This window comes from Lissotriton vulgaris, chromosome 8 (assembly GCF_964263255.1).
Source record: "Lissotriton vulgaris chromosome 8, aLisVul1.2, whole genome shotgun sequence".
Lineage (NCBI taxonomy): Eukaryota > Metazoa > Chordata > Amphibia > Caudata > Salamandridae > Lissotriton > Lissotriton vulgaris.
The window spans coordinates 1,144,263,565-1,144,402,456 of NC_141696.1; the positions used below are offsets into that span (position 1 = coordinate 1,144,263,565).

Here is a 138,892-nt window from a genome sequence, read left to right on the forward strand (position 1 = left end):
AGTACGTTTTGTCACCAGTTTTCTGCTAGGCCTCGTTTTTTCCGATTTGATTGGGGGTCTTATACATTTTTGCGACTGGCTTTAGTAAGGGTCTTGGTGGGAGCACTGCTGGGAAGATCTAATTTTGTTCTAAAACACAGTTTACAGTACACCTAGCTTGAGGGGAAAGATCCGCTACATTAATTTGCCCATACTTATTTATCCTTCAAAAGGTGACTCAGACAGAGTACGCACTGTCAAAAATATAGTACTGTCTACTAGGAAAAGCAAAGTGTGACTTTTTGCACTCCACAGCCTACATACCTTATATTTATTTATCAGTGGTGTTGTAATATTATATCACTTCCTGTTTTTCGTTGAATAATTACAGGCCGGGTTTCAGTCTGTGCAATGGGGAAAAAAGGATGGAGTCAGGCTTCACATTAGCGAGCCGCAATTCAGCATCCGCCAGGCAGGCAGTGGACAGGGTGTCTTCTGGTCACCAACATTGATGGACGAAGCGTCAGATGGAATGGAGGAGTGCCGCTAATAAGAGGATTTTTTTTCTGCATGCAACTTACTTACCAAATTAAACAGGACAACTACAACAACATACAGATACAGTATCCATTGTGTTTTTCTATGACTGTGACTGCATTTCTTGGATCTCTCTCTGCTTCTAAATTGATCCCTTAACACATCACTTAGTCCACTCCACTATCACATCTGCACCACACATAGTCATTTGTAAGTGCTCCTACGTAATTCGCAAGTCGCAGCACACCCCAGCCCGTAGAGGACTGGGATGGCCCCAATGATGAAGCATGTCACCAAGGGGCAACCCTGGTGAGTGAGGGGACACCAAAAAAAGAGCAATTTCTCCTTTTCTATCTACTACACCTTCCAGACCAACCCCATTGAGTGTTGTGAATGGATTTATAGTGACCAGCAAGGCTCTCAGGTATCTGGCAACAGAGACCTTATGTTGAATATAGTTATCAATAATTCCACACACGCCCTGTACTGTCGCATTCTTTCTTCCACAGTTGTCGAAAGTACTACTGACTTTTCACTGACATGCATGCAGTAGTGCATGCACTTTCAAAGATTGATGGATAGGTTTGTACCCAAAGATTTGTTTATGTTCAATTGTTTGTCCATGCTGTGCTTTTTTTACAGGGTGTCTTCTGGTGGTGACCAACATCGATGGACGAAGCGTCAGCTGCAATGGAGGAGTGCCGCTAATAAGAGGATTTTTTTTCTGCATGCAACTTACTTACCAAATTTGACAGGACAACTACAACAACATACAGACACAGTATCCATTGTGTTTTTCTAGGACTGTGACTGCATTTCTTGGATCTCTCTCTGCTTCTAAATTGATCCTTTAACACATCAATTAGTCCACTCCACTATCACATCTGCACCACACATAGTCATTTGTAAGTGCTCCTACGTAATTCGCAAGTCGCAGCACGCCCCAGCCCGTAGAGGACTGGGATGGCCCCAATGATGAAGCATGTCACCAAGGGGCAACCCTGGTGAGTGAGGGGACACCTAGAAAAAGAGCAATGTCTTCTTTTCTATCTACTATACCTTCCAGACCAACCCCATTGAGTGTTGTGAATGGATTTATAGTGACCAGCAAGGCTCTCAGGTATCTGGCAACAGAGACCTTATGTTGAATATAGTTATCAATATTTCCACACACGCCCTGTACTGTAGCATTCTTTCTTCCACAGTTGTCGAAAGTACTACTGACTTTTCACTGACATGCATGCAGTAGTGCATGCACTTTCAAAGATTGATGGATAGGTTTGTACCCAAAGATTTGTTTATGTTCACAATTGTTTGTCCATGCTGTGCTTTTTTTTCTTGTCTCACAAAACCTTTCCCAAAAACCCCCGTACCCATCCATTTTTCAAACCCTAACCCTCTTCCCCCGGGCTGTGTGGTTTTGATTGATGTGTGACTAAATTACAGCAATAAATCCACACACTTGCTGGGGAGGATAAGGTGATACCAACAGGCTGGTGAAGAAATCCGAGGATATATTCTTACTCTGCTTGACAAAGACCCATTGCTAATGTCAAAGAACTTCAACCGAATTAGTAGTTATACTTTACCATTTGTTAGGCTACAATGTGGCACTGTTCTAGTGTACTGTCACCTGCTATATTCTCTATTGTACCGTTGTATTGCTCAGGAGGACAAACCAGATTTCATTTTCTTTTTTTTCATAGGCATGCAACTGCCACTGTGTCACACCACTAGTACCACCGCTATGAGGAAATTTTATCCGCCCAGGATTGCCAACCTTATTCGCTGTTTCCCGTGGAGCCAGCCCTGGGCCTAGCCCTACTTGCAAACAGAAATTACAGGTAAGATAGGCGTTTGGTTGGAGGTAGTATAATGGAGTATTAGGAGAGACGAGAGATTGACGGTAGTACTACTAAAGTCACAGAACTATTCAGGAAAACAAACTTACTGTTAAACCCCCACCCACCAGACTCAAAAGCTGTAAAAAACAGGTATGGTCAGATAAAGTTTCAAAAATTATATTTTTATAGCCCTAACAAAATAATCTCCCGCAAGACCCTCCCTAACCCCAACGATTGTCCTTCAAAAGCCCCCAAAAAACCCAACTCCCAATTCCCACCCCCCAAAAGTCTCTAAAAAAAGGGGCAAGGGACCCTATGGCAGGGTGCTGTTGCCTTTAGCAGCCAGGGCATCATGCTCCTTGAGGAGGGTGGCAAATTCGAAGCGGAGGCCCTCCACCAAGTTCTTATAGTTCAGGACCTCCTGCTCCAGGTAGGACAGTCTGAGGGATAAGCGGCGCCGGTGTGCCTTGCAAATCCTGTGGGGGGCAGCTGCTGTCTTTGCTGCTCTGCGTTGGCGTTGGGCATTGGTAGCCCGGCTCCGTAACGCTGGAGCACTGCGCTGGCTGGCAGCCCGCACGGAGGAGGATGCAGCTGTCCCCGTGGACGTTGTTGTTGTACCAGACTGCGTCTCCTCCTCCTCCAGGGCCACCAGCCGCCGATATTCAGCGACAGTGGCATCCAGCCTCCGTTGCCGGGCCATTCGAGCCAGCTCCTTCCTCCTTGATGGTGTCTTGGATTTGGAAGAAGCAACTACATGAAGAAAGAAAGACATAGTCTGTAACCAATGCTCCTTAAGATTAACACAAAATGATTGAGCAGAAAGTTGTCACAGTACAAGTAGCAAATTGAAAGCACAGTACATAACTATTGAGGACAGTATCTATGTAAACTCCGACTTCTTTATCCTTGCTCTAACATTAGTGGGAGTTTAAGGGACAAATTCTACAAGCACTATGGACTTCCATTACAATCAACTATGACAGTACACCAGTCTTATTCTTCTTCTTCTCTCTTGTTTAGGAAAATTGGTACGTTATCTTATGCAAGCCGGCATAATGCCAGCGCAGTGAACTTGCACCCGAGAAAAACAGACGCACACCATGGTGAGTGAGACAGACTTGCGTTACTGTACCGGTCCAGTACATGCAGATGGTGAGGCTCTTACTTTTCTATTACGGGTGGCACTGAGAATACTCTGTTAAAAGGGCAACTGCTTAATTAATTTAGCTTTCACCCTACAGTGCAAATGAGTATTAGAAAAGGAAAATAAAGAAGCTAAATAATCTGATTATCTATCACTTCACATGGGATGTATTTGATGACATATGGGATGACTTTAGGTGCTTTGCTTATTATGGAGTGAACAGTGATACCCCCACACATGAATGACGTACTACTACTAAACTAAAGTTATTAAGAGAGGTAGGGAGTGTCCACAGTAATAACCGGATATATGCTGTGCTTGCAGTTGCAATACAAACTACTGCTACTATTCATGGTAGTATTTGGACAAAATTACAACTTCTTTTCCTTCCCTTTCCTACACTGGAACGGATGTGCGGGTGCGGTGTTACATGCTCTTCAAAGTAACACTTAGTTCATCCAGTGACAATCTACTCTCTCTAGATACACATATGCTATCTAAGAGTCAGATAGTACCATGAATGATCCAGGCCTCCATCCATTCAAAGTATATGCACACATACAGTTTCTGTTTCACCCACCCAGGCTGTTCTCCTTACCCCCATCCTTGCTTCATAATTCACCCAGCCATGCACCATACCATATTCTTTCCTTCCCAGCCACCTCGGGGACCAAGCAAACACATATCATTCTTCTTTGCCAGTCATCATTACATTTCTCGTCCTTCCACACTTACTTACACCCTTCTTTCGCTTTTCGTTCAGCCCTTCCATCAAGTTCACCTCAGATCTGATTGGGATTCTTCTCGCCAAAAACTTCACAGCTAAGTCGAAGTACATTTAGAGGAGCCTACTACCTGGTTTATTTATAATGCACCCGTGCAGAAAGCACACTCTGCAGTCTTCAATCTCAAATGAGTAAGGAATGTATAGCTTACCTCTGCCCGCCACCACCGTGTCATCCCCCACAGATTTGCTCGGCACTTGCACCGCCTCCTCCCCAGAGTTGTCCTCCTCGTCCAATGCCACCACCACCTCGACGCTGGCCCCGCCTCCAGATGTTCCACCTACAAAGTACATTTAATAATGTTAGAATACACCACTCACTACTATATAATATTTGGTCTAGGAGGAAGAAAGAAATGTGAAAAAAACTGTATACAATTTAATAATTTGTGACTGTCTACTGTAAAGTAAAAATGTCCCTTTTTCCATGGAAGGCTGTTGTCTTGCTGCACTTTTTGGCACAACTGATGAATGCTTGCTTTTTATTTTTAACACGCACCACTTTTTCTCCTAACAGACAGAAGCTTGACTTCTAAGAACACGAGCAGGATCAAGTTCAAACCAGGTGAGGGCTCGACCACAAGAAATGTGTCCAATTAATCGTCAGCACTAAGCACTTTTCCATTTCCAGTTAAACGTTTACTTTTATGACAAACTTGATTTCAATAAATGTGTTTACTTTTAATAAAGCTTTTAAACTCAAATAGACTCTGTGGTTTTTGGTCCTCCAGACTAGAGTGGATGAGCTAAAGGTTTTGGAATTTTTGCAAGCATAAGTCCGTGCCTCTGCCATCGGTGACTTTGGGAGCTAAATGACTCAGCCACACCATCTAGTCAGTAAGGAGATTGGGGGTTCAACTACAAAGTCTGTTATCACTGAGGTATGTGGAAAGTCTAACAGCACCTATTATAATTGATAAGCTAAGCAATGCATTATTTAGTGTCCATAGTTCTGTTTGTGCAGATTTGTCCCTGCAACAGTAGTAGAATGGATTGTCCTCCTATCCAAACCAAAAGTAAAGTAGTATCTTATTCTTTCTTGGTGGTCATTCACCTTTTTATTGTTGGCAATTGTCAAAGCATAAACATTTAGAATACTTGAAAAGACATTATGGACAATCCCAGAGGACTGCACTCAGTGCATAGAGCTATTGCTGACTAGAATGGGAGTCCAATGGAAATGCCAAATGTGCAATATTAGTTAGCTACACAGACAGACTAATAAGAATAATCTAGTAATACTACACGGAATCATAGTCGAGGCAGGATAAGAATTTAGATCCTGTCTACAAGAAGATCAAAGACGATTTAGAAAAAATCGAATGAGGAACGCTAGGAAAAAATAAGTACTCTATATTAAAATTAAAACTTACTGGGGCCAGCAAAGGAGCCCTCGCCTGCCCGGTCCTGGCCTGCATCGTCAACAGCACCCTCCTCCTCCTCCTGTGTCCTCCTCTTGCCCCTGGGGGAAGTTGATGTACAACATGAAAGAAAGAAAAACAGAAAACATGGATGATATTTGTCAACCAAATCAAACATTTCAAAAGAACTAACAAAATATTTTTGCGAAATAGCAAATAGACAACTACTCCACGGGATATATTATTGACCAATCTCATGTGGTCGACTACGTTATTACTTTAGTATTGCTTGATTTGCGGACCGTCGAATTGGAAATTACCTTATGTAACTCACTAAACAAAGTACTAAAAAGGTTTGCCTAGGATTGGCAGGCAGCAGTCCGCAGCACGCGAAGTGACAGCCAAAGTCCATCGTGATTGAAGATCAGCGACAACACTAAAGTTTCCTACTACATTAACCAGTCATTAAAATACTCAAACTATCAATCCACCACCACTATTTCTTCTTATCGCCATGTGTACAAAGGAAGGACTGGACTTGAGTCTGTAGGGGCTGATTTAGAAGCCCCTTGCGGCTCTTTTGCTCCATTGTTGCGTTACTTTTGTGACGCAGCGACAGCACAAAAGAGGCGCAATGGTGCGGCGTATATTAACAACGTGACGCATATGGGAGATGCATCACGTTGTAAAGCCCTGCGCCAATAGGGGGCGTTCCGGCGCAAGGGAGGGCGTTCCTGCGCAGGAACGCATCCTAAAAGTGGCTGAGGGAAATCTACAAGATTTCAATCAGTCACTTTGAGGACAATGATGCGTGACTCAAACCCTGCACCTGCTTGAAGCAGACGTACGGCTTGACGCAGCATTTGGGAGATAGGGCACCCCAGAGCATTGATGGAGCTGCACCATCGTTGCGACGCAACTCCAGCAATGCGCCGCCTTTACGGCACAGATGCGTAACGCTTTGGTGACGTTTTGGGCCCATGGTGCGCCGCATTGTAAATACGGCGCACCATGGGTGATGGTGGCGTGACGCACAATTACTGGCGCATCCCTGCTACTTTGCAGGGATGCGCCGGTAATTAAAAATCTGAACCTTAGTGTGTAGCATTACGCAGTTCTTTAAACTACACTCATACATAATTCCACAGGCCAATGAAATGAACACAAAATCTAAAACAAATAAGCATAGTAGCAACACTACTGAGAAGAAGGAGAGCAGTGTACCTGAAATGCACAGAAGATTTTGAAATATAATTTACCTACAATGTAATGAGCAGCATTATTGCTCTTGGTAAAAAACAAAAATTTGCAATATAATAACACAGCAGGAGAAAACATAGTAGTAAAGAAATAGCTACTACTACTCACCAAGCCCGGGGATCTCAAGGCCAAGGAGGTTGAGCAGATCTCGCTCACGGGTCAGGACATCCGTCCAGCGGTGGGTGGCCTGGTTGTAGGTGCGCCAGACCCGAGAGTGGTGGTAAATGGCCTGGCACACCTTCTCCCACCGCTTCCGGCGCTCCCGGGCCCCGTACCCGGCACTGATCTTGCCGCCTCCCATGATGGTCCTGGGGAGGCGCCGCTGAACATAAAAAATGAGTTGGTCCACCTCCTCCGGGGTAAAGATCTCCCTGGGTACGACCTCCTCCCCCCTCAAATGCCCACACGGGAGCCGGACACGGGGTGCGGGACCCTTCCCCTTCTCGGGATGCTTCCCGGCTCCCTTCACCATTGTCTGGGCGGAAAGGAATAAAGAAAATAGAATAGGGAAGAGAAGAAAAGAAAAGAGTTTAAAAAAGTAGTTTAAAATTAACCAAAAGTAGCAGTAAACACAAAAATATAGGGCTAGAAAAATAGAGGGATAGATAATAAGTAAAATAGATTTAAAAAAAACTACAAACAAGCAAAGGATGGCAGAGATTTAGAGAGGATACAAAGACCATGCCCAGAACCATAGCATTGAATGAGAAACAAGATGGCCGCGCCCGTTCACGACCGCACGGGTAAGTTCGCGCGAGATTTTCCTTGCGAACACGCGCGAAACTGTACTGGCAAGCCGCAGACTTTGCGAGATTACACTTCGCGCCCAGAAACGGAAATACGTCAGGCAAACAAGATGGCCGCGCCCTTGAACGACCGCGAGGGTAACTTCGCGCCTTGCGCTACGAGCGGCTGGCAAAAACGCACAAAACCTTGCCAACTAACACGCCGCAAAAAAACAAATTGCATATTCGCACGAATTTGCGGCTTCCGAATCCGATCTCGCGAGTGTTCGCTCCCCGCAAATCCCGCGAAATTGCAGTAAAACGTGTTTTGCAAAACTGAAAGCACTCGGCAGGTGCAAGAGTTCAAACTCATCATTAGTAACAATTCCCTGTAGTGCTTCCTGACTGGGGCCCCTCCAGAATTCAGTTGCTAGTTGCAACAATTGTATGACCCTGCTCTGACCCTCACAGCAGGCTCATAGAATAGCTACAAGTAGGCCACAAAGGTCCTGGGAAAAAAAATGCACTGCAACAGAAAGCAAATTACAGATAAGGAAGCAGGTGCCAGACTGGAATTTTAAAACAGTGACACATTAATAAACTAACCCCAAATTAATTCATGTCAGTTGAAGCAGGGCTGGTGTGCTTGCTTTTCCCCCCCATAATCTACAGTGATGATGAACCAGAGGGTGGCATTGATGTAACAGAGGGTTGCAGTGGTGAAACAGAGGGTGCTGGGAACCTGTGATGATGAACCAGACGTAGAAACAACATAATTGCGACCGTTGCGTGCCGAAATGTAAGTTCGCAATTGCGAACTGGTACGAAACCCTCGCGAACTGGCAGAAATCCTTGCGAACACAAAAAAAAAAATCTGCAAATACGCTAGAATTCGCGGATTTTGCGGATTGCGAGTTCGCAAATCTGCAAAATTCGCGAACGCGAGATTCGCAAAATTCGCCCATGCTTAACCATCACACTCTGGAAGAGGAGTATCCCTAAGATCTATCCTCCCTTTCGTTTCTTCCTCAGTCCTAAGGAAACAATCATGTTGTTCAATAACGTCTATCTCAGTTGAAATCGGCAACAACGTAGCCGGGTTCAACGTGTTGCATCTCTTTATATGCACATGACTCGCTAACAAAGTCAACTCGTAAACCGACAACCGAGCACTACTTAAGTGCTGTGTCTTGGTATGATCCAACAAAGTATCCACTGCATGTGGAACCATCACAATCAGTGTATTGTCCATAACTAAACCAGCAGACTGTCGAATCGAAACAGCCGCTGCCGCTGTAGCTCTCAGACAACTCGGCAATGCTCTAGCTACCGGATCCAAAGTCGACGAGAAATAAGCACATGGACGCTGCTTATCACCAAATTGTTGAGTCAAAACTGACAATGCACATCCCTCTCTCTCGTGGACATACAATGTAAACGACTTACTGTAGTCGGGAGTACCCAACACAGGAGCCGAACACAACGCAGCACGCAGTTCTGAAAAACTCTTCTGACATTCGTCAGTCCAAGGAATAGGGTTTGGAGTATCCTTAACCGTAAGGGCTATCAGAGGTTTTGCTAGCAACGAAAAATTAGCGATCCACTGTCTACAATATGACGTAATACCTAGAAAAGCACGTACTTCTCTCTGTGTCGTAGGCACACTCATTTTCACAATGGCTTTAATTCTTTCTGGGGTCAGTTTCCTTCCCTCCTTCGATAAGAGGTGACCTAATTAGGTAACTTCTTGTCGAAAATATTGCAACTTCGAAAGAGAAACCTTATGATGGAAATCAGACAAATGACGCAACAACGACAAAGTAGCCTCTTTACAAATCTCTTCATTGTCAGCAGCAACTAACAGATCGTCAACATACTGAATAAGAGCAGCACTATCAGGTAAAACAATCGTATCAAGCTGTGTTTTCAATGCCTGACTATAGATCGATGGACTCTCACAATAGCCTTGAGGAGCACGTTTAAACCGGAAACTTCGTCCTCCTAAAGAGAAGCCAAATATATCTCTACTCTCCACGGCAATCGGAATGCTGAAGAAAGCATTCTTCAAGTCAATCACCGAAAACCAAGTAGCAGAAGCTGGGATCAAAGTCAGTAAAGCAGTGATATCAGGCACAACAGGAAATTGCGGAACTACAATTTTATTCACCTTGCGAAGATCAATCACAAACCTATATACAGGAGTCTGTGAAGAATCAGTTTGTTTCAGAACAGGCAAAACCGGACTATTGCACACATTACCTCTCGTTTCCTCAATCACACCTTTCTCAATCAGATCATAGATGATCGCCAAAAGTGCTCTTTCACCATCACTGGAAATTCGATATTGCGGAATACGTGGCAATCTAGCATTCGCTTTCAACGTCAAAACATATGGCGGAATCTCTAGGAGACCTACATCGTTCGGACCAGTAGCCCAAAGAGAATCAGGGAGAGAAGACAATTCAGGTGGAAGTCTATTTTTGGACAAATACATCGGAGAGATCACTCTCTTACCCAACGTAAGGTGTACTCCTGATGGAGAACAATATAGCGTTGCATACAATCTCTTCAACAAGTCCAATCCCAACAAGTTCTCACCACAACCTGTCGTCAGAATGAGGGGTGCTTCGAAGTCACAAGGTCCTACAGAAATAGACAACGGACTAGAAATCGGATTCTTAACCGGGGCGCCAGAAAAACCTACCGAAACATTCTTTAAGCCAGACAAAGGTGCGCCAGGGAGTTTAGAGTGCATAATAGAACTCTTCGCAGCACCAGTATCCAACAGAAAAGGCTCTGACACACCTGATGTCATCACTTCAACATATGGTCCACTCTGATCTACTGGAACTGAAACAACTCCCTCTCTTTGTCTACAGCTCTCCTAGCAATCATTACCATCCCCATTCCCACCTTCAACATAGTAATCATCCGCATAGTACTGTGCCGTCCTACCAGACGCACCATTCTGCTGATCAAAGCTATTCATAGAATTCTGTGGAGGCAAAGGACGTGCATTCTGACCACGACCTCTACCTCTAGGAGCTTGTTGAACACCTCGACCTCTCACACCGGAAGCACCATTCGTGCGTTGTAACAGAACCGGACAACTGCTCTAGAAATGACTAGGCATGGGCGAATTTTGCGAATTCGCAATTCGCGAATTTTGCGAATTTGCGAATTCGCGATCCGCAAAATCCACGAATTTGCGGATTCGCGGATTTTGCGGATTTAGTGGGTAATGGCCGGGCGGGAAAATGGTGCACATCGCTAGTGTGAGGGGCAGGGCCAAACGGGCGAGGCTTATATGCGAGTTCACATGCCTCTTGTGTACATAAAAGGACAGGCACCGATCAGAGAAGCTCGTGGTCACAGGAACTGCACAGGGATTGAGCTCGTGAAAGTCAATATGCAAAGGCCTCCATCAAGCATCATAGCTATTTTTCGACGATAGATATGGGGAGAGCGCACACCTACCCAGCCTCGACAAAACACGCATTTTTGGGGGTGCTGATTAACTTTGCCATCACACCAAAGAGCGCCGGGGTCCCTCGAGTGACCTGTCCATCAAGTCGGTAAAGGGCGCGAAAACGGTGCACACACCACTAGTGTGTGGGGAGGGGTCAAACGGACGGGGCTTATATGCGAGTTCACATGCCTCTTGTGTGTATAAAAGGACAGGCACGGATCAGAGAAGCTCGTGGTCACAGGAACTGCACAGGGATTGAGCTCGTTAAGGTCAATATGCAAAGGCCTCCATCAAGCATCATAGCTATTTTTCGACGATAGATACGGGGAGAGCGCACACCTACCCAGCCTCGACAAAATACGCATTTTTGGGGGTGCTGATTAACTTTGCCATCACACCAAAGAGCGCCGGGGTCCCTCGAGTGACCTGTCCATCAAGTGGGTAAAGGGCGCAAAGACGGTGCACACACCACTAGTGTGTGGGGAGGGGCCAAACGGACGGGGCTTATATGCAAGTTCACATGCCTCTTGTGTGTATAAAAGGACAGGCACGGATCAGAGAAGCTTGTGGTCACAGGAACTGCACAGGGATTGAGCTCGTGAAAGTCAATATGCAAAGGCCTCCTTCAAGCATCATAGTTATTTTTCGACGATAGATATGGGGAGAGCGCACACCTACCCAGCCTCGACAAAACACACATTTTTGGGGGTGCGGATTAACTTTGCCATCACGCCAAAGAGCGCCGGGGTCCCTCGAGTGACCTGTCCATCAAGTGGGTAAAGGGCGCGAAGACGGTGCACACACCACTAGTGTGTGGGGAGGGGCCAAACGGACGGGGCTTATATGCGAGTTCACATGCCTCTTGTGTGTATAAAAGGACAGGCACGGATCAGAGAAGCTTGTGGTCACAGGAACTGCACAGGGATTGAGCTCGTGAAAGTCAATTATGCAAAGGCCTCCATCAAGCATCAAAGCTAATTTTCGACGATAGATATGGGGAGAACGCACACCTACCCAGCCTGGACAAAACAGTAAACAGTCACACATCATCCTGCAACTATTTTAGGATGGCGCCGGCAAGCTGCCAGCGCCATCCTAAAATAGTTACTAAATTAGCTTCATCAGGGCACTAATAGATAAAATAAAGCAGGTGCTCGAGCACCTGCTTTATTTTATCTATTAGTGCTTCCTGTTGAAGCTAACTTAGTAACTATTTTAGGATGGCGCTGGCAGCTTGCCGGCGCCATCCTAAAATAGTTAAAAGTTCAACAGGCTTGAACTTTTGCCCCCCAAATCCGCCGCTCGCGGATCTCGCGGACTTTCAGTAAATTCGCAGGAGTTCGCGGATCGTGGATTTACCGAAAATCCGCGAAATCCGCGAGCGGAACGGATTTTCCGCTCATCCTTAGAAATGACCCTCTTCTTTGCAATACGCACACTGATTAGGGCCTACAGGAAAACGCGGTTGAGAAGACTCGAACCTTTGTGAGTTTCTCTGATATTGCTGAAGTTGTTGATAATCACGCTGATTATTACGAGGCGGATAAGCTTGCTGTAGAAGAACCTTAGTCTTCAATTCCTTAGTCTTCTTATCCGCTTTCTCTATCTCATCCTTATTTCTATTCTCATAGTACTGGGCAGTAGCTAAAATCTGCGCTGACGTAGAAACAGCCCAAGCACTCTCAGAATTCTTCAACCTATTGCATAGTTCGGGAAGCAAATTATGAACAAATTTGTCAACGAACAACCATTGACCACCTTCGGTACTCATGTCCTGACCACTATGGTCTACAAATGTCTCTTCGAACCGGGTGAAAAAGTCGGACACAGTTTCGTCTTTCTTCTGCTTACATGCAGACAATTTGTCCCAATTAACACGCAAAGCTGGCATCAAAGTCTTCATATAATCAATTATTCTACCAGGGAGTTCAGCAATTATATCTTCAAGCTTAGCACCACCTACCTGTCTATTATTTGCGGCGCTAAGATTATTCCATGTATCACCTAATTCCTGCGCATGATCCGTATGACGAATCTTACCCCAAATAGGCTGTGAAACAACATTCCCAAACAACATGTCAATATCGGCCAGATTCATAATACATGAACCCGCAGTCTGATATAACTCTTTATAAAACCCTGCTGGATTTTTGTGCGGATCAGGCAAAGTCTGCTTAAGAGCTAAGACTTCAGCACGCTTCCATGGAACATGTACCCAAACACGCTGAAAATGTGGCGGAACGATTGGAACAGCATTGGCATCACCAGGTCTCCAAACTGTAGGAACCTCTCACATCGGATATTGTCGCGCCTTTCTCCTAACTGAAGAATCAGTCTCAAACAATTGCTGAGAAGGGCATTCATTCCTAAACGACAACAACGTCGCAACTGCTTTCTCAACATCAGGACCCACTAAAGTCCCTTTTGCAAACTCAGAACGTATACGGTAATACTCAGACGGAATTTGTCCTAAACCACCATCTTCCCATTGTTCACAAAGGAAAGAGCACATCATATCAAAGACATATCTTTGTTTCCGTGCTTCCCATTGACGGAAAACATCCATAACACACTCAAGATCATAATGCGAAGGATACGCAACCCATTTACGCGCTAAGAGATCTAACACTGTCCGCTCATCAGGACCAGGCAGTTGGCTACGCAATTGCTTACGCTCTACAACAGGAGACATACCCAGTGAACCAAAAAGAGGAGAAAAGAGACCAGCAACAGCATCAGTCATTCTCTGTCGAGCGGAAGGAGATGTTGACAAGAGAACAGGAGACGGAGCGTAATGAGAAGAAACCGAAGTCGGAACAGTAACAGAAGAAACAGGCAACACAGATGTAAGAGTAGGAGACATAGGAGGTAGCAAAGTCGGCGGCCCTTGAGAAGGCAATGCCAAAGGAATAGGAGCCAGTGGAAGAGGAGCTGGCTGTGGAGGAATCACAGGTGGCAAAGCAACCGGAGGTTGCGCAACTACAGGTGGCGGCGGAGGTGCCGTAGCATTCTGCGCATAAGGGGGTGGCGAACTCAATAGGTGCGACATTAAAGGATCTTTCATAAGATCTTTCTTCTCTTCTTGCTGTTGAGGCGGCAAAGCTGGATAGCATTTGTCTACCGCTAGTTTACATTGCCTAAGCATCCGTTCGCTTTCTTGTTCTTCTTCATTATCCCTAAACTGTATAGCAGCTTGCACCAGTGACATACCTCATTCTCGTTTATTGCGCTTCGCTAACTTAATTTCTTCTGTTTGACTTCCTTTCGCCATAAGCGGAAAGAGTCAAACATCGCCGGCCGGGCTTTCTTCTTGAACAGTTTAACTTCGAGATTGTCTAAAACCTCAGTTTCAAAGCTACCATAACGGGGCCACTGTAGGACATCGTCTTTCCAGGTATATTTAACCCATATTTCATTATACGCGATGGGGCCCACTCCATGTTTTACGTAGAGCTCATAGGTCGGAGTTCCAATCAGAGGAACCGGACACGAATCCTCCAATCGGGAATCCCTATTACAACCAAAACCAAATATCTTTCCAAGTCTGCTAAGACCAGGCATCTTCTCTCACTAGTCTAGCTTCAAACTTCAAGGGAGATCTCAAAACGATAGTCTCGTGAATACACGAGTCCCTCGGCTTTGGGGCCTGCAGGTACCAAATCAAAGCAATCCCGAAGGGATACCAAACAAAACGAAGAACTGGGAGACGCTCCACTCATACTTAACTGAAATGTCGATGGCGTCACCAGAAGACCCGTCTATTGTCTCGCTCTACAAATCGTCTAATGGCTCCAAGACAGGGCGACAGTCAGGGCAGCAGTCCTTCGTAGCCGTCGGAAAGCGGGGAACTTCGCAGCAGACTTTCGGACCACGATGACATACAGGGGTCGATGAAGTGGCAGGCCTTCCTCCAGAATTTTCACACGAAGCTCCTCACGATCTTTAGGCTTGGACCGGTACCACTGAAGTCGCCCCACGTTGGGCTCCAACTGAAGAACCAGGTTTTAGAACCCAGCGGCGCCAGGGGAAAACACCCGATGTCTTCGGATTCACCTGTCTTGGTAAACAGAGACACAGGACACTTCTTGATGACGTCAATGACCAAATGTATTGGCTGCAACCAGGAACAGTTTACAGTTAACCAATCCCACAAAACATTGCATGATGACAAACCCACATTTCAGTTGTCCAGCCCACCAGAAATGACCAGGCAAAATCCAACATTCTTGTTTAAACAGGCCGGACAAACCCATCATAAAGACCTCCACCCAAATCAATATTTAAGCCATAAAGGAAGGAACAGAAGCAGATGAGAAGCAAGATAGAAGGGTGTGTGCATGTACCATAAAGTCAGCAATGTCTTATTCTTTGATCTCTATCTGCCCAGCTGCTGAACAAGGAACTGGTTCAGCGGGGTCAGCCTCGGGCAAGGGAGTCAGTTCGGCCAGGTCACACAGAAGTCAGCTAAAATGTACGTGTCCCAAGGACTCGTTCGGCCATAGTCATAGTCCTATGTGAGGGCAACCACACAAAATGGCTGCCGTACACAAAATGGAACCCGAGGGTTCAAACGAAATTCCTGAATACGCAGTGTTCTCATTGATTGATTGTGGCAAAAACACTCGTACACACCGCACTTGTCATTTGCGGTTCGCTGATACCAAAATCGTCCATATCCGACGACCTTTATTGAGCAGGTTCGGAATCTCAGAACCACAGTCTGACGCGTGATGCGCTGGGAAGGGAGTTGCGGCGTAGTGTACTGAGTGATGGTGTTAGGCTGCGAGGCACGGGCCATCCTGTCCTTGCGCATTGTCCAAGGCCCTGTGAACTCCTTCAAGGTGTCCCAGCCAGCCACGTGCCAGCGAGCAAGCTCCGGTCCACAGTGTTCCCCCAGCAGTCTCCTAGGGCGTGCCCCGCTAGAATCCCACTGAAATCCGGGTCCCTCTCACCTACACACCAATCGCCAGCCGGTCGTCACAGCAGAAGGGCCCCGTCTCACAGGCCAGCACCCCAGGGCAACTGTGCTCAGTTGGGACCAGTCTGCGGGATCACACAGGTCTTCCACCAGCCAGCCGTGGTGGCGTTGCGGGCACGCGCAGCCCAGCAGGCAATGTCCTCTCGGGGGACCGCTTTATCGTCACCCCCAGGCGGCAGAAAGCCCCTCAGGCAGCTAGGGGATAGCCACTAGGGCCATCAATAGTCATGCGGGGACCCGGCTCGAAGCGACCACCACCACTCACCGCTCCAATCAGGCGTGCGGGGGGGCGAATCAGCCCCAGAGAGCCAGCCGGCAGGCCACACAACTTCAAGGCCCCCCTCCTGGCCAGGAAAATCACTTCGGCCCCCAGGGGAAGATGGGCCCCAAGCCACATCGGAGCCGCAGAATGGACCTCACCACGGAGGGCCCTGGACCAGAAGTAGGGCCCCCAGCCGCACCGCCCTTCTTCTCTTGCGGGTGCGGCTCACTGCTGGGCCCCGGTGGAACAGGGGCGCAGTCCTCCGTCGCACCACGCTGCTCCACTCACCCGGCCGCTAGAGAAGGCCACTTTATCGCACCGCTTTGCATGCGCGGCGGCCAGGGACCGCGGGAGGTCCCCAATGACTGTTGGGAGCCCCAGTGCACACAGGCCAGTTCACGCGCTCCAGGCCCGGGAGCGCTAGGCCCTGCCTCCGCCGTAGCTCCTCCGCGCGGCCGGTTATCGCTGGTCCCGGGGCCCCGGGCTGCACCCCCACCACCGCGGGGCCTCCGAGGCCAGGGGTGCGGAAGGGCGATGTACGCCGCGGCTCAGAAAACCGCCGCGGCCGCAGGCTGCCTTCGACAGCAGTTCGCGGGTAGGCCGCAGCACCGGCCTCAGGTAGCGGGCTCGTCGGGCGGCCGCCGGGAGGTCTCAGTACGCGGATCTCCGACCCCAAGCACCTCAAACTTCGACACCGGTGGAAACCTCTGGTATTCCGGTCAGTAGTTCCACGGTTATATTTGTCCGTGGGCACCAGGATCTGGGCTAAAACAGGATGTGTAGGTCAGGCTAGCCGGGAGTTGCGGGAGCCTACGTCCTGACGGCCATGTTGCTAGGCCACACCCCGATACTGTGGCATTGTTAAATCATTTGGCTGAGGAGGGACATAAAGTGTCTCCATCTAAATTACAGTTCTGTCAAAACGAAGTACAATACTTAGGTCACAAGAGCTAAAGGAATCAGACAGGTCACAATTGAGAGAATCAAAATGATACAAGGAATGCAGCCACCTAAAACTCAAAGACAAGTAAGAATGTTCCTGGGAATGGTAGGTTATTGCAGGCAGTGGATAAGTGGATTTTCATTGATTGCAAAACCATTACAAAGATTAACAAAGGGAGACATCAGTTACCCTATTGTTCTGACCAAAACAGAAATGGAAGCATTTGAACAGCTGAAAACTAAACTGTGTGAAGCACCAGCTTTGGGATTACGAGAAAGAATTTGAACTGTATTGCAGTGAGCGAGAAGGATGTGCTTTGTCAGTATTGATTCAGAGACATGGAAAACTGAGAAAAACAATTGCGTATTTCTCAGCTGTTTCGGACCCTGTTGCAAAAGCTTTGCCAGGTTGTCTGAAAGCAGTAGCAGCCACTAGTGTGAGTCTGGAACAAAGTGAAGGAATGGTGATGGAATTTCCGGTGAGGGTATATGTACCTCATTCTGTGGAGATTCTTCTCACTAGAGCTAAGACACAGTATATGACCAACAGCAGAATGACTCATTATGAGAAAATAATTTTGGGAGCTGAAAATGTGACGGTTACCAGATGTGTGAATGTTAATCCATCAACATTGTTACCTGATACCATAGAGGCAGAAGTGAAAGGTGAGCTTGATCACAAGTGTTTGGATGTTCTGGAGTATTGTACCAAGCCTTGTCCAGACACCAGAGATGAACCTTTATTTGAATCAGATTCTGTAATGTTTGTGGATGGATCAAGTTTGAGAACGGAGAGTGGTGTTTTGAGTGATGCATATGCTGTCTGTACGGTAGCGGAAGTGTTGGAAGCATCTTGTCTGAAAGGAATCCATTCTGCTCAAATAGCGGAATTGGTTGCTTTGATACGTGCATGTGAATTGGGAAACGAGGTGAAAGTAACCATAGTGACTGATAGTCAATATGGTTATGGAGTTGTTCATGATTATGGACAGCTTTGGTCCCAAAGAGGCTATTTGACATCTGCAGGAACACCCATTCGGAATGCAGAATTTGTGAAAACTCTAATAGATGTGATTCAATTGCCTGAAAAACTGGCTGTAGTGAAATGTTCTGCTCATAAAAAAGGTGAAGATTATATCACTTGTGGAAACAGTTATGCAGATGCAATTGCAAGACACTGTGCAAAGAACCAAATTTCTATCAATCGAGAAAAAATCGAAGAACATGTTCCAAGTCCTTTAATGCTAACTTGGCAGGAAGTAAAACAGATGCAGGAAGAGGCAGAAGCAGAGGAAAATGACATTTGGCTAAAATCAGGATGTAGACAAAGGGAGGAAGATGAAATCTGGGTTTAAAAAGATGAAAGACCAGTAATGCCCGATAGCATGATCTCAGATATGGCCCGAATGTATCATGGTCAGGCCCACATTGGTAGAGATGCTAGGATTCGTCTCTTTAGACAGACTTGGTATAATCCTAAGTTTAGAATGATTGCTGAAAGCCTGTGTCAAAGATGCTTGGTCTGCCAGCAATTTAATCCAAATAGAAGAACTGTTGTAAGTTTGGGAACCATAGGACGGGAGGGTGGTCCATTTACAAGAGTTCCGATGGATTTTGTTGAGCTGCTTCCATGCAACAGACTCAGATATGTTCTTGTGATAATCTGTTTGTTCTCTCGATGGGTGGAAGCTTTCCCCACGCGAAGAATCGATGGATTGACTGTTGCTAAACTGTTCTTGCGTGAGATAATACCACGTTTCGGGTTCCTGGTGACGATTGAGTCAGACCGAGGCCCGCATTTTCAAAATGAACTTATGCAGATGATCTGTGAAGCTCTGGACATTCGCCAGAAGCTGCATTGTGCATATAGACCTGAGGCTTCAGGAGTAGTTTAACAGGTGAATGGAACAATTAAGAACAGAATTGCAAAGATGTGTTTAGCAACAGGACTCAAGTGGCCTGATGCCTTGCCACTTGTTTTAATGACACTGAGAAGCATACCTGACAGGAAAACTGGATTAAGTCCACATGAGATTTTGATGGGCAGGGTGATGAGACAGGCCTATGTACCAGTTGATAAGTTATTGACAATAAATGATGACATCATACTGGATTACTGCAAAAGTCTGTCTGATGTGGTAACTTCTGTGCTCCACCAGGTGGGAACTGAATCAAATTCCAAAGAGAAAAATCCAGCTCATGATCTAGTCCCTGGGGACTGGGTACGAGTGAAAGTTCATCGCAGAAGGAATTGTTTGGTACCAAGTTGGCAAAGACCACGTCAATTTATCTTGGTCAGTACTACTGCAGTTAAGTGTGCTGGACTGAAAAGGTGGGTTCAGGCTAGTCACACCTATTGTGTGCCTGAACAGGAATACCCATATGACGGTGAAAGTACAACTGACTCTGATTCTGAAGCTGAACCAGAAAAGACTCCAGATACTAAAGATCGACAGGAACGTCGACATCTGGAAGTATCAGAAGCCAGTTCTGCTTCTGAAGGTGAAGGTGAAAGGGAGATTTTGGAAATACCAGATTCAGAAGATCAAGCTAAAGATCGAGAATCGGTAAAGACAGACACCAGTAAAGACGCGAAAGGAAGTGAAGAGAAAGCTGTTGGAAAAGAGAAAACTGAAAAGCATCTGAAAACTCTGAAAGCAGGAACGGAAATCCTGAGACTGGGGTAGAGGAAGTAACTCACAATAAGGATGAGATTCCAGGTACCAGTTATGAAGGTGTTCCTAACAGAGTAACAGAAGAGAAAGCTGAATCTGATGAAGACAAAGACATTGTGAAGATCATAATAAATGATACAGTTGAACATACAGAAAGTGAAACTGATGACAGTGCAGGCGAAACTCCATTAAGAAAAGGTCAGAGAAGAAGAGCTTGGAGAGTGGAGCATAACATAGTAGAGCCAAAGACTAAGAAAGTCTGCAAAGGAGACAACTGGCCTAAGGAAACCGGTGGATTGAGATTTAAAATAGTGAACAAGACGAAAGAACCAGAAGAGCAAGTGAATGAGATTACTAGCCAGAAAGAAACACTGGGAAAGAAAATAGAGACTATTCAAAGGGCAAAAAGAGTAAGGCGTCCAAATCAGAGGTATAAATCACCTGAGTGGACATATATTGTCCTACCACCAATTGATGAGGTAAATAGCAGTCAAGAAAACTTGTACAACCCAAAGCCAATTGGGAAAAGTGAGTAAAGAAGTCAACTAAGAGAAAAAGGGTAGGTGCTCAATGTATATGATATTAAAGTAAAAAGCCTGGAGTCCTGTGAGACGGATATTGTAAATATAGACGAGGTCAGAGTTGACATAAGGTCAAAGAAAAATTTGTTAGAAAACTTAACAATAGTATAATCTAGAATAGGATTGACACATGGTCGAAGAAAACTTGTTAGAGTATTGAGTGGTGTGCAACTTGTAAGTGACATAAGGTCGAAGAAACTGTGTTAGGGAAAATGGCAATGAACAATCACAAAACGAAATGTGCTATTTTTAGAAAATGGTGCAGATGTTGTTCGATATGCATGGGATTGTTGATAATATTGTGGGTAATTTTCGCTATTGTAATTTCTTTCCAAAGCAATTTAACAAAATTAAAACCAAATGTGAGTTCAACTAAGCAAAGTGAAAAAGAAAAGGTTTATGAGGATCATGTGTACAAACCAGAGTTGCATCAAGATAGGTCTATCAGTGATTTTACTAAAAACACCTATTCAAAGTTGTTACTTGAGTACATTAAAACTATGAATGTTGATGACTGTTATGTGTGTGTAAAATTGTCAGCATCAGTGTCTGAAGGGGTGACATGTCACCACCTTCCTCTTACATATGGAGTAACTTGTAGTGTAATTGCAAGTTTGTTTTATCAGACAGGGAAATTAGAATATCATTATTCCAATGTAGATAAAATATTTGCAAAATTAAAAATTGATGGTACGTTGAATAAAAGAAAACCTGCAAAGGAAATGGGAGAGTATTTCTCAGAATTAGATGAGTTGACACATGAGTATGCTTTTAATAATAACTTGACATGCAAAATGAGAATTGAAGAGAAGGCATTTCTAAACATGGTTGAGGAAAGAAGAATTGCTTACAAACGAAACGAGAAAATGAGGCATGCAAAATCTAAATATTTTACGTTTGATGATGAGAATATTGAGGATAAGAATGTGAATGTAGCCATTAATATAGATGCTCCAATGTTACAGAAATGTTGTATTAGAAGAGACAATTCAATGTATGACAATTATTTTGTGGGTGCAAGTCAATGTCAAGACACCTATAGAATTATAGGGGGTTGGGGATTTAAAGGAGGAGATGATCCTGTTTTTCCTGGAATTTATTTTATTTGTGGGAATAGAGCTTACTATAGGTTACCAGACCATTGGTATGGGACATGTTATGTGGGTTTGGTATTTCCTAAAATGTTCCATGTAGATAGAAGTACTAATGGAAAGCATGAGATAGGTAAAGTTCTAAGTCAAAAAAGAAGAGAAAGTGTGTTAGAAATAATAGGTGATGTATTTGGAGCACTGATACCAGCAGTGGGAATTTCGTTTAATGCAAATAGAGTTAGAAAATTGTCCACAATAGTTGATCGATTATCAACAGACACAGCAGGAGGATTCCTGATGGTCAATACTGAAATGGTTGCTATGAGAGCTATGGTTATGCAAAATCGACTTGCCCTTGATATAATTTTAGCAAAAGAGGGAGGAGTCTGTGGGATTTCGAAAGTGCAACATTGTTGTACTTATATCCCAGATAAAAGTCAGAATATTGAAAAGTATATTATAAATATTACAGATTTGCATAAAGAGATTGAACCACTGGAGGTTGAAGGTGTCCTTGAAAGGCTAGGTAAAACTTTCACAGCAATTAAGCATTGGTTCCAAGAAATAGGTAGTTCAATTATAGGTAAAATACTAATACCAATAACAATTTTAGTGATAGTAATCTTTGTGATAAGATTATGCTGTATATACAAACGTAGAAGAGATTTTAGAAAGTAAATAAGAAAAAGGAATGAAGAGCAACATGCAAGGATGAGAGAAAAGAATGAAATAGAGAAGGAAGAGATAAGAGAAAAGATTTTTAAAGACTCAAAGGAGAAAGAAACTAAAGTGTAGATGACACTAAACGAAAGAATTTGAAACATGTTCTGCTAAATTTTCCAAAATTTTGATAAATGTTTGGTGATAGGATCACCAGATGAGGGAAATGATGGAGCGAGGTGGTAAAAACTAAATTTTGTGTACCCCTCTCAAAGTCAATGTTCCATAACGTTAACATTTACTAATGGTATGTTGTTGTGAATTAATCAACCATAGTATAAGATGCATACACTTTTTACACACAGGAGTACTTATTTTGCTTGCATGTTGCAATAAAATTAGCTAATGTGTATTGTTATTGTGTTGTGAATTAATGCACAGCTTAAATATAAACAAATGCAGCTTAAATGTGCTTATTGTACACGTTTTTGTGCCAGAAAGTCTTCGGATATGTAAGTATAAAGCGCATTTATGTGGCTTATTTGCTAGGTAACAACTAATGGGGAAACATTACTATGGTGGGAGGTAAACAGAAGGGCTTAAGTTCCATATTTAACATGAATTTGTGTTTGTTTCTATGATAGTTCCAAAAAGTGGCCTCTGAGGCCTGTATGAAAGATGGCTGCCCGGTTAAACTGTTAGCAAAAGCTGGACAGCGCAGGCGCGCCTAAAGCCTGCAAGTCAGAGTGAACTGCCTGTGCTCGGGGAGGTTCAAGGCTACCTTGCCCCCGGAACCTAGGATGGGTGCCAAACATGGACGATTGAATGTTCTGATCCTGGGAAAAGGTCCTGATGTTGCGACTGAAGGAAATGACTAGGCTATGGACTGTCCTAAAACAAAGACCCTTTATTTTTCTGCTGAATCGTTGTGGAAATGATGTTGTAATGGTGAGGAGATGCTCACCCACCCCGAATTTGTCCACTCAGAATCCGAATAAGTAATAGTAGATACTTTTTAGATAGATTACGTTAGGAAATTAGTGTATAAAACCCCCTGGTTTTGTCTAGAGGGGGTCACTTTTCGATTTCTACTCGAAGTGCTGCCCGACTGAGGACTGACTCTTGGATGTAAGAACTCTTTGAATTTATTTTGTTTGCTTTACAGAACATAAGGATAAGATGAGGGTGTTAGTTAGGGATGTTAGGAGAGAGTGAATTTGGAACTATCTGTCTTTTGCTAAACTTTTAACTGAGTTCTAAAATAAGCGATTTCTTTCTGAGCTCTAAATAAAATGATCATTTGAAATAAAGTTTGAGATTTACTGAATAAAAAATTAATCAATGCATAAATGTCAGACATAATAAAGTTTTGCTTTTAATAGAATTGGGAAAATGGAGTTTTAAAAGCCGGTCTTGTGATTTTCCTACGCCTAATTTTCTTTCTAGCAGATCCATTGCCACTATGGTGGTGCGTCTGAATAAATAAATGTTTGAATAAAACCATGGTAAAGTGTAATAATCTGTAGGTTTAAATAATATCTGATTAGATAGGTTTAGACACTCCACCAAATGTTACAGCTTTTCTCCAGTGTGATTCACCAAAGCCCTAAAGCCAAGAGTAAGTGAACTGAATAGATTTGCAGTGTTATGGGCCCCACTGACGAATGGTTGTGTGTTTAAAGGTTTTCAGGGAAATGGTGAGTATTAATTAGAAATGATTTTTGGAGACGCGCTGTAGCAATGCACTTCCTGTGATGTCACATGCGATGTCAAGCGCTATGATGTGACTTCCTGTGGTGTCACACTCAGTGATGTCCCATCCATTCTGCCTAACTTGGCGAGTCCCCTTTTTTTAGGCCTTGTGCCCTCAGATATGCAACATCACTAATTGAGGGTCACAGAGTGAGACAGTTTTGTAGAGTCGCCGCTCTAGTTGTTTCACGTCACGTGATGACGTGACGTGAATGGCGGCCTTCTTAGGGATCGCGCGCTCTCGAGCGCGATCAGTCGGGCGCCGGAGCTGTGTGCAGTTAACACGCTCGGCGCTCTGTGTGCATATATAATTCAATAAATCGATCTACCTTAGCCACCAGAGAGCCTCTGTCATATTTATATAAGAGCTTCTTTACAATGGCGACGAGGAGTACTCGAAATTGACGAGGACCCACGAAGTGGAGCAGGAAGAAAGAAAGGGAAAAGTAAAGCTAACCTTGACCATCTACCCCCCGGGCACTTCCATAGATCTGAGTGGCCTACCGGTGAGCAGCACCACTGAGGAAGAGGAGACACGCAGAGGAGCACACAGAGCGCGGCAGAAGCAGTTGAACCCTGTACAAACAGACGTCAGACCACGATCTGAGGTACTAAGACCACCATCACCTCCTGCCACGGGCTAAAGGGGCAGCAAGGCAGCACAGGAGCCAAATCTCACAGGAGCACCCAGCCGAACAGTAGCGCCAGGTGCCTTAGAGAGTGGTGAAGTGGGAGACAACCAAACCCAACCACGTGAAGGTGAGGAGAACAGCGCTCCAGGCAGCCCCAATACCCAGAACGTCGAACCAAACAGGCGAATAACCATGTGCGCCCAATCGTCCTCGGCGACGGCACCGGTCCCATTCCTACCAAAACCAGGTGAGCCCCTAATGAAGTGGGAGGACTGGAAGGAATACATCACAAACTACATAGAAGTCCTGGAGGACGAGAATGAAGAGACCTTCACCAGCATCAGGAAAAGGAGAATCTTGCTACACAACTTGGGCCCGGAGGGTATCAGAGTATTCAAAAACCTGGTACCCAAGCAGAGACAAGCAGGGGAAGACGATGTGTATGCGCACGCCTTGGAAGAACTTGATGAACATTACCGACCGGCGGTGTGTGTGTCGATAGATCGTTATAATTTACAACAGCGGGAGCAGGAACAGGGCGAATCTATCGACGAGTATGTGGCGCCATTAAAAAAAGTTGGCGTCCGGGTGCCAGTTTGGTGGGCTCCATGATGACTTCATCAGAGACCAAATAGTAATGCATACGACGATGAAATCAGTACAGGACAAGCTATGGTCAGGTGGCGCTACCACGTTGAACGAGGCGATCGCAATGGTGAAAAAGGCAGAGTTAGCACGGCCATGTGCGGACGCGGCAAAAAGAGAAATGGCGGCAAAGCCCATGGTCAACAGAATAGAGGATAAGGAGCCAAAGGGCGGGAACAGGAACACGGGTCCGGTCTACAAGGGACCCAACAAGTGGCAAGGAAAACCAGGACCACCAGGGAGGCAGACGAAAGGAAGTAAGACGTCGTGCTACCGGTGTAGCAGTTGGGTCCATGAGGCGAATGACAAAAGTTGTCCAGCATTCCGGGCCAAATGCATATTCTGCGGAGTGATGGGACATTATGAAAAGGTCTGCCGGAGGAAAATGGCCCGCAACACAGTGAAATTTGTCGACATGGACCAGGAAGAGGGGGAAGGAAGATGCCACGTGGAAGAGGACGAAGTGCTGTGCATCGAGGAACAAGGAGATCGAACAAACCAGTGCCGGACATGTTAATAGGTGGCGTAATGATAAGTATCGTGGCGGACTCAGGCTCACCATACACGTTGGTACAAAGAACAGTATGGACAGAGAAGTTCATGCCCCATCTAGGTCTGCACCTGGAACCACCGGACATCAGACCGGTCACGTACCTGGGAAATCGCATCCCGATTGCAGGTTATCGACTACTAACATTTGAATTCAGAGGACGCAGTGCAGAGTGCAAACTATATGTGACGGAGAAAGGCCCATCGGTATTGGGCTGGATGGACCAAGGAGACTTGGGCATCAAGCTGGACCCTGGTGGAGCAGTGCAGGTACTATTGACGGAACCTGAACCGTGGCCAGATATGGCGAAATGGAAAAGAGACTTTCCCAAAGTATTCGGCGGAAGAGTCGGGAGACTGGAGACGTTTTCGCATAAGAACATCCTCAAGATGGATGCTACACCAGTGGCACATAAAGTAAGGAATGTACCGATAGCCGTGAGGGAGGCGGTGCAGAAAGAGCTGCGCGACTTGGAAGGAAACAGCATTATTGAACCCATCACATGTGCGGAGTGGCTGGCCCCCCTGGTGGTGGTGATGAAACCTAATGGCAAGGGCCGGCTGTGCGTGGACCTGCGCGAACTTAACAAAAACATTGTAGTGGAGAAGTTACCACTGCCTCGCATAGAGGAAATGCTGGCAAAGACCAAAGGAAAGAAATGGTACTCCACCATAGACCTGACGTCGGTGTACCCCCAGATAGCGTTACACCCGGAGAGCAAGAGGCTGACATCATTCATCACCCCCTTCGGATGCTACCAATTCTGTAGGATGCCCTTCGGTTTGGCATCGGCAGCGGCGGTCTTCCAAAAGCTGATGCACTGTCTCTTTAAGGACATGGAAGGAGTTCAGTACCTTCAAGATGACATTTTGGTCATGGGGGGTGACCAACGGGACCATGATGCAAAGTTGGCCAAAGTACTGAGGGTGCTGGAAGACAAGGGGCTGACTGCCGAGTGGGAGAAATGCCACCTAGGCATGGCCTCCGTCACCTACCTGGGGCAAGAAATCAGTGAACAAGGGATCACGCCGAAGAAGGAGAACGTAAGAGCGATATGCGACGCTCCACCAACCGCTAGCAAGGCGGAAGTCAGGTCCTTCCTAGGCATGGCAGAGTACTATAGCAAATTCATACAGCATTTTGCTTCCAAAACCCACCACATGCGGTTGTTGACAAGAGAGAAAATGACGTTTGAATGGACAGAAGAAACTCAGAGAGAGTTTGAAGACGTCAAGAGAGAGGTAACACAAGCCATACCCCTCCAAGGGTATGACCCACAGGGGCGGACAGTAGTAACAACTGATGCCAGCGACAAAGGACTCGGCGCAGTCCTTATGCAAGACAGGGGTGGAGGAACAAAGGAGACCCTTAGTTTTGCGTCCAGGACCCTGACAGACACTGAAAAAAAGTTTAGTGTTATCGAAAAGGAGATGTTGGCAGTGGTTTGGGCCATGGGAAGATTTCGCCAGTTCTTATGGGGTACAAGACTCCAGCTAAGAACAGACCACAAGCCATTGGTACGAGTCCTCACATCCAGTGGGCATGCGAATGCCACCCCGAGAATTGCGAAAATGACTCTCAAACTACTGGAGTATCGGTATGATGTAATGTACATCCCAGGTAGCAGAAATAAAGTCGCTGACTATCTAAGCAGGGCAGCAGCTATGGAGTCAGCAGGAGAAGAGAAGGAAGAAGGGGATGAAATGGTGGCATTGATGGAAGACCCGGAGAAGGTGATAAGCAACCTAGAATGGAAGGATGCATACCAGGCAGACAAGAACCTCCAGGAGGAGAAGGGGTACATCACAGAAGGATGGCCGGAAAAGAAACACCTGAGTGGAGACATGAGGAAGTATTTCGAAGTAAGAGAAGAGCTCTCACTTGGAGACAAGGGAGTCTTTATGTACCGAGGGGACAAAGTAGTACCCCCAGAAGGACTCATCCCTAGACTACTAGCTATACTACACGAAGGTCACTTAGGAATTGGAAAGACCAAATTGAGAGCTAAACAGGGTTACTGGTGGCCAGGCATGGACACGCAAACAGAGAGACACGTAAGGGAGTGTAACCAATGTCAGCAGGCAGATAAGACCATGACACCATTGAGGCCGTCCATAGGAAAGTTCGACACGCCGAGGAACCCATGGGAAGAACTTTCCATCGATATATTGGGACCCATCCTGGACGAGCATGGAACCCCTAAGTATCTATGCTTCCTGGTGGACAAATACTCCAAGTGGCCAGAAATACATGTCAACAAAGAAATGGACACGGACACTATACTAAAGTTTCTCAATGCCACCTTCCTCAGGGAAGGCATCCCCAAATCCGTAGTAAGCGGCAATGGACCACAATTTACTTCTGACAAATGGGTAAAATACATGGAGAGGAATGAAGTCTGTTCCAAACACACTTCCATATACCATCCTGCAGGGAATGGACAAGTTGAACGATTCAATAGGGTCTTAATGGGCTCCATCCAAGCAGCCATCATGATGGGGAAGGACTGGGAAAAGGAACTGTTGCACATGATCTGGGCGTATCGCATCACCTCCACTGGGAGGGGGTACAGTCCTTTCCAGATTCTAAGAGGCAGAGACCCATTCACCAAGGACAATTTGGCGTGGAAAGAGAAGACGGTGACCAGCAAGTGGTCCCCAGCGGTCGTACAAGCTAATCTTGAAAGGGCCCAGAGAATATATTCGGAACACTACAATAAGAGAAGGAACGTAAAGGATGAGAGAGCGCAAAACTGAGTTAGAAATTGTAGGGGTGCACCATATTCATGTATAATCAGCACCCACACATATAAAGGACTATAATCATGTTTAAATGTGATATAGAGCTATGAAATAATGTGCCAGAATTTACATAGGGTAACGTAAAGTGTTTTTGAAAGTACTAATGCCACGTTGATCTAGAAATATTGTTTGCAGTGAAATACTAATTCAATTAAGGGATGCTCAATAAGTCATGTATGTATTAAACTGTTTATTAGAGATTCATTATTGTATTCATATAACGAGATAGAAGTGTTTAAGTTAGGAAATGTGTTTAGAAAATGTATTTTTGCTGTAGTGATGAAGGCCTAATGAACGAAAATGTTTTGCTCATGTTAGGATGTGATACCCAGAAACGTGCAGAGGCCCAGGTGGAGAAAAAGACTGTGTAGGCAGAATTGAGAATGTTTCACTTGACATTAAATCATGGAAATGTCTTTTCTAGAAGGTTGCTTTAGGAAATTAATTGCAAGTAGCATGGAACTGTGAGCCGATTTATGTGCGTTCTTTTGCAGGTGCAAGGTTAACTAGAGATAGTAGAAGAAGGGCCCATTGTGCATGAGCATTAGGATGGTAGTCTCAGACATGGAGGAGTGGCTGCGGAATTTAGGGAAGCAACTTCAAGAGAAGAAGGCTCTGGGACCCAAGGACGTTTTCAACGAACAAGGATGAAGATGTCGTAATGGAAATTACTGAAAGTTAATACCTTTGAGAGGGGCGTACACTAGGGCGTGTCGCCCATATTGTGGGGTTTGTATTAGGGACAGCACCCCGTAGGAGAGAAGAGCAGATGCGCATGAGGGCGAAGGAAGATGTTGGTCAGGCAGAGAGTTTTGCTATGCGAGATGGGTTCTTAGGCTAAGTCCGAACAAGTGAGTGTACTTCTTCGGAAGTCACCACGGCTGACACCTTTGATAGGAGGGAACTTTGTTAAGTGGGGTGTCACTTAGTATAGTGTAGGGACAGATTAACCTGGATTTATTCCTTCCTTTTCTGATGCCTACCAAAACCCAGGTTATAGCAATTCTTGTTAGTCTGATGATTTTGGAACTGATACTTGTATTGTTTCTTAGTCGATTAAGACTTTTCCGTAGAATTATGTTTGTATTAGTGCCTGTTTACCTTCTGAATCTTTTACTGAGGTGTTTATATACACAACTGTTTTTGGCTTTATAATAAACCTTTAAACTCGATCTTATGTCAGTGGTTCTTTGGGGAAAGCAATGGAGATCGTGCAAGTTGATGTTACCTTGTTAAGATAGATTGCCTTCTACACTCTATGACAGGTAAAAAGGTCTAGTCGACCTGTGACGGGATTCTGGATAATGCTATTCTGATTCTAGAATAAAAATCCCGCCTTTCCAGTTGGTAGCAAAGTAGGATGGTTTATCTTCTGGAGTGAGGGTAATCTAGGATAGGTTAAGATTTCCCCAAGGCCCATAGAGATCTGGAGATGTGCGCCCGCAGAACCGCGGACGGAGGATGGCGTTCCACGGAAAATGATGGAGAGTGACGGTGCGGCAAAAAGCAGCAGGTCGTAAGAGAGTGAGTATGAAAAGGGTCATGCGTGTTAGATTGCGGTGTGCCTTGCGTTGTTGAATTGTATTGTCTAGCGGAGTTGAGTGCCTGTAGTGTGAAAGGAGATCAGGTTGTGAGCGCGCGCAACCGGTGAAAATCTTCAGCTCAAGGAGAGTTAAGTGGTTCGGGTGTATCGAACACCTACAGTAATTGTCGACCATTGAAAGGGGGTCATGAGGTACCATTGATCGCCCGGAGGACCGAGATAGGGGGAACGAATGTGTGAATGCGTGGGCAACGGACGCTGGTCGGAAGTTGCCGTGTGTATGTAACCTATCAGAGAGGCGATTGTCTGGTCGCTAAGTGGACAGACATTTGCCAGTTTGGTGACAATTACAGTCAGACTGTGGACGCACAGTCAAGGAAGTGGTTGCTTGGTCGAAGTGATCATTTGAAGTGTATGATTGGGACGCATGCATGACCGAGAGACGAACAGAGAAAGGAGGGGAACTGCTGCGAAGCGGAGGAGAGTGACGTCAGAAAGAGCCGCGCTGGGATAGGACGGTTAGTGTGGAGCCGCGCTGAGATTGGGCGGTTAGCGAAAAGCGAGTGACGTCGGAAGAGAGCCGCGCTGGGATAGGGCGGTTAGAGTAAAGCCGCGCTGGGATTGGTGGATTGTCATCGGGAAGTAAACGAGCATAGTAAACAAGGAAACGTTGTGGGTTTCATCATGAAATGTTTAAAAGGATTGCGAAGCTGCTTTAAGGGAGAAAAGAAGCTAGAACCTCGGGGTGGGGAAGAGGCTCCACCCGAGGATACACCAGCCCATTACATGGCTACGAATGTTGGTTTACATACTATATTGTGGCTTGAGAACTGGTGTAAGATGACTGACGGAAGTGAGGAATTGACTTTTCCTAGGTACGGGACATTCAGATTAGAGGTGTTGTACTAGTTAAAAGCGACTATGTCTTCTTTGCGACCTTTACCTAGACCAACCCAGTTTGAAGCATTAAATGCATGGATCAGGGCAGCCTATGAAAAAAAACTGAGATAGAAGACAGGAAAGAGTGAAGAGATCAGTTAGGGCGGTACAGGACGCGAGGTGGGATGCACTGGCCAAGAGGTGGAGAGTGCAGACCATTGAGGGAGACAGACTGTACCCACTGTTGGTCAATGCAGGGGATGCGCAGAAAAAGAGTACAGAGGATGATGACAGCGAAACAGACGACAGCCTGATAGAGAGACTGTTGTCAGAGAGACCACCTCCATATAATCCTGAGATGGAAGGAAGGCCAGCACCACCAATGGGAAGAGAGACATCTATAGTAGACGGTGGAGTTTTAAGAGAGAGCGACTTGGGCCCAGTAGGGGACAGGTCCGGCTCAGCGGAAGGAGAGGGGGTATCTCACCAGTCCCCAGAAGCGAGAGTAGTGGGAAGGTTTACGGTGCAGAAAGTACACGGCGAAGAGGGAGCCAGTACCCAGAGGCTACCAGATGCTCTCACGGTACCTGTCACCATAGGTCCCATAGTATCAGTGTACAACCCAGAACAGACACAAACCGAGAATCTGCCACAAATAGACAGAGAAAGAAATACCAACGAAGGTAGAAGTAATGTGGCGGATGAGTGGAACCAATGGTCCAGACCTATAGAAAGGAGCACCCCTTTGGCAGCATCGGCAGACTCATCCAGAGAACAGGGGGGTTTAAGAGGACCGATGGACTTGAGAGGGCCACGGCCAAGGTCGATTAGAGAATTGAGGCCAGATTTGAGAACTTGGGAGACGGTCGGGGATACTCAGAGCGACAGGTCAAGGGAAGGTTATGGCAATGGAGGCCAGGACAGTAGGGGGATGTCTCACTGTACTAATGGAAGCAGACATTAATGGGGCCGTGGGGGGGAGGAAAATAGGGGAGCGCCCCCCTGCATCTACAGATAGAAGACAAGACTGGGACCGTGAAAGATGGGAGCAAGGAAGTGTTCCCCATAACACACCCGAGGAAGACAGACGAGTGAGCCAGGAATGTAAGGGGAGAGACTCTAGGGAAACCTCTAGTCAAGGCACATTGAGGGCAGCAATAAAAGCAAGGAGAATAGATGTGCTGAGACTTAAATCAGAGGTGAGGAGATTGGATTGATCAAAGGGGTAGAGCCAGTTAAGATTCAAGTGAGACCTAATGCAGAGTTTCCAAGAACACCCCAGTACAAGTTGACTCCAGAAACAATTGCGGGAATAAAACCTGTGATTGAATCCATGATTAGACAAGGAATTCTGAAGGAAGTAATGGGCAGTCCATGTAACTCTCCGATCATGGGCTTGCAGAAGCCTAGCGGGAAATTCAGGATTGTACAGGATTTACGAAAAGTGAACGACATAGTTGTTCCATGCTGTCCAGTGGTACCGAATCCATCAGTGATATTGTTTCAGATTCCAGCACAGGCTGAGTGGTTCACGGTGATTGACTTGTGTCAGGCTTTCTTCTCAATACCATTACATGAGGAGAGCCAATTTCTTTTTGCATTTAAGGTGAAAGATCGCGTATTAACATGGTGTCGTATCCCTCAAGGGTATACAGAGAGCCCATTGATCTTTAACCAACTGTTGAAAAGGAATCTTGAGAGTTTAGTACTGCCCCAGAACTCGGTTCTTGTACAGTACATAGACGACCTCCTTGTTGCGTCAGAGACAGAAGATGCCTGTAGAATAGACACCATCGCTTTGTTGAACCATCTGGCAGAAAATGGTCACAAGGTATCTCCCAGTAAGCTACAATACTGTCTGTCTGAAGTCCAGTATCTGGGACACAGAATAGAAAAAGGCAAACGAAAGGTATCTCCAGATAGGATAGAGGCCATAATGAAAATGATGGTGCCCTCGACGCAGAGAGAAGTTAGAATGTTCTTGGGAATGGTTGGCTACTGTCGCCAGTGGATTGCTAACTTTTCCCTGAAGGCGAAGCCCTTGCAGAAACTGACGCTCAAGGACGTGAGTGATCCGGTACCATGGGACACAGACTGCATGATGGCTTTCCTTGAGTTGAGAGAGGACTTATGTCGTGCTCCGGCTCTGGGAATGCCTGATTACACCAAATTGTTTTCATTGTTCTGCTGTGAGCGAGAGGGTTGCTCGTTGGCAGTTTTGACTCAAGATCATGGAGGTGTCCGTAGACCAGTTGCTTATTTCTCGGCTACCTTAGACCCAGTAGCCGCAGCGTTGCCCAGATGTCTCAAATCCGTTGCTGCAACAGGTGTCAGCATTGAAAGATGTGAAAGCATTGTGATGGGACATCCATTGGTGGTACATGTTCCACATTCAGTAGAACTGTTAATGACCAGGACCAAAAGGCAGCATTTAACCAACAATAGGCTCACACGCTACGAGCAGGTCATACTTGCCGCGGAGAATGTGACCCTTAAGAGGTGCTCGGTTTTGAATCCTGCTACGTTAATGCCATTGCCAAATGTCTTAGATGATGATTGTGAAGACCACGACTGCCTTGAGGTGACTGAACTGTGCACCAAACCTAGACCAGACATTGTCGATGAGCCATTGGAAGACCCTGAGGAAATTTTCTTTGTAGATGGCTCATGCATAAGAGACAGTGCTGGACAGTTAAGAGCGGCTTTTGCCGTTTGTACGATTCGTGGGATAGTCAAAGGTGCCTGTAAGAAGGAGTACACTCCGCTCAGGTGGCTGAGATAGTTGCGTTGACGCATGCGTGTTTGGCAGCCAACAAAATTCGAGTCACCATATACACCGACAGCCGATATGGGTTTGGTGTGGTTCATGACTTCGGTCAGTTGTGGCCTCAAAGGGGTTACATGACATTGTCAGGTTCCCCTATCAGGAATGGAGAATTTGTCAGGTTACTGCTGGAGGCTCTGCAGGGCCCAGCCGAAATAGCTGTGGTGAAATGTATAGCCCACAGCAAAGACGCTGATTTTGTGTCCTTGGGTAATCGTTATGCTGATGAAGTTGCACGTTATTGTGCAGAACAAGCTTACTCATTCACTGATCAAGTTATCGAGGGGATGCATAGAGGGACCGAGCTAAACATGATACTTGAAGTGGCAGATACTTGGGATGAATTGAGGAAGATGCAGGAACAAGCGTCAGATTTTGAGAAAAGAGTGTGGGTGACCTCTGGTTGTATCAAAGGGGATCTGGACTTGTGGATTTCAGCTGATGGAAGAGCTGTGTTGCCGAATGAGCTGGTAAGCCCGATGGCTTGACAGATACATGGTCCTGTGCATTTGGGAAGGGATGCAATGATGCGAGTGTTCAGGCAGACTTGGTACAATCCCAAGTTTAGAACGGCTGCGGAAGTAGTATGTCAGAGGTGTGTTACGTGTCAACAAATGAATGTTGGGAAAAGGACACCAGTCACGTTGAGTGACGTTGGACGGTCTGGGGGGCCTTTCAACAGAATGCAACTGGATTTCATTGAGATGCCGAGGTGTAATCGCCTCAGATATGTCTTGGTGATTGTGTGCGTGTTTTCCAGGTGGGTCGAGGCATACCCAACTCGTAGGTGCGATACACTCACAGTAGCAAAATTATTGTTGAGGGAGTTAGTGCCAAGATTCGGGGTCCCGACCTCTTTGGAATCGGACAGAGGGACGCATTTTAACAGTGAAGTTGTGAAGATGCTCTGCTCTGCACTGAACATTGACCAGAGACTGCATTGTAGCTATCGACCAGAGGCTTCTGGCATAGTAGAGCAAATAAATGGAACACTCAATGCTCGAATGGCAAAAGTGTGCTCATCCACGTCCCTGAAATGGCCAGATGCTTTACCGTTGGTACTAATGAGCTTACGTAGTACACCAGACAGGAGGACAGGACTCTCACCCCATGAGGTGTTGATGGGAAGGGCTATGAGATTGCCGTCCGTCCCTTCAGCAGCCTTGCTAAATATCACAGATGATCTGATTCTTGACTACTGCAAGGGACTATCTGATATCATCCATTCTGTGTCTCTTCAGGTGCAGACTGCTGAAATCCCGACTTCAAGAGACCTTTGTCACGACCTGTGTCCAGGTGACTGGGTCCTGGTGCGGAAGCACGTGAGAAAGAGCTGTCTGGATGTGCTCTGGCGAGGCCCGTTTCAAGTTATCCTGGTGACGAACACTGCCATGAAGTGTGGTGGATTGCCGAACTGGATACATGCTTCTCACACCAAAAGAGTCCCAGCACCCCTGGAAGAAACAGCTCCTCTCGTTGAAGGAAATCCAGCTGTGGAGGAAGATCCTCTAGAGGGGACAAGTCAAGCTGTGGGGGTGTCTGAAGAGGCTGGTAACTCATCTGACCGAGCTGAAGGAGATCACGACGACAGTGACACGGAATCTGCCTCTGAATGGGGAAGCTGCTGTGAAGGTGATCTCAACCCAGAAAAAGCTGAAGGCAGTGATGAGCAGGTTGTGCCAACGAGAAGCAGAGGAGTGAACAGCACAGAGGCAAGTTGGCCTGAGAGGCGAAGAAGGCTGAACGTGAGGCTGACCTCTGAAAGAGATCTTGCACCTGTATCTGAAGAATCAGACCCGGAAGAGGAAAACAAAGAGTCAGAGGAAAAAGGTCAGAGGAGATCAAGGAGGGTGAGAGTACCTTGTCGAAGATACGCCACTCCGGAGTGGACCTACCCTTTGACAAATGCCAGGTGTACTGAGGTCCGAGAGGGTGAGGTCAGTGCTTGTGACCAGTACGGTCCCCAATGTTAAGCTGGAAGTGATACTGTTGGTACCTGGACTGGAAATTTAAGGTATACTGACAATCACGATTCCTAATCCCCCTTACCTAAGCAAGATAAATGACTTGATCCTGAATAGACTGTTTTTTCCTACATTTGATCCTGAGATACCTGCTTATGAATCAATAGTCCTTTGAATGGAACTCTTGGATTAAGTGCTATGTGCAGTTGGAGAAAATGTCATCATTGATCAGTAAAGACTTTGTAAATAGCTGTTGAATTTACTTAGGGCTGAGTGGAAGAAGAAGAAATTTAGGGACATCCCTTAGAGGACGGAGAAGGGTCAGGGTCACCTGAATGCGAATGGAAATGAAGAATTGAAAAGGGATCTCTGCTTCTAGGTGTGGTTCGATTCACAAAGCCAAGAAAAAAACTTTGTGTTGCTGCTAGAAACGAATTGCACTGTCTGAGACCATGGAGGCTGGGAACCCGACTCGTAGGGCAAAGTGTATTATAGGCACACTTATAGGGGTAGTGATATTCTTTATATTTTTAGTAGTTTTAGTTTCATATTTATCAGCGCAAGAGCAGGAAGCAGAGGTCAAGGGAACGCCAACACCTACCACTCCTAGCCAGAAAGAGGTTAACATAGGAGCGGAGAAAGCTTTGCTAGCAGAAGAAAGCCGTAGATTACATGCAGATTTGTCTAAAGGAAACTTTGGAAAGAATGCGTATGCGAAATTGTTGTATGAATACATTGATGCGATGGATGCAAAAGATTGTTATGTGTGTATGCAGTTGCCAGCTTCAGTAGACGAGGGTATTAGATACCATCACCTGCCATTGACATATGGAATTTCATATAGTTTGCTGCTTAGCATATTTTATGGGCGGAATCATTTTGAATATTTCTTTTCGAATTATGATGCTGTGCTGCCGGAAGTCCCAAATTATAAGCACCTGAACAAGTGGGATTATTATAAGTCAGAGGATAGACTTAGATACTTTTTCATTCCAACACGAGAAATAGACACCTCATATGCTCATCGACACAACTTCGCCTGCTCAATGGCAGAGGTAGAGAAGAAGTTCATAGAACAGGTATAGGATAGATATCAAAACCAAAAGCAGTTGCAGGCGTCAGGCCAAGGTAAAGTAGATTGGACAGATGAGGAGAAGTTGCATAAGATAAGGGGAAGTTACGGTCCGATAGCATTGGACGAGGTACAGAAGGGGAAGTTATGCCTGCACAGACCAAAGACGTATTATGAAAATGTATATGTGGGCCAGACAACTTGTGAACACACTTTTACATTAGAATATTACACCAAGGATTTCCTGAAGAGTGTAGTACAAGTGATCCCTACGGTGTACTTTGTCTATTGGAAAAATGCGTACGTGAGGTTGCCGGATAAGTGGTATGGGACATGTTACCTGGCGATTATTTTTCCTAAGATATACCAGACCGAGGACTTTGCTTTGGTGGAAGGTGGACACTTGACGAGGGTAAAGCGAGGAGAGAGTGCGGGTGCAATAGTGGGGGGTGTGTTTGGAGCTGCAATACCAATGTTGGGAGTGATCTTAAATGACGTGAAGATACGGCGGTTGGCAACTGTGGTAGATGAATTGTCAATGAGTACAGCTAAGTCATTGGTGTTGATTGAGGGTGAGATGTTGTCGATAAGGACAATGGTTTTGCAGAACCGGCTTGCTCTAGATGTCCTTCTGGCGAATGAGGGCGGAGTCTGTAAACTTTTGAAGGTCCAGGAATGTTGCACGTATATTCCAGATAACTCCAAAGATCTGAAGAAATATATACGTAACATTACTGCAATTCATTACGAAATTGAGGATTTGACGCAAGAGAATGCATGGGAAAAAGTTGGCAAGGGATTTGGAAGTTTTGGAAACTGGTTTGCAAGCCTGGGAAGGAGTTTCCTTGGATACATACTGAAACCCCTTATCATCATAGTGGCATGTGTGATCGGATTATGGGGTTTGCTGAGACTGTACAAATGGTATAGGTCAAATAGGCTGACAAGGTCGATGAGAGTACAGGAGCAGAGAATGGAGAACTTGCAAGACAATCAATATCGAAGTCTAGGGGCATTAGAGATGCTCAAGCAAGGGAAACTTGCGACAAGTTCTGTGTAGCCCGGTCCCTACCCTAAGGAATGTTGGGTTGGTGGTGATGACACAGGTCATCAAAGGGGGGACTGAGAGAGCGCAAAACTGAGTTAGAAATTGTAGGGGTGCACCATATTCATGTATAATCAGCACCCACACATATAAAGAACTATAATCATGTTTAAATGTGATATAGAGCTATGAAATAATGTGCCAGAATTTACATAGGGTAACGTAAAGTGTTTTTGAAAGTACTAATGCCACGTTGATCTAGAAATATTGTTTGCAGTGAAATACTAATTCAATTAAGGGATGCTCAATAAGTCATGTATGTATTAAAATGTTTATTAGAGATTCATTATTGTATTCATATAACGAGATAGAAGTGTTTAAGTTAGGAAATGTGTTTAGAAAATAAATTTTTGCTGTAGTGATGAAGGCCTAATGAACGAAAATGTTTTGCTCATGTTAGGATGTGATACCCAGAAATGTGCAGAGGCCCAGGTGGGGAAAAAGACTGTGTAGGCAGAATTGAGAACGTTTCACTTGACATTAAATCATGCAAATGTCTTTTCTAGAAGGTTGCTTTAGGAAATTAATTGCAAGTAGCATGGAACTGTGAGCCGATTTATGTGCGTTCTTTTGCAGGTGCAAGGTTAACTAGAGATAGTAGAAGAAGGGCCCATTGTGCATGAGCATTAGGATGGTAGTCCCAGACATGGAGGAGTGGCTGCGGAATTTAGGGAAGCAGCTTTAAGAGAAGAAGGCTCTGGGACCCACGGACCTTTTTCAACTAACAAGGATGAAGATGTCGTAATGGAAATTACTGAAAGTTAATACCTTTGAGAGGGGCGTACCCTAGGGCGTGTCGCCCATATTGTGGGGTTTGTATTAGGGACAGCACCCCGTAGGAGAGAAGAGCAGATGCGCATGAGGGCGAAGGAAGATGTTGGTCAGGCAGAGAGTTTTGCTATGCGAGATGGGTTCTTAGGCTAAGTCCGAACAAGTGAGTGTACTTCTTCGGAAGTCACCACGGCTGACACCTTTGATAGGAGGGAACTTTGTTAAGTAGGGATGTCACTTAGTATAGTCTAGGGACAGATTAACCTGGATTTATTCCTTCCTTTTCCGATGCCTACCAAAACCCAGGTTATAGCAATTCTTGTTAGTCTGATGATTTTGGAACTGATACTTGTATTGTTTCTTAGTCGATTAAGACTTTTCCGTAGAATTATGTTTGTATTAGTGCCTGTTTACCTTCTGAATCTTTTACTGAGGTGTTTATATACACAACTGTTTTTGGCTTTATAATAAACCTTTAAACTCGATCTTATGTCAGTGGTTCTTTGGGGAAAGCAATGGAGATCGTGCAAGTTGATGTTACCTTGTTAAGATAGATTGCCTTCTACACTCTATGACAGGTAAAAAGGTCTAGTCGACCTGTGACGGGATTCTGGAAAATGCTATTCTGATTCTAGAATAAAAATCCCGCCTTTCCAAGGACACGCAGTTGGAAGAAGGAGAATGGGTAAGAATCAAACTGGCCACACTTCAACGGAAAGGGGATAGTAAATACAGCAGACCCCCTCCAAGTCAAAGAGGTTCTTGGCCTAGCAGCCAGGCTGAGTGACGGGAACGTATGGTCCCAGGATCGCATGGCTCGATGTAACAAAATTGTACAATGGGCTCCAGAGGCGCGGGAACCCGACGAGATGGACCAGTGCACTTCGGGAAACGATAACGACAGTCAGGAAGGAGAAATGGAAAGCACGGAACCAGGGGTGGAATAAGAAGACGGAGAATCCCCATGCGCAGGCTCGATGAGTCGAGAGGGAAGAAAGCCGGTGGACAGAGAAAGATCGTTGGTCCACAAAGGCAAGGAGGGGGAGTCCCTGACCCAAGGGGGACCGGAAGAAACATTCACTCCGGTAAGGTGCACCAGAGGCGGGCGAGTGATAGTGAGGCCCTCCAGGTTTCGGGACTATTAGATTGGCGCTGGGCTCCGAAGCCACCACAGACTAAGTTACTTGGTTGGACAAAAAAGGGAAGATATGTAGAGTCGCCGCTCTAGTTGTTTCACGTCACGTGATGATGTGACGTGAACTGCGGCCATCTTAGGGATCGCGCGTTCTCGAGCGCGATCAGTCGGGCGCCGGAGCTGTGTGCAGTTAACACACACGGCGCTCTGTGTGCATATATAATTCAATAAATCGATCTACCTTAACCACCAGAGAGCCTCTGTCATATTTATATAAGAGCTTCTTTACAAGTTTAGTGTTTGAAAATGTTTGAAGCAAGGTTGAACTGTACAATTTGTTGGCTTTTTCTTTAAGATGCCCTCAATTGTAAAATAATTCTATAGCTAAGTTTAAAATGTGTAGTATGTCATATCCGTTTTGTTTGCTGCTAAGGTTGTGTAGTTTGTCCTGCGGGCCTGTTGCCTTTGGAAATACACACTTTTTACCACATTCCAAGATGGCCGTCGCACTGCACTGTGCAATGAGGGAAACTACGCGGTATTTGTCCTTCTTCTATGACAGTGCTGAGACACAGTGGGGACTCGCGCCAAGACTGAGTTGGATCTGCATTGACTTGCGCTGTTCTGTCTTCATCAGCTAAGCTTCTTTATTACGGTAAGGTCTGCTGCGCTGTACAACTGGCTGGATTCCGTGCGAAACGGTCTACTTAGATCAGTGAGCAACTGTGTTTTATTTTTCAGGAAATAAACGGATTAATGTCTCGCCTGGCCTCTTTTATCAGTAGGCCGATAAAAATCGATTGTCTAGCGTTTCTTTTGTCTGTTCCTGCCTACACCATTAGCTTACGGAAGAAGCAGCACGATCTTTCATAACACATAACAGCATCGCGAAACTAAACACACGATTCGGCAAATAAACCTGGAGTGGATGCAAGAAAATAACAAGCACTGAGATAGCCATTTGGTCTAGCTTTCTGCTGTTATTTTTCATATTTTTTTTTTTAAACACTTTTTAATTGCAAGAGTATGTTATAAAAAGAAAACAGACCTAATGTGGCCACCATATGCTAGCAATAAAAACGTAACATTTAAAAAGATTAATCGATGGGGCTGCAAAACTGTTTGCTGGTGGTCTTTTTATGTAACAAGCCTTCAGTTGTGCGGTGCAGTTTGCCATAATTTTTAGGTCTTGCCTGAAACTATACATACACTGCTGCTTGCTAGACATTTTGTTTACTTTCAGGGGGCTTAGCTCGCCAATTGGTTAGTTTTATCGCCTCCCTCATTTGCTCGCTCTATTTCAGTCAATGTGTACCGACTTGACTACTTCTTGTGTTTGGCCCTCCCCTGGAAAATGGATCTCCCAAGTACTGCTTCCGTGCTCCGTTGTCCTTCCACTGCTCCTGGAGCTACTTTTTAGGTCGAGCCTGGGCAGCGCATGCTCTGCATTCTGTATTGCGGAAGGGGCTTAAAGCTTCGCCTACTCTCCACCCATATTTTTAATTGGCTTGTGTCATTGTGTTCTGTTTTGTTGTCTGTTTTTAGCTGTGTTGTGTTATTTCAATACGAGTTGAGGGTGGAAAGCGTCGGGACACTCCTTGTGAGTAGCTGTACGCTATACAAAAAACTCAATAACATAACATAACATTGTCCACTATAAACTGTGGCTGTTCATTCGATAAAAGGCTTAGTAGTCCCTACTTGGTACTGCCTTGTCTCATTTTGTAACCTCCCATGGTGACACCCCCTGTTACGTGTGTTGTTTCTTGGCAAGCTTTAATTACAGTCTCTGAGCACTATTTTCTCAAATAGCTTTGTCATGACTGCTGTTACAGGCAGGACGCACTCTCTCCAAACGCTTTGAAAAAAAATGTATAGCATTGAGCGTCCCTCATTTTGATGCTTGTCCCATCCCCCAACCTATCGTCCCTCATTTTGATGCTTGTCCCATCCCCCAACCTATCGTCCCTCATTTTGATGCTTGTCCCATCCCCCAACCTATCGTCCCTCATTTTGATGCTTGTCCCATCCCCCATTTTGATGCTTGTCCCATCCCCCAACCTATCGTCCCTCATTTTGATGCTTGTCCCATCCCCCAACCTATCGTCCCTCATTTTGATGCTTGTCCCATCCCCCAACCTATCGTCCCTCATTTTGATGCTTGTCCCATCCCCCAACCTATCGTCCCTCATTTTGATTCTTGTCCCAACCTATCGTCCCTCATTTTGATGCTTGTCCCATCCCCCAACCTCTCCTACCTCATTTTGATGCTTGTCCCATCCCCCAACCTCTCCTACCTCATTTTGATGCTTGTCCCATCTTCCAACCTCTCCTACCTCATTTTGATGCTTGTCCCATCCTCCAACCTCTCCTACCTCATTTTGATGCTTGTCCCGTCCTCCAACCTCTCCTACCTCATTTTGATGCTTGTCCCGTCCTCCAACCTCTCCTACCTCATTTTGATGCTTGTCCCGTCCTCCAACCTCTCCTACCTCATTTTGATGCTTGTCCCGTCCTCCAACCTCTCCTACCTCATTTTGATGCTTGTCCCGTCCCCCAACCTATCCTCCCTCATTTTGATGCTTGTCCCGTCCCCCAACCTATCCTCCCTCATTTTGATGCTTGTCCCGTCCCCCAACCTATCCTCCCTCATTTTGATGCTTGTCCCGTCCCCCAACCTATCCTCCCTCATTTTGATGCTTGTCCCGTCCCCCAACCTATCCTCCCTCATTTTGATGCTTGTCCCGTCCCCCAACCTATCCTCCCTCATTTTGATGCTTGTCCCGTCCCCCAACCTATCCTCCCTCATTTTGATGCTTGTCCCGTCCCCCAACCTATCCTCCCTCATTTTGATGCTTGTCCCGTCCCCCAACCTATCCTCCCTCATTTTGATGCTTGTCCCGTCCCCCAACCTATCCTCCCTCATTTTGATGCTTGTCCCATCTCTACCTCTTCTCCTGCAGTGTGGTGCTTGTCCCAACCCCCCACCTGCTCTCCCGTGTTGTGACGCTTGTCCCATCCTCCCACGTCCACTCACGTATTGATGTGCTTGTCCTGTCCCCCTCCCTCCTTGTGTTGCTGGGCCTGCCACCCCCTGCCTTGTTGTTTGCTCTGACCCTCCCGTGTTGTTACATGTCCTGCTCCTCTACACTGTGTTGCTTGTCTCCCCCCTCATACCAGGAAAAAACCTCTGTGACAGGGTTATCGCTGGCTGCATGGTATCTCTTCTTTTCTTAATTTAAGCCATGCTGTTAAGTAGCCACGCTGCTTTTCAATGTAGCTCAAAGACCTTCTCAAAGCGAATAGCTCTCTTATAGGGGAAGATCTATTGACTTTGCCAGTGCTTGTTTATGAAGCCCACAAGAAGAAAACCTCGCCCAACCAGGCACTTAAATTGCAAGCAGCGACAATGTCACAATTTTACTTAAACCTTTTATAAAAGCAGCTTTAAAAAGGACAGAAACTAATTCATATAATTATAGGGCACCTGAAGTGCAAGCAAAATAAATATCTGTTTACAAAGATAATATGCTAAAATAACATTTGAAGTGAAAAGTGCACTTATAAAGAGCTTTGTCACTGAAAAGAAATGAACTGTTTTTAAGAAGCTATGAGCAAACTTTTTGTGGTTCCTCAAAGTGAAGAAAGCTGATGAGTAAAGTGAGCTGACACATTGCTCTATTTTGTAATGGGCAGAAGGTTAACAGACAAATTGATGAAGCACGCTAACCCAGCTCCTCTATATATGTATATTTGATTTTAAAAAAAAAAGTCTGATGAGACAGCTACAAAGCCAAGACCTAAGCTCTCACTGACGAGCACCACAAGCCTACAGGTGTACCTGTGTGAAGTAAGCTAGAGGAGTGTGGAACCACGTTCTGCCTATTCATCAGGCCCTGGGCATGCTAGGTGTTAATTTCTCCCCATAAATCTTTTCTGAAGAAAAATACTGTATTATGGTTGCTTTGGTGTTTCCGTTTTATTGATGGTTCTAAACGCAAGATTATCAGAGTATGGACATTTATAGTGCAGTTTATCACTTTGCCAGTTTTTTTTTTAGATAAGAATGATAAGCCGCAGAGAAACTTAAATATCACATTCCTAACCACAAGTACTTGCTTTACATGTAAATCTGAGTACACAAATTATTTATTGGATGTAGATTGTTTATATTGCTCCTGCTGTTGAAGAGTGATATAATAGTACCCACTTAGAATGTAAACTAGAAGTGTCCATGTGTAATGGCTACATGCAGGTCAGATAGTTAGGGGATGATAGATTACTGAGAATCTGCCTATATCTTGTAATGAATACTAGGATTGGGGAGTCTCAAAGAGTGTGCATTCTTTTTGCGTCACTGTCTTGAGAAAAATAGGGAAAACAAGACTGTTCTGCAACTGTGTGAATTATTAAGAATATGTGTGTCATGCCTAAAGCAGAAGTTCACATTAATATATTACTTTGTACTGTGGACTCTTAATGAGGCACTGGAGTACTTTTGCAGAAAAGAAGTACATTACTCTGCGGAAGTGCTATGGATGGAAGTGTGTGTAAACCTGTTGTGTTCTATCAAATTAGTGTTTTGATGGTGTGTGTCTAAGGACGCGAATGTTGGCCTTAACATGTTTTGCCACTGCACTTATGTGGCACTTTGAAGTGAGGTATGCTTGAGCACCAGATTTTTGCTTATGTATGGACTGAAAGTGTGTGAATGAGCTACGGCTATATGGTAAGTCTTTTGGTGATGGACGTTTATAGATAATGACTATTCAAAACTGTGTTGTAGCAAGCTCGTAGTTGCCCTGGGTTTAGGGAAACCATGTTAGCAGAGTCTGGCATGCATTCTGACACCTTCTAATTTTTTTTGTCAAAGTTGTACAGGCTAAATCATATTGACAAAAGACATACCCGGAAGTGAAAGTCCACTTGAATTATGGATCAACTCGTAATCATGGACATTATTCATTGAGAATAGTGGAAGTGTCTAGAGCTCACGAAAGGCGTAACCCATAAAATGGAAATTCTAGAGCCAAGCAGACAGGCTGCTTTGATGGGTTACTGTGGAGAAACAATAATGTGGTTAGCTGTTGCACATACTTGCGGGGTATCCCCAGTGTGGAAAGGCTCAGTCAGTCAGTATCTGTGGTACCTGTTTTGAACAGCCTAGCAGAGAGTGGCAGCGAGCATCCTATAGCCTGCACAGTACTGGCAAAGGTGTAACCACTATACCGCTAGCTAAACAACTTGATATTAAGAGCCCAGAGAGGAGCGGTAGAAGAGTAAGGCACGCTATGGCCATTATATGGAGTCTATGCCCACCTAGAAGCAGCAAGGAGCAATATTAATAGTTGTTACACAGCAAGGCCCAGTATAAACGCTTGTGGGTTTACTGTGGAACAGCAAAGAGGCAACCATCATGTAATCAGCCACAGTATATACCTCAGGACTTCACCCATGAGTAGTAGGGAACAATCCATGCTATGGTCTATCTATGAGCATTATAAAGTAGTCATTATGCAGTTAGACGTATGAAATGGTCTTTGGATTCAACAGAGGAGGAAAACATGGGAATGATCTTTATACATACAGCCATGCTACAGGTTTTGAGAGGGTCCTTCAAGTAATGGAAACAGATCCCTGTTTTTTGATCTGGTGTTTGCACCCTGGAGTAATAGGAAATACCAATTTAAAATTGTCATTATACAGTATGTTCTCTGATGGAGTTCACCGTGTGACAGAGAGCATCACATAGTATAGCCTATCTTGGAGTGAAAAATTAGTTGTCATTTTGCTATTAAACAGCCAACCTCAGTAAGTGGGCTCAGAGTCCATAGTGGAGTGAATCTCAGAACTGGGCGTTATAGAAGTAGTAATGCTTCATCTTTGGAAAGTCCATCCAGGAGTTGCAGATAATGAATACATTGGAGTTTGACTTGTATATGTTTGAGGGGTCTGTTCTATGAATGCCAGAGGAGCAACCCAAGGAATCAATAAACAACATATATCCATGGTATGGATCACACAGAAACCTTGATATCATAATCAGTAGATATGATTGGACCCGTGATCCTCTGGAAGGAATACTTTAAGGTTATAGAGGGAGGAGTCAGCGTCGTTCAAGGAAAGGTGAAGGAGGGATGAATAGGGTAGAAGATATGTCCTAAGGCCCTCCTATAACCTAAAAAGCTCAGAAATGGGAAACACTGCAGCAAGGCTCCCTTAACCTTTCTGCTCTTCTGCTGACTTCAGAGGGCAGGCCTTCTCAGCAAGTGAGAATGGGTGCAAAATGCCTTAGGGCAGGGTGTGCCTCTGCCACGGTTACACTAATTTAAAGACAACCTGCAGAAAGCTGAAACATTTCAATCAGATCAAATTTACAATGGGGCAACAATTGTGGGATAAAATGTGCCGGGATTTCTCATCATTCAGTTCGCCATAGTCTAGTGTTGTACCACCAAATATCAGTCATAAATTTGTCAACCTTGACTTGTTGGGTGCTGGAGCCCAGTTTGGTGAGTCCTACCAAAGAGGTAATGATGGGCACCAGAAATAAGGTTTTTGACACATATTCATTTTAGCGAAACACTTGCCATGAGCTTTGGAACTAGAAGAGTCATTTGCAGCTTCAAAGCTTTCTTCTTTTGATTTGGGAGAAAAATATTTTGTACAATCAGCATAGATTTTGAAATCTTATAGGTAATGACTGTGCGGATAAGACTTTTGCTGATCATTGACACACTCCACTTGTTAAGTTTTTCAAAGTGGAACCACAAGCTGTTATCAGTACCAAGCTAGCCTGACTGAGCAAAACAATATCAGAGAATTAAGATTCGTGAAGAACAGGATATCCTACTACTCCTCTCTCCATTCCCAACATAGAGACTGAATTTGGTTTGCTAATGATGGTGGTGTTTTGGCATTTTCTAGAGTTTAACTTCAAATCTTCAAAAGCAAATGCTGACCTTATTAATAATCTGAATATTTTTTGTCACAACGTTCAGCAGTTTCATATGCCAATAGGTGTGTGCTCTACAGATCTCATTGTGCATACATTAGTGTGCGCAACTGAGACATCATCTTTGGGTTAATTCAAATATTAGCCGTAAGTGAACCTTCATCTCTGAGTGTCCCAAATAAAATGTATAGGTCAACCGTAGCCCTACTCTCTGTGTAAGTGCACATGATAATGCTTACCTTAGCCCATTTCAAATTGCAGTTGTGTGAAGCCTCAAAGCAAGAACATTAACCACGGGTTTCTGAGTGATTGGATAGAAACAACAGCAGAATATGGTAATGGGTAGTCTGGAATCCCCTCACATTTACTGGATTATCATCTACAAGTTACCTTTTGTTTTTAATGTTCACAACATGTAGGCTTCTCCAAAGGAAATGCTTTCCACTTTTTAACCTGTCGCTATGCTTTTGTGTCTCTTTAGGTCTGGCATCAGCCAAGAAATGTTTTGATTTTGCTAAGATTATATATATAATATCCTTATTTTCAGCCAGTCCTCCTTATTCCATTGGTCTGTTATTGTGTCACTAATACATTATGTCCGCGAACTTCAACATACAGCTTGAGGCAGTCGGTCAACCTACTTCAGCTCTTGGCTTCAGTCCTTTCACAAGGAGCACATGCACACACAAATTAATTCTCTTTAAGTGCCTGGTGCTACTATGGATGTGCATTTTTTTAAACAACAATATTTTTGTGTCTAGCTATATTTTTGTTTAGATTTATTGACTGTACCAGCTTTCCCAGCAAGCATTGGCAAAGATAAAAGGCTGGCGACCAACATTAGACCTATTAGTTCTTTTAAGACTTGTTTTATGTCTGCGGGGTAGGGAGCTCATAGAGAAGAGTAGTTTCATTATCGGGTCTTGTGTACTGATCGGATTGTTTAGAAACACTGTTGGATGCTTTACAACCATGTCATGTTTCTGCTTGCAACAGACGGAATATAATTTCCTGAACTTCGATTACTGTTTAGGCGTAGCCTTCCCTTCATGGACCCTGCCACAGCTTTATTTGGCTCAGAAAGGATTAGACATGAAGGAGTGCAGTTGTACAACAAACAGAACTGTGGTATGAAGTGCATATACACTCTTATATAGTAAGGACCCCTGAGTCCTGCCAAAATGTGTGCAGTTGGTGTCATTCTTGATACTATGAAGAACAAAGCTCATCAACTAGTGGCTCATTACATTTGCTCTATTCCAGCTTGATAGCTTACCAGCACTTTGAACCAGTAGGCAGTTTCCCCAAGCTAGTGCGCTTAGGTTGAAATTGAATTCTGTATATCTGACTGGAGTAGGGCACAACAATGCACAAGAACAGTTTTGCAACCATGGTTCATGTTTGCTGGGTGCATAAATCTTGTACTTGCAAATCCTATCTAGAGTAGTGTATCATCTGTCTATTGAATAGTCATTGGTCAGAATGAGGTTGAAGAACTTTATCATTGCACGCAAACGCAAGGGAGGGACACTACAGGGTACGTTAGAACCCACTTCCTGCTTGTATCTGTGAATGTGAATACTATCACCAATGTCCATGAATAGGAGCAATCTGAAAATGTCAAATAATCGTGCTTCATGAACATTGGCTTCAAGGTAGCGGTCGGGGGACATTTTGGACTGTTGTCTACTCCCTTCAGCTGGCTACCTCCTAACACAAAGTTCAATTACCTTCCTGTAGCACAAACACTTTAAAATGAATGCAAGTATCTTTGTATACTATAGTTTCATTTTTAGGTGGAAGATTTATATTTTATTTGAAGGAAAAATAGCCCATCAGGTAAAGTTAATTGCCTTTTTTGTGTTTGCAGGTTTCTTGGCGTGGTTGCTTTTGTTTTCTGAAGATGACCGACGCAGTATTGATTGACCTGTGCAGCACAGAACTGAATGGTAAACATAACTGCATTGTGGCACTTTTGCGCAGAGCCATGGCTATTGTTGGGGAACAGTGCCCCGCTGAGGATCCAACTGTTTACATCCTGTACTGCCAGACATTTGGCTGTGACACGAATGATGCTAGAGACGTTTTCTTGCACACTATTCGCAGCCTCCAGGGACGGAGAAGAAGAATTGAGCTGGTCACCAAGTCCAGTGTCGCAGCCACACTGTACACCGCTAAGCAGAAACTTGATGAGAGGAACTCAAGCGTTATAAAACTCATATTACCATTGCATAGAAAAGCTGTGATTCAGATGTACATCGATTGTCTGTTTACTAAAGTCTACCAAGTTGGATATGAGATCTTAAGTCTTGACAGTGGGGATGGAGATGGTCAGCAACTGGCTGGGCTGACTGATGATTCAAATAGTCTCACTTCTCAGCAACTGGATCTCATCAACAGTGACATTCGTATGCACATGGGGAGTTTGCAAGCAAATGGCGAGTTTACAATTCTGAAATCCTCCTTAATCCCAGGTAAGTCTGGTTATGATCTGCATTCATTTGCTTTGTAGCAGCACTCTATCATAAGGAACTCTGCTCTGTCGAACAAGCCTAATTCTGACTGGAGGATAGGGGAATCTGGAAGCCCCTTGGCAATAGTGTGCAATTACTCCAGATGGCTAGTTCATGCTTGCCTTGTATCTCAAACACAGTCTCTGTCTTTGCAGAGGTGGGGGCAAATCAGGTGATGGGGGAAGTTAGCCTTTATAGTCACACAGGTGTCTTTAGCAGAGCATTAAATACACATTGTGAAACTGTTTGCACAAAACAGTTACTTGCCATATGTGTGAAAGGCAGTAACATGAGATAAGAAGGGCCATGCTTTACTATATTTATGTGTGAATGCAGTATTTCTATAGTGCCACATTTTCCATTCTATCCTGTAGTTATTTCACAGTCTATTTGGGCTGCATCTTTTGCACTTATGGATGGGAGTTGTATGTCATTCAAAATTGAAGCTGGTTCAACAGGGATCGTCGGTGCATCCTGAATCTTGATGAGAATTGCATAAATGGAGGCAAATTTGAGTGCTGCGTTATGCATGTCTAAAAGGAGAGCCCCGCCTGCGGAGCAAATTTCTCTTGCTTGTCTGGATACACCCTCTTTAGGACACAACCAGTAGAGAGGCCTGATTTCCATGTTTTAGGAGTCCTATATATGCTCGGCATGGCAATCCTCCCATTTTTGACTTAATCTGTTAAATATTGTTTAAGGAGATTTGTGCTTCTCCCACAGCCTGCTACATTCCATGATCCTTGGTCTGCCTCAAGGCAAGTGCTAATTCCGTTAGGTGTACCTATAGGTTCACAGTTGTTTCCTTTTTCTTTTGTTTAAGGCAGGAGATAAAACACTTACATTTCTACAGATGACTGTTTAAAAAGCCACCCAAATGGTGGCACAGGACTCAACCGAATCGGCATTCTCCTAAAAGTATAGGTCTATTACGATACGGAAATAGGCCACTAGTGTCCTATCTGCTAGCTAAAAGGTGTTAAGACTCCATACAATGTTTTAATAATATAACTGGCTACAATCAACAACATTCCAGGGGAGTGAGCACATGGGAGGATGTCAACTTCAGTTAAGAGGTGGGTTTCAGAGGCAGGCATAGAAAAGTAATCTAATTTAATGAAGGATTTTTGTGCAACTGAGAAGAAGGTGTCGGTTTTGCAGTCAGGGTAAAGCATTTCACTTCCTTTTGCGAGGAAGGAGTCTATAACAGGTGGTGGGATATTTATATATATATATATATATATATATATATATATATATATATATAGACATGGAAGGATAGGTTACGGAATCCAGGCTGTACTCCTACGTCCTGCATGTGTGCATTCTATGAATATGATAAGTCGTTAATTCGAGGGTCAGCCAGAGCCCCCTGTGTACTAGGAAAATTAGTTGCCCTATATTGTGAGAAATTAAGCTATCAAATGCCCCATATATTAACCCCAAAAGCTCAACTCAGCCCATACATTTAATTTGAATCATCTGTCATTGTAACTTAATAATTGCCATTGCCCTAGTTAATGTTTGCAGCATAAACAAAAAAGGAATTCTTATATAGAAACAAAGCAAACAAGTCCATTCTACTTCATATGTAATAAAACATTCAGTTCCGGGTTAAATACTTGCAGGTTAGTTGTGTTGTCCTATGCAGGTGAATTGTTTGGGGCTGTAATAGTATTGTTTATCTTAATGGAAGTTAGTGAACACAGTGAGAAAGTTAGTTGGCAGGTATGAGTGTCAGTAGACCATACCTAGATTGGGTTGTACCTAGATTGGAAGTCGTCCTCTCTCGTAAGCCCCAGCTGCAGGTATTTCCATTCTACCAGTGATGAGTGTTTGGCGTTCAATTGCATACAGTTTGTTGTATCTTCCTTTTTGGGGTCAGTCTGAGAGGATGGTAAGGTGATGGGTGAGAATGACCTCCTTTGTTCAGCGTGACAGCTTAACAGAGGTTCCAGCAGAAGAGTCCGAACCTGATGCAGTGGATCCTGTAGTGATACCTCCCTGGGCCCTTGATCTTGTCTTGAAGTGCCTCCACACTGCCTTGAACTGTGTCTCCCCCACCCAGCCTCTGTGCACCTCGCTGTTGGTTTGCAGGGACTTGTGGATGCCAGAGATCTCCCCGGTCAACTTTGAGTTGACTTCCTGCTCAACCCATTCCCAGGCAGTCTCATGAGTGTCAAAAAAGGAGCACATGCAATGGACTATTACTTTTAGTTTTACTGAGTATAAGAGAACACAACGAAAATCCATCCTCTGCAACTTCCTCTTTTCTGCTTCAGGGGATTTCCTTGTAAATTGCATGTTCCAGGTGTAACCATGGAAAATCATGACACAGTGGTACTTGTAGCATACTTATTCCCTCCCTTGCACAACTCTAACGATCTTGTTGCGGTATTTGACTTTAAGTCGCTTGGCTATGATTGATCTTGGGGTTACATCAGGGGTGGCTTTTGAGTGAGGACCTGATATTCTCAGTTGGCCACAATGCATGCAGAGGACATCTGGAGATGGTTGATGTTTCTTATCTGTCTTTCTAGCAATGCCCCACACCAGGTTCCATCAGCCCCCCGGGAAAGCCCAGGAAGAGCAGGATATTGCACTTCATAAATCCTCTGCATCCTCATCCTGGTCAGATAGCATTTGTTTTATGTTATTGTTAGGGTAACAAATGTCAGGAGTGATTGGAGCCTGTCCTCCAGTAATATCGACTGCAGAATATTGTGGAACCAGAAAATCGTGTTTAACATATCGAGGACAAAAGATTTGAGATAGTTTATATGGTTAAGTATATATTTACAGTAATTTACTCCACACATAGGTACCATGGCGATTATATATCTTGAAAGTATGTAGACGTGGAGTTAGAAATAGCAGATCTATCCTTACGTATATGCACTTACTGTCTAGATAGTTTTGTACTTCATATTTTTAACATTATGGTTACACAATATTTAGCAATCAGTATTATGACATGCACCTGCCCCTCTGTATTCATGATCCTGTCTTAATTTCCAAGGGCTTGGCAAAGGAGTGAATGGTCCATCTCCACTTCGCCAATCTTTCATCTCCAGTGCAGATTTGGAGTTGGGTGGCCTGTTTATAAGATGTGTCTTTTGACTGTGGAAGCTAAGGGTTGGACCTACTCCTTTTCTGATTTATCAGTAGAGCCACCTTCAACAGATTGACGCAACGTGCCCTGGGTGATGTGATAGAGTTTAGCTTTGTAGTCTCTTATGGGAAGGGGAGAAGTGGACGTTTCTCTTTCAGGTGGTTGGAAAAGTTGTCATTCGTTTCAGAATGCCAGGGTATGTAGTCTTAACCCTCCATTACAAAAGAGTTGGGTGTTTGACTAGGATGCTCTTTGCTTGAAAGCTTCTTATGTTTGTCCCATTCCATTAAGAGTTCATGTACCAAGTGACTAGTCTGATACTGAATCCGAACTGAGTGTTAATAGACCATGGTTCTCTAAAACGATCAGTAGGCATTTAGGGGCCTTCTGAATACCTTTGTCAAATTCAAATTCAAAATAACTTTATTCGGTTTTCAGTATGAAAGCCACAAAAGTACAAATTTACACAGTAAAAAATCGTTAAAAACATTAAAAGTTCATGATATGTTAAAATTAAACAATGCGTTTACTCGAGTCCATATTATGACAAATTCTGAGTTTTCTCATAAGTTCATACGATGCTTAAGGCACATTCTAAGGTAGTGTGCCACAGATTTTGACACTAGGGTATTCTCCAAGAACTGCAATGCCAGGTATGCTGGGCGACATCTTCTGACCTTCATTACTTTTAAGATTGGTAAGATCCACCTCTTGCGGAATGGCGTATAAAAAGTACAAATGAAAAGAACATGAATTGTGGACTGAGGAGAATTGGAGTCACAAGGGCACGCTGTTGTATTATGTGTCCAGTTGTTCTGAGTAGGAAATGAAACCATGATATGGAAAAGATTGAACCTGAAACGGGTGAGAAGTAATTTTTCAAATTGGGTCAGGTCTTGCTGCAGATATGGTTGTATGGATGGAACAGTTTGTATCATGAGGCAGTGTTGTACTGATGGTTTGCCTATTTCTGTCATCAGCCGTAATTGGGCTAAGTGAGACAGGCATATCTTTTTTAGTTCTTTTTTCGCTATGTCTGTTACTGACTGCGGATCGTTGAAGAACCTCAAGAGGCCAATATCTGCAAGAAAAGATTTTACGTATTGTAGCCACTTTATCTTTTCCATATGCTCTAGGTTCATGCAATCCTCTATAATTGCTCTTGTGAGTTTGCATTCATCCGTAGCCCATATTCTACGCCATAACATTATGGGTTGGATCTTAATGAGATCGGAGATGTGATCCACTCCAAATTCTAGGTGGCATCCAAAGGTGGTCGTGCTCTTTGGTACTGCTAATAAAAATTTGAGGAAGGAATTTTCAATTTTTTGGATTTGGCCTACATTTGCTAGAATGCCTTTGTCAAAAAGGCATTCATTGGTCTTCCCAGGAGGCAAGCAGTTACTGTGATTTTTTTTGATTTTTTTTTTTCACCCGAGAGATCTTATTGGGTTCTCCATGAGACTGCTATGAGTAGGCCCAGGTGGATCATCAATTGGGGCACCTCAGTAAGATTTAACATGGGGAACTAGGACCAAGTTTGTCTCCAGTTTCACCTATTGGCAGCCTGGGCCACGTCACAGCTCTATCCGAATCACAGGGGCTTCATCCATGGCCTCATCGTCCAGAGACCCCACAATCTGCTACAGAGTAAAGGGAAGGCTAGCAGAAAGAGAGGGCAAGGTCAAGAGATCCTAAAAGTCTGCAGTGTTCTACACTAAGCCTCCCCTTGGTCTTGTCATCTCACTCAGGATCCAGGTCTGTATCCAGCCGTTAGTGCAGAGGATCTTTTGTCTTTTTGGGATGCCCTGCTTTGCACTGCTCATGTCACTCCTTACTCCGTCTCACCTCATCCTAGTGTGCCGAAGGGTTAATTTCCTCCTCTATCTCCCTTTTATGCCTTCACTAGCGCCAGTTATCGGCCCAAGGCCATCCCGACACACTTACAGAGGTAGACAACGTTTCCGAAACTGTGATACAATGATTAATGTTTTGTATTCTAGAATGTACTGAATAGAAACTGCTGTCTTTTGAATGATTCAACCAATACACCATCAATGTTTATTTTTTACTTCACCTTTTCCTTTGTAGGTCTCAGCTGGCGTGGGCTGCGCACATGCGCAGTCTTGCTAGCGAGATTTAATGATTTAGAGGGCTTTCAGTATCGGGCTTTAAGCCCCGCCCCTCTTTTCCATTGGCCGGCGTCACCGTTTATGCTAAACGGTGGCCAGCCATGGAAAAGAGGTTTGTGTGATGTAGACTTTTCTCTTTTACAGATGGTCCACTTGGACATGCTTGTCTGCCTTCCTCCCGTCGTAAAAGCTTTCTTATCTTTGAGGCCATAGGTTTGAAACACATGGCCCCATAAAGACAAGAAAGCTTTCTTTTCCATGTGATGTAATCTAACTTCATCATGATGTCTTATCTGCGAGTGTCGCAAAAAGTCTCCAATCGCTTTAAACAGAGTGGTATTCCCTTCTGAACCCTTTTCTTCTCTTGCAGTGCAAGCTTTGTCTGGGTAGCTTTGATGGCTTGGTAGGTCTTCCTCTTCTTCAGCAGATTCTCTGGCACCAGCGGGATTTTCCTCCTTGGTTCTCCCGGCTCCATCTTGCAGGCCTCTCTGCCAGAGGCGCAGAAGTTGGCATTTGTTGTGTGGATTGCAGAGATCAAAGGAGTCTACCCCAGAGTGAGACGGGTGATTGAGCTCCTCCATCTTAGAAAGATTTTCACTGGTGTCTTTGTGAAGCTGACTGCCTCCTCTGTGGGATGCTGAAGACTATAGAGCTGTATGTGGCCTAGGTATATCCCAATTTGAAGTCTATCCGAGAAATCATCCTTAAACGAGGCCAGGAAAAAATCGGCACGAAGAAGGTGCTGCTGACCGACAACCTGCTGATCGAAGAACACCTGGGGAAGTTTGGCGTCATTTGTTTGGAGGATTTGATTCACGAGGTGTATGCTGTTGGAAAGCACATCTGGACGTGATGAGTTTCCTGTCCCCCTTCCAGCTATCCGTGCCTCGACACGCAGCTCGCAATAAGCTTGGCTTCCGCAGTGAGGCTGGTGACGCTGGCAATCGTGGCGATGAAATCAACCAACACATCCGAAAGCTGAACTAGATAAAGGCCAATCTACAACTTGACTCTGATGCTGTACTGTGTATGGCCCAGAATAATTTGTGAAGAAGCCATTGTGTTTCCCATCAGTACCGACCAGCTGTTCGCCACTCAGATCGCTTTGTGCTGCACATTGCTCTCAGCTCTTCTCTCAGCCAGTGTAATGCGATTTCTAGCATGCCCAACCTAAAACTGACTGATATTGGGGTTCTCGGTGTCTAAAAGGTGGACTTGCTGCAATGTAGAAACCGCCAATGATAGCCAAGTTGAAAGACTGCCAGGATGGATTGATGGGTCCCTCCAGTGGTCTGTGGTGCTCCTCTTCGAGACCAGCATGTGCGACTCACTCGAGTTCTTGCCCCCACTGCAACCCAGGGTGAACCTGGTGGAAGGGACAGAACTGACAATGTGCTGGATTGAACCCCATGGGTTTGGACCGTACAAGCAGGTCGGTCTTGTGGGAACATCAGTACTCGACCTCCGCTGGCCATTTTCGATATGAATAAATCTGTTTTTTGGAAGAAGAAAAAAAGACCAGAAAGCTTTCACGACGGATGAAAGTGAAAGCGAACCGCGCTTGTCATTCTTTTTTCTTTGTTGAAATCGAAGCCAATCTATCGAACCAACCAACTGTTGTCAGTTTAGGCTTTCGGTATTTGCACTACAGGCTTTTTATGCACTAAATTACCTCAGGTACTTCAAAGCACCCGCTGCTTTCTTCATGGTGGAAGTCCTTGACTCCCAAGGCGCAGGGCAGAAGGCACCCCAGATGGCGGTTGGTACCCTGGGGCAGGAAGTTGAGGTGTCCCTGCGCCCTCCCTTTGTACTTGCAAGGTGCCCTGCGGCTCTGGCGTGTGGTATACCCTGGCGTGTGCCTCGACAAGAAGCCACCAGCACGCCGAGGCCTAGTAGCGTCCTCCCGAGCCCGTGCATTTCATCTGGTGCACCTCTACCCTGGCAGCGGCAGTGCTTGAGCCAAAGGCGTGTGTGAGACCATTAAGGCGACGGCCATTTTAGAATGGTTGTTTTCTATTTTGAACAATAGAATAGGCGTTTGACAAAAAATCGATAACATGTATGATATACAGACATTACATAGGTGTTCACGGATTTTGTCATCGTTTTGAAGGAAGTGTTAATACGTAAAATTGCAGTAGACACGTTTTATTCATTTTTCACATAACATAATTGAAATGTATTTTTAACTCATAACAACATATTTGTAGATGTGCCCATGAGAGAGACTGCAATTCGGTGCAGTTACTAGCGTAAACGCACGTTTCAACATAGCCGCCACTTTCATGCAGTCCGAGCCTTTATGTTCCTGGCATTTCAGAATAACAACATAGGTAATAAGTAATTGGCATGGAGGGGGCGTGGCTTGGAAGCCGATGGAAGAAGCCATGTGAGCGAAGAGCTCCGCCAACGACCCGAATTAATCCTGAACTAAAACGGCATTGAACCCCCACACCGCCGCCCAAAGTTGGTGAGGCGGTGGGTACCTGTGCTGGTGCGGCTCCGATCTAAAAACGGGAGAGATTGCGGAGATTTAAGGGTGTTTTCCGGCTCGACACCGAGCTGAGGGGAACGCGCAAAATGGCGGCGGAGCAGTGAACGGAGCCAGCGCTGGCGGGAGCTGCTGCTTCCCTGAATCGGCACAGTGAGCACGGGGGAGCAGTGGGGGGCCCTCGCCTCCCCCCCCCCCTACCTAAGCGCTGCGGTGGGGAGCGGATCGGGAGGACGGCCCGCGTTGCAGTGACCGGCGCCTGGAGACGCCGAAGAAGGAGTGGCGAGGCAGGAGTCGCCGGGAGGGCTGGAGCCGGGGACCGCAAGGGGATCACTGGCGGGGGCCGCCGCCTCTATGTATTGACGCTGAGAGCGCGGGGGAACGGGTGGCTGGGACGGGCGAACGGCCCTTGCTACATCGACTGTCGCCTGGGGACGCCGGCGGAAGAGGAACGCGGGGGAGACACAGAGAGAGGTAGAGCTACAACAGTCACCGGAGACCGCAAGAGAGACGCTGGCGGGGGCTGCCGCCTCCCTGTATTAGCGCTATGTGCATCGGTGAGCGGATGACTAGAACAGCGGAGGGCCCCCGCCCTCCCCCTCCAACCTGAGAGCTGAGAAGAGGAGCAGATCGGGTGAACGGCCCGCGCTGCATCGACTGGCACCTGGGGACGCCAGAGGAGAAGAAGCGCGGAGTGCGACGTTGAGAGAGCTGGGACCTCAGCAGCCATCGGGGGCAGAAGGAGGGACGCGATACACCGGAGCTGAGGGCACGGCCGGACAGCGAGCAGTAGAGGCACCCGGCCCCGCACTGGTGAGTGGGGCGTAGCGGGACCTGGGACTGCGGTCTGCGGAAGCAGGCGCGGGTACCCGGGTTTGATGCGATCTGCGAGCCGGGGCAGGGGGGTGTGATTGTGCCCTGACAGACATGCTGGCCCTTACTAGGAGAAATTACGTGGCACAGAGATTAACAGCGGGGACTAGCGCCTAAGAGGCTAAAGCGGGGGAGTGGCTCTAGAGAGCGCCGAGGCCTGGTGTTACTAGTGGCTGTGTAAGGCCCTTGAGACAGGAACTGCACTGAACTCCCGGCTCTCCGGGCTAAGAAGGGCCTTCTGGGACCGGTGAGGTAGGAATTTGTTGGAGCCCCAGGGGATGATTGAGCACCACGGCTGCTAATAATAACGCTTTGAACAGTGGCTGCTGAGATAGGGCCTGGGATTCGGCGGAGAAGGCGAGTTGATCTATGATTGGACCACTTGGGGCTAATGCCTTGTCGCCTGGGACTCTGCTGAGGGGTTGATGGCGTAGCGAAGCAATTGCAGGCGGTGCCGACCAGTTGTGAGATTACTGGAGCACTGCAGTTTGGAGGCACTCGAGTTGATTGGATATCACGGCTGGAGCGGAGGAGAGGTGCCTTCCCGTGCGTCGGAGCTAGACTGGGGCACCAAACGCAGAGAAAGATTACAACGGGATCGCTCCCCCCCCCCTGCGTGAGGTACAAAGGTTGTAGTGCTCGACCACTGCCGGCTCAGTAAGAGTTGGATAACTCCCAAACTTAATAAGAACTGCGCCAATGAGTGGCCCAATGGGGAGATTGAAGGGGAAGAAAGACAGCGCGCAGCAGCTCTCGGATGCCGAGCCTCCCGGCCAATCAGAATCTGATGTGCAGGAGGCACCCCAGGACCCCACCATGAAGCAGCAATTTGACAGAATCCTGGCGGCGATAGCAGACTCTCGCGCCACACTTCAACAAGATATAGCACATGTAGCAACGGGTCTGGGACTCCAAGATGCGGAACCGGCGCAGAATGCATTGAATGCCACAGTGACAAACGCCTTGGATCGAGTTGCGGCGCTGGAGAGGCTCGCTGAGTATGCTGAAGGTAGAAATCGGAGAAATAACATCCGAATAGTGGGTCTGCCTGAAAAAGCTGAAGGTCCTGATATGGTGCGCTATCTAGAGAACTGGTTGAAATCCGTAGTGGCACCAGAGGGACTTTCATTCTTCTACACCTCAGAACGAGCTCACAGAGTACCAGCTGGACCGCCACCGAGACCAGTAGTAGCCTGTTGCATTTCCGTGACCGAGATCTGCTGCTCCAGAGGGCGTGCACCAATGGCCCCTATCACGTTGGGAAAGTGTGAAGACAACAAGGGCCCCCTGGGTAGAAATGTATCCAAAACCTAGGGCAGGGAATTCAAATCATGTGTGTAACATCCTAGGCATATTTGATGAATATATTAAAAAACCTGTGTTTTTATTAATCTTTTGATTCCTAAGTGGTCTTCCAGAGTTCCCTGTTACTGTTTTTTGTATAATTCCCAATATGCCTAGGATGTTACACACATGACCCTATCACGTTGGGAACAGCAAGGTCAACCTATTCCCAGACTACACTTTTGAGGTTCAACGACGTCGCTCCTCCTTCTTGTCTATTAAAAGAGTTGTGAGAAGAGGGTCTTCAGTATTCTTTGTTGTTTCCCGCCAAATTAAGAATAATAGTAGATGATTCGACCAGCTTCTATGAAACGCCGGAAGACGCATGAACCTGGCTAGAGTCATATAGAGCTGGGAAAGATGGTCAGGGGTGAAGAACACAGGGCGCCTCTGAAGGGCTCCCGCAGCGCAAATCGCAAAGATTGCGGCAGAGTAGGCGAGGATTGCAAAGGCCCACAACGCCACAAACAGAGATGGAGCGACAGGGAGTGCTGGAGGCGATATCGGCCCTTTCTGAAGATCAAAGGATGCACTTCTGTGAGGGCACTGACTCCGAGAAGGACAAGGAGCACTCTGATACTGAGGCCTCGGAGGTGGACAGCGTAAAGATGCCACTGGTCACGCCAGCAACAGCGGATGGGATATTGGACGAGTAATGATCGAATCTTGAAGGACTGATACGGAACTGCTGGGAGTGGTGAGAGGGATTGCAGACACTGCCGATGTGACGAAGTAACAATTTCAGATGATGTGGGGTGTGTGTAGGGGGGGAGAAGTCGGGGTTAGGAAAGGTCTATAGCAAAGTGACAGACATTGATTAGATAATACAATTTACGTTTTTTTGTAAACAAAAACCTAGAATAAAACAGTATATTAAGTCCACTTGTGTACAGAAACCAATGAGCAAAATAATTTCTGATAGAGCTTTATTGTTTATTGTTGTTGACTATTTTTCTTTTGTTTTCTACTGTTTTTTTTAATATATATAGTTTTTATAAGTGATTATGTGTTTAAATTTTATATAGTCTTGAATTAAAAAATACAAAAGAGAAAGTACAAAATCAATAGACATGAAACATATATACAGTGATGAAGGCAAAGCGGTAGACACCACTACGCGCGTTTCGGCTCTTGAGCCTTCTTCAGGTGACCGTCTATTGTTCTATAAGCAATAAAAAGATATATATGGATGAAATTTACAAACACAGACATATTATGTACAATATATAAAAAAAGACATATATACAAATTATTTACATTTCTTACAGTTTTATAATGGCGACAACCTTATTATATACAGTGGACTTAGGACAGACATACATGTTATTTACAGTTATAGCAAATCATAGAGGGCAGTATAGGTGTGTCATCATAGTGGTAGAGATTCTTTTCATTTACACTTGTATTACTTCAAGGTATAGTGATTTTACAAGGATGTAACATTTCTTGTATACACGGCAAATTTTATACATTACAGTATTGACATGTTTATACACTTTAGAGCATGTTAATAGTTAGCCCTTTACCTGTTGATTACCTTAGATCTCTTTTAGTTTTACATTAATCGATAGACATTATTTGATTATACATTTCAGATCATATACATGGTTAAGCTTTACCTGTTGTAAGGCAAATTTTATACATGACATTATTAACATGTTTATACACTTCAGAGCATGTTGATAGTTAGCCGTTTACCTGTTGATTACCTTAAATCTATTTTAGTTGACATTAATTGATAAACATTATTTGATTCTACATTTCAGATCATATAGATGGTAAAGTTTTACCTGTTGGTTGTCATAAAATTGTTTTACTTGACATCAAAATGATAGACATTATTTGAGTATATTAATCTTGAACTTCAATTCATAAATTGCATTCCATAATAGACACAATATTGATAAGTCAAGGGTACAGGTTACTTTCTTAAAGCAATACATATATTGTTTGATAACCATATAGTTTTCAAAAATAAGCCACCTGTATAATGTGGAGTATACTTTTATGGGGGTAGGATAGACTTTATTAGCAAAGATGGGAATAGGCAAAATAGAGAAAGATGTGGTTTTTAATAATATCCTATATGACCTTTAGTTTAAAGTATTGCTACATTGTTAAGAGAGAAAACAAATGTTGTTAAACCAAATCAGAACGTAGCAATGACCGAGGTTCCCAGAATTTATATAAAAAGGGGGAACTTAGGTTGAACAAAGATGATATAAATGTATGAAGATGTACTTACAGAGTTTCAAAGAGTCCAGGACTCACAGTTAGGTGTGGCGTGGATATAAAAGGTCAGTCGGTAAAGGCAGCTTCTTAAGATCTGGAGGTGTAATATGATTAACAACGATAATGAAAATAGTTATAATACGTATCATTACAGAATTAAGATAACTTGAGACATATTCGATCCTGTAAATGAAGGAGGATTTAAACTGTACATAGGATGAGCTGCATAATAAGTCAGCGATAGGTGTAAATATAGCAGACTGATAGGTAGTAATATCACTGTTAACCCTGTTGGTGTATAGATGACTATGAACTATGAACATGGATAGGGTCATACAGCAATGAGAGTAAGAGGCCTAATAAAATTACCTTGAGATGTGGAACGATGTAGTCCTATAGCTTGTCATATGATATGACATCAGAGAAAATGAGGTGGTAGAACAGTATAGTGGAGGTAGCTTAGATTCAGATAGTTATTTGTGTTGACATTTGTAGAACCTAAAATAAAATAAGATATCATGGACCAGATATAGTTTGCATGTATAATTGACTCTCCATATAAGTGAAAGAGTGTATTATCAATATATAGTTACCTCCACGAGTATAACTTCCAGTGAGTAGATGGTAAGGTGAAGTCTCCAGCTCAATAGGGATGTCTCAAGCTTGACCTGTTGAACTGCTCGCTGGTGTTCACTGAGACTAAAGTGGCAGCCAGGGGGGAAAGATGTATGATATAGCTAATCCCGGGTTGTCAGGGCGGGATAATTCCAAAATATCAGCGGCGGCCCGTTGGCACTGAGTTCCCCTCGTAGCCCTTAAGGCATGCCCTCAGTAACTACTGATGGGATTAATTGTGTGTTCATTGTTCTAGGGGTTTGGATGGGGACTAGTTGGTTAGTTCTAGGTCCTGTTCTTGGGGGGGGGGATGTTCTGTGGTTGGGAGGAAGGCTGGGTTACAGAACCCACTGGTGTGCAAGCTGGGGCTCGAACTGCAACATGGATACTGTATGGCAAGAATGGGGACGTTACCTGATCTACAGTGTATTCCCTGGAATGTGAGGGGCCTTCACACCATGACGCGGCGCCACAAGATTCATGCTTTTTAATTAGACGAGGATTACACATAGCATTGCACACGGAATACCTGGCCAGAACACTTTCGGATCACAACCCGCTGCTGTTTGCTATGCATTGGGTGGTGGAGGCGTCTGCCATCCCCACATGGCGACTGAGACCAGAAACTTTAGATGATACGATTTTTCAATGTGAAGTAGCCGAGGGAATAACACATTACTTCACCGAGAATGCTGGTACAGCCTCCACAAGAGCGATAGAATGGGATGCTTTTAAAGTGGTGATTCGGGGGCTCTGCATTAGCAAACATGTAGGTGTGAGGAACGTACTATTACAAGATGTAGACCGAGCCGAGAGTAGACTGCGAAAGGCGGAATTAGACAGGCCTGGCCACCCTGAGTTTCAAGAAGAGGTAGTTGCAGCTAGAAAAGGAGTAGCAGTGGAAGTAGAGAGATTGCGTTGCTTTGATTATAAAACCTATATCACGAGGGGGATAAAGCGGGGACATTACTTGCTTGGTTGGCCAACCCGATGAAACGGGGCTCACCCATATTTGCACTGGAGGATAATGACGGAGAGGTGGTGTTCACCCAAAGTGCGATTGTAAACAGATTCTTACAGTATTATAACGCTTTATATAGGAGCTCGCTGATAGCGGGGGAGGCGGATATAGATTCTTACCTGGACGAGGTGTTACTCCCAGTACTAGAAGAGGAACAGGCGAAATGTTTGGGTAATGACATAACGTTGGGGGAAATCAGGAGCGCTATTAAGCACATGGCCCGAAACAAAACGCCAGGAGTGGACGGATTGCTGATAGAGTTTTACTGGAAAAATGTGGACCTGCTGGCTCCCAGGTTGGTGGAGGGAACAGTCCAGTCCGAACTACAAAAGCCATGTCCTTCCCAGAACGGAATCAAGCATCCGAGGACCGGACCGGTTTCGAGGTAACACCTCTCATCAGCCCGGCTAGCTTGACTCCAGTGGTGTGGAGTGCCTGGGACCCACGTCTGGGCATCCCCAGCGCACTTAGGGCGGAATATGCAAACACAACAGGTGATGGACCGAATGTGGATCAATGTCACACACTCAACCCAGTCCAAAGATCTGGGCCCAAATCCATCGTTATTTTGCACTCCACACCACCCTGGGTTAGACAATGGCGATATGCAAATCAGCTCTGACCCTGTGCCCCATGGGAACAGTCCAGTCCGAACTACAAAAGCCATGTCCTTGTTGTTTTTTGTAATTTTCTCCCTGAGTGTACTGGGGTAGCTCAGACGTGGGTCCCAGAGCCTCCACACCACTGGAGTCAAGCTAGCCGGGCTGATGAGAGGTGTTACCTCGAAACCGGTCCGGTCCTCGGATGCTTGATTCCGGTCTGGGAAAGATATGGCTGTTGTAGTTCGGACTGGACTGTTCCCATGGGGCACAGGGTCAGAGCTGATTTGCATAAAGCCATTATCTAACCCAGGGTGGTGTGGAGTGCAAAAAACGATGGATTTAGGCCCAGATCCTTGTACTGGGGTGAATGTAAGACATTGATCTACATTCTGTCCATCAAATTGTTTTTTGATATATAGGGGTGACAGACAGCATAGTTCGCTATATGCTGACGACCTACTGATGTTTCTAGAGAACGCAGGGAAGGCACTGCAGGGAGCTGGGAGCTTGTTATCGGACTTCGGAGATATTTCAGGCTTGCGGGTGAACTGGTCCAAAATATGCCTATTTCCGATAAGGCCGGGAGGGCCACTGCCTGAGATGGCTTGTGATGGTGAGATGGGAGCCGACATGTCTGGCATACCTGGGGGTCCATATCTATCACAGAGTTAAAGATATACTAGAAGGGAATGTGGGGAGATGTGTGAGAGCACTGAAGGGGAGCATGGCCTTTTGGGAAACACTACCACTGTCTGTGACAAGTCGCATAGCCCTACTGAAAATGGTGGCATTGCCTAGGCTGTTATATTTTTTTAGAACGCTGCCTGTTTGGATTCCGTGCTCGATATTTAAATCATTGATAGTGGGGTTCCTATGGGGATCTGGAAGACGGAGAGTAGCCCAAGCAACACTGATAAGACCAAAAGCGGAGGGGGGGCTAGCGGTCCCAGACTTTGAATTGTACTATCTGGCAGCCCAACTACAGATATTGACGCAGGCAGTAGCAAGGAAATTTAGGGGCCCTGAGCGGCAAAGGAATACCGCGCCATGTGATATCCTTTATAGTTATGCAACAAAAATTAGACCTCGGAGAACTTTCTATGGAAGAAAAAACACTAAGATTGTGTTGGAATCGATCACAGCATAGGGAGTGCTACACCCCTATGCGCCCAAAATCCCATTAGGCATGGCTACTGCGCTACCCCATGGAGGCGACTGGACATCTCTACAAGACTGGGAACAGGCGGGGATCCAGATAATTGGAGATTTGTATGAGGACTGGGAACTGTTACCTTACCAAGCATTGCAAGAGAGATATGATCTGCCCGGTGGGTGGGGGTGGTGGGGGATTCTGATACACGCTGCTCTGGTTCATGCATTAAGGGCGCAGTGGGAAGGAGGAATAATGGAACCCAAGACGACAATGGCGTGCCAATAAACAATGATGGCGGCTGGGACTTTCAAGGCAGTCACATGCTTGTATTCCAGAATGCTGAACGAAGAGATAGCACCACTAGATAACCTGAGAGCAAAATGGGAAGCGGGGATAGAGAGACCCATCCCAGAGACAGCGTGGGAACAGATAATGCGTAGGGCTTGGAAAAGCACGAGGAACGCCAGATTTCAGCTGGTGCATTTCTACATAGGGCATACTTAACACTGGGCAAGATCAGGAAGTATTTTAAAGTGGAAGAAGCAGCGTGCCCTAGATGTGCGAGTAAGGAAGCAGAGCTTGAACATATGTTATGGGAATGCCCTAAATTAGGATACTATTGGGAAGAAGTAGGAGACACTTTGAGCGCGGTCACAGAAAGGCAGTTAACATTTGACATATCAACATGTATACTGCACTGGTTTCCACACACCTCCAAGACTAAGGTGTCCAGCAAATATGTAGACATGAGGTTATTACTAGCGAAAAGAGAGATAACGAGGCACTGGAAATCGAAAGACAGCCCCAGTAGTGGGAGATGGAAGGCTGAATTTATAAAATGGGCGCAAAGTGAAAGCACGATCAGATACCAACAGGCACACTGAGACTAAATAATGATAAGGCACTTGACTCTGCAAACGCATGGGAAACATTGGTTCAAGCGTTATTAGATCACCATGTTGATGAAAAGCAGGAGCAAGAAACTGAGGCTTGAGGGAAGCTCCCACAATTACAGGTACATAGAGGACTGTAAATAGTAGTGGCTGCACTAGGGTTTGAGACCAAAACGAGGCTCACAGCGAAACACACCGGGGGGGAGGGCAGATTGGAGGGAGTTGGGATTGGGTTAGAGGGGGAGTAAGGTTTGTAAGTCGAAGTATGTTATACAAAATATGTACATTTTCAGGACATCACGATGCAACATCACCATTGGATGACTCGGATGGGGATTGAGATATATATATATATATATATATATATATATATATATATATATATATATATATATATATATATATATATATATATATATATTACGGTGATGATAAAGGAATATGGTTTGTCAGATGCATATATGAAGCCAATAAAATATGTCTTCAAAAAAATAATAATTGGCATGGCTGGAAAGAAATCCAACACCAATTTATAGAAATAAAGCTGATTTTTATATAAATATAGACCCTAAAATGAAGTAAATCCGATTAGTACAATCAGAGTTATGAATTTTAGAAGTAATAATAAATCAATACTGAAAAACTTTAGCTTTGCGGTCAATGGTAAACCACACTAGTGACAATCGGTCACTTGCAAGTTGAGTTGTGTGGAACTCAAGGAGGGTAAAGGTGATGTGGGTCCCAGGAACAAACCATGACAGTGAGTTTGATTTGACTGGGCTTGAGAAGCCGGGTGCAGCCGGGTCCTGGCTGTCCATATGGCGGTACTGGTGGGGAAACCAGTGCAAAAAGTCAACAATGAAGCCGCTGCTGACTTCGGATGTAGGTTTTAGGATTTAGCGGCGTTAGTGGTGTGTGTGCAAGTGACCAATGGGTTATTGGCTCCAGCGGTTGTTTTGCCCCTGAGGTGACCCCATCCGGGCATGTGAGTCTCCTTTTCTACCATGCACTCTCTATTCTGCCTCTTTTAAAAATTGCAGAAACCTTCCTTAGCTTTACAGACGAGGTAACCCACCCTGAATGCCTAATTTTCTCTCATGCCAGGGTGCAAATGTTCCTGGGGGCAGGGGGAAGGCTGTTTCATTCTTTGAGAGGCTTCATATGCCAGGAAGTGAAGGCTTTGAAACTCACCGACTTGATGTGCTACTTCATTAGACATGTTTTCAGGAAGGGAGGTGTGACCAGGCCATTGTTTCTGACTCCTGGGTGAGTTCACACCTCCTGGCAGAGGGGTGGATTCCTGTATTGACAGCAGCTGCTCATTGGCAGCCAGAGCACAGGAAAGGCTGGGGTGACCAGGTGGCTAACCTCTAAGGTAGCCACTTGCATGGATGCCACATCATCCTCTCCACAAGATTCATGTCACGTGATGAGGCACGGTGTTTGATACCAAACATTACCTATTTCAGCAGTACCATAGTGGAGCTGGCAACCTCATGTTTGCCCGGATGCCAGTCAGTGTTATACTGGTGTTTAATGGTAAAGGCCACTATAGGGACATATAAGCTTGCAACAGATATGTCCTCACCTTTCATATATTGCACCCTGCCTCCTAGGCTTACGGGTGACTGGGATATATTGAAGATAATGCATTGTCGAGGGCAAAGCAGAGTTATTTCTGCAATGGCAGGCCTGCGGGCAGAAGTTTACTTGGGTCATGCAGGTTGGCACAAACCGTGCTTCAGGCCCTGGTGAACCCTGTAACACCCATGCACTAGGTGCCACTGGTACCACATACTAGGGTCTTATATGGTAGTTAAAGTACTTGCCAATTGATTGGGGTTGCCAATTCACATATATTGGTAAGGTAGGTAAGAGCACCAACAGTGAAGCTCTGACCTGCGTACAGTTCACTCTTTATTTTAATCATTTGTAACTTGAAAATATATTTTTAACTTGTAATTGGCTTTTACTCGGGAGCACTCCCTTTTAACAGAATCGTTTTTATACCTGTATGAAATTGAATCTGTTTTGCACTGTAACTTGACTTTTGCTCACCTTGTAAGGGATCCTGCTCCTCTCCTTGCATGAATCATAGACTTTGAGTGGGACTCGCTCACCGTAGAGTTTTGGTTGAGGTTGGAGGTCGGCGATCTAGTTGCCAATTCCACCTCTCATTTAAATGTTCAATCCGGGCTGGGCGCGCCGCGGACGCGTACGACCGTGACCAGGGGCCAGACATTTTTGTTCATATAACACAGGTACCTACATATGCTCTAGAGCGCAGCTACTAGAAATTAGGCCCCAACTATATCAACCCTCTGCGCCCCAGGTAGGAATAGACAATACCCTGGTCCCTGCCGCACTTGCGGTTATAAGACTGCCACTAATACTAGCCTGACAAGCCTAGTGCGGGTCAATACAGATAAAAAAGGTTGCTGGAAGATGGGACTTATAAATGCTCGTTCTATGGTAAAACACCTATCTGATATCCGAGTCCCTCTGGAGGAAGAACCTCTAGACACAATGTTTGTGACTGAAACCTGGCTTAACACTGGCTCAGGCCCTGATATCCCTCTTGCCCTTCCACCCGGCTATCAGCTACAAAGACAGGACCGTACAGATTGTGTCGGAGTGGCATTGCAGTCATTTATAACGATGCAGACAAATGCACCTTATCCAACTTTATGCTTCCTGATTGTGAAAGCGCCCAGTTCAGTATAGCCTTATCCCCCACCTACACATTTTCAGGAGTACTGATCTACAGGCCAGCGGGCGCTGGTAGCAGATTTTTAGACGCACTACTTGATCAAATACCAGTCTTACAATAGAGAAGACACAACTCTAATCACATTAGACAGCTGCATGATAACATGGAAGCATTGCAATTTGCCCAACTTGTAACTCTACCTATCCACGATAAAGGCCATACTTTGGATCTTATTTTCTCTAATGATCCACAACTCATAGGGGCCGATTCCGATCTCGGCCGGAAGGGCATCGAATCGGGTTCGGCATTAGTGGATCGGATTCGGATGCTTCATTTCCGTCCGGTTCGTACACTGGTTTGGACATCGAAGTACGATGCGAACAAGCGCAAAATCTCCGTCCGAACTGTTTCCTGGTCCGAACCGCTCTGTACGTCTCGGCCTAAGCTAACCGTGGCTCGCAATGAAGGCGAATTCCGACCGAGCCAGTACGATGCTTGATTCGGACAGCTGGTTTGAGTCAGAGCTTCCGGCTCTCAATAGCTCCCGGAGTTGGGCTTTGGGGCTCCGCATCAGACCCCCTGTTACCCGCAGCCTTACGACTCGGACACAGGGGGAGACCCATGGGTCTCCCCAACACAGGAATGTGTGGTGCGGATGGCACCAACGCAAACCCACTGTAGGGGGGCGCACTTGTCCGTAAAGTACTCATCCAGTCAATGGGAGCCCATGTATGCGTCGTACGATCGGCTCCCATTGACTTCTATAGGAGTCCTACCGAACCGAGTCCGACCGCATACGGCCGCATCGTACTCGCTCGGTCGGACTGCAGGAGTCCGGATCGGTCGGAAAACACCTCGGATCCGGCTCGGTCGCAGTGCTTTCCAACCGAGATCGGAATCGGCCCCATAGTCTCTAAACCCCTGCCAGTACCCTGGTCAGACCATTGTTTATTTACGTTCACTTTACCTAGGCCTCTGCAAGTGCAAACACCTCTAGGTCAAAGTATTACTAAGAGGAGTTGGTCTAAAGTAGACCCTAAAACATGGCAAACCACTCAAGGAAAATTCCCCACTCCTCTCGGGGAACCTAGACGAGAAATGCCAGCAGTGGGAACACTGGATTACCCAATCTGCCAATATCTGTGCACCAAAAAGAACCTTTAATAGCAACCCTCTCTCTAAAATCACCCCATGGTATAATGAGCAGCTTCTTGCCCTAAAAAACTATGCAAAAAATTAGAGCGAGGCTGGAGGAAAAACTATGACCCCTCTCTCAAATCTGATTTCAAGTTGTTAATCAGATCATACCATAATGAAATGAAGACCGCCCAATTCAAATTTTATGGAGAAAAAATAGCCCGGGCAGTAAACTCCCCTAAGGAATTGTTCAAGGTAATAAAAACCCTGTCCAACCCTGTCCAACCCACCCGAAAATACAAATGCCCCTCTTACTTCTATTAAAGATGCAATGGCATCGCAGCCTATTTTTCCAACAAGGTGACAGAAATATACAATCAATTAAAAAAAACACAGGGACCCTACCACGGTTACAACGATTAAACTGTCCCCTGTCTCTTCCCTAACTTTTCCCCCAGATTAGTAGAGGAGGTACAACAGCTTCTTAGGACAATCACATCTCCATTGGACCCAGCGCCCCCTCGTCTCCAATTGGACGCGCTTGATATTCTTTCACCTTCAGTGACTGAACTTCTCAATTTCTCCCTAAGCCGATGACACCCAGCTAGTGGTGTCTTTTTCTAATGACTCTAATGACTCTGAAGTTAGAAATAACCAACTACCTATCTGTCTGGAGAGAGTGGTGAGTTGGATGTCCAACAGCTGCCTGAAGCTGAACGGGGGGAAAACGGAGTTCATGTTGCTCGGAGATCCGGGCATCCACTCACCTCTGATACACTGGCCCAAATGCATGGAAGGTCCTCTGATTGCCAAATCCGCCATAAAAAACCTGCGGATTTGGCTGGAGGACTCGCTGATGCTGGTTTGTCAATCCAGGAAAATCTCAGGGTTATGTTTTTCCCTGCTTTAGACGTTAAGGAAAATCATTGATATAATCCCTGAAAAACAATGGTGATACAATCCCGCCCCATCTTGCGTATGTCACTAGGAGGCTGCCAGTGGTACAGAATGCTAGGCTTCTGTTGAAGATCCCCAACCGCATCTCTGTAAAGTAAAGTTTAAAACTCTTTGCATAGTTCTTAAAGCTATTAACAACTCTGAGCCCGAAAAACTGAGGAACCTTATATCCAGGTACATCCCTTCCAGGCATCTTAGATCCGCCCATCAACAGCTCCTTAAGACTACTAGAGTTAAAAGAGCCAGATGGGGAGGCCGATCTTTCGCCCATCTGATACCTAGGCTGTGGAATGCCCTCCCACTTGAAATTCGAGTCGCCCCGCACGAATTGACCTTCAGAAAAAATCCGAAAACCTTGCTTTTTCCACGTTAATTAGGCATTGGCTCAGCTCGTCACTGTAATCCTTTTAGCGCTGGGAAGGTCTTGGGCAGCCATGCGCTCTACAAATTCATTAAATAGAAATAGAAAAATATAGTTTTTTAGGAAGAGAGCACTGGCACAGGGGTCTGGGCATCCGGCTCCAGCGAACTTTGAGTCATAACCATCAGCAGTAGAGCAAAAAGTGTGAGGGGTTGGTCATACAAAAATGGCATTTTCCTAAACATATCATATAGCCACTGCCTTCAATCTATAATTATACCAGAGTCCCGCCTTGGCTTAATATTGTACCCAGTTTTAAGCAGTATCCCCTCCAATCCAGCCAGTTCTAATTTGGTATTGTTACTTGATGTAGAGGCCATGTTTTTTTCCAAAGTCCTGTTAAAAGAACTGAAATACTAGTTTTCTTCACTCCCTCAAATTCCCTTCAGTGAAACTGGGTTCCAACTATCCACTGGAACAATCAGTAACATTATAAACCTCAACATAATCATGGAAAAAGTGGTTTACATCCTCATTAACATATGCTTCCTTTGTCAATTTTAAGTCTGAATTTAACAGAGTACGCCGAAATCATTTATGGCACACAATTGAGTATTCCACCTCTGTGCAATACAGATGCTGTATGTAAACACTTGGGTGACGGTAAAGGTTGTGGCTGGTAATGTAGTTTTGGCTTGAATGTATGCAGCGCGTGGTCTCTAGCAAGAGTGTGTGCTAACACCCAAGGTTGCGCAGAATTTACTTAGAATATCACATTTGATTTCTTAAGCAACGGGATTACAGTTACTTGTTTTCATCATGTTACTGATGCAGGTGAGAATCGGAATGACGGTGTTTATCATCAAATTAAAGAGTTGTTGGGTAAGATCAGAGGGGATCTAGGCTTAATAGCCAAATTAGTGTTACATATGCTTAACATTTATCTGGTCAAATCGAGCAAGAGTAGGAGAGTTACTTCCTGGCTAGGAGACTCCCAGCCATCAAATTGGGGAAAGCTTTGGAGAAAGGCTGCCTGCATTCTCAGGATGCTTACTTGCCTTGTGCTCTATGGTGAAGTTCATACCTTGAAGGGAGATGGACCAGCCAAAAGTCTTAAGGTTCCTGCCTGTCATAGTCCTCAAACGCTCAGGTTGCGTTACAGCATTCTTCCACCCTTGTCTGCTGTTTTAGCTGATCCAGGTTGTCAGTTCTGGACCTTTTCCTTTGGTTCTTAACTTCTCTTGAATTCTTAGATTTAGTAACCCTAAAGCTTTCCCACCAATGTAAGCTAATTTCTTTGAGCCACATGATGGTACGACTATATTGGCTAGTCATTTGTGAGTTCTTTTATTTACTATTGATGTACCTGGGCCCTGATGCAATTGCACTTCAGCCTGATAGTGAAGTTACTCCCAATGCGCACATTCCAAGCGTAGTTTGGTCAAGCAGTGTTATTTCACGTGGCTGTAGCTGTCTTTGAACTAAGATATTTCAATATAGTATGACACAGCAACTACACATAATGAACTCCAACGGCATTCAGAACTATTAGTTTAAGAAAGCCTATTTAGCGAGCTAAAGTGCATTTCTAAAGCTTGGAGGCTTTACCTGTGAGCGCTAGAATGTCAGATAAAAACAATCTTGCAGTCTCCACTGATCGCGATTGATTTAGTGTTTTCGGTTGTTCAGTTTTATTTTTCTTGGTTGATTCTGAAAACAGTTATAGGCAGATCATATATAACATCTGTGATGTTTGAGATTGTCCACAACTTTACTGCGATTGCTATGACCTTTGACTCCTTTCCTTGTTTCTCCCTTTGCTTTGAGGTCAAGGACAGTGGTATAGTGGGTTGATCCCAAGCTGCAGAGATCTACTTAAAACCCACCACCAAATAAAATCATATTCCAATATAAAGGGAAAACTGGTCCAAGTCAGATGTCTAGGGTCTTACTGTGGCTACACAAGATTTGATGGCTGTTGACCGTGTAAACTGGTCTCATTTCAGCGTGAACAAGATACACCTTCAAGTGACTTAGGTTACTGGTTCCATATAATGGCTACTGGTGCTGGAAGTGGGCTTACCTATGACCTTATTTATGGACTCCTTTGTCCACATTTTCAGTTCACCACTGCAGGTGTAAGTAGAAGCAAGCCTTTAAAATGGTGATTGATTTTGGACTCTCAACTGAACTGGTGGGGAAGGTAATCTTCAAGATACCGAGGCACAAACCACAAAATACTTGTGAATAGCGCACAACTCTATGTTCTGTTTTGTCTTGTCCTCCTTTAAGCGAGATCTTGTAGTTTTGTTTTAATATTGTAATTCATCCCATCATTTGATTCCTGTTGCACCAAAACATCTATTCTGTAATAAAGATCTACCACTAAAGGGGTACAGTGTTGCGTGTGTTTGGATTTGATGAAAAGGTATGTGTTACAGATTACATTGAGAATATTTAAATTAAGGAACACAATGAAATCTTTCCCATTTTCAATAAGATTTCTGCCTTTTGTAGAAGCTCTCACAGTGCCTGGAGTTGTTTTTAATATATCGTTTTAATCAACAGATAAAATATTCATGCATGGTTTCAGCACTAGAACCGGTGGAATTTCGTACCTTCCCAAGCTGACTTCCTTAAACTTATACAGCAGCGACAATCGAAGGGATCCGAAAGCGGTGACTGCAGAAAACCTGCGTCGTTTAGCAAAGGCCGTCGGATTTAATCCAGAAACGTTTCACCTTGTGAAGGTAAAGAAAAGTGTTAAAGATTTAAACAACTTCAGGTCAATAATTTAGCACATGATATTGCTTAGACATAGAAATTGTCTGCAGGAAAGAATATTCACATTCACAATACATAGTATGCTTGTACAAGCAAATATATACCATCAGAGAGGCTTAATATATTAATAAATATATATAGATTCTATGTAACATCACTGAATATTTGACTATGCAGTAACAAGTCTTATTTTTCAATCTGCCAGCAAGTATGTAGACTATGTACAGTTACAGGCGGAGTTTCAAGGATCATAACGTACACCATTCCATTTCTACAATGAGCAAGTTTTCATCCATGCAGTAATAGCTTGTGTTAGAACCTTATAATTGTTCTTATTTCACCCCCGCAATGATAGGCTGGTCATGCCAGTGATGTGTGGATCATGGGAAAGACTGAACCAGACAGCTATGATGGGATAGTAACCAATCAGAGAGGTGTCACTTTAGCAGCGCCAGGTGCAGACGGCACACCTTTGCTTTTTTCCGATCCAGTAAAAAAAGCATATGGTGCTGCGCACTCAGGTAAACTTGAATTGTAACCCTCGAAAAATTGAAGGTCGGGAGGAAGCAATTGTGGGGCATCTCTTTTGCTTTCAATTCAGTATAAATGTATTTAATATGCTGGCTTTTAAGTGTCCTAAAGTCTTCCAAGTAATTTGGAAAAGCAAGATATTGTAACATATTGTGTGCATGCTGCTTGCAAATGTGGCACCAAATATTAGAATTTAAGGTAATTCTATAAAGGCAAGAATGGAGCTTTAACATGAAATATTGTTGCTTTCAGAGCTCTTGTATGCTTCCTGGAAAACCTTAATGTTTTCAGTTTCAAATTTTTAATGTAGTGACACTGCTATTCCTCTTCTACTCTTGCATACAGAGAACTTTACTCTTTTCTCTACAACATATTGTTGCATACACATAGTGACACAACTCCTTACAGTACTACTGATTGTTTAAGGTCTTTCTTCCTTAATGCTAGAGCCACTGACATAATTTCATATAGTACTACAAGCTAGCATTATGAGACAGATTTGATCTTTTATGATGTTAGACAGTAAATTTGTTTTACTCCCTTTGTGCTGCAGGTAAGGTGACCGCTTTGCCCTCCCTTTCTATTTCAGTGTGTTAAAGATTATTAATTACATTTCTTTCTCATGATGTTTTATAACAGCAACACCATTTTTAGGTCACTCCTACGCAACGCGCGTGCGTTGCATAGGAGAGGACCTCATGTGATGAATAAGCTTTTCTCCCCAAAAACGTGCACGCGTTGCATTGCTTTCTGTTGCAACGTGTGCATGTTTGGTGATCTGCTCTCGGGAGCGAGCGGCTGGCATATGGAAGCAATTATTGTGGCGGCAGCCGCTCCCTCCCGCGACTGAATCGCGCAGGCCCCCTCCTCTTTCCTCTTCCCCTGCTGCGAGGCACGCATGCTTGTTTAGGAATCCTTTGTCACTAAAAACTGAAAACTGGAGATGTGATGCTCAGCACTATCCAACAGAGGGCAGCAGAGCCTAAAAAAGAACGCCAGTAAGTTCTGTCTAACCGGTGAAGCTTTTCTGCGGCTTCATAGAGACAAGACTGCTTCCTGCTACACTGGGACTAGTCTACAGTGCACACAGCTCGACACTTGTTTATAGTTGTGTCGTCGGCGGTGAAGAATCTGGTAGGGCTGGTCATCCGTTTGCACATCAAATAAGCGATCAGAAACTGAGTTGCAAAGGGCACTTCTAGGCTGCCAACTAATCATTCATACAGCCTTGGTATTCCCTGTGCCTATGTTGAATTCCGCTGGCTTCTGAGCAGAGCTTTGGGTACCGGCACTTTTTTCACAAATTAAGTACTGCCTAGAAGTAAATCCAGGCTGAGAAGTAAACTGTTGTCACCCTTCTCTGTGGCCTCTAGATGCCTGGATAGGGCCTTGTGTGGCCCCACCCTGGTACTCTCCGCCCTCTTATTCCCTGGCTGCGCCTTCATCTGTCTGGCGGAGAATCATGGCGCTGGACCGTCTGCTGACAGGCGCTTATCGCCCCCACCCACCCCTCCCTTTCTGATGTCCCAGCTTCAAACAAGAGCACTGGGCGCCCCTTCGGGTACTGTAACCCGAGACTGCTGCTGGGCCAGGTGAGACAGGCCAGGTTTCAGTGCCCGGAGCAGTGTTAAGAGGCGCCGCCCCTTCCTGCCTCGAGTTGGCACCCTGAACTATCACCAGGAAGTATGATGCGCGCAGCACTGCCCGTTGCTGGCTCAGTGATGATGCCACATCCACACAAACACTTGTACATGTCATTTTCATCTTGTTCTGCAGTTTCTGCTGGTCAGTGCGAGGCACATTGTGTTGTGGAACGTCCACAACTTCCACCCCTCACCACCATGCAGGCAGACACTACTAGCCAGTTGCTCCGTACACCCAGGGTCGGCCTTTGTTCAATAGTGACCTGGCTTGGGTGGAAGTGTATTTAGCTCCCTCGTTATCGCTGAAGACAATTCGGAAACAGTGGCCCCCTTTTTATTTCTATATGGTAGTCTCCCTAGCAGAACAGCGTTGGGCATCTCGACAGACACCATAGCACCACCCACAACTCTCCTGACTCACCCACTGAATATCTCCATCACCCTGGTGGAGTATTGGGGCTAGTGGGAGGTGAGTGTTGGGGTGCGGGGGGTTGGTGGGTAGCTGCATTGGGTAGGTGAGCTGGCTGGAAAGGTGGTATATGGTAATGTCTCTCTCTTTCTCTCCTGTCCCCCCTCTTTCCCCCTCTTCCACCCCCACCCATCCGACCACCCTTACCGTGTTTATTTACCTATTTCTTTATTGATGCAGTCACCTGCACTTTCATTCGTTCATGCATTCTGTTCATTTGTGTATTTGTCAGTGATTGAATGATTGGATAAATGAATTCATTCATTCACCCATTCCTTCGCTGCCACCGATATCCACGTGGACTGGCACAGGGGCATCAATTCGGCCTGAATGTGGCCACACACGCCCAGCTTTCCTCCTTTTCCTGCATTAGTTCCTCCTTCCCTATTGTTCACCTCGAGGTCCCACCTTCTTTCTTCCCCCTTCCCCGCCCCAATTTCTTCTGCAGTTCTGCTTGTTCGTGCAGTTGTTTTTCCCCCCAAAAAATGTTCTCCTCTTCCTCTTTCTGCTGCCCCTTCTCGGTACTCTCTTTTATTCTGTTCCTTACCGCCCTCCTCGTCATCTCCTCTGTACATTGTCTTCTCTTCTTTCTGCTCCTCCTCCTACTCGGCCTACTATTCATTCTCCAAAGTATTCTTCTTCGCCTTCTCCTCATTTCCCCCCTCTCTTCCCTTTCCTTCTTTTATATGTTTTCCGCCTCTGTTTTCAACAGCCAATCTCCAAACATCCCTAATCTCTTTCTCCTTTTTGTTTTCCCACCCCCTTCCCTGAACCCCTCACTGCTCTGCTTTTCCCATTTGGTGCTTGCTCCCCATAACTAACCCCCATTCGTTTCTTCTCCCTACTACCCACCCCCTCCTATCCATTTCTTCTCAACCCGAACCCCTCACCGCCCACACCCATCCTCGGAGTCCTGCAATTGTGAGTATAGCAGGCGTACTGTGTGCTCTTGTACAATCTGGCATCTTAAAATTAAACAAGCATTGGCATAGCCAATTGGTCTCGCCTTTGGGGACCTTATAAGTATTTAATTATGCAGCACAATATCATTGGTGCAACATCAACTGTTGCATGGTGAAACACTTTTTAAAGTCCCAAAGGCGAGACCTATTGGCTATGCCAATTCTTGTTTCTTTTTCTCTTGGTGCTAGATACAGTGATTTAATCTCCCTTACTCCAACCTTTCAAGGCTTTGGACATAGTGTCACCACCACCTTTCACTTTGTTTTACTTGGTATACTGTCACATATCTTAGTGTTTCTCTCGTTCTTTCTCTCTCTGTATCTGTGTCCATCTCTTGTTCTCTGTCATCAGAGCACTAACCACACATCTCGGGAGTACTGCAATAAGATTCTCATCAGAACAATCAACTAGTTATTGGAAAAAATATATTCTGACTCTTCAAAATCACTGTGCATAGTAGGTTAGTCGAAATCTTTAATGGTCAGACATGTCTCTTCTGTATGATTTTGAAAACTTTTTTTTTTTTAAACTCAGAGCTGATCTTTCCTACACAGTGAAATTTTATTATTATTATTATTTGATTTTTATTTCGATACGAATTATCATAAATGTCACAATAACAAGACTGGTATTACATTAACATTTAATAACATTTCATCGTTCCAAACCATTAATATCCATGGACACTTAGTACATCTCGGAGGGGAGAGATAGTCATATTTTAAAACATACTTAAATAATTTAAAATTTAAAAAGGCACCATAAAAACAATTCCTTCAAACACAATCAATTGTACCAATCTTTGCTGGATTTATAATTATTCAAAATTTTTCTCCCGCTTTTTTCCTTAGAAAATGTACTGCTAGCAGGAATATACTAATACCAAATACTAAGACCTGGCGCGTATCTGTAATTAAAATTCTATCTGCCACTCTATACATACGTACGCCAATGTTTCTACAGAGGGGTTTGATCCATTTTTTCCTGGGAACCACATAAACTGGACAAAAAAACAAAACATGAGTGATATCCTCCCTCAATTCCTCACTGCACATAGTACATTTGTCGTAACCATTTTTACTCCACCTTGCTAAACAGCTTTTCAACACCAGTATTCCATATCTAAATTTTAGATATAGTGTTTTAGCTAAAGGTGGGTTTACCTCGTTCAAAAACGATTCAAAGTTTGGGTCTACTTTGAACACAAGAAATTCCTTAGTTAACGAACCATTTGATATGTCATTGGTTCTATGCTCATTCATGTAAGCCCAAAAAGTAACTTTTAAAATCTTTTTCGAACAGGCAGTCAGTGCAGTAGAACTTTTCCAGAAATGTGATAAACCAACCCTCTCTAACCATGCTCTAATATGTTTAAACCATATAATGCAGTTGGAAGCATCCATTTATTTTATCTCCACCAGAGCTGCTCTATAGTGAAGGAGCTCTGGTGTGGTCCAAATCCTAACCCAAAACATTAGAGGCCTGAGTATTGCGTAATGATCTGTGCGCCTCATGTTGAGATCAAGCATCAACGGAATTGTAGGAGTGCGCACAGGTATTTTTAATAGGGTTCTATAAAATGTATTCTCTTTCACCTCAAGTGCCTTTTTACAGGTTGGGCCCCACAACTCTGCTCCGTATAAGGCCGCCGCTTGTGCTTTGGCCCGGAACACCTCAAGTGCAGGTAACACTGCTTTATTCCGGCTATCCCCATGCCTTTTTAATATTGGGCGACTATTCTCTGTTAACAGCAGCTTACTTTTTTCAATTTGTGATTTCCACTGCATTTTAGAGTCAAGTGAAATGCCCAGGTAACAAAAAAATCTTACGTATTCCAATTTTTGATTTTCTAAGACCAGCGTTCCCTTAACACCTTCAGCGCGGCGCGAATTTTCGCGATGTGCTGAAGGTTCTAATGAGCCAACGGGCTCATGGCGGAACAGTTCCGTCATGAGCACAGGCTAACCGACGCTCATGACGGAACCGTTCCGTCATGAGCATCGAAGGGGTTAAAGGAACTGAGGATTTATTGCCATATATTTTGTTTTGCTGGTGTTTATCTCTAGGCCTTTTTCGCTACAGTATAAATGGAAAGTATTGAGCAAGTATTGTAGGCCTTTGGCAGTTTGGGAAATTAAAATAGTATCGTCCGCAAACAGTAGGGCCGAAACTACCTCACCCCCCAACTTTGGTGAATCATTTTTACACTTGCTTAAAAAGGTTGGAATGTCATTGACAAACCGGGAGAAAGGTGTTGGCGCCAGTACGCAACCTTGACGAACTCCCCTTCCTATGGGGATAGACCTAGTCAGTTCGCCTCCTGGGCCCCACCTCACCTTGGCAAAATTATTGTGATGTAATCTTTTTAACTGCTCTAGGATATTGGTCGGTAATCCCTGTCTGTCAAGTGCCTTCCACAACAAGTGCCTGGGGATGAGGTCAGAAGAGGCTCTTAAATCAACAAATGCCACATATAAATGGCCCTTCCTTAGAATAACATATTTCCAGCACATACAACAAAACCTAAATACTTGGTCTATAGTACTGATTTTGGTTCTGAATCCCGCTTGAAATTTAGTAAGTACATCTTCATCATCAATCCATACGTTAATTCGATTTAAAAGGTGCCTAGCATACATTTTTTGTAATACATCTATTAAACTAATCGGGCGATAGTTTGCGGGATCACTTCTATCGCCCTTTTTAAAAATACAGATGATTTCTGCCCCCCTCCACGTGATTGGTATATCCGCTCCAGCAGCTATAAAATTGCACAAATAATTAAGATATGGCCCACAAATTTTTATATCATGTTTGAACACGTGTCCTGGAATACAGTCTAATCCTGGGGCTTTGCCAGTTTTCACAGAGTTTATAGCAGTGATTGTTTCCTGTAGGCTAAACTCTAAATTACACTCAGTTAGGCTGGACACTGTCAAGTGATCCCCTACGACCTCAGTCTCCGGGGCTGCATAAAAGTTTATAAAATGGTCTCTCCATATCTTTTCTTCCAAGTAAACTTCTCTAGAGCCTTTCTCTTTCCTATTTCTGTTGGCTACCATTTTCCAAAATGCAAAGGAATCTTTCCTCTTTGCTGCAATCAGCATATCTGACCAAATTGCTTTGTCCCAAGCCATTTTAACATTTTCAAGTACTTTCTTATATCTTTGTCGTGCTTCCCTGCCCTTGAGACTGTTATTCTTATTTTTGATTACATTTATTAATTCAGATTTACCACTGCGACATGCTTTATCATACCAAGGTTTCCCCATAGTCTTTTTAATTCCTTTCGCTGTATCTGCTTTAACTGTCTTCGTTACCAAGGGGACTATCTCCCTAATGAATCCTTTGTGTGATTCCAGAAATAAGCCCCCATCAATTACAGCTTCAGTATTTGTATATATAGAAAAGGTGTTAGCAAATGTTTTATAAATATTTGCCAGTTTTATGCCGTTGTCCATTGTGTGTGCCCATTTAACTGCGCGACGATTATTAGTCACAATTGCATTGTCAGCATTTGCTGAACAAGGACAATTACTATCCGATGCACTAGATATTATTCCACCTTTTAATAATAATTCAATCGGCCGATGGTCGCTTTCTAATCTTATCTCAACCTTGGAGTCAGTTGCATATTGCCATAGGTCAAAGGAAAGTGCTATATAGTCTATTTTACTGTAAGTATTGTTCCTGCAAAAGGTAGGAACCATTGGTGTGTCAGAAGGGAGACGATCATTGCACGATCTTATTCCATAAGTCATCATCAAGCTCATTATTTGTAGTGCTAATGATGTGCCTGGGACCTGTTTTGTACTAAATAATTGAGGAATCTCATTTGCCAAATCTTCGTCCTCATGAATGGAGTCTAGTCCCATTATTGGCTCGTAATCGAAATTTGCCTAGCGTAGTAACGGTAAGTTTCAATTCTATTAAGGACACGGAGGCGAGGATAATGCTTTTCTCTCTTCGCTGTTTATTAACATCACATCGCACAGCAGCCAGAAAAGCCTTAAACTTGAAAAAATTTTAGTATTCCCAACACAGGAATATCAGAAAACATTGCAATAACATCGTTTAATAACTACAAATCCCATGAGATGAACATTTAGGCAGTCCTTCTTTAGTGTCCATACATCCCAATAGAAGGCGTCCAACCAACGAACTCCTCCTCTTTCTTCGTGGCGAGTCAGGCCAAAGTCTCAAGCATCTCTTTTCGCACCATCATTCCCTGGCGGAAAAAAGAACAGCGTGAGCTAAGCCATACCGCTAAGCATGAAGGCAAGTCAACAAAACGTAGCGTCAAGTCATCGACCTGCAATTCAAGAAAAACAGTAACCATACTGCAAGTCGGAAAACGGATTACTTACTCCAGTACGGGCGGGATCTCCGCAGGAGGAATGGGTGGGATAATCCTCGCCTCCGTGTCCTTAATAGAATTGAAACTTACCGTTACTACGCTAGGCAAATTTCGATTCTATGTCAGGACCGGAGGCTTCAGATTATGCTTGTTTAAAGCTTGTTCACCACCAAACTAGCAATATCCACCACTGGCTTAAAATAGAACCTTTTGAAGGTGGAATCCGAAGACCAATCCGCAGCGCGCATGAGGTCTTCCAAACGTGCCCCAAGGGCAAAAGATTTTGAGGCCATGGCCCCTCTTGCTGAGTGAGCTCCAAACTGCCTCGTATCAATACCAGCTTCCTGCATTACCCAACGCACCCACCGGGCTATAGTGGGGGAAGAGACAGCCTTGTGCGGTTTGCGCAGCGCAATCAGTAACTGTCGTTCGCCCGGAGGGCGAAGTTCCGTTGTAACATCCTCATAGGTTTTCAAACACTGAACCACACACAACTTGGGGGCATCTGCAAATGCCGGATAGGAAATAGACCTTGTAGCCGATTTCGTGCGGCGACCCACGGTAAAGGTCACCCCATCCGGGGAGAACGCTCTCGCCGTGACATCCAGGGCACGCACATCAGACACTCTGCGACAAGATACTAAGCACAAGAGCATCGCTAGTTTAGCTGACAGTTCTTTTAAGGAAAGATACTTGTTAGGCTGCCAGGAAAGAAAAAGGTTCAGCACCACGTTAACATCCCACAGGACGGAATACCGTGGCTCCGGCGGTAAAGCCAGACGTACTCCTCTAAGAAGGCGACATACCAGGGGATGCTCCCCAACCGCCGCTCCATCTATATGTGCATGAGCCGCTGATATGGCGGAACGTATCGTATTAATCGTCCGGTATGCCAAACTGGCGGTAGAGAGTTCCGCAAGAAAATTCAGGATAGGAACGAGGCCTGCGACCACGGGATCCAAACCCCATCCAAGACACCAACGAACCCACCTGGTCCAAGCCGATCTATACCTCTTGGCAGTGCTGCCTGCCCAGGCCTGGGACAAAAAATGCTGAGCTGAGTTCGAAAGGCCAGGGAGCGACCAACGTCGCCTGAAAGCCTCCATGCCATGAGGCGGAGAGAACCCTGGAGGAGATGGTGAGGGACCCCGTCTGGATTGAGGAGAAGACGAGGAAGCCGGGGGAGTAGGATTGGAGAATCCCAGGAAAGTTCCAGAAGAACTGGAAACCACACTTGCGACCTCCAAACGGGCGTCACCATCACCACGTCCGCCATCTGCCGGCGAATCTGGGCCGCGGCCCGTACTATCATGGAGAAAGGCGGGAAGGCATACGGCCGTTCCTGACTCCAGTCTTGGAGGAACGCATCCGTCGCTTCCGCCAAGGGATCCGGTCTCCAGCTGAAGAACCTCGGAAGCTGGAAGTCCAGACGGGACGCAAAAAGGTCCATGGAAAACGGACCCCAGCACGCTGCCAGCCAGCGGAACACCTGAGCATCCAGCTTCCACAGACTGGAGTCTCGGAGATACCTCGAGTGCCAATCCGCCACCTGATTGGCCTGACCCGGCAGGTATTCCGCCTGCACCGAGACTTGATGAGCGAGACAATAATCCCAAAAGTCTTTCGCCAGGTCCGCAAGGGCTCTTGACCGCGGACCCCCTAAGTGGTTCACATACCGAACCGCTGAGACATTGTCCATCCGCAGAAGGACGCATGACTTCACCGAGTCCCTCGTCCAGCAACGGACAGCGAACAAGCCTGCTAGAAGTTCCAAGCAGTTGATGTGAAGTCGCTGTTTGTCTGACGACCAAGCGCCGCCTGTGGAGAAATCCCCGCAGCGGGCGCCCCAGCCAGACCTGCTGGCGTCGGACTCTATCACTAGGTCTGGAACGGACCCGAAAATCGAGCGGCCGTTCCACGCCTCCATGTGGGCTAGCCACCAAGACATTTCTTCTTTGACCTCCACCGACAGGGGAATCAAGTGGTCGTAGGAAAGCCCCCTGCGCAAATGGTGCGCCTTTAGTCGCTGAAGGGCCCGATAATGAAGAGGGCCCGGGAATATCGCTTGAATGGACGATGAGAGAAGGCCTACTACTCTGGCCACCTGCCGGAGGGAGGTGTGTGACTTGGAGATAGTTTGCCGAAGCAGATGCTTTATTTTGGCCATCTTTCTGGACGGCAAACTGAGAGTCGATTTCACCGAGTCCACCACAAAGCCCAGGAACACCATTTGCTGGGCGGGGGTGAAAACAGACTTCTCCCTGTTGACAATAAACCCCAGACCTTGCAACAGGGAAATTGTCTGAGACAGATGGGCGGCCAACTTGCTCGGGTCCTGGCCCAACAGCAAGATGTCGTCCAGATAGACGATAAGCCGAATCCCCTGACTCCGCAGGGTTTCTATGGCCGGGTGCAGAATTTTTATAAAGCACCAAGGGGCCGAGGAAAGACTGAACGGAAGGGCCTTGAACTCGAACACCATGTCCTTCCAGCAGAACTGAAGGAAACGACGATGCGGGGGGTAAATCGGAACCACCAGATACGCATCCTTGAGGTCCAGACGGACCATTCAGTCGTTCGGGAGCAAAACGTCCCTCAAAAGATGGATGCCCTCCATCTTGAAGTGGTTATACACCACCCAGCCATTGAACTCCCTGAGGTTGATGACTGGTCGTCTGCCCCCGTCCACTTTTTCCACAAGAAAAATATTGCTCAGGAAACCCGGGGGGTGGCGCGTTGTTCGACAAATAGCCACCTTGCGCAGTAGCGCCGAGACTTCTTCGTCGATCAAGAGCGCGTCCGATCGGGAGAACATTATAGGACGGGGAGGCTCCGCCTGGCACGGCTGGTCGTAAAACTCTATGCGGAATCCCCGCACGGTTTGAAGGACCCATGCGTCCGTTGTAATAGCCTCCCATGCTTGGGGGAAACACGCCAACCTCCCCCCAATAACCACCTGATCTGCAGGGATAACACTCACCGTGTGAACTGTTGCCGCCGGAATCGTTCCGGAAGTTTCCGCGTCCTCTGAAACGCTGACCTCTGGTGGGGTAGAAGTTGTTATAATTCGCGTTGGAGTTGTAGCCTCCTCTGCCGGAGCCATGCCTTTACCGGGCTGTTGCTGACCACCACGGCCGGTCGTGAGGCCCCTACCATGACCAGCCCCCCGGTAAAAACGCTGGTGGAAGACCCGCTTGATGGTCGACTGTGCCTTATCCAGGGAGGTGAAGGTGGAAACAAACTTCCCCAGTTCCTTAATGAATGGTTCACCAAAGAGTCCACCTTGGGCGATAGCGCCAGCTTCCGACGAAGCCAAATCACCTAACTTGGGATCCAATTTTATCAGTAGCGACCGACGCCGCTCGGTCGACAGGGCACAGTTGGCATTCCCCAAGAAGATAACCGCCCGCTGTGCCCAGTTGGACAATACTTCCGGGCAAATGGCGCTGCCCGACACCTTGGCTTCTTCGGCCATATCGAGAATCTTGGTGAGGGGGCCAATGGTGTCCAAGAGTTTGTCCTGGCAGGAGCGCCAGGAACGGTCGATCCCCTTAAGGGGGTCCTTGACAAACTTCGCCATGAAGGTGGCCATTTTCCCATCAAGTTCCGGCGTCATGGCCACCTTCCCTTCCAGAGTCGGGCGAGGACATTCGCCCCTCAAACAGCTGCGCGCCTCCTTCTCCAAGGGCTTGCGGAGGCGGCCCGCCACAAACTGCGCCACCTTATCCCCAGGCGGCCGACCTCGGGTGCATGATCTCGTCCGGGTCCAGCATGCCCGAAGTGTCTTTGGGCAACTCCGTCGAATTGAACGACGGTCGCCATGACCGCACGGAGTCCCCATCGTCGTCGTCGGTATCCGCGGGAGAAGCCCCGGGACAACGTTCGCCGGTGCAGAAGGTGTCTGAGGCGGAGGCGCCTCGGGGGTCGACCCAGACGCTTTAGCCAGAAAAGCGTCGCGTAGGCGCTCGAAAGCGTCCTTATCCACACCTTGCGAACCACTGGGACCCGCGTCCCCACGTGACTTTTTGGCCGCCGGAGGCTGGCCAGGATCGGTGGCGGGGGAACCCCCTGGGGCCGGTGCCAACTTGGCACATTCCTGGACAATGCGGGCTGAAAGTCTGTCCTCCATAGGCCCAACGATTTCCTGCACACACGGTAAATCGACTGGTCCACAGCCGCATAAAACTCGTCGTCCTGGAGGTATTGGTGGGACTCCTCCTCCTCGACGTAGTACCCCTCAGCCATGGCGCTACGCAGTAGATACGAAAGTGAAACTGAGGGTTCCGATGGCGTACACAGACTGCCACATGTGGGCCGACCGAAGGTTGGCAAAGAGTGTATGCCGGTGGAACCGGACAAATAAAAGGCAGCACCAGCCTTTACAGCGCGCCGACCCTCTCTCCAGAGACCGGGCCGCACCGCCTCCCAGCGCGCTCGAGCGGGGAACACCCCAGCGGAAGCTGTTGCAGAAGAAGGTGCTGAAATCGCCCGCAGGCTTCAACGTGGGTACAACCACTATACAGACCCCACCGGGGCGTTCAAGTACGGGACAGTGCAACCCAAAAAGGGTGTCAGGGTTAGGCGGCAGCAGGGCACCTGCGAGGTCGACTCCCCAGCGCAGCTCCAATCAATGAGACGAAAACTGCGCGCGGGCAGGCGACACGCAACGGCTCCCTCTAGCGGTGACTCAGCACCGTGGAATACACGGGGACATCGCGTAGGGGGGAAAGGCGTCCCCGCGATGGAAGGGGCTCTGGAAGGGAAGAAAAACCCCACAGGCCCCCCAAAGCAACAACAAATGCAAATATAATAAAAGAAAACAAAAAAAAAAACCTCAACAAACACAAAAATGCAAGAGAGGGATAATAGCACTTAACTGGCTGCGAAGCAGCGAAGAAAGAGGAGGAGTTTGTTGGTTGGACGCCTTATATTGGGATGTATGGACACTAAAGAAGGACTGCCTAAATGTTCATCTCATGGGATTTGTAGTTATTAAACGATGTTATTTTGCAATGTTTTCTGATATTCCTGTGTTGGGAATACAAAAATTTTTTCAAGTTTAAGGCTTTTCTGGCTGCTGTGCGATGTGATGTTAATAAACAGCGAAGAGAGAAAAGCATAATCTGAAGCCTCCGGTCCTGACATAGAATCACAATTAAAATCTCCTCCTATAATTCTACCTGTACCTGTTTGAATTTTACGGTATAGCTGCATTGAAAAAACTTTTGTAACCTGCTCTATGAACACTCTTAGTTACCCAGGTTTCCTGCAATAAACATATATCAAATTTCTCAATATATTCATTCCACCCCGGGTCGCTTGTGTTCTTCTTCAAGCCGGCAATGTTCCATGAAATTATGTTTAAATGTGTACTAACATGTAAATTGGAACTTATTAAAGTATTGTCACTAGGACTTGATACCATATCAATTGAGGACACTAACTCATCACCATTCTTGCTATCCCGTTCACTTCTCGTTCCAGATGCACATATAATGGTATTAAACCCTTCATCTGTTTTCCCATTCACCCTAGTGGGATTTTTCTGTGTAGTTTGTAAGTGCAGTCAATCCACTGCTTCCAGCTGGGATAACTCTTGGAACCTATTAGGAGTTACCACGGGAAATGTAATATCATATGTTGTTGCCAAGAGGTTGCGTTGGATTTTGTAGAAGTACCCTAATGGGAGTGCATGGATGTTTGTATAACTTGTAGCGTTTTCTTCGTGAGCTCTCAACAAGGATCGGACCAAATATGGATTCCTAAAGTTAACAACTATACAATCTCCCTGTATATCTTTTGGGGAGTTTCCCACCCACCCTACCCTTCGTGCCATTATAATTTCATTGGCTTTCCTCTTATTAAAATTTTTGTATTTTGATAACCAATCCATAACTTTGTTCTTTAAGTTAATCCAGGATTCCGTTTGTTCTCTTTTTAATACCGGAACCCCTACTAGCTCTAAAACATATGGGCACGAGGCAGGAGGGAGATCCAAAACATCCGTGTTAAGAACCACGTCTGTCCCTTTAGGACTATGTTGTATGTCACTACGAGGGTTATACTCGGTTCCCGTTGTTACCTTAACTATACCTGGTGATGTGAGAACCCTCTTGCTTGTCGAGGAAGGGCCAGCTTTCACCTTATTATTTCTATAGCAGATTCTATCTGGACTCCTTCCTCCGACTTCTGCACTATTATCGACTAATACTTCTACATCAATATGCTCCTTGATCTTCTCTAGTGAGGTTTTTAATTCAGTTATCAAATCTGCCCCTTCTGCAACTATTCCTTTTCCCTCACCTATGCTCTTCCCTAGATAAGGAACAGCGGCCTTCAGTTGGGAAATATCGATATTTAACTCCCGAAGTTTACTATCCATTTATCTGATTGTGAATGGAAATTAAAGTTGTTTTAATAATGTCTGCCACTGTCTGCTCAAGACCATCTATTCCTATACAAATGATAAGAGAACGAACAATGCCTAGGGACATGAAACAATGGTTAATATTATGTTTAAGTTAGGAGGGAACATATTTACCATGGTCTTTCCGTGGGTGTTGAAAAACCGGAGAAGGAAGTAGCAAAGTAAATTCATTATCGTTCATTAAGCAAAAGTATTGCAATGTAAACCAAACAGAAGTAGAATTATTTCAACAGCATTATTCTTGTGAAATAAAAAGCAAGTTAGTCGCACGCATTGGGGAAAAATTAAGCAGAAGAGCAAAATAATGAATACACCCAAACTAAATTACGACTTCAACTCAAAATGTGGCAACCAAAACTACCTAGCAACCCCGTCAGGTGTAGTATGTAAAATTCTTCTCAAAACTGACAATAAACCAACTTAAGCTGATCGCAAACACATGTATCAGATGGCATCCCCTGGAGTGAGCAAAAGTATGACTTGAGAAATATTGTTTTGTTGCGCTCTCGGTTCCTTCTTGTACACTTCCACTGCAACACAGAGGAAATCTTAACTGCAGCTTTTCCTAAGAAATGCTTGATGATTCTCTGCTATGGGCCTATTCCTGTGACTGAGTAAGAGACCTCCACAGAGCAGGCAGAATTCCATTTTGAAGAGCAGGTGTGAGAAATTGGATTGTTGAGTTGTAGGGCGGTTGAGACCTTGGGCAACAGCCACAATCCTTGTCAAGATGAACCACAAAAAGTCACTAATTTTACCCTGCGCATAACCCTCTGGTAGCTTGACACAAAAGAAGTCAGACTTCAGTTAGAACTGATGTGTAAAGTATTTATACAGCACTTGAACAGCGATAAAGTGAAAACGCAACACAAGAAAAATCCCACAGTAATAGAGTACAGTTAATTATCTGACATCAAAATGACAAAAATCCAATTAGTAGAACCAGAGTTATGACTTTTTAAAGTGAAAAATCGTGCCTGAAAAAAATCAAAGGAACAACCGCAGACTTGTAGCCGTGCGTGACTGGGGCAAAGTTGAAAGTTATGTCAGACCATAATGGAGCGCGGTTTGCATACACAAAGTGGATTGGGCCCGGTCCCCGCTTATCTTCGGACTTTGAAGAATTTTAGAGGAGAAAATATCTTAGAAGGTAAAGTTTAGCAGGCCAAGGCAGCCAGCAGTGTCTGAGAGGAGGAGGAGAAGTTTGTGTTGTCGTCAAAGAGCCGCTGGGCGAAGCCATGATGAAGATTTCGGACTAGGCTCTTTTATGTTAAGTTGAAAATCTCCAGCAGAACAAAGCTGCAGGGTGGAGCAGACAAGTGTTCCATTAGGCCGGATACCCCTTCTGCCCAGGAGCAGCTGACCAGGATTTTGTGCTGTGGAGAGGAGCATAGCGGGAGCTGCCGTGAAGTCAGACCAAAGGGCAATGCACCCTAGCAAGCAGGTAGGTCGCCGTCTCCTCGGTTCTCAGGGTAATGTTTGGCAGAAACTTTTATAAGTTACGAGTTTTGGATTTGGGCTATCTCAGCACTTTTAGTACCACTTTCAAGGGTCCAGGACTGGAGGGGCACTGCTGAAGGATAAGGACTCACTCAAGCTGGGTCAGGTACAGGTTAAAGATGGTTGGGGCCTTCTCCGTCCCTGAGGCTGTTACCAGGAGGCCAGCCAACTAGCCATTGGAGTCACTCTTTAAGTCTTGCGTTCAAGCAAGGAAGCAGGTCTCAAGCAGCAGGAAAGTCTGAGGGCACAAGACAGAATTCAGACAGCCGGCAGTCTCTTGGTGCAGCAGCACAGTACTCTGGAGTACACCGCAGGTCACAGGCAGCAAGGCAGCTCCTTGAGAGTCCTTCCACAGGTCCAGAAGTCAAGTAATCAGGGCGTTTGTACCCGTGAGGGTTTCAAGGTGCTGATGAGGAGGTGGGGGGGGGGGGGGCGGGTATACTGATCCGTCTGGGCGCTGGGGTTCAGTCGAAAAGGCAGGTCTTGAGATCCTACTTGAGTCGGGTAAGCAACGGGGATTGCCTGAGGTGGAGAGGCAGGGTGTTCCAGGTCTTAGTGGCAAGGTAGGAGAAGGTTTTTCCTCTGGGTCTAGTCTTGTGGATCCGTAGCACGGTGGCCAGGGCCAGTTAAGCGGAGGTGTCTGGTGGATACGTGGAATGAGAGGCTATGGTTCAAATATGCTGGTCTTGCGTCGTGGTCTTGTGTCGTGGAGGGCTTTGTAGGTGTGTGAGAGGAGCTTGAATGTGATTCTTTTATTAACTGAGAGCCAGTGGAGTTCTCAAAGGTGTTCAGTGATGTGGCTGTGGTGGGAGATGTTGAGGACCAGTCTGGCTGCAGCACTTAAAACATTCTGTAGTTTCCTGAGGAATTTCTGGGTGACGCCAGCTCAGAGTGTGTTGCTTTAGCCAAGTCTGGTGCTGATGAGTGCATGGAAGACTGTGTTTCTGGATTCAGTGGGGGTCTATCTGAATGTCTATTAAAGCAGGCGGAATGTGTAGAGGCATGATGAATATACAGCATTGATCTGGCGAATTGATTGTGAGCGAGGAGTTCAGTACGAGGCCCAGCTTTTTGCGTGGTCTGTTGAGGCGGAGGGCAGAGGGGTTCCCAATGTGGCGGGTCATCAGGATTCATCCCAAGCTGAAGGAGTGGGTCCCATGATGAAGACCTCTGTCTTGTCCGAGTTGAGTTTGAGGCAACTATCTGCCATCCAGGTGAAAACAGCCTTCATTCCGCAGTGGAAGTTGTTTCTGGCTGCTGTGAGTTTGTTGATGAGGGAAAGGATCAGCTCGGTGTAGGAGATGATGTTGAGTCCGTGGTTGCCGACTATAGCTGCGAGTGGGCCATGTAGACGGTGGGCACTCCGCAGCTGATCTCTGTGGGTTCTGAGAGAGTGCTGTGTTCGACTGGTGAGAATGGAGTGGATCCGGTCCAGGGCCTTGTCGCAGAGTCTGGAGTTGTGAAGTCATGTGATAATTGTGTGGTGGGAGATGGTGTCGAAGGTGCTGAGAGTTCCAGAGGATGAGGGTTATGGTTACTCCCCGGTTGAGGAGGGAGTGGATGTCGTTCGGTGGCGGCGAGGAGTTCAGTTTCGATGCTGTGGTTGCTTCGGAAGCCGGATTGGGAGAGGTCCATGACGTGGTTCGCTATGATGAACTCTGAGTTGGACATTGATGGCCTTCTAGATGATCTTGGCTGGGAAGGGGAGCAGGGAGATGGGTCTGAAATTTTTGAGTTCTGTCTGGTCGGCTGGTGGCTTCTTCAGCAGGGGGTTGATCTTGGCGAATTTTCTTTCTCTTTTTTTTAATTTATTTTTTTTGCTTGTCCGAACTTGGTTTTATAGATTCCAATCCAAATAAACATAGTTATGGTTCGCACAGTGGAGATAATAAAGAAACTATTTTCAGGCATAAGCTGTCCTTCTAAATTGACCAGGCCGGGCTTTTCCAGGATACAGAAACCTTGTTGAAGAACATTCATTTTGTGTTTGACATTTCCACAATAGTCAGAGGAAGGATGGTGTTGAGATAATCTTTCCACTTTCTGAGAGCTAAGACAAGGTCCTTGGTCAGTCTTTTTTGTCTTCATGTTTCCACCAGGATCAAGTAGGAGATTTGTCCCAACAGAAAAGAGAGAGAGAGTAAACACAATCTGCGTGACTGCCAGGTCCCACGGCCGCCCCCTTCGCCATGGTCCGGCGCGCCACCTGGAAGACGTACCCCGCTGCCGCATACAGCCCGTCGGCTTCCAACAATCGACAGCTCCAACATTTACTAAGGGACGACCTGCGAGGCTCGCCTTCTGTCGCAACCGGGCTAGCCATGGCGACCTTCATATAATGCAGACGTTTTACTCTTGACACATAAACGCGTCCATGTTCGATCTTGCCATATTTTCAGTCATCGGGGAAAGGTGGCGGTCGCAATGGAGCAGTTGGCGCACAAAGCTCGGGGGCAATGGAGGTGGCTGCTCTATGAAAAATGTGGTACGGACATGGGTCCTGGGGGCTCCGAAGTGGATGCTCTTCATGGTATTGAGTAGGTCGTCTGTGGTAAGCAGGGTCCTCTTGAGCAGGATCCGTTGGGGGGTGACATGGTTGAGTAAAGTGGTGTTGGGCGTGGTGGGAGGGTCTTGGGTGTCGAAGCTGTCGTAGATCTGCCTGATCTTGTGGTGGAAGAAGGTGCAGAGGTCTTAGGAGGGTGGGATGTCTTGTCTTGTGGTTGGACCTGGCAAATCCTAGACAATAGTGAAGAGGTCTTTGCTGTTGTGTGCATTAGCATTGATTCTGTCTTGGAGGAACGTTTGCTTTGTAGTTCTGAGGAGGAGGTGGTGGACCGTGACGGGTGCTTTGAAGGTTGTGTGGGTTTCCGGGGTTTTGTTGTCCCTCGATCTCTTCCAAAGCCATCTACAGGTGCTTTTGGACTTGTGTAGGGCGGGAGGGAACCATCTGGCTTCTTGAGGAGTGCCAGAGCAGTTGTAGATCCATTGGGGAAGGTTTTGTGCTGACGTTTTCGCGTCGGTGGATGTCGGCGGTGTGGTAGTGCTGAGAGAGGCAGTGAGATGTTCTTCGGTGACCTTGTTCCAGCTTCGGCAGGGGCAGTGGTGAACGGTGGGTTTGGTGAAGGTGAAGTGCACACAGTGGTAATCCGTCCTGGTGGTGTGACTGTAGGTGATGTTTTCGCTAGAGGAGAAGACTGGTTTGAGCATGTGTCCTGCTGCATGAGTTGGAGAGGTGACTAACTCCTATGTTGGTGAGGTTCTCCAGAAGGAATGCAGTGTTCTAGTCTTTGGGGTTATCCAGGTGAAAGTTGAGGTCGCCCAGTAGGATATAATCAGTAGATGCGAGACCCTGGGGTGCGATGAATTCGATGGTGAAGGACAGGCGGGGACCAGGAGGTCTGTAGACTAGGGTGCCGCGGAGGGTGGTGTTGGTCTGGATATGGAAGTGGAGGTGTTTCATGGTAGTTGTTGGATCGTCTGGGTGGGTGGTCCGGTAGAGGGTTTTTTTGTGGACTATGACAATGTTTTCTCCTGGTCAGTCAGTACGGTCCATGCGGGTGATCTTGTAGCCTTCGGGGATGGCTGTGGCGATGTCCGGCTTTACAGTGAAAGAGAATTTTAAATTGCAATTCCTTATGCACTAAACTTGAATTTTCTACTTGCTCCCAAACAAAGTTATCACCTATAGGTATCCCAATGTTATCCCATGGGATGGGTAAGCCTCCAAGAATTAAAAACATGAATTTGGGAGTGTTTCACCATCAAGACATGTAAAACTTGAAAGTCCATGTCCAACTTTTTAAATATATTGCACCCTGCCCTCTGGGATGTTTAGGGCCTACTGTGGGGATGACTTAAGTGTATTTAATGGGGAGTTTTAGGCTTGACAAAAGGTTTATTTTGCCAAGTTGAATTGTCAGTTTAAAACTACTCACAGACTGCAATGGCTTGCCAAGGACACGTTTTAAGGGGCTGGCACAATGTGTGCTGCAGACCCACTATCCGCATTTATTTCTCAGGCTTGGATATATGAAATTCCAATTTACTAGGTTCTTTCAAGTCAACTAAATATGCCAATCAGATGTAAGCCAATGTAATCCTCTTTTAGGGAGCGAGTAAGAGCACTTTAGCACTAGTTAGCAGTGCTAAAGTACTCAGTCCCTAAGGCAAACAAAATTAATTCAGCAAAACATGAGTAGAATGGGCAAAGATGTTTGGAGAAAGACCAGCCTATGGCTGACAGCTGTAACGTGGCTTGAGTGCTCAATCACTCTCAGCTCACACATTTTAGATAATGTATCCCTAATGCTAGCCCTTGCCTTTTCTGACCACCTGTAAGTTATATTCTTAGCAAGTATACTGTCTTGAGTATCAATTTCATGAGTACGCAAGTGTGCAAGCCTAGGAGTGACGAGAACAGTGAGGCAAACCTTTCTAACAACTGTCAACAGTCCATCTGCTGCTCTGGAGTCAAAGTAGGGGAGAAGTTGACACCCCCCTTTGATCCATCTTTCTGTCTGGAGGATAGGTCAGAGAGAGAATCACACTACTCCATCTATCACCAGGAGCAAGGTTAGCTTCTGACCTTCAGTGCTTAATTTGAGTTGGTTGCCTGCGGGTGCCACCAGCACTTATTTTTCCACCTTACATATTTGCCAAGTACAAGCGAGGGGAAAAACACACATATTGAAAGGACTGAGAAAACGAAAGTCGTCAAAACCATCACAAAGGAAGAAAGCAGGAACATGCAAGAGTGAGAAAAAAGGGGCAGGGAGTGTCTGGTAGTAGAGTAAAAGCCATTGTATTTGATGCACGCACATTTAATTACACGGACCACCAGTTTCTAAGCAGAGCTTTGGGCACTGGCACTCTTTAGCAAATTATGCACTGCCAACCTCTCATAGTGTGGTGTGAGGCAGTTCACATGCAGTACCCTTAAGGGGTTTCTGGGAGTCTTGAGGTCCACTAAATCTGTGACCTATCCCCCCCCCCCCCCCCCTTGTTTTCTCTACTTCACCACATAAGGCTCTGTCCAATGGTTTTGAAGGGCCTTGGGCTCCACTGGCTCCATTACCCACACCTTCTGGCCAGGATGTAACTCTATCAGAGTGGCTTTCTGCTTTGTGCCAGAGTTTCATCACTTCTTGGCTAGAATCTAAGTTTCGAAAAGCCTTATTCCAGAATCGCTGTATGTGGGTCCTTTGAGCCAACAAGTAGCAGAATACATCCAGAAGTTTTTTTGGGGGGTCGCTGTCTGGGAACTTGCTCCCATACCTCCTTTACTAGACTAAGAGGTCTCCTAAAAGGGTGACCATTGAAGAGCTCAAATTGCCTAAACCCAACTCCCTTCTGTTTTACCTCCCTGTAGACAAAAAAACAGGCATGGCAAGAGGTCATCCCACTTCCCCCTCATTGGCTCAGGCAGGCCCTTAATCATTCCATTGAGGGTCTTTTTGAATCTTTCAACAACCCCATTAGTCTTAGAGTTTTTGGGAGTGGGGGACTTGTAGATTACCCCACACTCATCCCACCTGGACTGCATGCAGGCAGACGTGACAAGTGTCCCCCTGTCAGACACCACTGCCTTGGGGACCCCCACATGAGTAAAAATACCCACCAGGTCATAGCCACTAAATGTATAACCTGGGTATCTGCTGATAAGGTAGGGATGTGGAATTTAATAAAATATCTACTTGTCTATTAGGGGTTGAATGTAGTGGTAAGCAACAGTTCTAGGGGTGGAATACCCTTTCGAGTCTGTTCAAACCTACTAACTTGCATGCATTAAGGGTTTCCACTAACTCTTCTTTAATCTTTTCTCATACTGAGAAAAGATTGGACCTTTACTCCTGACAATGGCAGCCATAAAACTTCTAGGGTTAGGACAAAATTGTGGTTGGAGGGAAAGTTCACTTGCAAACACTCAGATACTCGCATGAGCAAATATACACCTCGATATTAGCTCAAGCTGAAATGCGGTTCACAAATATTTTTAGGAGTACTATTTCTTGGTCTACTTGTGTAAAGTCTTGTGAATTCACAAAAGTAGTATATCTGCACTTAATGCAAGGACATTGGTGCATTTTTGAGACTTTATTTAATAATTGGGACCTTAATTAGTTCTGGCGTTAAACGGGACTTTTCGTGTTTATTAATATTCTCTCTCTCTCTCTCCTAGCTTCACTGTGAGTGACAGCATTCTGTTCTTTCACAAGCGAGTATATCAACACACAGTTGTTTTGTTCAGTGTCAGGAACTACTGTGGCAAAACAATGTTTGCTTTTTGCCAATGTTTGTTATAATGTTGAGGGCCCTGCAGCTCCCACACCAATAAGGTTTTACAAAAACTATGCCAAAACAAGTCACGCATTGACAAAATCAAAAAAGGCGGACCAACAATTCCAGACCTAATGGCTTTACCAATGCTTGTTCTTTTTATGTTTCCCATAATCTTATTAAAAATGGTTACACTGAATTTCCATTATAAATAGTTTTGCGAAATACTAGAATACATCAAAACATTTTACTAAATGATTTTGCATAGAATAGTGCCTAAAATTGTACAGTAGTTTAGCAAAATGTTTTTGCATTTTTTTGTGAACATTTTATTTTTACAGCAAATAATCCTTAATCTTGTTGTCAAGCTTCTGCAAATATTTGCATCTAATCAGAGAGCATTCTGGGAGTTGTATACATAGCCTCATATTGCTAAACATTGAAAACGTGTGTACATGTTTTTATCCTGGAACAACGGTTATTAGTGCAGTATGAGCTTACAGCATTTACTTAGAGCGCTCACCCTAAGTTTGAACAGCATTAACACATGGACACAAATATTACCTTAACTGCAGGCAGTGCCTTTCCCTGATCTATAATGTGGTACTGTAAACTAGCAACCAAAGGGTTTGTGCTGTAGGGGGTTGGGCCTACTTGTCCCAAGACAATATACACATGAAAACTTGTTGCCCTTGACCCCAATCAAAATGTCCCTGGCGTCGGGCTATAGGAATTCCACATCCCTGTAAGGTCTACTAAAACCAAGATAAACATGTTTCCTAAGGCAGTTTTGAGGTCAAGGGCCCCAACAATGTTGCTGCCCACCTTTTCAAAGAGGATACCAATGACTTGTAAGCAACTCATGGGAGCTTTGAGCTTTTTCACTCTTTTCCCAATGTCCTGGCAGGTGGAACATGACCTATAGAATGAATTTGAGGCTGTCTTCATCTGGGGCCAATAGAAATTGGTAACCGGTCTTGCAAAGGCCTTGTCCTGCACCAGATGTCCTGCCAGGGGTATGTCATAAGCCAGCCCAGTAAGAAGGCTCTGTAGCACTGGTGAATAGCCAACCACCAACAGGCTGGTTGCCCCAGGCTCAGGAACCTTAGGCTCACTATATAGGGATTGTTTCTATCAATAGATCAGGTGATCTCCCCAAGTGTCACCATCTGTCTGGTATTAATCTTGTCCCCTCAAGCCCTCTAGGGTTGGACACTCGTTTTGTGCCTTACACGATTCATCTCGGGTAGGCTCGCCCTCAACAATCAAACCATCAAGCTCAGGTATGTCTCCCAGGGCAGAAATGTCCTCCCAGGTAGACTCTGGGGCGGCCTCCTGAGGTGCCTTGTCAACATGGAACATGGGGGTTTAGGGGCTGGTTACCCCTTTCCCAATCTCCTTGTCCTTCCCTTCATTGGCAGCTGCCTGGGTCATTTTTCCAGACTTCCTTGACTCCCCTTCTTCGGCAGCCATGGAAGTTGTTTTCTGGCACACCCACCCAGGTAGCACTAACCTCTCCAGTTGAAATCCAAGATCTACTTAGTTCCAGATAGTGTGCTCGTGATTATTGCCTAATATACAATCTATAGGCATTGCATGGCTCCCTCCTACTTCTACAGAACATGAGACCCCCTCCCCACCTCACTCACAGGAAACCAGAGCCGCTGAGTAGTGACTGTCCCAGTTGTCTGCTTCTACAACCTGGTGAAATGTATTGGGTATTACCTGCTCGGAGGACAACAGATGACACCTTTATGGTAGTCATACTGACTGTGTTTATCAGAGCCTCCACTTGCTAATTGATGCTGACCTACTGCCTGTACCTGGAAGTATAGTGGGCTTTAGGCACCATCTCCTTTCACACAGAAACACTAGGTTCACCTCTGCAGTCTAACTCTGGTAATCTGCTCACCAGGTGCTACACGGGCCGAACCTGAGGCCTGCCCACCAATGGGGCGGGGGGTTGTGCCCACTTGGGACACTTGGCAACCCCAGATGCCCAAACTTGTAGCTCCCCTGGCATTTGGGGACAACCTTACTTGTCTTCTTATCAAAGAAGTCATTGTTCTTGTGGTCAGATTGGGGCTGGGTACCATTACCCATGAACTATTTTGGGTGCCATGAGAGAACTCTTCATTTTCATTTTTATTTTTCTCTCCCCCTTCTTTATTCTGGTGAGGACCCTGTTCATCCTTTTGGGAATCCCCCAGATACTTTTTGGAGACACTGGTGCTGACCCAGAGGTCCACCTCCTAAGCAAGCTCTCAGGGACCAGGTGATTGCACAGCGCTGTTAAACCGGTATTGAGCATGTGCTTCCTCAGAATCCGGTTGTACAGCCCAGTAAAATCATCAGCTTTGCTGCCCCTCAACCAACCACTCAGTGCCTTGCTGAAGTAGTTCAGGAAATCAACCCAAGACTGGTTTGGTAGTTTATGGCTGTCCCTGAAGCAGTACTTCTCAGGGTCAACTTGGCATGTAAAAGGGCTTTCGTAGGAGCATACTTCATCTGATCCCTCACCTCTACGGTCAAAAGGGTGCCCCTCCCCACTGTGGGCATGTGTTTCCACAAGTTTGTTCCCAATCTCCCTCTGGGATCGTGTGCATTCTAAAGGGCTACCTCACAGGCAGAAACCATTTGCCTATGACATCTCCCACTACATAGCTGAGGTCTTGAGATATGGAGACTCTCACCTTCTATTGGACGACGGGCTGCCACCACTGTTGATGGATTCTGCTGCTTTTATTACATTTGGTGTCCTGCTCCCTTGGGCTCATCTCATGAGTCAAGAGACATTCTTTCAACCAAGGCCCATTCAGCATTTTCTACAGCAGAAGCTTCTTTTCTTTTAAAGACCTTTTAGCAGAAGCCTCCTCCTTGGCTACCTCCTATTTGAACTTGGCCATCTGCAGCCTGAACTCCCTCTCAGCCTTTCTGTTTGCCAGCTCCAAAGGGGACATGTTAAGAGCAGGGTGGCCTTCTCCTGTAGGTAAGTTGTCCTCCTCTTTTTCAGGGAGTGCTGCTTAGGTCCTTTGGCAAGACCCTCCTCCTCCTCCTCCAAGTCCCCTTTGTCCTGGGGGTTGTTATCCTCCAACTCCTCTGGAATGGACGGCATCTTCTTGACTGCCTCTTAGGCATGGAGGGCTATCTGGAGGTTCACCTTTGTGGCCTTTTTTTTACTGCATTCAGCCCCCTCTCCTCCTTGCAAAGCCTCTGCAGCTGAGCCCTGCTGAGTTCATCAGCCTTGGTCACCTCCATCTTCATTGCAGGGGAAAAAAGGAAGTGAGGTAGACTTAAATTTGGAGAAAGGAAAAAATCAAAAACTAAGGATATTCTTTTTACAAAAAGGGGTCAAATCTGGTAGCAAATTATTTATCTGGGATTTTAGTGTTACACTAATGACTGCATGGAACTTCACAAACACATGAACTGGATCCCAGGAACTGCACAAACACAAGAACTGGATCCCATCACTGAGCACCAGAGTGAGAAATTGGGTTGTTGGTTGAGGGGATTGTGAGCCCTTCTCAAGCAACAGCCACAATCCTTGTCATAGTGAATCGCAAAATGTCATAAAATGAACATGTGCATAACATCCTGGTACCTTGTTTTAGCTTGCCACAAGAGCTGTCGGGCTTAAATTTGAGGCAATGTGTAAACTGTTTGATATGGTGGATCACCCTCTGCTTATCAACCAGGTGGAGAGTATCCGGATCACAGGTGCATCCCTTACCATCCATAGATCCTTCTCTGATGGAGAACAAGGTGTTGCCTTTTGGGATTTTTCCTCGCATCCCTTCTCAATACCTTGTACCCCACAAGGCACCCCGCCTCAAGGCTCGTCATTATCCCCTACACTTTTCAATATCTGTTACAACCTCACCGAAAAGTATTCGTTCATATGGCTTTGCTACAGTTTCCTATGTCGACGACACACAAATAGTGGTGTCTATATCATCAGATGTCAACGTGGTTGCCAGTAGGTTTAGAAACTGCCTGGCAAATATTGTCACCTGGATGCAGGAAAACTGTCTTAAACTAAAGTCCGACAAAACTGAAGTAATCCTTTTAGGAAATAACACTTCCTTCTGGATTAAGTCTTGGTGGCGAAATATTTCATACAGTGCCCCTCTCATACAACCACCCGCAAATCTTGTGGTTGTGGCACATCTGGACTCTGGGAGAACACAAACAATTTTCGCCAGTTTATTTGAAGGCCTGATATGGAGCCAAATAGGTTCAGTAATGAGTCTGTGATATGTTTGTAAAAAACCCTCTTGGTCAATGTTAGGGGAGTAAAGTCTAATAACAGTTAGGTCTTGTCCCGGTTGTCTACCCTTGACAAGAACATAGCGGCCATGTGGGTCAGTAAGTTTTCACGTTTTCTGGATTGGGACACCTGATCTGATCCATGTCAAGACACCTTGTGCAAATGCAGAGTATGTTGTATCGTAAATCTGCCCCCACCAGTGCTTGTGCAGCGCCTTTTTCTCTAGAACGATCAGTTGGGTTTCTTGTGGTATGGCAATATGGACTCCCCTCCTCTTGAGGTAGGCATGAATTTTGTATTGTTTCGCCATATTATTTAGGCCCCGGACATTCCAACTAATAAAGGAGTAGGTCAGGGGGTTGCCATGATCAGACTAGACAAAGAAGAACAGTGATCGGTCCCCCTCAGGGGGTCAACAGGAAGGAAACCGTACCTTTGCTGCATTTATGAGTAGCTGAGTGTAATGTAATGTAATGTAATTTCATTCTTATAGAGCGCAGCTTTCACTCCACTCTTTGCGCTGAAAACCCGTCACCTAGAGTGGAATAGGCCGGAAGACTAGTCAAGCATCAGTCTGCTATTGCCTATAACATTATACTTATATCAGAGAGATACATGCTTTGTCTGAAAGATCAAAAACCCAGGTCTTCAGGGACTTTCTGAAATGGTTCTCCAGAGGGATTTGGCGCAATTGGAGCGGAAGCTTATTCCAGGCCCTAGAGCCCAGTACTCCAAGAGATTTTCCTCCCTTGGTGGATAGCCTGAATTTAGGAATCCACAGCAAGTTCAGGTTTGATGGCCTAAGGTTCCGAGACGGCACATATCTCTGAATCCGATTTAGAAAGTATTTGGGTCCTTGCTGGTGGTATGCCCTAAAGGTGATGACTAGGATTTTAAACAGCACCCGTTTGTGGATAGGTAGCCAGTGCAAAGCCCTGAGTGCTGCTGAGGCAGATGACTTCCTTGGCCATCTCAGGACAAGACGGGCGGTGGCATTCTGGATCATCTGCAGCCGATGCAGGACTGATCTATTTGATCCTGCATATAGGCTATTGCAGTAGTCTAGGCGAGATGTAATAAGTGCCACCGCCACCGTCTTCCTGGCTGCCAATGGGAGGAGGTCAAATAATCTTCTTAGCCCCTTGATTATACTAAAACAGGACCCTGCCACAGCCCCTGCTTGTTGCTTAAATGATAGTGCCTCGTCAAATCTAATCCCTAGGTTACGGGCTGTAACAATGGTGTTCGGGGGAGCCTCTGCATTTGGTGGCCACCATAGTCTTGGGGAGAAGAAGTTTTGCTGCCCGAACGGTAGAATTTCGGTTTTGCCCGAATTGCACTTAAGATGATTGTTTCTCATCCAGTCAAAGGTGGCGGCGAGGCAGTCTCTAAGATTTTCCTCAGCCTTCACCGTTTCGCCGTCTAGTACCAGGATGAGCTGAGTATCATCAGCATAAGATATTGTGCTGATGTGAAAGGATGTAATAAGCTCAATCAGGGGCGTCATGTACAGATTGAACAGTACGGGGCTTAAGCTTGAGCCTTGCGGCACCCCTGTTGTCAGCGCTTTCTCTTCCGAATGGTACTCCCCGAGCACTGTAACTTGCCTCCTGTGGCTGAGGAAATTCTTTAGCCATTCGAGCACAGCCCCGGCTATCCCTCATGCTACTAGGCGGCCAATCAATACGGAGTGTGACACCGTATCGAAGGCCGCCGACAGATCAAGTAGGACCAGTACAGCCTTCTTCCCCTGATCCATGGCAGTCCTCAAGCTCTCCACTGTGAACAATAGAGCGGACTCCGTGGAGTGCTTGGCCATAAACCCGGATTGATTCGGGTGCAGAATATTATTTTTGCAGCGTGAATCTTTCTGGATTCACTATGCTGTGCATATTCCGCGGTCTTGTGGTTGGGTCCGGATTCGTAGTCTTTTCTCAGTTTTTTTTTTTTTGTTTTTTTTTTTGGTAGCCCTTGTGGGCGTCGGCGTCACACCTCCTCGGGTGCATTTCCGGTGACGTCGGCATGCTTCCTGCGGAAGCTCCCACTCTTGGGCGCCATCTTCAGATTCTTTTTTCCGCGGTCGGGTCTGGATCGTTCCCGTGTGGGCTCCAGACATTTTTGGAGAAAGTGCTGAAAAGAGTAGAAGTTGGAGAAGATATTGGAAGAAGAAGACTAGAGAAGACTTCACAGAACATTGACGAAGAGAAAAGAAGGTGAAAACCTCGAGAACTTCGAGGATCTTCGACGTCCACGCGGTCAGGGAGGCCTGAACGCACGAGGATGGACAACACGCCGTTCAAGTTCTGCCCCAACTGCAGACACAATTACGCGCAGAAAGACCAGCACCCGGTTTGCAACCTTTGCCTGCTGGTAGAACACAGAAGCGAGGACTGCAACGCCTGCTCCTGCTACTACGACCCAACCACAAGACCGCGGAATATGCACAGCATAGTGAATCCAGAAAGATCTTCAAGCTGCAAAACTACACCGACAGGTAAGAAACTATTTGTTTCCTCTAGGAACCTCGTCAGTTGCTTATTCACTGCTGCTTCCGTAAGTTTAAAAAGTACCGGGAGCAGCGAGACGGGACGAAGGTTTGAGAGCGTGGTAGAGTCTGCTAGAGGTTTTTTTTGCAGCGGTTTTACTGCGGCCATTTTCCAATCCAATGGGATCACTGCAGAGGACAGGGAGGAGTTAATGATAGTATTAATGATCGGATTCACTGTGTCCACTAGAGCGCGCAGCATCATAGGGGGGGCAGGGGTCGATAGTATCGCCTGGCGGTACTCTTCCAGGCTAACTGGAGCGAACTTGCTGAGATGAACCATATCCGTACCAGCTTCAATCACCTCTACCAGAGGGGAGATCAATGGTTGTGGAAAATCTTTAGTGAGGTCTGATATTTTCTGCTCAAAGTAGTTAGCAATCGAATTACAGAGAGTAAGAGAGGGAGGGATTTCTTGTAAGAGAATTCTGGGATTCATGAAGCTTTTAACTATTCTGAAGATCTCCTTTTGTTGATTGTCAGAAGAGCTAATAGCCTATAGGAAGTACTCTTTTTTGCATTTTTAATCAATGCGTGCTACTGCCTCCTATCTTCTTTATAGCTAGTGAGTTCTTCAGCTTCATAAAAACGACGCCATTTCCTTTCTAATATTCTGACCTCCATTTGTTTCTCCTTTAGGGAAAGAGAGAACCAAGGCGCGGACATTTTATTCAGCTTTTTGCCCAATTTGCTGGTCTCTGCTGGCCCGCAAATTCCAGCAATCCAGTTACAGAAGCTTTTATTATCTGTCTCCGTGTCGCCGGTCAGTAATGGTTTACTTTCCAGGGCAATCCGCTGGAGATTGGGATTGTCCCTTATTTTTTTCCAGTCATATTTTGTAAGGCCGTCTGCTTTAATGTGGCCCTTCCTAATCACCTTTCCTTCAACTAAAAGATCAAAAGGCACAAACATATGATCGGACCAGGTCTGGATACAGGGTGGTTTTACTTTCAGAGATTTAAAATTCGTGTAAATACAATCTAGGATATGTCCAGCTTTATGGGTGGGATTCAATGTCAATAGGGTAAGCCCTAGGACATTCATGAGATCTTTAAAACATGTCGCACTTGAATCTGCGACAGAATCTAGGTGGAGGTTTAAATCGCCTAACCGCGTGAAATTGGCAAATTTGAGGATGAGATTGCTAAGTACTTCCCCAAGACTCTCAAGGAAGTCCTTTTGTTGTCCAGGTGGACGATAGATTAGGGCTCCTGTGAAAGTAACCGACTCGTGTATCTGCAGACTGAAACCCAGGCTTTCTGCCCCCTTGATATCTGAGAGTTCGAATTGTGTACATTTCACAGAGTCTCGGTGGATGATGGCAAGCCCTCCCCCACGCTGTTCCTGCCTGTCTAATCTTTGAATAAGATAGCCTTGAGGTAAAGCTAATGTAATAACAGGATTACACCAAGCTTTGAGCCACGTCTCTGTGACGAAGAGCCAGTCTAGCTCGTTCTCAGAGATCAGGTCATAGATATGTGCCCCATTCTTGCTCATAGATCTAACGTTAATAAGTCCTCCTCGAAAGGAGGTAGGGCATTCAATAACCGGGGTATATTGCTCTGGGATAAGATACGTCATGCAATGACAACAGCAGATCGGCCCCAGCCAATTTTCCACATTTATGGGCTCATGACAATAAGTGGCATGCATATTCAACGAAAGAATCTCCTCTCTAGCTGGGATCGGAGTGGGTATGGATTGGCCAGCATGGCTAGCCCTGGGCCCGGCCACGGCACGGACGGGCACAGACGGACTTACCTTTGGCACGCCGTCGATGCGCCCGCCGTGCGCGTCCGCTGCGCGGAGGCATCACCACACGCTATTAAAGGGACGCCGCTCGCGTCGGCTGCCTGAGTCACCCCCACCGCCCCGCCTCCGAGGTGGGCGTGGAGGGAGAACGCAGCGTTGCGAGGAAGAACTGGACACCGCACCTAATCGGCAGAGCCTCGGGTCAGCACTACACAGTGCAGGTCTGATTTAAAATAATGCAGGGTTTGCCGAGGAAGAGTGAGTGAGACAATGGTTTTTTTTAAAGGCGCTACAGTACAGCGCAGCAGTGCTTCCTAACCCCCGGCTTCCGCCTCAGGGGAACCAAATAAGTCAATTTAATAAAACAACACAACTCAAAATAAATGAAATAATAACGATTAAAAAGCGTAGCAGTGCTTTTAGCCCCCGGCTTTCCACCTCAGGGGTACAGAGTGGATAGTCTGGATTAGCACAGTGAATGGCAACTAATTGTATCCGCTTAATGCCCCAACCCCAGGACGAGAAGTGAACATACCCTCATCAAATTATCAGACATGCTAACTGTCGCTCACGTTTCCTATGCATAACGTACCAGTTGAGTGGGTGCTTACGTTCAGGCGCATCCTGGCTTTGCACCGCCCATCCAGCTGAAACGTAAGATTTATAACATACATTACTGTCTAGCCGATCTCGTCCTAGGCAGTCAGTTGTCTACATCTGTAGGTAAAGCATCTTTCGGGACCTTGTCTTCTGTCTCTCGCAGCTTTCTAGTGAGAGCCCCTCCGTCCCCTCTGGTGATTTCAAGGCAATGTTCAGGGTCCAGTTAGTGTCAATAGTGTCCTTTTTCCTAGTGGTCCTGCCCATTGGGGCGACATCCTCAACGATTTGGCTGTTCTGTAGCCGTGCCTTCTAGGCTGCACCATGTGTGACGTGCACAGCTCGCTAGACCCTCACATGGCCAGTGCCCCCGTCATCTGATACGAGATCTGCCTGCAATGACCAAACACTGGCCCTCTGCCAGCCGGGAGAGAGACAGCCCGGAGCAGCAGCAGCTGGCCGGGCCCCACAGATGGCTGCCCTTTAGTTTGTCTCCATTGCCAGGCAATGCTCCCTATGAACCGGGGTGACTGTTCCCTGCGTTCCAACAAAGGCATGCAGCAGGGTGAGGTATCTAGTAGGGCAGACCAGCAGGTGCAACGCGCCAGGTGCCGAGGTGGGGCTACCAGCATATGTAGCTACAAACACAAAGCCAGGGAGGAGCACTGACCATCAACCACACTGTCCGCGTAGCACCAGTGAAGTCCCTGGGCCAATGCAAGTTCTGTCCCCGCCACTCTCCGCCGCGTAGTAGTCACAGTGTCTCTTGCAAATAAGAGGGTTGGGGTCAAGCCCATAGGCAGGCCTCCGCATGCCCCCGGTGTCGGTCTCATTCCAGACTGGAGGCAACGCCCACCTTTCGGTTGCGTGCTCCAGGCCCCCGACCTTCCTTTTGGCATCCGCTTTGCTTCGGGGGGGCCCAGTCGTGTCTTCTTAGCCCCCCCACCGACCACATAGGCCAAGCCCCACTTTTGCGGTCATTGCCTGCAGGATGCACTCGCCAGGTGGTGGGGAGAAGGGAACATGTCCGGACAAGATCCAGTTCTTGCACACGGCCTCTGACAGTCACCTCCTAGTCAGTGATTAGGATTGGACTGAATGAGCCCCAATAGGGAGCCTTCTTATTGGTGTTTGCTTGTAGCCTGGGGAGATGGCCTGAAGGACTCTCAGTTCCCCAACATTCTTTGCTATCGGGCCCCCACGACGATCAGGGGAGCTCTCCCTCACTTGCCTCCTCAGGCCGCGGCTCCTCGGAGGTTCTCCCCAGGCACTCTGAGACAAAGACAGACTGTCCTCCGCCACAGGCGCTATTCTAGTTGCTTGGCACCTGCAATCTTGAGTGTCGCTTCCGCAAACGTTGTGATGCCGCCTGTCTGTTTTTGCTCGCGGTCAGACTCCTCTATCTCCTCCGGGCTCCAGCAGGCAGTGGGGAGTCCAGACAACCCCTCATTATTTTTGGTGACCAGATCAGCAGCCAGGGCCCAGGATGAAGTTTGATGCCGGGGCTCCGCCGGGAGCAGAGCAATCCTGCGTCCGATCACATAAGCGCTCAAGCCATGCTTCCCACAAACATGAATTCCACTACCTACTACTCTAAACCAAGGGATAAATCAAACTCTACATCCTTGTCTCCCATCATCATCATGATATTGATTATGAAAACCCACAGCTCCATCTCACCTGAATATATTCCAAGGAAATTCTCATGCAAATTCAACATTGGCCCATGCTTAGTCCCATGATTAACACATATCTGAGAACCTCTGATAGCCCATACGAAAGCAGCTTTCAGACTGCTCTCTATGAAAGCCTATTCCAGCCTGAACAACCCTGAAAACCTTTACCCTATATAGAACTTGCCATTTCAAGATAAGGCGTTGCAAGTATGGTCAGAAGACCATTACAGAGCAACATTGACAACTTCTTAACATGTTCTTTTCATGCATTAGGCCATAGTGATATCAGAATGTGTCCTGTTTCTGTGGCTGGCAAATAGTAAGCAACAGTGCTTTCGGGCCCTGAGATCTGTCAGTAGCATTTGATGCAGTTGACCACACTTGAAAAGTACATCAGGGATAGGTGCGAACGGAACAGCAATTAAAGAAAATGACAGTTGGCCACACTCCCCTTCACATGGCCTCACCTCCCCAAAGCAGTTCTGTGTTAGAGCTACCTCCTGCTTCTCCTTTAGTCGGCTCCTCTTAACATTTGGTCTACATGAATAGCGGGTACACTACTTTTCTGCCTTATTTGTATACAAAATGGAGGCAGGCTGAACCATCACTTGCTACAAAATGTTTTCTCTGCCTTGACTAAGTTTCTTTGAACCACAGGTGACCTTGAAAAAATCTAGTTGTTCTACAATGTATAAGCTGATGCATTTGTCCTAGTAATGTTCTGTTTGGCTGCAGTTATTTATGTTTTCCTACATATCAACAAAGCAGAACTAAATTGGAAGTTAATAAAAACCCCGGATGATCAGGGAATATTGTGTTGGTTTTTAAAAATGAAGTTGATGATCTATATTAAAGTGGAGGGCAGCTTCTAATATTTTAATTATTTATCCAGTGCAACTACATTATTTAAGTGGAATAACGTAATTTACTGGTGGTTACATGCACTATTTTAATGCTTAAAATCTTTGATTTCTAAAACTTAAAAAAAAACATGATTTGATTTTACATTCCTATTGTGTTCCAGGGTGGAAAGGCACACTTCTTGGAATTGCAATGGCAACAGTAAATTCAATGGTGAACGAATTTGGGTGCAGTTTGAAGGACATACTTGCTGTTCTGGGCCCATCTGTTGGTCCATGCTGCTTAACTTTGCCCAAAGAAGAAGCCAGCTCATTCCATGCAATTGACCCTAATTGTGTACGTCTTTTTGAGTCACCAGCACCTTATGTCGACATACGAAAAGCAACAAGGTGAGTGTTTCTTTTACTTTAAGTTCATACTAATTGGCCACTGGTGTCTGGGATCAAAGTGATTTCTATTGACCTAATTAGCAGAGAATGTGATTTTGTCAAGTTTCTATTAGGGTATTTTCTTCCTAAGAATCTTCGGCCTAAGTGTGAATCCAGAATTTATCAGATAACCAAATTTTGGCTTTGGGAAATTCACTTTGTCCTTGTGCCTCAGTTTCCGTAGCCACCAAAAGTGGAAGCTTCCAGTGCTTATTATCTTCAGTGTGTTCTGTATGGGAAACACTGATTTGTTCCATGTATGTTCGAACCAGTCTTGGGAAATTTTAGATTGTGCCATGGTATTGCAGGGGAAGCCAATATTTCTTTGACGTTCTTGGTATACAAGTAGTCTTCATTGCTTAAGTTGCCTCTACCTTAGTTCATCTGCCTCCAATTTATCCTCCTTTAGCTCTTTCAAACCCATCTGCCTCAATGTTAAAGCAAAGACACATGCCTAAGATGAAGTCGGGGTTGGCACAGCAGTAGATAAAGTTCTTGTTTGATTTGATGTGGTCCTCTTATTTATTTACTTATGTAAATAAGACAGGAGAATGAAGGTGCAGACTGCCTTCCTCGCCTCCAGCCAAGAAATGTAACCTTCCTCAGACTCACAATATCAACTATCAGCAGATATTTAAGAGAAGGGCCTAGTCTGTAATTAGAGTTACAGACTCTAGTATCCACCCTGACTTGAAATAGAAATGAGATTTCAGGTGTCCCAGACACTACGTCAAGGGATGCCATGTGCAATATAGTAAAAGTCAGATTAGCTTGCCATGAACCCCCCCCCCCCAGTTTAGAACACTTTGCTTACAGTTTTTCAAGTAATGATAACTTTGTTAGTATGGTAGTGAAGTATAAACTATAGAACTAAAAAAAGGAAAATAGTTTAAGATTTGGAGAAATGATCTCAGTTTCTAAAAATATTATTTTGATAGGATCCCACATCTTCAGGTGATACTATTGTTGAATAACTTTCTTGCTTACAATCCACCCTTTTATTTTTTAGGTCGAAGCCTAGAGCTGCGCACATGCGCAGTCTCGCTGGCAAGATTTAGTGTTTACAGGAGGTTTCTGTAACTGGCTTTAAGCCCCGCCCCTCTTTCCCATTGGCCGGCGTCACCGTTTATGCTAAACGGTGGCCACCCATTGGGAAAGAGCTTGTGGTGACGTACACTTTTCTCTATTTCTGCCGTCCGTCTTGGACGGACTGGCCTGACTTCCTTCTGCCGTAAAAGCTTTGTTATCTTTATGGGGTCAAACAGATGGCCCCATAAAGATAACAAACCAAAGGAAAGCAAGCCAAACCCGTCCAAGTGGGACGGCAAAAAAAAGAGAAAAGTCGTCATGGTGAGCGCTGGTTGTATTAAGCTAAGAGGGAAAGTGTTATTTGCTACTAGGTTCTGGAGCTCATCAGATGTCGTCAGGGTATTCCACTGGAGTTCCAGTCAGCAGGAGCAGCGTGTCGGAGCCGAGTTGTCCCTCTTTAACTGTCTCAATAAACACTTAGGCGCTCCTGGAACCGGGCACTACTATTCAAACACAACATCTGTTTTGCAGCCATGGCCAAGCACCACATTTACATTTGCACCTTATTTTAGGTCATGACTGCAATATCGCTCACTTTCTCTGAGGAGCCTTCATGACGGTTTGCCCTGTACTCTCCATTTACAGACGTGACAGCCAAATGTGTACACGAGGCCCTCTTTTCATTGCTGTCCTAAGCCAGGCTAGCTTTATAGAAAACTACTTCATGCAAAACGGGTCTGCTGTACTGCACGCATATTCTGTTTAGGCCTGGGCGGCAAATTCTGTTCCGCTAGCCGAATTTGGGTAATTTTGCATTCCGCGGAGAACGCTAAATTGCCCAAAATTCTGCGTTCCACAGCTTTGCGAAATTTTTTGCTTGTTCGCGTTCTCAAAATCCGTGTTCGCGAGATATTTCCCCCCCGAGCACACAAACCGCGATTGCGAACAAGCAATTCCGTGTGTTCGCGGAATTTATGCGTGTTCGTGGAGATTTTTTACCGTTTCGCGGAGATTTGTGTAACACGATTACACAAATTCCGCCCACCCCTAATTCTGATGCCACAGACTAGATAAAAATGTATACGTGAAGAAGTAGCTACAGGCTGTAAGCAGAAATCGCCATTTATATTAGATTTTGGGTCATTATCTGGATGGCGGATCCAAGAAGGGAAACGTTCGGGCAACTTCAAAATAATCTCTCAACTTGTCGAAGGTTTTATTACCTGCATGGTAGGGTACTTATACATATTTTCAAATACATCAGCTGTTACGATGTACAATTGTTGCATGAGCGACTTTAATTGGAAGAGACTGTGCTGAAAAAACCATACGTTTTCCAGGGCTGGGTTAGGGAGAAGTGACATAAACTTGCCATCATGTAAAACTGATTGAAATAACCACTGTGTAGAAAATCGGCAAATATCTCCGCCATTACGTTTATTTATTTCACAACTTTAACTCATTGGACACTTTCGTACATGATGTAACTTGAATCACACACGTACCGTGTTCTGTCTGTTTTAGAAACATGTCTTTATAAATGAAGCAAATGAGCCCCTTACTGGAGCGGCACTAAAAGATCATGTTAATTGGCTGATTAGCATTTAGAAATGGCTGACGTATTTGTGGCCACCGTGCAGCTTACGCTTGTAGCAAGGAACTTTTGAAATACCATTCAATCAATATAATATACAGAGCATAATTCTAAACTACCAGTTTAGTCAGTCTGATAATTGCACCCGGTGGCTCAAACCTCATTATGCGTTGGGAAACTAATGCAACGTACTGCAGCCTGCTGTTCTTTGCATTTGGCAGAACCAGGGCCCTTCTGGACACCAGCCCCTCAGCAACTACTGTAATTACAAAAAAAATCGATAATTTTACTATTTCTGAATTTCAGTAAACTGCTTTAAATTATTGGATTAGAGCAACAATTTGTTCTGTTGTATATCTTAGGTACTGATTCACATGACACCATCAACACGCTTAGTTGCTTGATATAACTGCATTGTACAGCTTGAAGCCAGCATCTTTTTTCTTCAATCTTTGAACTGCTGTATCAGTAAGAGGTTCATTGAAGCCTTCACTCTGCTTACAGATAGTAGACATTCAGTACTCTGGGCATCCTGGCTTTCAATCATCACGCCAGCTTTGTGTTTAAACCCAGATCTTTTGACTGGGTGTGAGTGTTTGATTGATTCAGATGCTCCGTCCATCACCACCCCCTTATGTACCGCTTTTGGCCGCCATAAGTGTGGCAGGGTATGTTCAGACGTGAGTCCCTTGCTCACTTTGCCACTGGGTTCAAGCAAGCCGGGCTGAAGACAGCTGGAATGCCAGAAACCGGTCCTCGGAAGCTTGTTTCCGGTCCAGGGAAGACATGGCTTGGCAGTTTGGGCTGGACTGTTCCCATGAGGCACAGGGTCAGACTGATTTGCATATAGCCATGTCTGAACTGGGGTGGCAGAGTGGGCTAAAGAACGGTGATGGATTAAACCCAGATCTTTTGACTGGGTGTGAGTGTTTGATTGATTCAGATGTTCCGTCCATCACCACCCCCTTTTGTACCGCTTTTGGCCGCCATAAGTGTGGCAGGGTATGCTCAGACGTGAGTCCCTAGCTCACTTTGCCACTGGATTCAAGCAAGCCGGGCTTGAAGATGGCTGGAATGCCAGAAACTGGTCCTCGGAAGCTTGTTTCTGGTCCAGGGAAGACATGACTTGGCAGTTCGGGCTGGACTGTTCCCATGAGGCACAGGGTCAGACTGATTTGCATATAGCCATGTCTCAACTGTGGTGGCAGAGTGGGCTAAAGAACGGTGATGGATTAAACCCAGATCTTTTGACTGGGTGTGAGTGTTTGATTGATTCAGATGCTCCGTCCATCACCACCCCCTTTTGTACCGCTTTTGGCCGCCATAAGTGTGGCAGGGTATGCTCAGACGTGAGTCCCTTGCTCACTTTGCCACTGGGTTCAAGCAAGCCGGGCTGAGGACGGCTGGAATGCCTGAAACCGGTCCTCGGAAGCTTGTTTCCGGTCCAGGGAAGACATGGCTTGGCAGTTCGGGCTGGACTGTTCCCATGAGGCACAGGGTCAGACTGATTTGCATATAGCCATGTCTGAACTGGGGTGGCAGAGTGGGCTAAAGAACGGTGATGGATTAAACCCAGATCTTTTGACTGGGTGTGAGTGTTTGATTGATTCAGATGCTCCGTCCATTACCACCCCCTTTTGTACGGCTTTGTGTGCTGGCAAAAAACTCAGAATATGCCGAGGGGTGAACTGGATGGGCAAAGGTACGTTCAGGAATAACAAGCATTTGCAATGCAATAGGTCTCACATTTACGCGGGTCTAATCTATTGGATTTGTAAATGACAATGCCTTTTGTTTATGATTTAAAAATGAAAACAAAAATAAAAGGCATTGTCATTTGCAATGTCAATAGCTCAAACTCTCGTAAATGCGAGACCTATTGCATTGCAAATGCTTGTTATTGATTTCTCCCATCTCGTGAAAAAAGAAATTGAAGTACTGTCAGTCAGATTTTGTTTGCTTCAGATTAATTTCTGTTGTACCTATATTCTACAACCTTAAGGTATCCATTACTTCTGAAATTCATCGAAGATTATTGAATTACTGTCAGGCTATTTCTGACCTGGCTGCTTCGGGATCCATAATCGAATTCCAAAAGGCTGTAGGAATTGGATAATAGTTGCCACCTATTTGAAGAAGCCTGGTACCTAAGAGAACTATTGGGCTGTGATCATCACAAGTTCAAAAGCCTGTGCCTGCTAAATTATGTTCTTTGTGGAATACTTGAGTATGCATTTTGACACTCTGACTAATGTACTGTTACGTTCTCCAGCTCTTCCCAAATGCTACATCTTTGAATTGCTGTCGCAATCAGTCATGGCTGCTGTAGACACTGTTCAACTCATGTGCAATTATGGCCGCTGGTACACTCCTACCTAGCAGCTACTACATAAGCCTCATCTCTGGACTATAACCCATTATTAAAGATTTGAGAGTCTTATTTCCTTTATCCATCTGCTTGTGCATCTCCTATGAGGATGATGTATCCAGTGTCTACATAAAGATCACGTTATCTGCAGGAGTGATGCTGGTGCCCTCTGTAGTGTTTCAGTGTAATTTAGTCTGTCCAATGTTCCAAGTGGCCTTGGATTTTTACCAATTAGGAATTGCAGTTCAGAGATTTTTCCAACTATTTATCTGTTTCGCCGCTGTTTACATGTGTACTGCTGTTCAAGTGCTAGACAAAGCTGAAGCGACTCTGGTGACCTTATTGGTTGAGATGTTATTTTATGTTAAAGGAGTTTATTGAGTGCACAGCTACCTAGAGGTGTCCTGTCGCTGGCTCTTAGACATAACAGCTTGATCCCTGCCTGGGCCCTTGTTATTAAATAGCCTTGTTTTTAGTTCCTTTCTGAAGGTGAGAAGGCTGGGAGAGGTTCCATGCCTTTATTGTGCCCAAGATGAAACTTTCATCTCCCCAGCTCACATTCTTGAATGTGTGTACCATTAAGTCAATCGCTGCTAAAGGAATTCTCCTCCTGTGCTGGCCCCGATTTAAATGGGTGTGGTTGTGACAGAACCATTCCGTCATCAGCACAGCCCAACCGTGACTGATGACGGAATGGTTCCGTCACAAGCATCGAAGGGGTTAAGGTCTTTGCAGTTGAGGAGCGAAGTGTTCTCTTAGGTGAGGACCAGCTAAGGCTATGCCAAAGATAGTGAGGGCCAATATTATGGAGGGCCTCGAAGGCCTTGCACAAAGCTTTTAAAAGTAATGGGATGCCTAATCGGCAGCCAGTGTAGCTTCCGAATTTTGGCTGCCACAGATTTGAACTAGGTATTCCAAGGAGCAGTCTGGCTGCAGCATTTTGCAGCATTGGCAGTGTTTTAGATGCTGTTTCTGCTTATTAAGGTAAAGCCTGTTGCAGTAATCTACTTTCAACATCACCAGTGAGGTCCCCACTGTATTTTGTGCCTGAAAAGGAATGAATTGAATATTTTTTTTGATCAACCTAAGCGTGACAAGCGTGCAGGTAGTGACTGCGTTTACTTGGTCTCCAAAGCAGAGTTTGTTGTGCATAAGGACTCCCAGGTTTTTGTCTTTCCTCATCGGCACTGGCAGAGTACCTAATTTGTCTTCCCACCAAGATGGTGTCCAGAAAAAAGTGGTGTTGCCAAACAGGATAACCTCTGTCTTTCCTGCATTCAATGTCAAACAGTTGTTGTTCATCCAAGTGCTAACCGCCCTCATACAGGCTGCAAAAGAATAGGAGGGAGATGAGTCTGCAATTTACCAGAGAAGGGATACAGACTAGTAGCCACAGGTTTATGCAGGTAAAAGTGATAAGAGCCTTCATGAAGGTAACATCTTGGCTATGTCATTCTCAAAATTATTCCTGGCCTCTCTGACTTATTGAGAGCCTGATGTATAAGAGGGCAAATTGGGTGAGCTTCCAGAATTCAATAGTATGGGTATTATTGAGCTAGTGGGTGAACCCATGTTTTTCAGATTGTTACAGAGGACTTTTGGGAGTTAAAGGATGAGTGTATTCTGTGAGGGAATTAGTAGACTGACCGTTAACAGATGCATATCCTATTCCCAGGAAGAAAGTAGGCGAGGTACAGAGTTTACAAAAGAAACCCTGCTCACAGAATATAAAACACATTCACATAAATTATTCACTAAAGTTGCTAGAAATTTAGTTGGTTAAAACGGAGTTAAGTATTTTCTTAGGAACTTGTCAACTAAATTTTTAGTTGCCAACCTAATTTACCACGTGTATTCAAACCTGAATTTCATACAGCCTGTATTGGTAGTGATTTTAGTGGGGGTATAAAGCCTTTGTGGGGCTTTTAATGGAAATGTTCACTTGTTGGCAGAAAAGAGCCATTCATAAAGGTTTGGCCCTAGCCAGGATTTTGACATGAGTTGGATGGTAACGTTTTTCAATAGCAAAAGAATCTTTAATCCCAAGCTCAATAGTGTGAGCCAGTTTTTTATTGCAAATACAGTGCACTAAAGTTGTTATATTCATCAGTTATATCTTTCCTGTTCTGCATAGAATGGTTGCATAAATAGAAATCCGGAATAGTATACAGACTTAGCACGATAGACACATTCGAGGGAGATTCAATGGTTGCGGTTGATTTAATCTTCTGAGCGCGAGACACCTTTTCCTGGTAGTTGTCATGCTGCCTCTGGAAAAAAATGTGAAGCTGACTCCAGAGTGTCATTAACAACAATTGGTGTACCACCCAAATGTATTTGAATCAAAGGGAGACCAGGCTGGTTGGGGCACATCTCACTATTGCATATGGGCATGAGGTCTACATGTCTGTGGTTTCATTGGGTTTTCAGCTCCATAATTGTTGTTCAGTTTCAATAGAAATTTCCACCGTATAAAAATAAGTTAAACCTGTGAGGAAAACATGGAAATAGTCATTAAAAAAAGTATCTTTACATTCACCATTTGTCATTTCAGTCTGTTATCTGGAGCTTCCACATGAAACACTGACATATGACAAATGGAGTATAACTTGAGCATGAAATCCACATTTCAGTCTTTACTTGCCATTGCGACTTTTCGGTCTTAAGTACAGCCCTTTTTATTAAATATCCTCTTGAAAAAGTAACGGATGAGGATGTTGCTTAGAAAGGAGTGGATCTATGAAAAGTATATATTTAAATTACGCTTATTAATACAGAGCACGACTGGACTACTCTAAGCGGTTATATTTTTACTCAACAAATTGGATTGGAGAAAGTAATTGCCACATTAATGAGTTCCAACTATAAACGGTCTGAGTAATCTATGTCACTGTTTCTTAAACGTTTGACTTCTGTGGACCCCCACTTAATCATTACTGGAATCCGGGGAGCCTGGCCTAAGCAATTTGATTATTTGAACTGCAGAACAATACACAAAAATGCAGAAACATGCATTCATCAAGCCAATATAAAAAAATGAAATATTTTATTTAATTCACAGACTAATAGAACATTTGTTTTTAATTTAATGGGAAGGTTGGAGCTTTCTAAATTGAATGAGGCCACCCATACTCCATATTATATTATATTTGATGCATTTGCACTGCTCCCCCAAATCAATCTGAGGATACCGAGTTAATTTTAAGTCTCCAATTTCAAATTCCTTTACTTTTACAGACGTTTTAAAATGTTAAATTAATTTGTTAATATTACTTAATGTTGTTTAATTTTGTAAGTAGTCGTGGACCCCCAGTGGTCCCCAGATCACAGGTTAAGAACCACTAGCCTTTGTTCATCCTGCAACAAATATTGAGTGTATTAAAGTATATTTTTTAAACCAATATTGTCTTGTATAATATCTGCATTTCGTCTATCCTTAGATCATAATTGACTGCACTAATTCCTACTTCTAAAGAACTTTGCTTCCAGTAAGACAATTTTATCGAGGTGGCATTACAGTAGCATTGCAAACACATTTTTTTAATTTACAATTTACAGAGCCAGTCTTGTTTTAGCCATGTATTTTATTATGTTGTACATCAAAAATGTTGCATATTAATATGTACTTTTTTTTCAGAATTCTTCTGGAACGTGGCGGAATTCCAGCAGAGAATATTCAAGATGATCTCACACTCTGTACCTCATGCAACCCTGATTTGTTTTTTTCAAGAATCCGCGATGGTCTAGATTCTGGAACTCAGATTGGCTTCATAACATTACAAAATTAAATCTAATCCTCAGCCTTCTAGGCCTCTCTCTGTATTTGGTATCCTTGCCCTATCACTGGTCCTCACGGTTAGTTCTATCAAGTACCACGAGCAACTGTGAGCAGTCTGTTCTTGACCAGACAAGAGCGCATGTGCACTTTACTCAGTTGACAGGTCTGTGGAGTCATTGAACATATCTTAATTACACTATTCCATAAAATAAAAAGAGTTTGTTTGGGAAAAGAAAAAAAATTGGAAACAGTAACTTTGCTTTCCTTCGTTATTACACTAGTTGTGGCAGCCTTAGCTCTACTTTGTGTAAGTCAGTAGCCGGTTTAATCATTGATAAGACAAGGGAATTGATTGGTGACTGGCTGCTGCTTACTTTTTACAGGATTCATGTGACATAATGAAGAACCTGTCGGGTGGAGCTGATAACCAATTTATAATGCCAGAGTGCAGAAGCCCATATTTGTTGGTATCACTCACCTATATATTTTGTGATTGCTGCCCAATTGATTAATACAGAGCTGGATTGAGCCTTGATTGAGACTTCGTATTTTTGCAGCCTTGCCAATTTAAATAGCTTTAAAGTGTTTCTTTTTATATTGCTTTTTATATGTATTCACCTTTTAATGAGAACCACAATCATTTAAAAATAATAAGTGTTTCAGTAGTGCGCAATATAAAAGTCTTTATGTCAGCTAGCAAGGCATATTTGTAAATTGTGCTTTAAATATTAACTAAATTAAATCTTAACTCTTTATAAAGATGTTCACTTGTTTTTGAGATGTTAACGATCTCAGGTATTGTACTTTGAAATATTGGTTACTGTATCAAGCAACTGTTAAATCTGCAAAAAAAATAAACCAGTAATTAGACGTCTGCCAATAATGTCTAGAGTATGTATATGATAGATTGAACCATTTTCGCAGTATCCAAAATTATGCAAATACTAGGATATCTTTATAATTATTAGATATTACAGAAAGGTCCATAGTCTGGTTGATTAATTACCTCGGATTGTTTACCATGTTCCCACTGCCTGTGTTAATTTTTTTACATGCACAAAAGGTGTGGGTGAGCTGTTCAGTGTCCTTTTCTTCCTTTTTCTTGTTTTATTAAGCAGCATCTAATAGGACATTGTTTTCATCCCTGAGGAAAGTGGCCAGTGGAGGTAAGGGATTAGTTCACATGAAACTTCTAGATTCACAGGTGGAACATTATACAACGATCTAATCATTGGCCCTGGAATACCGCCCTGTTTGCTATAAGAAGTTTGGAGCTCCTCAGTGACACATGAAGACATTGTCACAAACCCCACAGTGCCCCACTCTGTAGATGCTATCATTATATTGTCTTTTTCAAATATCGGGTTAAGAAGACCAAGTGGCGTAAAAAGACAAACCGCAAGGAGGGACAGGCTGATTATGACTGGAGCGTCCCTGGCATTGCTCTTTTGGGCTTGTGGAGTTGGTGTTATAGATCATATGAGAATGACTCTTAAATTGTTTTTTTTGGGGCTTTCTCCTTTCCAAGTTTGGCCTCAGACTGCTTTAATTATTTGCAAGACCTCTTGTTATCAGTTCTTCACAAAAGTACAAAAAGAAAAGCAGAAAGAGAATGGAGCATTTTCTTCAGCATTGCCTTTAATAATTTTTCATGGTTTGACATTGTTCACATGGGTCTGTCATCAAAGCCGTTGCATTTTGTGGATGATACATGCTTATTTCTGTTCTTATTGGGACTTTTATATAATGGCATTCTTATTAGCATTTTGTGATGAGCCGTCCAGTAGTAATTCTGTTAACCTGTAGATATAACATGATGTGTAGCTTGTAATTGAGAGCCACCTTTTTTTTTTCTTGGATGTGCTTACTTTGCTACACAACCTAAATGCTAATTTTGTTTAGAAATTGGATGCAATTTGGATACTTTTCTTGGTCATAAATTCCCAAGGCTGTTCAGTAAACATCTGCTCATTCAGTTGTTTGACTCTGCAGACATGGTAACAAGTTCTTTTTCTAGCTTTTTTGTTCAGAAAACAGAAGCGTGTACACAGTCTTTCTTAGAGATGTACATGTATTTATATAGCGCAAATCACCGACCCGGTATCTAAGCGCTTGCTTAGGGAACCTGTCCTGGTATTCCCCTGTGAGATAATCCCGGCAGGGTATCCACAAGGTGAAAGCCAGGCATCCCACCGCGAGGGGCCGTAGTGGAGATTAAGCAAGCTATTGCCCAGAGTCGCAGAGTGTGAACCCATGAGTCGAGTAGGCACCGGAGCGAGAATTGTCGAGTCCGTGGAATTTTGAGCCCAAGACCCGCCGAGGTTGGGAATTGAACCCTGGTCCAGGGCCGATCTCAGCTTCCGGGTCTGCCGCCTCTAACCCCTGAGCCACACTTCTCCTCTCCACTGCAACTAAAGAAGTATCTATTATGCAATATTTTGTTGTGAATGCCCTTTAAGTTTACCACTTGCAGTGCAAGCTTCATGCTCCAATGCCTATTCACAGCATTCTTCTTTGAAGGAAAAGCGTACATTTCTTGATGCAGTCTGCTCAGCAATTGGGTCCATATCCCAGTTTCTGTTTTGTTGTAGACCTAGATGTTGCGTCTTCATGGGATTTTCTTTCTACAGCAGCTAGGTGTAAAACACATATTCTCCCAATTAAGACCTAACACCCCAACCACCCCTCCACCCCCAACCCTCATCCCTCTGCCCCCCAAAAATACCAGACGTTTTTTCAGTGCGGTTGAGGTTTTAGATGGACAAACAAGTTTTAAGTTTTGCCTGAAATGTTTGATGAGACCAAGTTAACTCTTGGTCTGGCTCTGTACAGAGAAAGTAACTCCAGGCAAATAGGCACATTCAGTGTTCTGAAACTGTGCAACCCACTGAATTCAACCTCTGAGCATAGAAATCAGAAAAATCAGAGCCTGATACACCGCTAACTCAAGTAGATATCTAGCAAATATAACAAGTATTCTGAAATACCTTGTACACCGGTAGTGAAGGGCGGTTTCTGATTTTTTTAATACACAAGACAATATTTTCCACTGTGCAGAAAAGCAACTCATCACCTTCTAACCTCCTGAGAAATGTACATGCAGTTTTGTGAGAGACTCTTAAGATTTCAGAGGCTATGCTGACCTATTTCAAGATTTCGTATTTTGGTGCCTGACTTTACCATGGACCATCAGGCAGCAGTTTCATGTAGTGGGAGGGAGCGTGGCCTGGCAAGATGGCAGACTCGAAGTCTCTACTAGGGCTCCCGCCAACACAGACTACATCCGGTCATTGTCCTGCAGTATCCAGACAGGAATTCCCCATTGATGGGCTACTGTGATGCCGCTTTTGTCCTCGGGCTTACCAGAGGGCATCATTCTATTGCCCAGAGCAGGTGGTCTGCTCCGCCCGGCTGCCTCCTTGTGATTCCTACTGGACTGAAAAGAAGTGGGCTCATGGGGGTACCACAACTCTGAGTCGGCTGCCCCGAGACCTTGAAGCCTCAATCGGCAGTGGAGTTGAGCTGAGGGCCCTGTGCCTTCAGACAGGGCTGGCACTAGAGGGTGGAGAATCCTGCTGAAAGCTCATCCGGATACTTGCTGGAGCAGAGAACCCTCCCCACCGGACCCTTGTGGGGGGTGGGGGCGATATAGGGTCTGTGAGACCGTGGTCTGAGATCTCCCACGGATGCCCCGTGGTGACACCACCTTTGACCTGGGGCACATTGGAGGGCAGCGGCCTCCTGCCTGGAGCGGATTGTCTTTGCCGGTATGACTATAGCCCTTAAGTCCCTGGCACCGTGTATGCCACTCAATATGGGGCTAAGCGTAGCGGCGTCTAGTAGCAGAGGCATGGCACAGACCAGGAGAGAGACGATTAGTGGGCCCCATGGAGGAGATGGCCCGATGAAGAGCGGCCGACCAACTGCCTCCGTGTGACTCACACTGGGCACACACAGGGAACTGCAACTGTTGGTTAGCAGGCCCATGTTGACTGGGGCCTACAGCGGTAGCTGAAGGTGAGCCAAGGGACCCTACACTTGTGAATGACTGTGGCCACCTGAGAGATCGGGAGGCCCCGGCCCTGCATGGAACTGCTTGCATGAAGATTGTTTAAGTGCCCCATCGCCCGCATTGTCCTGATCGTGCCCCCCGGAGATTGTGGTGGGGCTATGAGCTGGGTTGGCTGTCTACTGATGTGACCTCCTTGAGATTTGGGGAACAGCTTATGGCTGGGGAGATAGAAGTCTGGATGATTGCTTGCCCCTGGCTGTGGGGTACGACGGGTACCCTCCTGAATTATCCAGAGGCGCATCTGGTATTTCCTCTGATAGCACGTTACCTGGTGGTTGGTGAGGGAGAAAGGAAATCAAGGCCTCCAAAATCCTTAACTATGCACAACCCGTATCCCTGAGGCACAGAAGACTACCGTGACGGACCAGGCCGAGGGGATGCCATGGGCTGCGTAGCCAACCCCCTCCCTCGCAGATGTGCTAGCTATGATCTAAACTACACAAGATGAGATGGTCCATAAGATGAGTCTGTCGCTTTGAGGTCAACTTGCTGTGGTGTGTTCTACGCAAAGTATCGGACCGGGTAACTACTACTGAACATAATGTAGGCACCCTACAAGCAGAGGTTCGTACGCTCTGTGACACTGTCCTTGAACTCCAGAAGCCAGTGGTGCGCCTGGATGACCATGCAGAGGACTCTCAAGGGAGGTCACGTAGAAGCGATATACGTTTTTTGCGATTCCCTGAGAAAGCGGAGACTCTGCCAAATTATTTTTGGGAGACTGGATTACAACGGTCTAGGTCCCCAAGATGCTCTCTACATTATTCACCATTGAGCGAGCGCACACAGCACTTGTTCCCCCGCCTAAGCCTGCTGCGCCTCAAAGAGCTATTATAGTTCCGTTATTCAATTTCAGAAACCGGGATGCAATCCTACTATCTGTTCCCGAGGGCCCTTGCTGTTTGAGGGGCACCCTATTTCAATCTACCCGGATTACACGCAGCGAGTACAGGATCAGTGGAAATCTTTTCATGATGTAAAAAGACGTCTTCGGGACCTTAATCTCAAATATAGCCTCTTCTTTCCTGCCAAACTGCGAGTTGAAAGCCAAGAAAAAGTCTTGTTTTTTTCTCTGCTGCAGAGGCACGTGACTGGCTGGATTGCTGGGAAAACGTGGGCGCCTGTCTGGTACCCTCAATGGAGTTGTCCCGATCATCCGCATCTGGCAGGTCTGCCCGAGATCGTAAGCTGCTAAATCACTGGAGGTACCCTGATAAGACTGGGAGCCTAGGACGGTTCCAAGTTTGCCCTGAAGGGACGTTGCAGCCCATTGAGGCTGTCCCCGATTTGTATGTGGCCTCTCAGGACCATCTGGTAGACCGGAGCTCGAGTGAGGCAGCCGCGGTTTTGGACTTGAGGCAGTCCAAACAAAGAAGTGGCATATATGTTTGGACCCGCTAAGTGGAAAGCTATGCATCTGTGGTGAAATGGGAGTGCTCTGGAGTTGATATGTAGGGAGATGTTTGCATGGAGTACTGTGTAGGGGGATTCTCCCCCCAAATAATCTGACCAGTGTAGACGGGGGCGTAACCCTTCATAGAGGTGAGCACCTGTGTGGGGGCCTGGAAGTCTTTGCCTCACACCTCACCGGCTGATCAACCTCTAGCACAGCACACATGTCTGTGAAAGCAAAAATAAATAAAAATGGGGAATATTGTTGTGTGGTTCTGTGTTTTTATCTGTTTTTGTTCTAGTTGGGATTGCGGGCAGCACTCGAAAATCCTTATCCTGTTTAATCTTAGACCGGGTAAGATGGTGGTACCGCCCAGAGAGTTCGAATCTGGGTATGATTTACCTGTTGCAGCTTGGTTGCGGTTGTTGACCCTGTTTCCTTGTCCAAGAACTAACTTTGCAATGCCAAGAGGGCCCCCACGGGTGGGATGTTTATGCAGAGATGTCCCGCAGATGTGGGGAAATGGGAGATTACTATGGGAGATTAATATGTGACCCATGGCCACCTCCATAACTAAGCTGCTTACCTGGAATGTCCGTGGTATCGCTGCCTTTGAAAACGCAGATGCGTGTTTGCCTATTTGAAGTGGCACGGGTGGAGGTGGCTTGCCTGCAAGAGACTTATTTGGAGGGGACTCCCTGCCATCCCTGAAGAAACGGTGGAGAGGGCAGCTCCATGCCACCACGTATTCGGACTTCGCAAGGGGAGGCCTTATTTGGGTTGCTCCAGGGTTTCCCTTTCAATATTTGCACTATGTGATGGATCCTGAGGGGAGGCACATGGGAAGTTGGAGGGGAGAAAGGCATGCATCATTAATGTGTATGCCCCAGATGTTGATTGTCCTGATTTCCTCTCTGCTGTGATGGCAGAAGAGACTCCCTATTTGGGTGCAGAAATAATATTGGCTGGGGACATTAACTGTGTCCTTGATGGGTCACTGGATCATGAACCTCCTCATGCCCAAACTAAACCCTGTATGACAGGGGCACTTGGGGACATTTTGGCTGGCATACAGTTGTGTGACATCTGCAGAGGCCGTCAGCCTGCGAAGATATTCTTCTCGTCATTCTCTGGCATCTGGGACTGTGAGACGTATATATTACTGTTTCCTCTCAGTGTAAATCACATCCGAAGTTACGGATATTACCTACTTGCCCAGATACCTCTCTGATCATTTGTCTGCCCTGCTGAGTGATGGGGGAGTCCAGGACCTCCTGTCGATACCCTTGTGGCGCCTTCGAGCGGAGCCATTGACTGATCCCCATTTGTGGCAACGGTCACGGACGCCCCAACATATTACTTTGAAGAAAATTGGGTGAGATGGGCACTTGATTGGAAGGCCATGAAGGTCGTCCCTGGTTTAAGGGAGTGTCTATCAAGACGTCTTATGGGGTTCGGCGTCACTTGGAACAGGACATAAAAACCCAGGAATCAAAACTGGGTAGATTAGAGGAGTCGCTTCCCGCAGCCCCTCAGGAGCTCTGCTGGCCCGACTGGTTAAATGGGTGTCGTCTGTGACACATATATTACAGCTCCGTGGTAGGAATAGGAGCAACCGGCTGCAGGTGTAGTTTTATCATACGTTAGCACCGATGTTGGATGACTGCCTTTTGGAGGTCTACAATGAGGCATTTGAGGTTAACTCTTTGCCGGCTTCTATGTATGAGGCCTTGGTGGCTATGATTCCAAAACCTGTTAGGGACCCTTTGCTCGCTAGGTCATACAGGCAGACCTCGCTCTTGAATCTGGATATGAAGGCTTAGTGGGTTCTGGCGGCCCGCCTCATCCCACACATGCCCCTTCTTATACATACAGACCAATCGGGGTTTAACCCGAGGCGTAGTACCACCCATAACTTGCGGGTCCTAGGACATGTGTGGCGTGGTCCCCGCCTCATGGAGGACGGCATGCACTGGCCCTCTTAGAGATAACAAGATATAGCAAAAACAAGGAGATGATGGACGGAACACTGAAACTTTTCAGACACTCACTGCCAGTCACAGATCTGAGTTGAATCCATCATCATTCTTTAACTCACTTCGCCACCTCAGTTCAGACCCAGCTTTGTGCCTCATGGAAACAGTCCATTCCGAACTCCCAATCCAGGTCTTCCCTGAACCGCAAACAAACATCCTGGGACTGGTTTCTGGATAACACCCTTCATCAGCCAGACCAGCTTGAATCCAGTGGCAAAGTGAGCAAGGGACCCACGTCTGGGCATACCCTACCAACTTAGGCAAACAAAGCAAACACAAGGAGATAATGCACAGAGCGCTCAAACTTTTCAGACCCTCCCGCTCAGTCACAGATCCAGGTTGAATCCATATATCGTTCTTTAGCTCACTTTTGCCACCCCAGTTCGATATCCTGAACTAAGGTGGCGAAGTGAGCTAAAGAATGATGATGGATTCAACCCAGATCTGTGACTGGGGGTGAGTGTCTGAAATGTTTCTGCACTTCTTCCATCATTTCTTTGTGTTAGCTTTGTTCTGGAGATGCCCTCAGTTTGCCACTGGATTCAAGCTAGCCTGGCTGATGTGGGGTGTTACATCTCTTTGTGTCAGCTTTGTTTGCTCTACGTTGGCAGGGTGTGCCCAGACGTGGGTCCATTGCTCACTTTGCCACTGGATTCAAGCTAGCCTGGCTGATGAGGTGTTACCCAAAACCCGGTCCTAGAATGCTTGTCTCCAGTCCAGGGAGGACCTGGCCTGGCAGTTCGGGCTGGACTGTTCCCATGAGGCACAGGGTCAAGGCTGATTTGCATATGGCTGGGTCCGAACTGTGGTGGCAAAGTGAGTTAAAGAACGATGATGGATTCAACCCAGACCTGTGAGTGGGGGCAAGTGTCTGAAAAGTTTCAGCACTCCGTCCATCATATCTTTTTGGTCTCTTTTATATTTTCACATGCAACCCACCCTCCTCCCCAGTCAGAGGCTAGTGCTGTTTTCTAACACTTGTGCTTTGAAATCTGAGCAGTGGGGTCTCTAGAGGGATTAGCGTTTGACTATATAAAAGACTAGCAACCCGTCCCGACGTTGTCCGGGTATGAATTGCTGCCGGCCAGTAGTATATTGTTTTGTAGGATTTCGTTTAGATGGCATTTCTTATCTGTGACAGGCCTGTGAAACGCTCCGATTCACAGTGCACTGCTGATGCATTTAAGAGTGCGCGTTCAGTAGTGTGTGAACTCGAGTTTCCCTACTTTATTTTTCCTTACAATATTATATAAGAGCGATCTCGACTATGGCATGAGCACAATTTACATTACAGAAGAACACATTCATTTGTGGTAGGCACGGGGAGACACAGCGATTTTCCTGGAGTCACAGGATGTTGAGCTGATGCCGAGATTCGAACGTAGCTCCCCAGCTCTAATGTTCGCAATTCTAGAACTTGTGGTGTGTCTGAAAGTGTATGTCGGTGCTGGCCATCAATGAGAGAGACCTGTGCATTTTTCAAATGGGTGGTGAAAAAATATTAGTATGTTGCTGGAGATGTGGGTCGCCGTGCCACCAATGTACTTACCGGGGGAGGGTAAACACCCATTATTCCGCAACTTTCTTTCCGCATACCATCACTCCGCATACTTTCATTACGAAAGTACCATGTCTCTGCAATGCCATTATAACGCATGGCATTACATTTTATATGCTTGGGGTATTTTAAGGGTTCAGATATAGTTTTGGGTTATGGGGTACAGGGGAAGTTTTAGGGTTTAAGAATAGGTATGGGTTTTGGGGTACAGGGGTATTTTTAGTTCGCGCCTCTCAATGCGCATTGAGCGGAGCGAGACTATAGGGGCTTAAACAGCGTTTAACTACACTGGCGATATGATGAAGTGCATGTGCGCTTTTAGCTCAATGCGCAAGCACAATGAGTTAAAATGCGCGTGCACAGCATCAAATAGCCAGTCTTCGCCATTTGTTCCCCAGCTTGGTGCCGCCAGCACCTCCCCTCTCTCTCCCTGCACACAGCCAGGCTCGCATTTCTCCTCCCCCTCCCCAGCCGCCAGCACCTCCCCTCTCTCTCCCCTGGAGTTTCATTTAATCTACTGCTTGTTATTCTTTCCCTCGGCTCGTGTATCAGCCCGCTTTATGGACGCAGCAACTCTTCTTGCAATCAAAAACAAAGCTTGCCCCGGCTTGAAAACATGTCTGTAAATCTTTCTTTTGAGGAATTTTGCACCTCTGCCGCCCCACCCCCTCCCGCCCGTCACTGCCTGTTATTTTCAATGCTTCGTCACTTAATATCCCATGCCGTGGTCCCCCCTTTCCGCACCCATCGCTGCCTATTATTGTTCAGTGCTGCAGTACCCATTGCAGTCACTTAAGATCCCCGTGCCATCCCCTCCCCCACCACCACTTCCGCTCGTCACTGCCTGTTAATTTTAGTGCTTCGGCACTGGTCACCGTCACTAGCTGCTGCGCAACAAGTTAGTTAAGATCCCCGTGCCATCCCCTCCCCCACCACCACTTCCCGCTCGTCGCTGCCTGTTAATTTTAGTGCTTCGGCACTGGTCACCGTCACTAGCTGCTGCGCAACAAGTTCGTTAATTTTACACCTGTACTGTGACTCATGTGAGAGAACAATAATACCATTAAATCTTAAAACAACAGCAACATTTCAAATCTCAGTATAACTTCTTAGGGGAAACCATTTCTTTGCATAGGGCATAAGTAACACATGTTTCCATAGCACAGACCTTTGCCTACACAGCCAGTACACGCCGATCTTCAAACGGTCCTAAGTGATGGCGCCTGGTTATAAAAAAGCATCCGCACAGATGTACTGGGAGGCAATCTTGTGTTCGTTAAGTGCTTTGCTGACAACAACTCACCTGAGAGCACAGAAGCATGACCAACTCCACCATAGAACTTTGGATTTTATGCACACCAAACCGAAAAAAAAAACAAATAGATATCTGGTCACATCTCAAAGACAGTCTGCTCAGCCCATGGTGACACGTAGCAATACTTTTCACACGTAAACTAAAACGAACAAGTGGCTACATTTATGTAATTGCATTCTTAAGGAGAGCAAAGAGACACATTTCAGTGTAAAAAAATCTGCGTTACAATTAAAAGTATAGAATGGCGAAAATGGGCCATTAGAAGTTTGGAAAGAGGAAAATGCCTGCGTTAGTAAGAAAGAATAATAGCACATGCGGTTTGTGTGTCCCTCAAAACGTATCCCTTAACTCATCTCTGTACCACACATTAGTCGTGTCAACTAAAAACAAAAACAACTGCAACTTTAGATCTGTTTGCGTTTATATTACTGGTGACAATGTGCAGGCATCTGCTGTATTGATCCATAGTATCTACGTTATGCTGCTTCACAGCGTGTGGTCATTACATGCAGAGAAGGGAAATTGCTCCATGACCTTTGCTTTCTCCGTTGCTCTTCTGCCTTCAGCCCTCTAGCTATCAAACAAGCTTCCAGTTTGTTTGGTGGCAGCAGACATCCCAAACACTCATTAATACGTTGACCCTTGACCTGCAGTTATCCTTCGCAGAAGTGCAAGTGGTAGCACATTAGATGTTTGCAAGCGTTTATAAATACATTTTGAGTATTCCTTTGTTGAACATTTGTAATACATTCTCAAAACCCCACACTTTTGCATGCACATATTGATTTACAGGGATGCATTTTTATGATGGGTGAAATAAAAAACGGTTATCTTACTGTTAAAGAATTTTGAGCAGGGGAACAGTTAAAAGGGCTCGAATTGCAAAGTGTTATGTGAAAACTGATTTGTTTTTCCAGACGCTTTAAGGTACCTTATCAATAACACTGCAAACTGGCACTATTTTTTATCGATCTTGGCATTAATATTAAAATGTACTAATGAAATTATGAATAAAACATTAACATTTCAGATGATTGGATATATTTTCGCTGCATTTCATACACAAACTACCAATTACTCTAATCCACTCCAAACCAAAAATGTCGCCCTCCCTCTGTCTGTCGCCCTCCCTCTGTCTGTCGCCCTCCCTCTGTCTGTCGCCCTCCCTCTGTCTGTCGCCCTCCCTCTGTCTGTCGCCCTCCCTCTGTCTGTCGCCCTCCCTCTGTCTGTCGCCCTCCCTCTGTCTGTCGCCCCCCCTCTGTCGCCCTCCCTCTGTCTGTCACCCTCACTCTATATATCTATCGCCCTCACTCTATCACCCTCACTCGATCTAGCGCCCTCACTCTATCTATCTGTGGCCCTCACTCTATCTATTGCCCTCACTCTATTTATCTATCTATCTACAGGGCTCGAAAAATCATAAAAAATGCACTAGACCTGCAGGTCTAGTAACCTACAGAATCTCCTTGACCTAACTGAAATGCACTTGACCTCTAACTCTGAAAGCTGAGAAAATGTGACAAATTATCAAGATTTAAAAGCATTTTTATTGCTCATTTACTTTGTCACAATAAAGATGCCTTTAAATCTTGCTATCTTGTTAAATTTCCTCTGCTTTCTGAGGCAGAGGTCAATTGTCAGTTTGCATTCCAACTCGCCAGAAAGGGCAAGTAGGACCTAAAAATAGCTCGTCCTGAATCAATTTGACTCACAAATGTGAGCGGTCGAATGAATTTTTCAATCGCTGATCTATATATCTATCACCCTCACTCTATCTATCTATCGCCCTCACTCTATCTATCTGTCTTTCTATCTATCACCCTCACTATCTATCTAGCTATCTATCGCCCTCACTCTGTCTATCGCCCTCCCTCCCTCCCTCTATCTATCTATCGCCCTCCCTCTATCTATCTATCGCACTTACACTATTGCATCACCACAGCATCACTCAGCACCACCACAGCATCACTAAGCACCACCACAGCATCACTCAGCACCACCACAGCATCACTCAGCACCACCACAGCATCACTCAGCACCACCACAGCATCACTCAGCACCACCACAGCATCACTCAGCAGCACCACAGCATCACTCAGCACCACCACAGCATCACTCAGCACCACCACAGTATCACTCAGCACCACCACAGTATCACTCTGCGGAACCACAGCATCACTCTGCGGAACCACAGCATCACTCTGCGGAACCACAGCATCACTCTGCGGAACCACAGCATCACTCTGCGGAACCACAGCATCACTCTGCGAAACCACAGCATCACAGCATCACTCTGCGAAACCACAGCATCACTCTGCGCAACCACAGCATCACTCTGCGCAACCACAGCATCACTGCGGAACCACAGCATCACTCTGCGCAACCACAGCATCACTCTGCGCAACCACAGCATCACTCTGCGCAACTACAGCATCACTGCGCAACCACAGCATCACTCTGCGCAACCACAGCATCACTCTGCGCAACCACAGCATCACTCTGCGCAACCACAGCATCACTCTGCGCAACCACAGCATCACTCTGCGCAACCACAGCATCACTCTGCGCAACCACAGCATCACTCTGCGCAACCACAGCATCACTCTGCGCAACCACAGCATCACTCTGCGCAACCACAGCATCACTCTGCGCAACCACAGCATCACTCTGCGCAATCACAACATCACTCTGCGCAACCACAGCATCACTCTGCGCAACCACAGCATCACTCTGCGCAACCACAGCATCACTCTGCGCAACCACAGCATCACTCTGCGCAATCACAGCATCACTCTGCGCAACCACAGCATCACTCTGCGAAACCACAGCATCACAGCATCACTCTGCGAAACCACAGCATCACTCTGCGCAACCACAGCATCACTCTGCGCAACCACAGCATCACTGCGGAACCACAGCATCACTCTGCGCAACCACAGCATCACTCTGCGCAACCACAGCATCACTCTGCGCAACTACAGCATCACTGCGCAACCACAGCATCACTCTGCGCAACCACAGCATCACTCTGCGCAACCACAGCATCACTCTGCGCAACCACAGCATCACTCTGCGCAACCACAGCATCACTCTGCGCAACCACAGCATCACTCTGCGCAACCACAGCATCACTCTGCGCAACCACAGCATCACTCTGCGCAACCACAGCATCACTCTGCGCAACCACAGCATCACTCTGCGCAACCACAGCATCACTCTGCGCAACCACAGCATCACTCTGCGCAACCACAGCATCACTCTGCGCAACCACAGCATCACTCTGCGCAACCACAGCATCACTCTGCGCAACCACAGCATCACTCTGCGCAACCACAGCATCACTCTGCGCAACCACAGCATCACTCTGCGCAACCACAGCATCACTCTGCGCAACCACAGCATCACTCTGCGCAACCACAGCATCACTCTGCGCAACCACAGCATCACTCTGCGCAACCACAGCATCACTCTGCGCAACCACAGCATCACTCTGCGCAACCACAGCATCACTCTGCGCAACCACAGCATCACTCTGCGCAACCACAGCATCACTCTGCGGAACCACAGCATCACTCTGCGGAACCACAGCATCACTCTGCGGAACCACAGCATCACTCTGCGCAACCACAGCATCACTCTGCGGAACCACAGTATCACTCTGCGGAACCACAGCATCACTCTGCGGAACCACAGCATCACTCTGCGAAACCACAGCATCACTCTGCGCAACCACAGCATCACTCTGCGCAACCACAGCATCACTGCGGAACCACAGCATCACTCTGCGCAACCACAGCATCACTCTGCGCAACCACAGCATCACTCTGCGCAACCACAGCATCACTCTGCGCAACTACAGCATCACTGCGCAACCACAGCATCACTCTGCGCAACCACAGCATCACTCTGCGCAACCACAGCATCACTCTGCGCAACCACAGCATCACTCTGCGCAACCACAGCATCACTCTGCGCAACCACAGCATCACTCTGCGCAACCACAGCATCACTCTGCGCAACCACAGCATCACTCTGCGCAACCACAGCATCACTCTGCGCAACCACAGCATCACTCTGCGCAACCACAGCATCACTCTGCGCAACCACAGCATCACTCTGCGCAACCACAGCATCACTCTGCGCAACCACAGCATCACTCTGCGCAACCACAGCATCACTCTGCGCAACCACAGCATCACTCTGCGCAACCACAGCATCACTCTGCGCAACCACAGCATCACTCTGCGCAACCACAGCATCACTCTGCGCAACCACAGCATCACTCTGCGCAACCACAGCATCACTCTGCGCAACCACAGCATCACTCTGCGCAACCACAGCATCACTCTGCGCAACCACAGCATCACTCTGCGCAACCACAGCATCACTCTGCGCAACCACAGCATCACTCTGCGCAACCACAGCATCACTCTGCGCAACCACAGCATCACTCTGCGCAACCACAGCATCACTCTGCGCAACCACAGCATCACTCTGCGCAACCACAGCATCACTCTGCGCAACCACAGCATCACTCAGCGCAACCACAGCATCACTCAGCGCAACCACAGCATCACTGGTTCAAATATGTTCTCTCAATGTTTCAAGCTTTATTACAAATGACAAAAAAGATGTTAATATTTCACTTCTGTTCTTGGATTTTCGTCACAATAAAATACACAACATAATCTTAACTAAAGATATTTACAAAAGTTTACGCTATTGCCATTATAAAATAAAATCACTTTTATTTACGTATTAATTATTTTTTAAAAAGTTAAAAGCCATTGTTATTTGTAAGATCAATACATCTAAGTCACGTAAATACAAAACATGTTGCATTACAAATGCTAGAGGTGTCACATTTGCAAAAGTTATAACTATTGGCATTGTAAATGACAATGCTATGTATTTAACTATTTCAAAAAACAACACATAAATAAAAAAATGTAATTTATAAGACCAATAGCTCCAACTTTCCTATTGCGAGACATATTGCATTTCCAATGCTTGTTAGGGTTCAGGGCTAGGTTTGGGTTTTGGGGTATGAGGGTATTTTTAGGGTTAGGTTTGGGTTTTGGGGTACATGGGTATTTTAAGGGTTCAGGGCTAGGTTTGGGTTTTGGGGTACATGGGTATTTTTAGGGTTCAGGGCTAGGTTTGGGTTTTGGAGTACAGGGGTATTTTAGGGTTCAGGGGTAGGTTTGGGTTTTGGGGTACAGGGTTATTTTTAGGGTTCAGGACTAGGTTTGGGGTACAGGGTTTTTTTTAGTGTTCAGGGGTAGGTTTGGGTTTTGGGGTAGAGGGGTATTTTAAGGGTTCAGGGCTAGGTTTGGGTTTTGGGGTACAGGGGTATTTTAGGGTTCAGGGGTAGGTTTGGGTTTTGGGGTACAGGGGTATTTATAGGGTTCAGGGCTAGGTTTCGGTTTTGGGGATCAGGGGTATTTTTAAGGTATAGGGTTGGGTTTTGGAGTACAGGGTATATTTATAGGGTTAAGATGGGTTAGTGTTTAAGGGTGTTGGGGTATTTTAAGGAGTAAGGGTGGCTTATGATTGAGGTGCAGGGATATTTAAAGGGAGCAGGGTGCGATTAGCGCACAACATGAGACCTGGCATGAAGGGCGGAACGTACCACACGCCCCCAGCGTTTGTCACGCCCACAGCACAACGCAGACACGCCCACAAGGGACTACTTTGCTGGCACAGTTCTTTTACCTTTTAAATGTATATGGTGGGCGTCTGCATAGCCTATGTCCTTCTGCTGCAACTGCCCTTTCCAACGCTGTATTGGGTGTTGTAATTGGTGCTGTGGTTCCTGAGATTACCCGCCTCAAAGGTTTGGGCTCTCTCTTTATTATATTAGTATGGATAAAGACCAATGTTGGTGAACTAGAGTTACAGGTAAGTAACTCATTTCTTCCGGAGCAAACCTTGTTTGATTTTTACTGGTCAGCTTACTGACCTAACTTACACTAAACTGAAGATAGAGCACCTTTTTGATCACATGACTCAAGCATCTGTGGTTAAAAGCATGTTGCCTGCTTGACTCCACAGATACTGTGGGTATGGCTGTATAGAGCTTCTACATGCATGCCTGAGGTCTCCATGGGCCAGTTCTCTAAGCTGTTTTAGTCTGCACTCATTCTTATACCCTTCTTAGCTGTGAACTTCCCTTAATTCACAAACCATTTTCTCGAAGTAGTTATGTTTTACTCTTAATTAAGTGTAAAAGACATGTTGAGTAACTTACCCTTAAGCCTCGAGTAAGACACAAACACACAAAACATTTGTGATTCAGGCCTCAAAATTCAGGAGTAATTCACAAATATGACAGAAGTTAGAGACCAGCTTTTCACAGAAAGATTTGTGAATCTGACTCCTAGTTACTGTGTCAATAGTAGCTTTCACATAGTAAGTAAAGATCTTGATGTAAAGTTTAAGTAAACTCATTGCAGCCTTGAACAATGAAACCATTATAAATCCCTTTGAAATACTGTCCCTTATTGTAGATGACAGATAAGCACTTTACTATGCTTTTTGTGCATGTTAGAAAGGGGATCTTAGAATTGGTCGAGCGAAGTCGAGAGGCCTCCTGGTGAGGTTCCTCCCCTAGGATCGTACAGACGAGCAATCACTCCACTACAGATGGACACCACACAAGGATAGATTCTTAACGTTTTTATGAACAATTAAGGCAGGTAATCGTAACGGTACAGGTTCAACTGGACCAAGGGGTCCTCTCGGGTTTAGTCACCGAGGGAAGGGGGTAGCGGGACAGTCTTGGTACCAGCCAGGTACGGGGATACCCTTCGCTCAGCTCTCAATCCTCGAGCCGGGGAGGGTTCCTCCAGGTCGGGCCGCTGCAGCGTCAGCGGGGCTCCAAGGATGGTTTCAATGAAGAGGGGCTGCGGCAGCGCCAGCAGGGCTCCAGAAGATGGTTTCAATGAAGATGGGCCGCGGCAGCGCCAGCAGGGCTCCAGAAGATGGTTTCAACGAAGATGGGGCGCGCCAGCATGGCTCCAAAGGTGGTTTCAACGAAGATGGGCCGCAGCAGCGCCAGCAGGGCTCCAGAAGGTGGTTTCAACGAAGATGGGCCGCGGCAGCACCAGCAGGGCTCCAAAGGTGGTTTCAACGAAGAGGGGCTGCGGCAGCGCCAGCAGGGCTCCAAAAGTGGTTTCAACGAAGATGGGCCGCGGCAGCGCCAGCAGGGCTCCAAAGGTGGTTTCAACGAAGAGGGGCCGCGGCAGCGCCAGCAGAACTCCAAAGGTGGTTTCAACGAAGATGGGCAGCGGCAGTGCCAGCAGGGCTCAAAAAGGGGGGTTACGGGTTTCACGTGGATGAGTTCGTCTCGGGGTCTCTCAACTCCAGGATACAACTGCCGACCTGCTCCAGGGCTGCCCCAGATATAGGTCTGGTGTTCTTTGATGTCCGGACCCTCGCACCTGGGGGGTCGGAGGGGCCGGGATGAGTGTGTCCAGACACCCAGCAGGGGGGTGGAGCCAGCGCCCAGGGAGGCCGGAGGCGATCGAAACCAGGCGTCGCTGGACGGCTGGAGGACCATCGAAACCCTTCTCCTCATTGTTCCATCAAGTGGCCGCTTTACCACCTGGTTGGAACTTGGTGCCTCGATGTCGGGGCTTCGCTGGGTCTGAGGTCGGGCCGAGGCCACGGGGCCTGGTCGTGGAGGATCCAAGATGGAGTCGGGGTCTGAGATGGTGGTCCGGGATAGGGGTCGGACTCGCAGAGTGGGGCGAGTAGGGGTTGCAGAGTTCTAGAGAGGGGGAGAGCCGGCGGTCGCCCGGAGGGCGGCTCTCGTGAAGGTTGGATGGTGTCGCCCTCGGCCGGGTCTAACAGTACACTAAGCAATACTTCAGTATGCCAACATTCTTTAATTTATTTTGCAGTTTTATATAGCATGAACAAAACTGGCAGGTTTCTGAGCGCTTTACAACAAAGATTTTGAACTTGGCGAAGAAAGTGGGAAAAGGGTGAAAGATACATGAGGGCTAGGAGTATCATCCTATAAAATTCGATGGTTAGATTATGTTATGTTAATTCTAGGATGCACAGACTTTCGCAAACTAGGCTGATTAGGCTTATTCTGACGAACTTTGGGTTCAGGAGTATGGTGTAGCTTTATGTTAACACAATGATTTAATGAATTCATTGATCGGTGCTGAACGACGTGTCGGTCAGGAGTGTCAAGTTTGAAATTAATGTCTGAATAAGGGACTCCTGGTCTGGTTGCAAATACTTCCTGTCACCCCGAATGTAAGTGTCGCAGGTCTTGAGGCAGTATTATGAGATCATTTTTTCAATTGATCCTAATATTGTAATTTCCTAAAAACATGGCGGCAGCAAGTTGAGCTGCTGCAGTGCTCCGGACTTTTTCTTTCTTTTCCAATCGATGCCAGAGATGCCTGAGATGCGTGTTCTAGCATAAATATGCCAATTATTTTGGATATTTAAGTATATCTCGAATATACGCTGCACTTTTTCATGAAACTAAAATTCCTACCTGGCGTGTCGTGTCAGTGAACTGGCGTCTGCTTTCACTGTCCCGGCACGTCGCCCTTTGGAGTGTCGGTGTTCTTCCTGGTTCGTCTTGACTTGAGGTTTGGCTTTTCTTGCTGTCCGTTGTTTCCCTCGTCCTCTGTGCTTCGCGGAGGCGGGTCCTCTTCCGCTGGGTCTGCTGCACTGGAGATCGGCCGCCCTGGAGCTTCGGAGGGAGCGCAGAATTCGGAGCCTCCTCCAGGGCACTCGGGGCAGTTCTTACGGGCTCTTCGAAGCCGGGGGCCTCGCAGGCAAGATGGAGGCTGACACTGAAGCTGAAATGGTGAGCAGATTGGTATTGAGGTCAGCGGGTGAGGGACGCCAAAGTGCCAGCGGATGAGACGGTAGCTGGGCTGGAGTCGGGCGTGGCGGGGAAAAAAGGAAAACGTGGGGCCAAGAATCAAATTAAGAAGAGAGAAGTGAGGGGAGCTGATGAATCCTCGCTAGAGATAAGTGAAAGTGGGATGGCTCAGACGCTTGGTCAGACTCGAAGCTCCTTTGGGGCTAGTAAGAAAAGTAAAACATCCACTTTTTTATTTAACCAAGTTAAAGCCAAGTGCTCAAATGGGTGTAAATCGGCAAAAGCACCCAAGTCTGTTTCGGCCCTTGGCTCGAGAGTAACACCCTCTCTTAAGATCCTATTTTAAAGTGGTGCCACAAGTCTTAAACCTGGCAAAAGAGCGGTCATCTTCAGGGCTTATCTCTTCTCTTTCCTCTGTTCCTCTCTCCACAATGGAGGGTGAAAAAGTGTGATATCAGCTGCGAGAACTCTAGTCTTATCTTTCCCAGAACCCACTATTTTGGCTGGGGATTTCAATATAGTTTTAGATCCCCTACTCTATAAATCACTGAATAGTCGAGCCTCAATTCCCTCTAAAACTAGGGCTCTTCTATTGGACAACATGGAACAGTATGGCTATTTATACATTTGGAGAATAAGGTCTGGGCAACAACTGGGTATTTCATTTCGTAATTACAAATATCACCATCAATCAAAGATTGACTTTGTTCTGATTAGCCAGACATTGAAAAGTGTAGTAAAAAACATCTCGTATCTTCCCTCACATGTATCAGGCCATTCAGCTGTAGGGATGGTAATGGAAGGTTTTCCCAGAGTTACCCCAAGAATTTGGACGTTTGATCGCTCACTTCTTTTAGTACAAGAGGAGACTTCCTTTCTGCTAAATGAAACTGAGTGTTTTATGAATGCAAACATTGGCTCTTCCTCACCAGGATGTGTCTTGGATTCCTATAAGGCCTATTTATTTATTTTTTTAAATATTTTTTTATTTTATATGTCCTTGAAGAGGAGACTTCTACGCTGCTGGTCGTCCCAGACTCGACCTTTCTTCCTGCTTTGCTGTGCCCGGTCTCCCTCCCGCCGCCGCTGTTGTCACCTTAGCGGCCGCCGAGAGGAGGGAGACTACAACTCCCAGCCTGCCCAGCGACCCGGATCCACTCCAGCGGGGTCATCGCGCCCTGAGGCGCTAGAAAAACGCTGCTCCCTCGGCAGAGCGGGTGTCCTGTCCTTGAAGAGGAGACACGCTGCTGGTCGTCCCAGACTCGACCTTTCTTCCTGCTTTGCTGTGCCCGGTCTCCCTCCCGCCGCCGCTGTTGTCACCTTAGCGGCCGCCGAGAGGAGGGAGACTACAACTCCCAGCCTGCCCAGCGACCCGGATCCACTCCAGCGGGGTCATTGCGCCCTGAGGCGCTAGAAAAACGCTGCTCCCTCCGCGTCGCGGGACGCGAGCGGGACGCCCGGACGAAGCCCGGACAAAGGGCGGGCCGTCTGAGGCCGTCCGAGGCTGGACAAGGTTGGGTTGGGCCCGTTACTCTGCTAAAAAACCTGATTCAAGGAGGTGAGCCTGTGTTATAGCTGGGGGTTATTTATTGAATTGTTGCCTCTTGGAGCACCCGTTTACCCTGTGCTTATGAAAAGCATCGTCTGTTAGTGAATTATGCCCGGCAAAAAGCTATCCCCTGCAAAAAACACTATGGACAACTATATCTTTCAGGTAGTTGCCAAAATTAATAGTGACAGGAGATCTTCGCTTGGCCTGAGTTCACCGTCTGCCCTGGGTTCACCAACTTCGCCGGCTTCAGCTTTTGCCGAATCCACGGAGCAACCTACCTCCTGCTGTCCACCTGTAAGTGAATCTGACCAAGCTGATATCGCTGTAATGAACCGGTCGGTCCTGATTGAGTTAGACAGCGAGAGTGAGGTGGAGACAGAGCAACAACTACCCGAGGACAAAGCCCCCACTCCGGTGCCCGCTCCACGATCCACCAGAGGGGCTAAAAAGCCACAGCCACAGCCGAAACGATTTGGGCTCAGATCAAGCCGCAAAAAGATTGCATCGCCCCCTAGCAAATCAGCAAGGGAAGAAGATGTCACTCTGGATGACGTTTCTATGTCTCTTACTAGTGGTCAATTTAAGAACTTACTGAGTATGTTAGACACTAAGATAAAGGACATTGTTAATCCGCTGTTAGGTAGAATTGATAAACTTACTAAGGAAGTGAATCGCCTTGGGGGTTTGCTGAATCAAACCTTATCTGAAGTAGGCAAACTACCAGATGCTGTTTCTAGTAGGGTTGAGTCCAGTAAGGTCTCTTCTTCTTTGGTGGGGGGCGGGGCTTCTTCACTACCAGTTCCTCCGGTGGCTCCCTTGATATCCATTTTAGATAGTGCAGAGAATAAAGATGTTCCCTCGGATGCATCCTCCGCCCCAGAATCTGTAAATGGCTCGGTAGAGTTGATAGTTGAGGCCTCTCCATTGGTCTTGGTTTTAGCCAATGTTCCTCTTTTGCAGTCTGGTCAGGAAGAATCTACCTCATCCCTATTGTCTAAAGCACTTTATTGGTTAACAAATAACATGGTAATAACTCCTAGGGGTAGGCACCAATTGGCTGACGAAATAGTAAAGGCTAGAAGGGTGAGGTGGATAGGTAATAGTACAAAGAAGTTTATGGGTGACTGCGTCATCCTACATTTTTCTGACCCAGAGGTTTTGGCCAATATTCTACCCAACCTTCTACCTCCGCAGCGGA

At 45.8% G+C, this 138,892-nt stretch overlaps 1 protein-coding gene and 1 pseudogene across 1 annotated transcript; both read left to right on the plus strand.

Moving 5' to 3' along the window:
• The first annotated feature begins 40,525 nt into the window (after positions 1-40,525).
• LOC147698402 (purine nucleoside phosphorylase LACC1-like) lies at positions 40,526-117,794 on the plus strand. The gene is made up of 6 exons (XM_086935005.1): positions 40,526-40,620; positions 48,791-49,394; positions 73,635-73,816; positions 74,206-74,371; positions 107,881-108,106; positions 116,774-117,794. Exons 2-6 carry the CDS (start codon positions 48,824-48,826, stop codon positions 116,922-116,924), a joined length of 1,296 nt encoding a protein of 431 aa, XP_086791131.1. The 5' UTR covers positions 40,526-40,620; positions 48,791-48,823; the 3' UTR covers positions 116,925-117,794.
• On the plus strand, positions 54,779-55,664 carry LOC147698403 (large ribosomal subunit protein uL30-like 1 pseudogene; annotated as a pseudogene).
• Positions 117,795-138,892: the final 21,098 nt, after the last annotated feature.

Excerpts from the sequence above, each read along its gene's own strand:
- LOC147698402 (XM_086935005.1), top strand. The coding sequence starts at position 48,824 with ATGACCGACGCAGTATTGATTGACCTGTGCAGCACAGAACTGAATGGT. Across the intron at positions 74,372-107,880 it reads ATATGGTGCTGCGCACTCAG|GGTGGAAAGGCACACTTCTT; the intron begins GTAAACTTGAAT and ends ATTGTGTTCCAG. Across the intron at positions 108,107-116,773 it reads GACATACGAAAAGCAACAAG|AATTCTTCTGGAACGTGGCG; the intron begins GTGAGTGTTTCT and ends CTTTTTTTTCAG.